Below are 144,179 nucleotides of genomic sequence, written 5' to 3'. Positions count from 1 at the left end.
AAGGGAGAATATCCATATTTTTTAAATCCAACCAAGCTTTATTAATAATTTCTTTCCAGACTTCCTTGAGTAAGAGGGTCTACAATTTTGCAAAAATATATACTCACTCTCTCTCCTAAAAATATAAATTATTTCATTTTTTGTCCTTCCTCTAAAAATAAAAACTTTCTATTTAAAGAAATTTCTTTCTCTCTAATAAGGTGATTAGAGGTGAGACTCATTTTCTACTAATATATTTTTTATTTTTCTAATTTTATATTAAAATCCGTGGCATTTCAAAAGTTACTATTTATAAGAGACGGAGGGAGTATTAGAATTTTCACAATTCACAAAACACCCAACACTTTTCATTGCCCACCATCAAAACATTGAAACCTTCAATCATTTCAAAATTTATGAATTAAAGGAGAAGAGGTGCAAACAAGTGGACAATGTGGCCTCATAACCAACAATCTCTTCCTCTCCACTTTTGGTATGAAACCTCTAATTATATTCTTTAAAATACATGCGTCATTTGAAAAAAAATTAGTTAAAGACTTTCTGTAACAGCCCGGATTTCTAGGGTATAATAAATACGGCGACTGCTACTAAGGCGGACTTAAAAGCAATAAGGACATAGTCAACGGTTTAATCAAGAAAATCAATGAAGAATAGATATCATAAATTATGATCAAAAGTTAAGAGTTTGACATAAATCCAACAAAACACAATATGTCTCAAAATCCTAAACCAAAAGAATAAGTTCAAATCAACCAAGAGATAATAAGTTCCATAATCCAACGGAAGCAAGCAAGAGAAAATGAAGCCATGTATGAAGACACAACTACACTCGAAGTTTCAACACATCCATTTTATCCAATTAAATTTTCTCAACACCACCAACCGCCCGTCGCCGCTCAACCTGCACATAGGGAAAACACATGCAGGGCTGAGTATTTTAAACATACTCAGTGAACTCATGCCAAAACGTTTTAATAGTTATGCCACCCTTACCATAGTGAACTCGAGTTTTTGCATTTATTTAAAGAATATCATCGAGTATCACAAACTAATTTCATGGACTGGCTAGTCAAACAATACCTCCCATTTTCTCATCAATCAACAATTTCATGGTGCGACGAAAGTGTGGCCATACTTCGCCCACGAGACCGGCCGACTAGCAAGGACGGCTCCCGATCTCCCGTGTACACTAGCCTAATAGGGTTTGCAGTCCTACTCAGACTCGAATTCATTTATATAGCCTATAGCCTAATGGAGCGCACTCGCAAACTAGGCATCAGGAACACACAATATCCAAAACAATCACAGGCATGACATAACAATTTAATCCACCCTTGTTTCTCCACTTTCAGAAATTTGTAACACAAAAGAGTTTAAGAATAAAGCCCACCTCGATTTCTTAGATCACAAGTATGTTCTTCCTCTTGCTATCACTCCGTGAGCGCGAGTTAACACCTTTAATTTATATGTATCACAAGTAAGTCTCAACCATTTGCTCAAATTCATGCATGTTCCTAACGTTTCCCTTTTTCCATCGATTGGTTTCATATTATCACTCAACAATCAAAGTATGATTACCATATCACTTTCTATTCGCGTCACAACAACTCCAGATCTATCATCGAATCGTGTCACGCATGAGTGTTTTTTCACACACATCACACGCACACACACAACACACACGCATGCACACCGAGGTACGCGCACACACACACGTTCCACACACACACACATGCATCCCATATTCATCAATTGTTTTTCCCTTCACTCAATCTAAATGCATGTGGACTCAAGAACACCGATTAATCGGTTAGATGAAGAAAGATTAATATAAAAGTACATTTTCTTGCTAAAACGAACGGTAGAAACAAGTAATAGCCTTGATTCTTCAAAGATTCTTGAGTTTCAACTTCAATTCTTCTCAAAAGATGAAGAAATATTGGAGAAAGTAGAAGAAAATTTTGAGATAGTGTGGAGAGAGAGAGATCGACGTGAGTGAGAGAGGGGGGCGGTTTTTCTGTGATCTAGGGTTAGGTTTTGCCTCTTATTTATAGAGTGCAAGATATAATCCCATAATTAAATAAATAAAAGATTTGGAAGAGATTTGGGAGAGGAATGACGTTAATATTGGTGAGAAATGTGGGGATTTCGAATTCCTATGCTATTTATTAGAATATGATTTAATTTGGATATTTCACGGAGTAGAATAAAATATCACGGAGCATAATAAAAATAATAAATCTCCCACTAAGAATAGGAAATAGGCGTGCTTTATTGATTCCTCCACAAAGAATCAATTTCAAATATTATTTAAAATAAGATATCGCAAGATCTCCTTAGATATGGTAAGATATGCTAGGATATTTGAATTTATTTATGGAAGAGAATAAACAAGGGATCAAATAACATAATAAAATAATCACTTCTCCCATAATATAGGAGATTTTTGAAAATCTCCTTGAAACCATCATAGGGGCTGAAAATTTCATGAAATAAATAAGGAATATTCGGACTTTGGATTTAATTTGGATAATTATTCCAAGCAATAATTAAATCCAAGAAAAATAGAATTTCTTTTCTACAAAATAGGAGGGTCGAAAATTCCATGTAAATAAATAATGCTCCTATTTAATTCTCACTCATCCCTTAGGAAAATAATTTACAACAATATTATTTCACCCCGTATCAAAGTATTCACATATTCGCATCACAAAATCCACCATTCAAATTTTACCGCCACGTCACATTTTCAACGACTTTAACCATTCCACGGCCACGTCATATTTTCCACAATATTGACTATTCAATAGTCACGTCATATATTCAACAAGTTTGACTATTCAACTCTATCTCAACTCAAAATCGCAATTAGGTCACAAGAGATCATGCAATAAATTACTCATAATTAAATCCACATATTTCATAGCATTAAAAGCATTTAATGCGAAATTTTTCACGTCTCAAAAATTAGGGTTCGAAAAAGTGGGATGCTACACTTTCTTTCTACTCAAAGCTTGAGTAGCCAATGTTGCAAAGATACCATCAAAAGAAACAAACACAAAATAATGCAGATGTGTATACAAAAGCACGTTAAATTCACGAAAATAATGAAATAATATGGCTATTTAAGTTACAAAAGTGGAGGGCTTATCTTGGAGTACTCCAGTCTATTTTGGTATGACCCAATCTAAGTGACATATTTTTTTATGACAATAATTAACTCACTAATCTCCTTAATTTCTACTTTATTATTTCTGGGTAGTGATAAAATGCAAACCCATATATTGTACAAACTTCAAACTTTTTCAACACAATATCAACATAATGTCAACACAGTATAAAATTTCAAGATTCTGATATCAATACAATATCAATACACTGTCAACACAATTTCAACACAACATCAACCGTTGACATTGTGTTGACATTTTTTGTTGCTATTATTTCATGATCTGTTGATATTTTCTAACGGTCCAGATCATAGTTTGGAGTTTGTACAATATTTAGAGTTTGCATTTGATCACGTCCCTATTATCTCTTTACTTTATTCTCTTTTTTTATTTATTACTTTAACCTCTTTCTTTTTTATTTTCTCTTTACTTTCTTACTTAATTCATTCTTTTAGTTTTGTAATTTAATAATACCACTACTTAAATATCAATGCAAAAATAGATGTCTCATTTAGGCCGGGATGGAGGGAGTATCATTTTCATAAAATTCTGCTTAAAAAAAGTGCATCACTTATTGTGGATTAAAGAGAAAGGGTGAAAAAATCCATAAAGAATGAGAGAGAGTTTTCACTATATAAACTTTTAAAGTACCTTTATATGCTCACAAGTAACAATATCGACTGCAATGGGACGAAAATAGGACGAATTTTGGAGCAGGATTAGCAAATGGGTCGAAAATGAATTACCACTTTTGTCTGATTTAAGTTCTTAATACGTATTCTAGTTACGTTAATTCCCTTTTCAGAATTAAAAAAAAAATTGTGTCTGATTTTCAGGTACTTTGATTTCTCTATGAGAAATTTTCTGTTTAATTATTTCACTGCTTACATTGTTTTAGTAGTTCACTGTTCTCATTCCACATCATTGAAAATCTAACGTCCTTTTAGTGATATATGTAAAGCCATTGCACCTAATATTGATGTTGTATGCATGTAAATTTAAAGCAGAGTTATGAAGATTGTTGTAAATATGGTAGAATTGTCATTATAAGAAACTATGCAGGGATGGAAGTATGACTATTGATTTATTGATTACTTCGAAGATTAGACCACTTCTTACATATGCATACCAACTGGCATTTGACGGCTTGATAGTTAGGATATCTTTTAATTAGAACATCTGTAGATGCTTATTTTAATAAGATTTAGGATTCTAGAATTTGAACATTTAGGTGACTTTCTATCTTTAGTTGATGAGAACAAGACAAACACATAAATTCTGGTTGTTTAATATCCTAGTTGTTGTGCTAACAGAAAGATGGTGGAGTTGTTTGGGGGTTACTGATTTAGTGGTCGATAAGTTTACCCTAAATTTGTTCAAAGACTGATAATAGAATTAAACAATTTAAAATTCCAACTGGAAGGTTTCTTCTTGGCATTTTCTTGACAGCTGAAGTCTATTTAAGTTTACTATATGAAAGAATCCTTATTACTAATAATCATTGTTCAAGCAATGAAGTACCTTCAGGAAAGTTTCTATGTTTGGTGCATTTTGCTTTTGTCAAAAAGTAGATATTATGTCTAGACTCTGACGGCTGAAGTTATGATTCGTTTATTGGGTCCATTCATGTAAGAGAACATTCATGCTTTAGGCTAAAGTTAAAAAAATTCTAAAGGCAAGCATGTCCTTTATATTCCATTTTCTTCAAAGTCCCAGTTTGTATATTACTGGAAATTCCATACTCCATAGAAATAAGTTTGAGAAACCAAATATCATGATAAAAGAATCTGTGGAATCTTGTATTTCGAAGTTAAAGTTAAAAATATTTCAAGCACAAACTTTCAGCTCATCATAGAGTTCTTTTTCACGTGATTTCAAAAGCACAACCATTTCTTCTTGAGTTATTTAAGAAACTACTCCCTCCGTCCCCACATAATTTTACACAGTTTGACTTGGCACGAGTTTTAAGAAATGTAATAGAAAGTGAGTTGAAAAAATTGGTTGGATGTGTGTCCTACTTTTAAAGTATTGGTTTTATAATAGAATGTGAGTAGGAATGAGTTAGTGGAATATAGAGTCCACTATCAAAAATGGTAAAAGTGAAATGGGTAAAATTATGTGGGATGGACTAAAATGGAATATTGGGTAAAATTATGTGGGACGGAGGGAGTATCATATTTGTTCTTTAGGGTCAGTGTAAGGTGACCACTTTCCACGAGCACGAAAACTGGTCAACTCATTCGATGACTCACAGCTCTTATCATGTACACTAGTCCTAGTAGGGACGCACCCTAGCTAGTAGGGACGCACCCTTACTAGGACCCGAATTCGATTAAACTCATAGTAAAGACTCACTCCCCACTAAGAAATCATCAATATCATCATCTCAACAACCTCAACATCATCATCTCAACAACCTTAACATCAACAACCTCAACGGCATGTGAACCGAGAATGTTGCCACAAATCGATCACCAGACCGGCCAAACCTAAAGACGGCTCACGATCCCCAATGGTGTACACTAACCTGAGTAGGGACTTACTCCCCTGTTAGACACAACCATCTCCATTATTTCCCTTACGCTACTAGTTGCTGGCCCAAGTTCAACAGAACCATCTCCATTATTTCCTTGGCCCAACTTGGCCCAAAAAAAACTAAGTAAAGGACTTCTCTTCTCCATCTTCTCTCCGTCGTCTACTCTCTCTAAAAAAAAAGATCCTCAATTGAAATCAACTGTCACTTGATTCCTTCTATTTTTTTGTTTTCTCTTTCAAATTCAGTCGACATCTCTGATCCGAAATCAAAAGAGAACTCTCCTCCATTTCTCCATGTCGATCTCGCGGCTCAGTTCCCTCTTCTCCGTCGCTGCCGAGTTCGGTCCGAGCAGCTGCGGTCAGCCACCGTCAGTCCATCTTTCACGTTTCCCCTTCCAAATCAAAGGCTCGTCGTTCATGCTCTGTTCCCATCTCTCTCTCGGACTTGTTGACGCCACAAAGGTCGCCAGGCTCCTTGTTTTTCTCGGTTTGGCGGCCCCGAAAAACAGCACCGCTGCCCAACTTCTCCACCTCTCTTCCTTCCGTCATCGCGCGGCCACTGCCGGAGTTCATCAGCCGATTTGGGTGAGATTTACTATTGGAGTTGATGAATTTGTTTGAAGGCTACCGCTCTCTAACCCTCGGTTTCTCTTTGGACTTTGAACGAAAAAAAATCTGACTTTGGTAAACTCTAATCTAATTCAGTTCTTCCATACTTTCTCTTCGCAGGATTTAGTTTTGAAAAGTGGGAGAACGTGTGATGATGAAAACTGATCTCAGAGGTAGAATACATATATCATATATGTATTGTAGGTGGTTGTGTGACTCATGGCAGATCATGGTCAGATTTCTTGGTAACAGATTTTTGGGGAGGAATATCTCATGGGTTTAGAGCATTTTGGGAGCCCTAGTGGCACTGAAGATTCCCTACGGATTTTCCTACACCATCCCCTACTCCACCCCTCACATACATAAGTAATGGCTCCACCATCATATTTTATGTTTGTAAGGGGTGGAGAAGGAAATGGTGTAGGAAAAGCCGTAGGTGATCCTCACTGCCCTAGTGGTTTCCATATCAGTATGCCCCTTCTTTCTGCAATGGTTTGGCCCTAATGGATGCCCTATCAATTAAAATCATTTTCCTTTTATTTTTTAATACTCCCTCCGTCCCATGTTATTTGCACTTTTACTTTTTGGCACGTCACAAACTCCTTACACTATTTATAGTTTAAGTTAGAATTAATGCATTTAGTTAATATGTTAGATTAAGTTAAGAGGTCCTTTATCAAGTGCGAGTAACATGGGACGAAGGGAGTATTATTGTTTTTTATTTTTGTATTTAATTACTAAAATATCAAAATATATTACTCCATTCGTCCCCCAAAATTCGTCACCATTTGATCCGGCACGGGTTTTAAGAACTGTAATAGAAAGTGAGTTGAAAAAGTTAGTGGCTTGTGGGTCCTACTTTTATATATTAGTTTTAAAATAAAATGTGAGTGAGAATGAGTTAGTGGAATGTGGGGTCCATTACCAAAAATGGTAAAAGTGAAAGGTGACACATTTTTAGGGACGGACGAAAAAGGAAATAAGTGACAAATTTTCAGCGACGGAGGGAGTATATTAAACACTACAAATTTTAAAAAAAACAAATACATTACTTAATTAAAAAAAACTACACTACTAAACTAAATTACTAAATTAAAAAAAAACCTAACTAGTCATCTAAATTTAACCTCTGGCTCAAATTCTTGATCATCCTCTCAGTCCTACGTCGGTTATTCGGATCGTTTTCCTGATGAAGGTTGTTTTGTGCGTCAAGTATAAACCTATACTCAACCACATCACGAAAACCACCGAACTCCTCGATCCCTAAGGCCATGAGCTGAGCAGACAGAGGTGGCGTAGTCTGCGGGGGAGCCGATCTAGACGCGGCCGCCTTCACCTTCCCTTTAGCCTGGGCTTTAGCAACCTTTCGGCTAAGTGTTCAGATCCACAGGAGATGGGCCACTACTCGTGTAACTGCCAGCGCGGTGTTCTTCGTCCGCTTCGCAGCTGAGGATCCAAACGGTATCCCTCCGTTGAACTTCCTCTTGTCCTTAAAGATCAGCCAAACATTTTACAACTTGAACTGCCCGTACTCCGAATGGTACTCGGCCATCGACTTCCGGAGGACATCCTCCATGCTCTCACCGCTGCCCCTTCCGTCCCTGTTCCTGTTGTAGATATAGCTGAAGTTGTTGATGTGGACCTTGATCCGATCTCAACACTTGCGCAGCTGGTTTCACCTCGTTGTATCAGGCCTCAATGCGATCACATATCCTGGCCAAAGTCTGGTTATTGGAGCTTATCGAATCCTCCGATATACCGACCTAACACTGAGCCACCTTTACGTACTCCTCCAACTCGTAGTCAGTACGCCCCGTTGCGTAATCTTCGTTGGGCTCGTTGGATGAGAGTGGGACCTGGACGGATGGCGCCTTTTCCTTCCTCGCCATCTTTTTCTTCTTCCTCGGAGGCTCGAGGCAGGAGGTTGCCCACAACTGGGTTCCATGTCCTCAACCCGATACACGTCGGTGTTGAAGAACGGTTCGAACTCAGAGTCAAGAACGGTTCCATGTCCACAGCTCGGGCGCTTGCAATGGATGCCCGAGGACGCCCGAGCCCGATCTCTGGCAATCGGGCACTCCATCAGGCATCCATTGTGGATGCTCTTAAAATTAGAGTCAGGCTTCTCCAAAATTTGGACTACGAAATACATTTTCAATAAGGGAATTGGCTCAGAAAGATAGAGAAAGAATAATTGCTATAGGCCCAAAAATAAAATCCTTCTCTCGACAAAAGAAGAGAAGGCGATAATTTTTTTTTTCTGGGTGAACAAACGATGTCCTTCCTAGAACAAATAAAAAGGTAGAAAAAAGTCGGGGTATTACACATATCTCACATTCTTCAAAGTTAGCAAGATAATCATTCTCAAACTTCAAACACAGTACCAATTCCAAGAATTTTACACTTCTTGTCATTATCCATTGAAACAAAAGCATTTTCAACAAGTTTGACGCAAGAAAAATCATTTTTTAAAGAAGAAATGTGAAAGGTGCATCCATAATTAATTAGCCAAAAATTTTGAGTAAAGAAGTACTCAGAAGCAGAACTAACAGAAAACAGATCATGATTCATTAAACACATTCCATCAGAACCATCATCTTTGGCAAGATTAGCAACATGCTCTATTTGGTTGTTATTATTGTGGCTTTTAACATTTTTTGGGCCTTGTACATTTATCTATACATATATAAAAAGCGAGTTTTGGCCTTTTCTTGAAATATTTATATGTTTTGTCCTTATTCTGAAATATTTATAAATTATGGACCAATTTGAATATTTTAAGTAACTCATGAATATTTATTTAGATATTTTAATGAGCATTTGACTAATTCTTAAAGCACTACAATGACTCATTGGTGGTTACAAATATTTAAATAGAATAAAGAGCATTTAACAAATTTTGTAACCTATATTGTCTTGATTTAAAATTATGATGTTTTAATTCCATGATCTCTCATTTACTAATTTTGTACCTATAAAAGGCATAGAATTGTGGATGAAATACAATATACACACTAACAAAACATTCTTCATTCTCTCTCAAGCTCTCAACATTTTATTGCACATTTTAGGAACATTGTTTTGCTCGATTTTGGGGCCCCGTCAAGTTTATAGGTGCCTAGCAGGTTTGAGATGTTATATACGTTAGGAGGAAGTCGTTTTCATCTCTGGGAAAAATATGTCAATCCGAGAGCACTAACCGTGATGTAATTTGTCTTGCGGAAAGATGGTTTTTCTTGACTAATTTTCATTGTAATTTCCATTTCATTTATTGTTGTTTTTTTCTTTTGATTACAAAAGTTAGAGTACCGCGTGTATATGGTTCCAGAATTTTATCCCAATATTTCTTACAGTGCTTAGAGAGAGAAGAATTGTAACATCCTTAACTCAAACATACATAGTATTTATCTTCATCTTTACATAATTTATTATTTTTAGTAGAGAAATATGAAGGATTGTTTTAAACATATTTTTCAAAAATGTCAACACTTAATGTAGTCTCTTTATCATTGTCTAAATAATTGTGTTTGTCTCAATTCAATTTTAAATATGTTTAAGTTAATGTCTTTAGGTGTAAAATGAATTGAGGAGTACATATTTATTGAATTTTTATTACATAGTAGTATATTTTTCTATTTTAAATCGTATATAATTATATTGTTTCTTATTTTAATTAATCGATTAACAATTTAAAATTGTATGACAAAAAAATATTCCGTCGTGCATCGCACGTGGGTTAAGACTAGTTTTTATAATATCCCACTTCCCACAATCAAAACACTTCCTTTTAACTTTGGAGTCTTTGCTTTTTGATCTAGATCTGCCCCTGCCTTACTTTTGACCATTCCCATACAAGTTCCTGCCATCCGCTCTAGATTTAGACCTTTCTCTAACGTCTAAAGGCTTAGTTTGAGAAGATTTAGTGTCAGAGTTTTGCTTAATTTCCATTTCCTTTTATTTAAAGAACTGATTATAAGGTTTAGAGGGGCACTATCCATGTCATACTTAATGGTAGCCTTTTTTTTTTAATTAACTCCTATATGAAGGAGAAAACTGCAAATAAACTCTTATAAATAGGAGGAAAATTACAACTGATGTCAAAAGGGCTCGAAACCGACACCTCATACATCATACAATAATTCTAACCTCTTTGCCGCTTGGACAAAGGCTCTGGACATACTTAATGGCGGCCTTAACATCACTGAAAGTGTCAGGGATAACATTCATGAGGGCAATGCTAGTGTACTCTGCTGGGGTTTGGTGCCCCTTGCACAGCGGAAAACTTGTACAAAACAAATAAATCAGACGCGGATCTATTTGACCGATTATGCGATTAATCAATTCACATGTTAAACAGATAATTGCATGCTAGAGCGCAAATAATTCATACTTGGAAAATATAAATCCTAAACATGATTTCTACGATTTAGAGTTACCGATTTTGATTCTCCAAAGAATCGACAGGGTGGGCTGATCTTATCAAAATACTAGGACTCGAATAAAGAAGACAGAAGATTCCTCACGGGGGAGGAGCTAAAAATCTCACAGATGAGAAAAATCAAGAAAAATAGTCCCCCTCTCTTATTTGAAGGAGGCGCTATTTTCTATGAAAAAAAGTGATTTATGTCTCATTTATTCTCCTGTTTATATTAAGTTCCTTTTGGGCCCAAACATGGATCTATGGAAGGTTTTGGATATGGGCTCCTCCAATTAGCTTTTTACTAATTAAATTGAATCCATAATTTAATACAAGCTTATATTAAAATATTACGAGCAGCCACTACAGAAGTAATATTGACCTCCCCATCCAAATCCGAAATTACAAGTAATCCGGATTTCCGTTATTTATATTATTTATTTCTCGAGCATAAGATATAAATGTCCATTAATTAATAAATGTCTACTATGGACTTAATTAATTAATATCTTATTAATTCCAAGAGTGGACTTAGCAAGAAACACTTATTTATTATTCATAGAGTAATAAAACTCCAACTGGCCAGCTTTCCGAATAATAAAACCTTGTTCGAGCTCCTCTTTTATGACATTCTCAAACGAGACTCACCTTGCGCACGATTCAACATAATAGCAATCATAGCACCGCTAGATATTAATCATCACTGCTCAATATATCAGGATTATTGGGTTGCAAAAAACCCGCACCATTTGATAAGTCAAAGTAGTGCATAATTAATATTGTATGCTCAATGCTAACATATGTAGATTAAGAAAGAGTAAAGGCCAAAATTGGTCCTGAACATATGCTCATTTTATCTTTTTGGTCCTAAACTTTATCTTTTGAATTTTTTGGTCCTGAACATATGGAAATTTGATTATTTTGATCCTCCGTTAACAATTCTGTTAATATTTAACGGTCAACGATTTTAATCACAATTTTGACCAACTTAAGCAATTTTTAATTATTTGATTATCAAAATTATTTTTTAAAATAAAATCATAAATTATTTATTCCAAATCCCTTTCATCTTCTTCCTCCACTTTCTTTCAATGGCAGGGAGGGAGCTGAAGATTTTCACCGTGAACCCATCACTGCCTCTCCGGCACGTCGTCGCTCCGCCGCTGGGCCTGATCTTTTTTATCTTAACCCCCACCGGCGCAAAAATCTGCGATGGCAACCTTGTATGGGCGACTTGTGCCTGCTTAATTTCCTTATATGGGTCAGAATTCAATTTCAATTTGAAAGCAGAGTCTCATCCACATAAAAAACCCAGGCGAAATTCGATCGGAGATGGCTCAGTGTCTTGAGGGAAAGCGAACGGCAAAACGAAGGACAAGAGAAGGAGCTGTTTCAATAGAATCATAGCGCACCAATGGAATAATTCCTTTTGGTCCAAGGTTTAAAATTGGGGATTTTTAACTATTGAAGAAATGCTTTTCGTGACGTGAACAGAAAATCTCTGTTTGTTTTTTTTTTTTTTGTTTTTTTTTGGATTTCAACTTTTTTTATGACTTCAATTCGTTGCTATGAAAATGGCGTGCGGGGGATAAGATAAAAAGAGGAGGCCCAGCGGCGGAGCGATGGCGTGCCGAAGAGGCAGTGACGGGTTCACGGTGAAAATCTTCCGCTCCCTCCCTACCATTGATAGAAAGTGGAGGAAAGAGATAAAAGTGATTTGAAATAAATAATTTATGATTTTATTTAAAAAAATAGTTTTGATAATTAAATAATTAAAAATTGCTTAAGTTGGTCAAAATTGTGATTAAAATCTTTGACCGTTAAATATTAACGGAATTGTTAACGGAGGACCAAAATGATCAAATTTCCATATGTTCAGGACCAAAAAATTCAAAAGATAAAGTTTAGGACCAAAATGATAAAATGAGCATATGTTCAGGACCAATTTTGGCCTTTACTCGATTAAGAAATAGTATTTATCAAGACCTAGTCTTTCAGTAGATAGCATAAAGAAACATCTTGCTGTTAGATCTGTTCAGTGCTATACCACACCAATGTCATCTTATTTCAGTAACGTTTAGAAATATGCGGACTGACATTGCAACCTTTCACGATAGGTAGCCAAAGCCTATCTAGGTTGTGAAATTCTTCTTTTTCTTTTGCAAAGCATTGCATAGAACTGACCGTGTTACCTTAAAGTGGACGTCGCCCACAACCGGTCTACTAAGCAAAAGACTTAGGCTTTGTTTACTTCTTATACATTTAAATGTCTATAAAATATCTTATAAATGCAAAAGCAAACACAATGTAATAATATATTGATTCTATTCGTGCGAAACTGCTCAAATAATAATGAATCGGGTTAAAAGTGGATTGTAGAGTTTTTCGTATACAAGCAAGATTCTATTCGCGTGAAACTGCTCGAAACATGCTTTTCAGTATACCAAACCTAACAATCTCCCACTTATACTCAAAACATGCTTTCGAGTATACCCACTGTCAAAAACTCTCCCATTTATACTCAAAGTAGGTCTTTGTACTAGATATATTGAACTACCATTCATTTGACTAAGTGAAAGAAAAATCTGCTTGGTTGTTCTCTGATTATATCTTTTTCACCATAATGTCTATGCTACTTACTTGATCTTTAATTAATTTCATCTCCATATGTGATTGCTTAGCTTAATAAACTTGTGAGTCACTTGAGTTAGCCTTCACTAGAGTAATCAACAATAATACTCATAGGCATACTCAAACTTACGATTAAAGCTATTGGGAAGATATTCCTAAGGTAAACACATATTCAGAGGATGACTTACTCGATCACTGATTAGTCATAAAACTAAGACATTGTAACCCCAAGGACATTACATGAATGACTGGTAAACTAGAATATAGCAATTAGTCTTTCTCAAGCACTATGGTATACTCTTTACCTCAATCAAAGTCATTTGCCATGGTTAATATGATATACACTTGTCATGCATAAGCACAACAAATATCAAACTTAGTACACATTATAGCATACATGAAACAACTATCTCCGAAACTAGTCTCATAATTCTTGATTTCACTAAGTGTCACTGACACTTGACTAGAGATAAGACAATTCCAACTTGAAAGGTAAAAACCTTTTCATGGAATTTCTAATGCTAAAATATTCCAAGCAATGTACAGATATAGGATTCTTAAGAGAATCTCAACATTCTTTCTTGCAATCTTAAACACTTAGATGCTTAGAATATAATTAGTTTCTCTTAAATTCTTTATCTTAAACTGGGTAGACAATCAGTTTCCTACGCCAGACGCCAATCTTAGTTGTTTGCAACTTTTGTAGATTTCATCGTAGAGTACCAATAATACCATATTTAATGCACTTTCAACTTCCTTGTGCTTACAGCACTGATATGGGCAAAAGTCATATTCCAGACATTTGACAATTTTGATAAAACACATATACTCTGATTTAGATGATTGCCTAAGACCACGAAGGTCTTTATAAGCTTTCAATCATGCGTTTCTTGCCCTTAATTACATATCTATTAGGACGTTCTAGTAGATGATTTCCTCAAGACTTCTATTTATAGAAGGCTGTCTTGACAATCATAATACATACATTCTAATTTATTTAAGTTCTAATAGACAATAGGATCGAATAAATCCTGGCACAACGATAGCGAGAAGATAATTCTCGTTGGGCATAACCCATTGTCATTGTCTAGCCATTTGAAATCCACATTTATACTTGCAAATATACTTTCTCCTACTGACTGACACGGCCTGTAGGTATTATTGCAAGTCTTGTAAAACATGTTGTCTATCTTAGATTGTATTATGGAATCTATCACTTTTTTCAAAGATGATTACTTCTTGGTAATGTTGAAAGTCTGATATCTCTCTCTTTATCTTGAGAGTTATCACGTTGTTAGGCTTGTAGTTCATCTCTTGATCTTCATACAAGAATTCTATCTTTGAAGATTACAGAACTTATAACCTTGCATCATTTGGGACAACCTTAAATCATACCTCAGTACTCAACTCCAATTACTTGGATACCTTTCCAACATGTGTTGGAACAACATTACACAGATGTGCTAGACTAGAGTCGCTCTAGTCCACATCTCGTGTTTTGTAGAAGGTATTGATGCTGATAGTTTCTTTAAGGTGCTTCTCGTTGTATCTAACGCATATCCCATCAATGATAAGATTTTAATGCGTACAACACATCACTTAATCAAACTTGTCTTAGAAAGACTTTGATTTCTTATTACCAAATTATCCCATTCTTTAGAAGAATGCTTGGATTCGTCAATGGAGATTAGACTCCCACTACTGATCATAACACCTTGCTCATCTTCTTATGGTGTAAACCATTAAGACTTGCTAATCTTTCTATGTCGCACTTCTATAAGTATTCCGAGTCAAATGATTCTAACTCATAGTGCATCAAACAGACATTCTTGACTTTCAAGCTATTTAACAAACAAATCGTAAAAATCTTGATAGTCGAGATTAGTTTGAATAATAGCTAAGTATTTTCTTGGTCATAAGATTAAGAGCCATAAATACTTTATCATTCATTGTTTAAGAAGTTGATGAAGTTGATGTGTTGTTTAATACTCAGTCTTGTTGCATTTATATTGTTTCAATACTATGATGTCATAAACATAATCATAAAACAATAATTGAGTATAAATAGCTCCCACTGCAACACATGCCTAACTAGATCAAGATCTCTTATTTAGAGGTTGCATTTTCATGTAAATTACCGTCCTTTAAAAGGTCACTCCAACTCACAAAGCATCTCTTCTCGCTTTAAACAAACTTTGACGACAATTCAGGCTTTCCCAACTTCCATATCTAGTCTTTTGTTCAAATGAACTTGAACTTAGGAAAAAATGCAGCCTTTATGAATTCGTTGTTAGAGTTTGTATACTAGAAATCACGTTTCTAGTGATTGAATACTGTAGAACTCTTATTTTATTTTCCAAGGAATAAAACATATTATTTTTGTCATAATGTTGTTATGTGTTACATTTAATGGATATTAATTGCATGTTTAAATGTATAAGTTAACTTAACAAAGTCTAAGTCTTTGTTTAAGTAGACCGGTTGTGGGCGGCATCCACTTTAAGGTAACACGGTCAGTCCTAAACAAAGGAAAAGAACAATTTCACGACCTAGATGGAATTAGACTATCCATCGTGAAAGGCTGCAATGTCAGTCCGCATATTTCTAAGCCTTAATATGAAATAAGATGACATTGGTGTGGTAAAGCACTAAACAGATCTAATAGCAAGACTTGTCTTTGTGCTATCTACTAAAAGGTGAGGTCTTGATAAATATTTGTTTCTTAATCAATGTAGGTTAGCATTGAGCACACGGTATTGATTATGCATTACTTTGACTTATCAAATGGTGCGGGTTTTTCGTAACCCAATAATCCTGATATATTGGCTAGTGGTGATTAATATCTAGCGGTGCTAGGATTGCTATTATATTGAATCGTGCACGAGGTGAGTCTCGTTTGATAATGTCCTCAAGAGGAGCGCGAAACAAGGTTTTATTATTCGAAACCTAGCTAGTTGGAGTTTGATCATTCTATGAATAATTAATAAGTGTTTCATGCTAAGTCCACTCTTGGAATTAATAAGAAATTAATTAATTAAGTCCTTAGCAGAAATTAATTAATTAATGGACATTTTTATTTTAAGCACGGGAAATGAAAGTTAAAATGGAAACCCTGATTACTTATAATTTCGGATTTGGATGGGGAGAGTTCAATATTACTTCTGTAGTGTCTGTTCGTAATATTCCAATATAAGCTTGTATTAAATTGTGAGTTCAATTTAATTAGTAAAAAGTAAATTGGATGAGCCCATATCCAAAACCTCCCATAGATATCTGTCTGGGCCCAAAAGGAACTTAATATAAATAGGAGAATAAAGGAGACAGAAAAATAACAATTTATTTTTTTTTTTAAATTTGCGTCCCTCTCTCCTAGAAGGGTTTGAATTTTTCCTCTCCTCTTAAGAGTAGAATTTTTGTCTTCTTTATTTAAGTGCTAGTATTCCGGTGATATCAGTCCACACTGATATTGGTGCACAGTTTAGGAACCAGAGAGAAAATCCGTGGTCTAGTATTCAAAGCGTCACGTGGAGAAGTAGCTAGCCATCATCAATTCTTTGGAGAATTAATAAGGTATTATTTCTGCTTCGTAGAAAAGCATGTTTTAGGTTTCAATATACTTAAAGCATGATTAATTCAAGTTATGAGCATGATACATATGAGAATTACGCAAATAGATTTTGTCTAAATAATATGCTAAACAGATCTGATTTTTATGTGATTTATTTGTTCGATTAATTATTAAATTATGGAATCGAAACGCTTCTGCTGCCAGTTCCTTCAATTGGTATCAGAGCCAGTCTTTGGCTCTGATTATTTGAATTTAAATTTCGCGAAATTCATGTATGCATATGTTATTTGATTACGAAGCATGTTCTTGTATTTTATTGTTTAATTGTTATGCATGATGAACACAAGAACTATCGAATCAAAGAACTTGAATAAATCGATCATACGATATGAGCGATCTGTCGGCGCTCGCGCCGAGACGGATCGCGCCACGCATGATCGAGAAAGGGTTGTCAAGCGAGTGGGAGCATAGGGTGCGATCCACCGGCGATGCACGAACGAGGGTGGTCTCGTGTGCACCGCCGGTGAGACCGTCGGACCTTGTAAATCCCGGCAAATTGCGTTGGGCCAGTGGGAGCATGAACACAAACGTGCGGCGACGTGAACGCGAGCAGTGGGGCTCTTCCACGCCACCGTCATGATCGAGGAAATCTTCGGTGCTCTGGAACCAGGCTGTTGACGGAGCGATTGGGTGGCGAAGCCACCGGATATCGCGGAAAAACCCTAACCCTAGTCACCCCAGCCCTAGCGATGCGGCACCGAAAGCAGCAACACCGTTCGTTGCGGCTGCTGGTTCGTGTAACACCATCGGGGCGGACGGAACTCAACGGAGGCGTGCCGCATGAGCTACGTAGCTGGACGATGTCGACAGAGGGAGGAATCGTCACTTTAAGCGACAAAAAGGGAATGAGGAAGCAGCCGCGATAATTCGCGGGCTGCCGGCGGTGACCTAGTCAAGAACCAGAACCGGGAGGTGGTTCGGCGGTTCTAGAAGGCCGGTTCAGGTTCAAGAAATATACAAACCGGAACCGGCAGTTCAAAACCGCCGGTTCACCGGTTCAGCAGTTTCAACGGTAAGATTCCAGCTAGGTCATAGGTTTTCCGGGTTTTTTAGGCCTAGGGTTGCAGACGGTTCACCGGTTTACGTCAGAAACCGGTTGTTCTGATAAAAAACCGGCAGTTTTCATCAGAAACCGCCTGTTTCCGACGGTTTAGGAACTTTTTCAGGTGGCAGAGCTAGGGTGCAGCGTGTAGGCCTGCAAAATGGGCAGAAACCAGCAGAAAACCGGAAGTTTTCTGCAGAAACCGTGGACTAAACCGCCGGTTTGGTCTGAAACTGCCGGTTCAGGCGGTAAACCGGCCGAATTCAAATTTTGAATTTATTTCTTTTTTTTTTCTTCCAATTTTTATTCTATAAATACCACACTCCCCCCATCATTTGTACTTACCCCATTCTTGTGTTGACGAGAATTTCTTCTTAATCTCAATTTCTCTATTATCTATCCTCGATTCTCTAATTTGCTTAAGTTTCTTACATTATTGTTATTGTGATTGTGCTCTCTTTTTATTATTTGCTTACCAAGTTACCATCCATAATCTCCATAATCCATATTGATATTCTATAATATTACTTTCACTTTGCAATATGTCTTCTTCTCGTGGTGGTGATCGGGGAAAAGGAATTGCCCAAGATCAAAGTACTCGTTCTCAAAGATCCCGGCGACCTAGTCATCGAGAAGTTTTGGATGAGGTTTCCCGACGGGAGGCTGAACGTTTGCAAGTAAGTTCTTTCTTATTTTATTTTAAGCATTCATAATTTCATAATATTGAGTTTTTCATTTTTTTGGTTTATGTTCCTAATTCATATCTTCTACTTGTAAAATATCTATAGATTGAAGAAGATAATAGGTGGCGGGGGCAGTGGCAGTGGTAGTGGTAGTTACCGCCGACAAGATGATCATGACGACGAGTACGACATGGCTATATCGTCGGACTCAGACAACAATGATGATGATGGATCTCGTTCTCGGGTTCCGTCTAGCACCGGCAGAAATGAGGACATGTCTCCTTCTTCCCCTCCAAAAAGAACATTGAAATTCGACATTTTTGTTGAACATTACAAGAAGGTACCGGTGGTAATTTCAGACCTAAATGATCCTCTCTCTGCAAAAGTGACATCGGGGTATCAAGCATATTATAACTATTGCCCGAAAGTCTACAAATTTGGGAGTGGTGGAGGATATGGCACCCTCTGTCATCATTTAACCACAAAGCATCCGGTAGAGTGTGGCACTACCTCTACCCAAACCCAATTAAACTTCTAGCCCGGTGGCTCAGGAACGTCTCAATCAGGTGTGCCAGCTCTTTTTAAATAAGATCTTATAGTTACTTCTGAAGCTTTGACTAGATGGGCTGCAATGAAGCATTTTCCTTTTAACATTTATGATAACAAAAAATATGAGTATAGTTTTCAGCAAGCTTTTAATGTAGCAGTCAAGAAAATAAGTCGAATGACCGTTCAACGATCAACCGGTCGACAATGTGCCGGGAAAAAGGTAGAGTTAGCACGTTATCTACTCAACTTGGGACATAAAGTGAACATTTGCTCAGATGTATGGACTGATTGTTTTAACAGACATTCATACATGGGCATTACGGTTCATTTTGTGGACAATAGTTGGACTTTGAACAAGCGTTTGATTGGTATTAAAGATTTTTCCCCACCACACACTGCACCCGAAATTGCTTCTTTAATTATTCAATTTTTTAATGAGTTTCAATTATGCAACAAGATATTTTCTGTGGCTTTTGATAATACTACTACTAACACTGCAAGTATTAGTGATTTGATTGCGGCTTGTAGTCCGATTATCAATGGTAAGTATTTTCATCAAAGATGCATATGTCATATTTTGAAATTATGTGTACAAGATGCGCTTGAATTGTGGTAAAAGCATATTTCTCCTATTAAAAATGCGGTTAGAGTGATCCATCACAAGCCGCCTATTGGCAAAGCTTGGAAAAAGTATTGCCATCAGTAGAAGGTAAGGTATACGAACTTTGTCATGGATGTGTCTCATAGATGGAATTCAACATATGATTGTTTGAATTCTACTTTGGGGCATACTGATGAATTGTGTGATTTTTTTAGAACTTATCTCGTTCGTGATTTATATCTGTCGCATAGTTGTTGGGAGCAAAGCCTGAGTTTGTTTAAAATTTTCAAATGTTTCAAAAATGCGATTGTTGAATTATCGGGTGTTTATTATTGTACTGTTGTTCGTGTTTTAGAGCATTGCATGTATATATCACTTGGTTTTAAAATAGCGATGAAAAATGTTGCTTCATCTCCTGAATTGATGTGTGTTTTATATTATATGATTGACAAATGGCTCAAGTATTTCAGTGAGATTCCAACGGTGTTTTTGATTGCAAAGGTCTTGGATCCCAAATGGAAATTAGCCGGTACATCCAAGTTTTTAGACTTTTATCATAACAATTTGGAGTCTATTGATCTTGGTCCACTTCGAGCATTGCAAGAGGATACTAGTGATGAATTCTGATTAGATCTCACCGAAACATTTCAAATAAACCTCCCGAACCGGTCAGTTATCCAACAAACCTTCGAGTACAACTTGCGTATTCTCTTCACCGAATATGAAGCCAAGTACAACAGTACCCATCAAGTCAGAAGACATCCCCCTCGTCAACAACATAGTTTCTCACTACAAAATGTTTATGATGATCCCGGCGCGCAATCCCAATTAGCCGACTTATACAACTACAACACCAGCGGGAGGTCGGCCTCAGGTATAGTAAGTAAATTGGATTTATATTGTGATTCACTCTTTTCCTTTAGGGATCAAGGTCCTACACCTATCCAAATCGACGTCCTCAATTGGTGGGGAACACACGAGAAAGATTTTCCCATACTTGCATCAATGGCCAAAGAAATTTTTTCGGTTCCGGCATCCACTGTCACCGTCGAGTCCGCTTTCAGTGTTGGATCACGTGTCTTGGATGAAAAAAGAAGTAGACTCTCCGCGAGAAATATGGAAGCCGTGATGTTATGGAAGAATTCACCGGGGATGAAGCGTCGTAAGCCAACCGTTAACCGCCGGCCAAGCAAAATAGGTAAGTAAGGTAAGAGAACTACGTGGGCTTTGATTCCCCAATGCAAATGAGCATTGAGGATACGTAAGCATCTCAACTTAAATTTTAAATTTAAGTTAAGCTCAAGTCCTTTTTCCTTTATTTCTTTTTTTTCCATTTGTTTCAACTTTAAAAATATGCAAATATAATTAAATAATTGTATTTGTATATAGGAGTACCCCAGTTCTACCCAATGGGAGAAGCCCGTGGGGGAAGGGCACAACAAGGCCAGGAGGGGCAACCTGGGCAGATCGACCAAGCGCAAAGGCTGAGGCAAGAAAATCTGGAGAGGGCAGTAACTGAGCTGGTAGAGGAGAATAGACAATCACGGGCAGAGATGGCGAAGCTGACAACCCTAATGGAGAGCATCCTAAAGGAATTGGCAAGAGGAAAGGCAAGAACTGGAGCTGGAACAAGTGGACATGGAGGACAGGAAGAAGAAACCACCGGACCTGAGGAAAAAGAAGGTGATGAACAAGAGGAGGAAGATGACAACCAACCGGAACCCACTGAAGAAGAACCAAAGGACCCACCTGCACATAACCCTGCACCAAGGAGGAGCAGGAGGAACGTCTGATCGACCCCCCCCAAACTGACCAGTTAGTTTTCTTTTTAATTTTAATTTTTCTTTTAGTTCTGTTTTCTTACTTTTGTTAAATAGATAGAATTATGTGTATTAATTATAAGCAAACCCCATACATAACACTTAGCCTATTTAATAGTCTAAGTGTGAGAAGTAAAGGGTTTGCTACTTCGGTGCATGTGTTTTTATTATGTTTTTGTGTTCTGTCATAAGCATGTTAACTCACACTTAGCCTACTGTGTAGTCTAAGTGTGAGGAGTTTATATGTTTATATAACATGTTTTCTTTGTTTTATAAATCTAGGTATATATCTGAAACTCTCCCACTTAGCCTATTGCATAGTCTAAGTGTGAGAAGTTTTTAGATATAATATGTGTTTGTTGTAAATGTGTGTCTGTCATACTGGCCATTCCCAATTTTCACTTCATAGCCCGTATCTGGGGCAGACACTTGTGAAGTGAGAGGGGGGAGCAAATGGCCAGTATGACATGTATATATGTGTTATTTGAGTCAGTGCATATTAGTTTTTTTTTTTTTTAGGGTTTGTTTAGGTCTAGGAATTACTACCTCCGTCCCCCAAAATTTGCTACACTTTAACCCGACACGGGTTTTAAGAAATGTAATAGAAAGTGAGTTGAAAAAGTTGGTGGAATGTAGGTCCTACTTTTAAAGTATTAGTTTTATAATAAAATGTGAGTAGGAATGAGTTAGTGGAATATGAGGTCCACTACCAAAAATGGTAAAAGTGAAGTGTATCAAATTTTTAGGGACGGACCGAAATGGTAATATGTATCAAATTTTCAGGGACAGAGGTAGTATGTGTTATGTTTTTTTTTTTATGAATGGGCTTAAAACTCAACTGCCTCGAACTGACGGTGAGGGGAATTGAGGGAGATAAGGCATGCCGGAAAATAGAAACCACCCCCTCCAGTAACCCCCAGTCAGTATAGATGATGCAAGTATGAAGGAAAAACTCATCCCTTAGGTCAGACACGAAAGCCCTCTTAAAAGGTGAGTTAGAAACCCCAAAGTGGAACTGCTTTCCACTATACACTAAAAAAAAAAAAACAGGCTACCACATGATGTCTAGGGCAAGGTGACCGCGTGTAGCAAACCCTGAAGGCAGTAGGAAACCCCCCCTAAAATAAAAAAAAAAAAAAGAAAAACCCTACCCTTAGAACCCCATTTTCTAGCCTGATCTATACCCCGAAATAACCCATCAGCCACTGGAACTGTGTGCGTGTAAGGCATAAGGCAAGGAGGCAACTGCCCAGGAGGACATACAAAAGGAACCAGCTGAAGAAAAGAAAAGCAAAGAAAGAAGGAGAAAATCGATCTGAAAATTTCCAGATCCAAAAAAATAGAAGAAGAAATAAGGGTGGCAAAGCCACAGAAAAGAAAATTGAAGAGAATGGTCGCAGATACTTGACCACAAAAAGATGAAGGAGGAAGAAGGAATAAGGGTGGTGAAGCCACAAAGAAGCTACTGACCAGTTGGAAGCCAATGTCAGAAATTGTCCAGCCGAAGAGGAAGCCTTAGCCAGAAGCCCGAATGCACACAGTTCTCCCTCATCAAATAAGTAGTTAGTTTTTGAACCCTAGAGCCTTAAGGAAAACTACCCCAAACATTACAAACCAATAGCCCCATAACAAGCCTTAAAGACCTTCAGGAGCTGCATGTGAGATCTGAGTCTGAAACATCTGTGGTTTAGCATTGAGAGAAAACAGTCCTAACATCCCCTGTGAGGAATGAGCGACTGAGTGAACCCAGTGTTTGGCATAGGATTGGGTGATCCTGACAAGCAGATATACTGACTGGGGAAGAAAAGGGGGGCGGCGGAAGTTCAAGGCTGCCTAAGGCCGGATTGCACCTGATCTCGAGGGAAAGGGTGGTTGAAAATATAGCCTATTCTATGTGTTTAAGTTAACTATATCTTTAATATGTTTGTGTCGTTGTTTGTTTTCTTTTCCTTTGCGTCAGAGTCTTGAGTCTAGTTAGGTAGAGTCGGTCAGGGGGAGTAACCAGGCTCGAATTCGACTTATTTCTTTTTGTTTGACTTCACGCTTGAGGACAAGCATGTGGTAAGTGTGAGCAGTTTGATGAGTCGTATTCTAAGCCTTGGTTACTGGTCAGTATGTCGTGAAATGCATGTATTATCTGCAAAACATTTGCTCAAGTGTGCAGGATTAAAGGATCCAAGTCAGTTAGAGACGATTCAGGTGACGCAAATGAAAAGGTCGCTTGAAGGGTGCAATACTGACCAGGATGCATGCCAGAGAAAAGGCTCGAGATGGAGAAGAAGGATAGCTGGGATGATCATTAACAAGGGCAGAAAAGTCAAAACTTGAAGGAAGTCTACCCTAAAAGCAAGGGCAAGCCTCCCTATAAAAGAAGCTACTTGGAGAGAGAAAAGAGGAGTTCGCCTTTAGAGTTGGTTCCTTAGAGTTCGAAAAAAATCCAACCACCACACTTAGTTAGAATTCTCTCTAGAAGATCAGTCCCTTCAGCATTGTCCAACCTCTCGTTCCTCGCCACAGCTATGGTCACTTGACGTCCAAGAGTCTGCCGGAGAAGTCATCGATCCACCGTTCCAGCCAGTTGCCGTAGTAGTATAGCAGTATCATCGCCCGGAGTGGCCAAACAATCGTTATTTTGCTTTCTAGTTTAATCTTTACTTGTTTTCGTCGTTGGTTTTATTGCAAACACTCATCGTTGTTGCCTTTTGAAGTTCCAACGTTTAAATTATGAAGTTTCTATTTCGTATGTCGCTTTGGTTCGAGTTTGCTTCATTCTGCATAGGAAAGTTAGATCTAGTAGTTGCTTTCAATTTCTAAGTGTTTCCTTATCTGGAGTTGTGGATCCGAGGTTGTAGTTATGTTTCAGTCAAGTTTTCGTGCATGAGTTTCTGTTCTGCACCGTGATCAACCACCTTGCATGTCAGTCAGTAAAAGTAAAATTGCAGTTTCACCGTTTATTTTAAGTTTGAGCATTTTAATCAATGGATCTTGAGTTTGAGGTTATGAATCTGAGTTTAGTTATGGTGTTTGTGTTCATCTGATTTTTTTGTTAATGCTTGGTGAAGAAGAAAACGTCAAAATCAACTTTAGTTTGGACCACTTTACTTTTAAGTTACTTTTGCTTTTGTTCCCTACTTTTCAGGTGTACTGTCCAGACCTGTCAGAGAGCCATCCAGTCACCAGATATGCCTTGTAGTCTAAATTTCATCTTTTAGTAACTGTCTACTTTTCATATGCCTCTGAGACACCTTGTCCCCTATTTCCACGAACACCACCACATGCCTGTTATTTTCACACCCACTAGTCAGTAGAGTACCTCCTCTATTTCTTGCCTAGGTAAATCTCAACCCAAGCGTGGTAGCTAACCAAAAACACCCAGGAAAGTCACCGCAGTTATCTAAACGTGTCCATCCTTGTGGGATACGACCCTTACCTCCACTATACTAATCAGTAGAAGTGGGTTGAGGAAAATTATTTGAAGCCAGGTCCCGGTTGTCGTACCAACGACTCAGCTGGGTCGGGAATCTCTTCCTGATCAGTTGGATACACTCCAAATTACATACGAAAACCAAACATAGAGACCAGAACCAGACCTTCAATATACTTATAAATTTATTGTTCAAAACATCAAGTCTTTTTTTGTAAATTTTTTTGTAATTTGTAAATAATTTCGTTGTAGTGTCATTGTATTTAAATTTATTGTTAAAGACTTCAATTCTTTAGTGATTTGTAAATTTGTAATTGTTGTAGTTGTAATGTATATCAATAAAATTGCAATTTTCATCGTGATTTCGTGATTGTTTGAATTTTTTTACGCAAATTTGGTAGATAAATAAAGAAGAAGAAAACAAAAATAAGGAAAAAGAAAAATCGAACCACCGAACCGGCCCGGAACCGGCCGTTTTTGCCGGAAACCGGCGGTTTTGAACTGGCGCCGGAACCGCCGGTTTTTTTAATAGGAACCGGAACCGCATAGAACCCTGCCGGGCCGGTTCAGGTTCATGCAAATGTTGAACCGTGAACCGCCGGTTCTAAACTGGAACCGACGGTTTTTGAACCGTGTGCACATCTAGACTGAGGTGCATCTTTGCATGTATGGTCATAAATGCACTTTTGTGCAATTACATGCATAATGCATTTATTGTAATTAAAGTTATACACAGATACATAATGCATTTATTTTACTAGTTAAAATTATTAATATAACTAACGATTGATAGATATTAATTATATAAATGGAATTACTAAACACTAAATAAAACTACGAAGTAATTATAAGTTTTGTGATATTTTCTATAGAAACAAACCATGTTTAAACTTCACTAAAGCGAGAGTAAAGATTACTCATTCATTTATACGAAGTTTTGTGATATTTTCAATAGAGTCGTGAAGATTATTCATATTTAAACTTTTATTTTAAAAAATATAATAGAAAGAGAGTGAAAAAGTTGGTAAAAGGCATGGTATACTTATATATATTTCATCCATCTCTTTTTTAAGTTAAACATTTTTAATTCAGTATGGAATTTTATTTATTAGTAATATTTATGAGTAAAATAAAAAGAATAAATTAAAGTACTAGAAAGGAAAAAGTAGGGAAAGTCGTTTTTCTATATTTAGAAATATATCATTTAGAATGAAACATCTCAAAAAATAAAACACTTAGAGAGTGAGGTAGAGGAATTATTTATTATATACATGTGAGTGATATAAAATTAATAATGGAATATAATTTATGTTAAAGAAATAATAAATGACACATGTATTTGCGTAGAAGCGAAAATAACTGAGGCATTTAGTGAAAATAATAAATTGAGAAAATCAGTAATAAGTATTACTTGTGAATGATATAAAAGTTATATAATCTTTTTAAAAAAATATCAACTAATGAGATATGATTGTATCATTTAACACAATCTCATAATCAATAGAGTGACATGGGCAATCAAGTGATTGGAGGTTGGCCTCCATTGAATCAAAGTTAAAAAGAGAGGAAGAACATCAATTCTATTTTTCTAATTGTGTAATGACATGGAAGTCATTACACAATTAGAAAAATCAACTAATGAGATTGTGTCATTTAACACAATCTCATTAGCTGAATCAATAGAGTGACATGGGCAACCAAGTGACATGGAGGTCAGCCTCCCCCAATCGATAAACTTGTTCTAAGAATATTTTCACTGGCAAATCTAGCATAAAACTAGAGAGTATAACTGTACCCCCAAATAAATTGGCTTTAAGCTAGTATTGAACAGTACGTAATAAATAAAATGCCTCAGCGGTCTACTAGTTCCGAGTTCATCCTTTTGTAGCTATCTAGTTTACACTTTTTTATTCTTTAGTTGTGGTTTGGTTCCACTTTGCAAGAACTACGAACCATTCTCTTGAAGCTCATCCTCTTCATCATAAATGATCCGCTTGCCCCGAAATTACCTGGACCAGTAGGGAAATCCCAATTCATTTTTCGTCATACAAATTTTAATATACTTTAAAATTGATATTGTTTTAACTATTGCAAGTCATACCAATTTTTACTTTAATTTTTTGCGTGTTAATTTTTATTTTATATACCTTGAAACTAATATTATTTTACATAAATTTATTTTTATGTGTTATGTTTATTTATTATAAAATTCACGTCCCAATTTAAAAAGTCTGAATCCGATCAATATCATAAATTAATAGACCAATATTATTATTAGTCTAGATTTGCGGGTGTGAATCCAATATTAATACATCAATGCTATTTTTAGTCTGGATTCACATTTCCAATATCATAAAATTAATATTATTTTTATTTTAATATCATTTTATCCTAAAATTTGCATCCCTGATTTAAAAAGTGTAGATTTTGCACACCTAATTACTAGACCAAATTTATTTAAGGAAACCTTTTTCTCTTTAATGAGGTGGGTCTCATTCTCTGCTAACAATACTGTAATAACTTTTTTCTTTCTGTCTTCTTCTTACTTTACCAATTGTGCATTAAAACTCGTGCCATTTTTAAATGTTTTCTATTTTTAGAGACGAAGGGAGTACATAAAAAAGATATGATCATTTACTAGTCAGTGTCAAATAAGAAATAGGGTTCTTAACAAACCTGTGTTCGTGTGGACTAAAATGATTATCGAATTTCTACATGGGGAACAAAGAAACTCATCATTAAATTGTACTATTGTGATACATTACGAAAATGAGAGTCACTCACGTTCTTAAAAGGACGTTGTAAAAAAAAGGGGATTATTCAATTATATGATAGTGATAAAATGCATACTCTAACTATTTAAAAAAATCTAAATTATAATCTGAATCGTTAGAAATGTCAATAGATGACTAAATAATAGCAACTAAAAAATGTCAACACAGTATAAACCGTTGACACTATGTTGATATTTTTATTGTTGTAATTTTATCATATGTTAAATTTTCTAACTATCCATATCATAATTTGAAATTTATATAATATTTAGAGTTTGCATTTGAAAACTCTCTCTTCAATCGTACGAGGACAAGATATGACTATTATCACATTGATGTGATATAAAAAGTTCGGTCCCAACTCATGCCATAATTGATAAGGAAGGGGAACCAAATCACATGTTCTAACTTTAATCATAGTAATCTAATTTAAGTCTTGAAGAAATTGCACTATGCAAAGAAATGATACATCAGTCATTCTCTTCTATATAATGATATAATCCATGCAAAACCTTTCTAAATCCCAAACCCAAACAAAGATGGCACCAAAAAACCTCAAAATCTTGTCAAATCAATGCGACCATCACATCACCACCAACGCCCTATTCCTCATCATCCCATCCCTCCTCTTCGCCGCAATCCACCATCTCTCAATCATCAACCTCAACCACCTCTACAACGACAGTTATTACCTAACCGCCGCCGCCGCCATCTTGTCCTTGTGCATATCATTGTCCTACTTCCTCCGTTCGAGAAAGGTTTACTTGGTGGATTTCGCATGCTACCGACACGACCCGGCCTTCTCGACCCACCAGGATACCATCACGGAGAAGATGTCAAAACCCTGCTCAGCCCGGAGAGCCTCTCCTTCATGACCAAGGTCATGGAGAGGTCAGCGACCGGAGAGGAGACCTTCATCTACGGCGCCAGAGATTTCCCGCCACAATCGCCGTTCGTATGCGCGAGGGAGGAGGCGGAGATTGTACTGTGCGGAGCCGTGGATGATCTGATGGCCAAGACTGGGGTGGAGGCTGCTCAGATTGGGGTGGTTGTGGTGAACATATCGACGTTCAATCCGGTGCCGTCGCTGTCCGCCATGATCGTCAATAGATACAAGCTCAGAGAGGATGTGCTCACCTACAACTTGGGGGGTATGGGCTGCAGCGCCGGCCTCATCGCTGTCGACCTCGCCCAAACGCCTCCTCCAGGTTTTATACTAGTAGTATTTTAAAGAAGAGATTTTGACAAATAAATCACGAAAGATGGTCAAATTCTGATTTGTCATATACTTTTTAAAATGTGAAAAACAAATCACAAGATTTGAAATTTTTGCAATAATCTCATCCTTCCCATTGCGACGAATTACGCGCTAATGTGACAGCTGATTTAAAACATGTTGAAAAAACTACGTTGTGAAAAGCGAAAGCGTCGAATTTAGTTTGAAATGACGTTTTGTCCACGTGTTTTAAATCAGTAACGCGTAATTCGCTAGAAAAAGGGTAAGATGAGATAATTGCATAAAATTCAAATCGTAATATATTTTAAGATTTTGAACTAAATGGAACAAACCGGAATTTAAGAATCTTTCACGATTTATTTGACAATTTAAATCACATAGTTTGCCAATCCCATAAAGTTCTAAAAGAAATATTAAATCTAAAATTTTATTTTTTCTTAATTTCTCATTTGCGTACTAATTTATTGAAGTGGTACGTATCGAATGAACATTGCCAAAAAACATCATATGTACACCAACGAGTCAATTTAGACTAGGACCGTTTTGACAATTACTCCCTCCGTCCCAAGGAAGATGATCCTTTCCTTGGGCGGCACGAGATTTTATGCAGTTAATTTTTGTGTGTTAAAAGAAGAGAGTAAAGTAAGAAAGAGGGAATAAAGTAGAGATAAAGGTGTATCCATTTTAAGTAATGGGTCATCTTGGTTGGGACAAACCAAAAAGGAAAGTGAGTCATCTTCAATGGGACGGAAGGAGTACTATATATCCTATTTGCTTACCAAAATTTAACATAACCTCGTGACTCAAATAGCTAATAATCTTATATTCAAATTGTTATTTTGGCTGTAATGAATATCAATATGTTTCTAATTTAGATTTGTTGTTGTTTGTTTAAGTATTTGCGTCAACCATATGTCAAATTCACCAATGATAGTGCATGCACGCAGGTTCAACGCAATAGTTACGCATTAATCGTGAGCCTAGAATGCCCAACCAGCGGCCATTACCTCGGCGATGACAAATCAAAGCTCCTCTCCAACTGCCTCTTCCGCATGGGTGGCTCCGCCGTCCTCTTATCCAACCGCCCCTCCGACCGCTGCATCTCCAAATACGAGCTAAGCCACACCCTCCGCACCCACCGTGCCGCTGACGACCGCTCCTACAGATGCGTATTCCAAGAAGCCGACAGAGAAGGAGCCCTCCGCATCACCATATCCAAAGACCTCCCCACCGTCGCTGGCGAAGCCCTCAAGGCCAACATCACCTCCCTGGGCCCACTCGTGCTCCCCATCTCCGAGAAACTCACGTTCCTCGCAACGCTCATTGGCCGGAGATTTCTCAACATGAGAGGGCTTTGCCCCTACGTGCCAGATTTCAAGGCGGCGTTCGAGCATTTCTGCAACCACGCGGGCGGGAAGGCGGTGCTGGACGCGGTGGAGACGAGTTTGAAGCTGAGGGCGTGGGATATGGAGCCTTCTAGAATGACGCTTTATAGGTATTGTAATACGTCAAGTAGTTCGGTGTGGTATCAGCTGGCTTATGCGGAGGCGAAGGGCCGGGTTCGGAGGGGGGACCGGGTTTGGCAGCTCGGGTTTGGGTCGGGTTTCAAGTGTGCGAGTGGTGTATGGAGGGCGATGAGGACTATTCCTCCTCATGAGGTGGATAACCCGTGGCTACAAGTCATCGATCAATATCCTATTTCTCTGCCTAACTGAACCCGAACCGGAACCCGAACCCGTATTTCATATTATATCTCCTATTTTGTGAATGTATATTGCGCTCATAGATAGAGCGGATGCATGTTATATTTAAATAATGTTTCTCATATTGCTTGATTATCTCTGATTTTGTATATTCATTCACCGCAATGAAATCTATTTTATGCTTTTAATTATACATTAATAGACAACTTTTTTGTTTTTTAAATAAATTATTGACACTTCAAAAAAAAGATGAAATGATGAAATAAGTTGGGGTTGAGTTTGGTGTCGGCGCTATTGCAGATGTTGCGGCTGCAATTTAATATGTTGACGTGGCTGGAATAAAAAAGGTGAAAGATGGATTTGAAGGACGGGTTTTAAAGCCACTACTACTAGTTCCCTAATGGACAATTGCTGTGAATAATCTTATTTCAATGTAATTTAGAAACCACATGAAACCCTCACCTTCTAAAACTTTTAGAGTTATAAAAATGTATGTCATGACTCATGAGTTGAATGCATGAATTTTATTTATAATCTTCGAGATGCCACAAGATTTAATGAAAGTCCATGTTGGAATTGTAAGAAAATTCCAGAGGAGCTATATAAGAATCGTGGTTTTGTTTAGCTAGCTACAAATTGTTTTGAATATCCAATTATGATGGCGATAAATAAATTCCAAAACAAGGGTTGTATTGTCCGAGACATGGAAATTATAGTTCGATAAAAACAAAACAATCAAATGCTAATCTAGTAGTAGTACAATTTGGAGCTAGAGACATGACCGTCTTCTAGCATCACCAATGTCTTCGAAATGATATCCTGATAGGATTTGGCTTGATTTGTTTTCCCACATATCACACATACGTGGAGTTTCTCATATTATTCAATGAATGAATATATAAATTTACGTCTCTTTCTATTTTATTTTAGTACTTTGTTTAAAACTTGAGTTATCGACGGGATTCCACCTCCAAGGACTTCTTGTTTATCGTCTCCGGCATTGTGATAAGGGAAATACCTTTATCATATTCCTACCTGAGAAAGGGTAAATGTAATTTAGGTCTTCCAACAAATGTAAGGATCTAGAAAATATTATATCCATATTTGTAAAATTCAACCAAACCTTACAAAGAATTACTCTCTCCGTCCCACAAAAGATGTCACACTTGTGGGACGGCACGAGAATTTAGGAGGTTTTGTTTTGTATGTTAAATGGAGAGAGAAAATATAATTTTTATATTCATGTGAGAGAACTTTTTCCAAAAAAAAAAATGTAACATCTTTTATGGGATAAACTAAAAAAAGAAGTGTGACATCTTTTGTGGGACGGAGGAGTACTACTTAAACTTCGAGAGAGTAACATATGCATGAATTCAAAAATATCAATAGAATCCCCACAACTCTTAAGGCATTAAATGTTGTCCAAGATTGCGAGGTGTGCATTTAATGCTCGTAATACATATATATTTGGCAAAAAGATAGACATGTGTATTTAATGCAATTATTTAGAATTTGGAAATCCAAAACGATTTGATTAGCTTCAAGCTAAGAGATTTGACAAGACTCAAGTAAGAGGGTCTACAATTTTGCCATAATATATACGAGCATTTTAAGAAAATAAATTCATTTTCTTTTTCTATTCTCTAAAAATAGAAACATTCTGTTTAAGAAAATTTCTTTCATTTTTAATAAAGTAAGACTCATTCTATTCACACATTTTTTTTTTTTACTTGCCTAATTTTTGTAGTATTAAAATTTATGCCATTTCAAAAATCTATATTTTTAAAAGACGGAGGAGTATGTATTTTCATCACAATGCACAAAATAGTGAAACACCTAACTCAGTAACACTTTTCATTGCCCTACCATCAAAACATTGAAACCTTCAACCATTTCAAATTGTTAATCAAAGATGTGCAAACAATTGGACAATCTGTCCTCAAACCCAACAGTAGAGATGTCAGTGCAATCCGTAATCCGTGGGTTGGTCCGAATAGCCTTCCAAATTTATAGTGTTAGGGTTGAAAATTTATAGCCCAATAAAATTACAACCCGATTAGCCCACACCCGATTAACCCGCAACACCGTTAGGGCCAATCCGAAAAACCGATGAGCTGACCCGAAAACCCGATAAAATTTCTATTGTTATATTTATTTGACTCATAATTCGTCACTTTATTGATTATTTTTATAATATATATAACTACAAAACTAACTTTCAATTTTATATTAAATATACAAATTATATATCTAAATTTTATTAATAAAATAATAGATAAATAAATTAGAAACTTCAAATTCACTAAAAAAATATATAAATTTTTAAAACATGATTTAAATTTTCTTGAAATGTGTTTATACTTCGTTTTGCACAAAAATCTCAAATATTAATATTTGTTAATATTTATATTTGAGTTTCAGCATATATCTCAAATTATCAAATTTATCATAATTAAATGTTTTACATTTTATAAATATAACTAATTTTCATCATTATTTATTGGATTGATCGCATGTTAATTTTATCTGCAACAATCCGATTAACCCGTTGGGCTAGCCCAAAACCTGAGCTTTTAGGGTTAGAGTTGAACTTTTATAACCCAAAAAAAAATCACAACTCGACTGACCCGAAACCCAATAAGGTTAGCCCAAAACTCGCTGGACTGACCCGATTGACATCCCTACCCAACAGTCTCTTCCTTTCCACTTTTGATATGAAACCTTCAATTATATTCTTTAAAATACAAGCGTCCTTTAAAAAAATATTACTCCCTTCGTCCCGCTTAAGATGACACGTTTTCCTTTTTAGTTTGTCACAATCAAGATGACACATTTCCTTATTTGGAAACTTTCTCTCTCCAATTAATACACTCAACCAATTTTCCCATTCCTATTAAAATATTCACCTTTCTTTCTCTCTCTATTTTAATACTTCCACCCACCTTTTCTCTCTCCAATTAAACACATTAACCAATTACTTCTAAAATCCCGTGCCGGCTAAGGAATTTGTCATCTTAGCCGGGACGGAGGGAGTAGTTAAAGACTTTGTTTATGCTCAAAGCAGCCAATGATGCAAAGATACCATCAAAAGAAATAAACACAAAATAATGCGGATGTATTAACAATAACAATAATAATAATAATAATAATAATAATAATAATAATAATAATAATAATAATAATAATAATAATATAAAAGCACTTTAAATTCACCAAAATATGGCTATTTAAGTTACAAAAGTGGAGGGCTTATCTTGGAGTCATGTTTTGTTCCAGCGGTAGCGCTTTGGCAGGAAGAGGGTGACGACGGCCCTGAGTTCCCCGACTATGACAAATTTCACAATCCATCCAAAACTAAGTTTTGAGAATAAAATAGAAATATATACTATATTCTCTTTTTTAGCTTATTCATTTCTTTCTTAAATTTTTCTCTCACGCTTACTTTTAACAGTAATTAAATTTACTTAACACCGTTACAGAGTGAATTATAGAAATGGTCCATGGACTATGAGTTTATCTCGCTCATAGTCTCTGGACTTTAAAAATATCATAAGTAGTCCATGGATTAAGGGTTTATTTCGAAATTGGTCCTTTTGGCTATTTTTTTTATCCAAAAATGCCCTTTGAGCATTTGGACAATTTCTTCTTTTCACATTTTAAGTGTTTCAATATGATATTATTTCAATGATGTACTAAATTTGATATTATTTCAAAATTATCTTCTTCTTCCCTTTGCTATCCTTCACTTTTTTTTTTATAATTTCAATATTAAATTTAATTTTATAAAATTAAATTTAAAATTTAGATTTTGAAATGCCAATAAATTATTTTTAATTAAAATTATTAAATTATGTATTTATTATAAAGTCGTTTTCTATGAGTTGGCTGCATAGTTTTCTTTTTATATATATAGCTATGAGACAAGAAAGAATACATAAATTAATAATTTTAATTAAAATAATTTATTGATTTTAAAAAATCTAAATTTTAAATTTAATTTTATAAAATCAAATTTAATATTGAAATAAAAAAATAAAGTGAAGAAAAAAATAATTTTGGAATAATATTATATTAAAATAATTAAAATGTGAAAAGATAAAATTGCCCAAATGCTCAAAAACGACATTTTCGAATTTAAAATAGCCAAAAAGGCCAATTTCGAAATAAACCCTTAGTCCACGAATTACTGGCGATATTTTTAAAGTCCAGAGACTATGGGCGCGATAAACCTATATTTCAGGGACCAGTTCACTCTTACCTAAATCTTAGTGCCAAAATAGACACATCTTATTCTCTTATTTATGCCGTGATGAAGAAAGTATCATTTTCATAAAACTTTCAGCTAAACTTAGAGCATCTCCAACGAGAAGAGATAAATGAAAGAGGTATATTATCTATTTACCTTCTCATAAAGTTAAATATACCATTTCAAAAATTAACACACTCCAAAGGAAAAAGGTATATAGGAAGGTGAATCATTCTTAAAAAAATAAAATAATAATCCAAAATGTATTAAAAAACATGAAGTGTAATACTTTCTCAAATACATTCCCCTTGGAAGATGATTATTCATAAAAAAAAGACATATATGGTAGTTATGAGATTTTACCTCTCCATTGATGGAGAGATAAAAATACCTCTTTAAAAAGAAAAAAAAATATAATATCTTCTCAAATACTCACCGGAGGATCCACGTGGAAAGAAGGGGTACGGCTGTACACTCAAAGTAGTTACTGTATTAATACTAGTTTTAGTTAATGTTTTTGTAAATCTTTGGTCGTATCGTGGCAACTCCCTTACTGCCTTACACTTGCTATCACCTACCCTGTGATTCTGTGTAGCAGCGCATTCTTATAAATTTTATCTATTTTATATAATATTATGTTTAGTACAACTTGTACCTCAAATAAAAACTTTTCTATTTTAAATTATTTATTTTAATATTTAATATTATTTATTTATATCGTAATTATTTGTTCAACAATTCCGTACCCCCAAACTAAAAATCTTAGATCCGCCACCGCAAATACCTTTCCCTTTAGAGAACAATTTTTCATTAAAAAAAAAGATAAATATAGTAATTATATGACTTTTTACCTCTTCATTTACCTCTTCCATTGAGATGCTCTAGTAGTACCTTGATTTGGAGACGCTCACAATATCTACTGCAATTGGACGAAAATAGGACAAATTTTGGAGCAGGATTAGCTAATGGGTATTTAATGGCTTAAAGCTTAAGGGCATCCGCATCGCTGCGCGATGTTGTCTCAGTCTCGTCTCGACGAGATGAGACAGCATCGAGACAGCATTGCGACGCTCGTCTCGTCTCGATGAGACGCGACATCTCGTCGCGCGACGAGTGCCGGCTTCGAGCTGGCGAAACACGCGCACGGGCCACGTGGCGCGCGCTGGCGTATGGCGTGACGCCCACCCGCCGGCCCGCGAGTGGGCATCAGAATCATGACGTAATAAATATTTTTTTTTTAAATTCGAAAAATTCGAAAAAAATAATTTTTTTTTAAACGGTCGATTTTTCAAAAAAAAAAATCCTTTTATTATTCTATAAATACTTCATTCCTCTCCCATTCTCCATTTTACACACAAACACTACACTCATCTATTCTTTTCTCTCCAATTGTTGAAAAAATGTCCGGCGATTGAAACTCCAGCGGCGGCGGCGGCTCCGGCAGGCTCGACTTGAACTCGTTCGACGATTGGGCGAGCATGTACAACTTTTTGGGTACTCCCGGTTCGTCACCGGGCACCCAAGCCTCGACGACTCCGCCGGTACAAAACACCATATTTTGATGTGGATGCATACTATCGTCCCTCCCCCCCCCCCCCGAGATACGGGCAATCGTCGGGATTATCCCAAATTTCGGAGAATTTTTTGCCGCCTAAACGCACTTTGCCCGACTGGTCAATAGTAATAGGTGGAAGCTTCGGCAGGATCGGCGTCAATGCCGAGGAGGAAGAGGGCGACCACGAGGTTGTGGGAGACGACATCCGTCATCCATACAGCCAAAAGGAGACGCTGGCTCTGTACGACGCTTGGATCAGCGTCTCGTACGATCCTGTCGTCGGGAATCAACAAACCCACAAGTGTTTTTGGAAAAAAGTCACCAAAGTTTACAACGCACGAAGGCCGAAGAACACCTTTGCCCGCAACGTGAAGATGCTCTGCAGTCATTGGGACCGATGCGACAAAGATGTCAAAAATTTTTGCGCGATATACAGGGCAGAAGAGGCGAATTATCAAAGCGGAGCCAGTAGAGCCGACATTCTGAGAGCAGCGTTGCGGGTCTTCAAAGACGACGTCTGTAAAGATTTCAAGCATGTTGATGTTTGGTCGCAAGTCCACCACCTTGAAAGGTGGGCTGGCGTTGTCGAGTCGGGCTCGAAACGCTTGAAGCACACGACGCGTGGCCACTACTCGTCTAGTGATGGCGGTGAAGGCAACACATCACGAGAGGGCACGCCAACCGATGATGCAGATGGGTCTTCCGGTTCACGACGTCAGCCCCAAGGGACCAAGGCGGCGAAGGCGGCTAGAGCGAGGGGGAAAGGGAAGGGGAGGGGCCGCGGCGAATCAAGCCAGGCGGGCTCGGGCTCGGGCTCGGGCTCGGGTTCGGGCTCCGGCACAGGCTCGAACACCCTAATGTCCATGTACATGCTCACCACGATGGCTGACACTTCAAAAATGAATCCTCGCCAATTTGAAGCCCATATGGACGAAATTGAGCCTCTGAAAGCTCAACTTGGTATTCGGGATCGATCTAACTTGGGTGCACCGCCGACTTCGTGGGATGATTCGCCGGCAGAGTAGTTTTTATAGTTTAATTTAGAGTATCTTAATTATGTATTTTTTATTTTTTAGGATTTTAAATTATGTATTTTTTTTATTTTTTAGGCTTTTAAATTGTAATTTTTATTTTATTTAATTAAGTGTGTTTTTATTAATTGAATTTGTTGGAATTAAAAATAAAAAATGAAATTGAATGAATAGTTAAGAGCATCTCCAATGGTCGGCTAGCGACCGGCTAGCCGATTCGTCGCGCTGGCCGATCGGCTAGCCGAACCATTGGAGTCGGCCAGCGCTAAATCGGCGCGTCCGCTGGCCGATCGACCGGCGCTAGCCGATGCGCTGGCCGCCATTGTGGCGTGCCGATCGGCCAGCGATCGGCCAACGCTGATTTTCAATTTTTTTTTTTTTTTAAAAAAACCTATATAAACGCGATTTTCTCTCTCTCTCTCTAAATTTCTGTACAACAGCAGCATCTAACGATGGACAACAACAACTAGGCCAATACAAAATTAAGAACTAAAACAGAAACATGTCATACAGCGAGACCCCCGTTTGGCTAGCGGCAAACTATAACAGATTCAAGGCATACTAACATTTTTTAATGTATTTTTTTAATAAATTAGGAGTAGAGTGGGGCGGTGGCTCGTGTGTGGAAGCCCGAATTTTTTTTTATTATGTAATTTTTTTGATTTTTAGTTAATGTTCTTTTTTTTATTTAAATAAAATTAACGAATTTTTCCCGTATATATGTCGTAAATTTAATTCCGTATTGTAATTTTAATTCCGTAAATGTAGTATTTTTTGAATTATTTTTATTGCGGCTGGCCTAAATCTGACGTGGCAGGTGGATTTTGAGTGCTGCTGACGTGGCAGGGGGAGAAACTGCTGGCCGATTTCTGGCCGAAGTACCACTGGAGATGCTCTAAGGGATGAGATGGTTAAGAGATGGTTAAGAGATGGAGGGATGCAGGTACTGTCTCTTAGTTAAGAGATGAGCTGAAACGTACAGTGAGGCTCATGAATAGTGAAGAGACGAGACAGTTAAGAGATGCGGATGACCTAATGCGTATTCTAGTTACGTTTATTCCATTTAAGAATAAAAAAAAAAATACTAGTGTCTTATTTAAGGACACATTTTACAATCACTCCTAGATCAAGAATTTTGGCATGATTTTCTGGTTTATTAAGAACGAAATGAGTCGATGCCCAATACAGTTTCATGGACTGAGTTGCGAAGAACGGTAGGCTGGAAGGAGGCGAGAAGAAGTTGCGTGCTCTATACTTTCATGATATGTCAATTTTTGGGAGGATGCAATGGCGATGAATTATGTTGATTCAAGGAATTTTGGTTTTAAATAAAAGGGTAACTTTGCAGCTTCTCTATGAGAAATTTTCTGTTTAATTATTTCACTGCTTTTATTGTTTCTTTATTGAAACTATATAAGAATGCTGCAAATAATAGGTATTAGTAGTTCACTGTTCTCATTCCACATCATTGAAAATCTAATGTCCTTTTAGTGATATATGTAAAGCCATTCCACCTAATATTGATGTTGTATGCATGTAAATTGAAAGCAGAGATTACTTCAAAGATTAGGCCACTTCTTACATATGCATACCAACTGGCATTTGACAGCTTGATAGTTAGGACATCTTTTAATTAGAACCTCTGTAGATGCTTATTTCAATATGTTTTAGGATTCTAGAATTTGAACATTTAGGTGACTTTCTATCTTTAGTGGATGAGAACAAGACAAACACATAAGTTCTGGTTGTGTGATATCAACAGGAAGATGGTGGAGTTGTTTGGGGGTTATTGATTTAGTGGTTGAAAAGTTAACTACAAAAGTTGTTCAAAGACTGATAAATAGAATTAAACAATAACATGCTTTAAAATTCCAACTGGAAGGTTTCTTCTTGGCATTTTCTTGATAGCTGAAGTCTATTTAAGTTTACTATATATGAAAGAATTCTTATTACTAATAATCATTGTCCTTTTATAGGGTAAGTTGAAGCAATGAAGTGCCTTGAGGAAATTTTCTATGTTTGGTGCATTTTGCTTTTTTCAAAAAGTAGATATTATGTCTAGACTCTGACGGCTGAACAGGGGACCTTTTTTCCAACAGCATATGTTAAAGGTTATGATTCGTTTATTGGGTCCATTCATGTGAGAGAACATTCATGCTTTAGGCTAAAGTTAAAAAAATTCTAAAGGCAAGCATGTCCTTTATATTCCATTTTCTTCAAAGTCCCAGTTTGTATATTAGTAGATATTCCATTTCCATAGAAATAAGTTTGAGAAACCAAATATCCCATAAAAGAATCTGATGAATCTTGTTTTGAAGTTAAATCACTTACTTTATGCATGTCCCTGCAATTTTGCGAGATTCGAAAGCTTCACTGTAATTATCTGGGAGATGTTGAATCTTTGAAAGCTTCTCCATCTTAACCCTTGATTAGTGCAAGGATTAGTAGATGACTTTTATCTCTGTATATGCTTTTAAATGGTTTGTTTTGGACTTCAGACTTTGGACTCATGTTTAATAACATACATAGGCATGAAATTATTTCTGTAACTTACAATTGTTTTGCTTAAAAGACTCTACTGATACATAGGAAGATCTCTAGCACTCTGTAGACATAAAAATAAGTTCCATAAGTTGCAGAAACGAGTATTGGAATCTCTATGGGAAGAATATTCAAATTGGGAATAGTAAAGAAAAGGTTTGAAACTAATGTAAACAAAGAGGAGGATATCATTTGTTTGTTCTACAAGTGAAGTTGAAAAATGACATTTTCCTCCTTTTGTGTTTATCTAAAACAGCGTCAGATTCACTACTGAGTTGGTAGCATTCAACAAGAAGACTGATGCATGCTCATCCTTGGTAATATGTGGACTGCAATGACTTCCATACCGTCGGGTGGCTCCAATGTCCAAAACTTAGGAGGCCTTGCAATTGCAGATGCCGAAACATCCACCACAAAAATCTTGGAGCCATCAGCTGAAACAGCGCAAACTTTTCCACGGCCTGCAGATATATGCTGAGCCCCTTTCAGGTGATTCGAAGGCCCAACAAACTCTTCCCAGCAATCATTTTCATAGTCATACTTGCTCAGGCTTCCAGTTTCCTGATCTACCACATACATAAATTGGTCGTCTGTTGTTGCTGGTCCAGTCCATCCCTCAAGCATCCCCCTCGGCATTTGCTCCCATTTATTCATTGAAATATTGTACACAGCGCCTTCTTTCAGCGCCCTCCCCTTTATGTTTACCATGCAGAGTTTCCCTCTGTACCCGATCGCTTCAATGGCTTCTCTACTAAGCTTTGCGTCTTTACACGCTGTCCTCGTCTCCCACATCCACTCTGCTTCCTTCTTTGACATGTCCCATCTCTCAAGAGATCTTGCCACGTCTCTTTGGTACTGTGCGCCCGTCCCACTTGCCACGTACACTGAGCTGCCCATTGATCCAGCGACGCACCAACGCCTAGGAGAGGTAAACGGAGGCCCAAAGCTCCACTTGCTGGAAAGAGGGTTGAATACTAGTGGATGGCTAAGTGCTGGGAGAAAATTGTGAGTGTTGGCAGCTATGAGAAGTAGAAGGCTTGATGCCGTGATAGATTGGACTGGAAGGATCCTTGATATGTAAGAAGGATGCCGGCTTAGCATGCAGAGAGGTGAGCAAGAAGTGGGAGGGCTTGGAAGGGATCTCCACTTCCATGCAACGGGGTCGAAGCAGAAGAAACTAGCCGAGTGGTATTGGCATGCAGAGCCGGGTGCAGGGGAGGTTGGTGCTAGAAGTGCGTAAAGAGAGTAGAAAGGAGGGAAGTTGGGAGAATAGATGAAGCGGCGCCATGAAATGCAGACTCGGTAAAGGAGGGAAGGTGGGAGATTTGCAAGACAAAGGGAGGCTAGATGGTTAGGCAAGCCGGGGAGTAGGACATGCTCGGTTTGCAAGTCGTTCCCGTCGAGGGTGATGTCTTTGTTTTTGCAGTGTTTCTTTGCAGCTTCCATAGAGGTTGTTGCTGCTCTTGTGGGAAGGGGAAAGCTTGTATAAGAATGATTGATGAGGATAAAACGTAATCAACTTTACTTGCCTTTTAAGCATTGTCTTTGGACCAGTTTAATTATGTGCCAAAGTGGAGTAGGTTTTGGATGAACTAATGCAACCATCATTTTTGGCTAATAAATATTGCAAAAGTGTGTAGGACAAATGTTAACCTTCAACTGATACAAACAAATGTCCGTCGATTTGCTTGTTATAATGAGGAAAGTAGGTTTTATTTTTAATTTTACTTGGTTTCCTCTGTTTTAGTTTAAGTTTTTGTACATGTAGTGAGATATATAGTATGATATGAAATGTGAATTAGAGAATTTTATCTAACAATATGTCGTTCTCTTATTTCTCTAACGTGTCACGTGTGTTGGAAAAGGAATATTTTGTCTCATTTTTGAGGATATTTCGGTGGATATTTGAGTAAATTTCAATAGATAAAAGATTAGAAAAAACTGTCAGTGTTACTAAACATTTCATGGAAATTATTGGATTAAATCCTGAACTGTTTAGTGTGTGCTATAAAATATGTAAAGAATTTTAAAAAGTATTTATAAAATATCTAAAATACCTAAAATATTACCATTGTATTATAAATATATTCTCAACAATATATGTGCAATTTCATTATTATTACTATTATTATTATTATTATTATTATTATTATTATTATTTTTCCGATTGCCAAAAAATTTTATGAAGCATTTTATTCCTATAAATGATGTATACTATATAAAAATGACATAATAATAGATGTTTGGTTGGTTTATATAAATATTTTAATGATATTCTAAAGTTGGAGTTGTTTTATCCTTTTCTGTCGTTTTCTTTATTCAACATATATACAATTAACGAAATTCTACTCTTGATTCGTTCTTTTTTGATATTTTATAAATCTTAAATCTGTGGATTAGTTGTTTCCCTATATCAATTGATAGATTGGATTACGAATCTCAACCTCCAACTAGAAAGGCATAAAAAAAAAACCTACACACTAGTTCTGTTATATTACTTCATTTGTCTTCTAAAAACAGAGACATTGATCTCATTTCGTATTCAGGGGCATTCCGGGACTCTGAAATAGAAGGGGTGGCAGACAAGGTATTTTTTTAGTTTTGGGGTGACGTCAAAAGCAAACGGAGGAAGTGGATAAGAAAATTTTAGGTCCGGATAAGGAAAATTAGTCGCATGGAGGGTGTAGTCAACCCCTCCCGACCCCCTGGATCTGCCTGAGCTGCCATTAATAAAGTGGTAGATTGTGAAAAGAATGTGGTCATGTGTCGCAAATAAAATACACAAAAATATTTAATAAGAATGTTCACAAATTTTTTTCTTCAAATTTACATACATTAGTTAAAACATTCATGCAAAGAAGATTACTGAAATCCACGATGACAAAGTGCAACCATGGTGGTAAGAGACGCTTCATCTTCAATAGGTTGGAAGTTCAAGACATATGGAGTGAAGTTTGTGTGAGTTGTAACAAAAAAAAATAAGTACTAAGTATATTATTTAGAATTCTCAATATATTGGTCAAACAAAAACGTATTATCAAGTCAATGGTACTTTGTTACCGTGGCTATAATTAATGAAAATAGGGAGTGAAAATACCCACTTGGATAAAAATTTATATAAGCATTAACATTGTAGTAGATAACACCCACTTGGATAAGCATGTATATAAGTGTAACATTCTGCTTCACTTTTACATATTTAGTTAATAAAATTGTCACACTCAGAATGTTTGTAAGATCAACAATAACAATGACAGACGTGAGTTTTTACAATAAGTTTGCAGAACAATAAATCCACGTGACCAAATTTTGTACGACCAAAAATTAATTTATTTGAAAAAAAATAAGTTTATTTATGCATTTAATTAAAGCATATGTATGCATATATACTACATGGAGAGTGTATAATATTGTGGTCATATATTTATGATTTTGTATAATTTTTTTTATTTTTTTTTAAGCCATAAATGTAATTAGTGGATACTTTTATTTAATTTTAAAAACTAGAAAGAAAATTCAAATATAAAAATAAAAAATGAGGTTAAAGGCTAATAAGTCTTTTTAGCTTGTGCACTTACTATATTTATTATTTTAATATATAATTAATACATCAAATTATTAATATAGTTTATCTTTGGTTTCGTATCGCAAATTGCTTGAAACCATATGCCGAGTTGCTTGCCTATTATGTATTATAGATTATTGCTTGTCTATGTAAAACAGATTGCTTGCCTAGTTTGTCATTTTAACTATGGTGTCAATATAGTGCTCTAATTTCGTATCGCAAATTGCTTGAAACCATATGCCGGGTTGTTTGTCTAGATTTTCATTTTAACTATGGTGTCATCGTAGTGCTCCCCTTAACCTATATATCCATTCACTACAACAAAATTTTTTTTACTACAATGATATTACGCTTTTAATCGGTTATATTGTACTAGAAAAAGTAAATGAAAGGTGTGTCCGACTTTTATATATTCCATATTATTCTAAGTGAAACATTTCTAATTCAGTACGGAATTTTATGTAGTGTTGTTTTGTGAGTAAAGTACAGAGAATAAAGTACTAGAGAGGGAAAAAGTGAGTGATGTTTCTATATTTAGAAATGTATTATTTAAATGAGGCATCTCAAAAAGCAAATGTATCACTTAGAGAGGAATTGTGTGTTAGGTTTGGTATACTGAAAAGCATGTTTCGAGCAAGTTTCGCTCGAATAGAATCTTGCTTGTATACGTAAACTCTACAATCCACTTTTAACCCGATTCAGTATTATTCGAGCAGTCTCGCACGAATAGAATCACTATTATTATTACATTGTGTTTGCTTGTGCATTTATAAGAGGTTTTACAAACATTTAAATGCATAAGAAGTAAACAAAGTCTAAGTCTTTTGCTTAGTAGACCGGTTGTGGGCGTCGTCCACTTTAAGGTAACACAGTCAGATCTATGCAATGCTTTGCAAAAGAAAAAGAAGAATTTCACAACCTAGATAGGCTTTGGCTACCTATCGTGAATGATTGCAATGTCAGTCCGCATATTTCTAAGCCTTACTGATATAAGATGACATTGGTGTGGTATAACACTGAACGGATCTAACAGCAAGACGTGTCTTTATGCTATCTACTGAAAGACTAGGTCTTGATAAAATACTATTTCTTAATCTACATATGTTAGCATTGAGCATACGGTATTGATTATGCACTACTTTGACTTATCAAATGGTGCGGGTTTTCGCAACCCAATAATCCTGATATATTGGGTAGTGGTGATTAATATCTAGCGGTGCTAGGATTGCTATTATGTTGAAACGTGCGCGAGGTGAGTCTCGTTTGATAATGTCCTCAAGAGGAGCTCGAACAAGGTTTTATTATTCAGAAAACTGGTCAGTTGGAGTTTTATCGCTCTATGAATAATAAATAAATGTTTCTTGCTATGTCCACTCTTGGAATTAATAAGATGTTAATTAATTAAGTCCATAGCAGACATTAATTAATTAATGGACATTTATATCTTAAGCGTGGGAAATAAATAATAAACAAAGTGAAAACCCGGATTACTTGTAATTTTGGATTTGGATGGGGAGAGTTCAATATTACTTCTGTAGTGGCTGCTCGTAATATTCCAATATAAGTTTGTATTAAATTGTGGGTTCAATTTAATTAGTAAAAATCTAATTGGGGGAGCCCATATCCAAAACCTTCCATAGATCCCTATCTGGGCCCAAAAGGAACTTAATATAAATAGGAGAATAAATGAGACAGAAATCATTCATTATTATTATTCATAATTTTCGTCCCCCTCTACCTAGAGGAGTTCGAATTTCTCTCCTAATTGGAGAAGGATTTCTTCTGTCTTCTTTATTCGAGTCCTAGCATTTTGATAAGATCAGCTCACCCTGATATCGAGATACAGTTCGGGAACCAGAGAGAAGATCCGTGGTCTAGTATTGAAGATCATCACGTGGAGAAGACGCGAGCAATCGATGATTCTTTGGAGAATCAAATCGGTAACTCTAAACCGTAGAATTCATGTTTTAGGATTTATTTTCTTTGAGCATGAATTATTTGCGTTCTAGCATGCAATTATCTGTTTAACATGTGAATTGATTAATCGCATAATCGGTCAAATAGATCCTTATCTGATTTATTTGTTTTGTACAAGTCTCCCGCTGTGCAAGAGACACCAAACCCCAGCATTGTGTACATTATATATATATGTGAGTGAAATAAAAATTTTATTACAACGAGTAATAAAAATTAGTAAATGACACATGTATTTGCATAGGACTATAGGAGTGAAAATAACTGACGCAACCAAGTGGTTGGGGGTAGGCCTCCATGCAACCGAGGTTAAAGAGAGAGGGAGACCATCAATTCTAATTTTTTTTTTATTTTGTAATAACATGGAGGTCGGCCTCCCCCAACTTATAAAGTTGGTTTAAGGATACTTTCACTAGCGAATCTAACATAGAACTAGAGTTGTACCCCAAACGAATTGACTTTAAGCTAGTATTGAGTAGTACTACCTCCGTCCCCAAATATTGGAACACGTTACCCAGCACGAATTTTAAGAAATGTAATGGAAAGTAAGTTGAAAAAGTTGGTGGGATGTAGGTTCTACTTTTAAAGTATTAGTTTTATAATAAAATGTGAGTAGGAATGAGTTAGTGGAATATGAGGTCCACTAACAAAAATAGTAAAAAGTGAAGTGTGTTAAACTTTTAGGGACAGACCGAAATGGTAAACTGTATCATACTTTCATGGACGGAGGTAGTAGTACGTAATAAAATGCCTCGGTGGTCTTCTGATTGCCTAGTTCATTTTCACGGTTTTATATTCTATTACGTTTGATACCCTTGAAAAGGTCAGAGAAGGCTCTTTTTCTAGATTTATCACATGTTTGATACAATTGTGAATTTTCTTACAAGCCCGGGGAAATCTCTAAGGCCCGAGTATCTATTCGTGCAAACTGCTGTTAGCTTTTCCGAAATATACTATTGAAGCAAGAATTCCCTCACTGCCCTTTCATTTATTGTCTTCACATTTTCTATCTCTGAAATTAACTTCTCTGTAACCCTACACTCCAATTGCCCTCTTTCTCTCTCTAATTAAACGATCGGAACCCTCCGGTGGTAGTGGTTGCGCGCGGTGATGAAAGTGGAATTACTAGAGCTTCTTCAGGGAATTTTCCAGATTTTGTCCTCTTGTTTTTCGAATTTGACTGAGGTGGACTTCTTTTCCTTATTTGGTGAGATGAGGCAGTGATCACAAACAATTTTCTAATTCTAGGCATTAATCTGCACGTTTTTTTTCTTTTCAAAAATCTTTCAAAATTTTATTTGATTTTATCGAGACTCTCATGCTCTGGAAAATATTTATTTTTTGTTCATCTTCTAACTCTAATTTATATTGTTTCTTCAGTTTCTCATCTAATTTGTGGAATTAATAAAGACAGTTAATCAGTTGTTAACTAATTGGAGTATTAATTTTGATAACTTAACCCAAGTGGCAAACTATATAAACTACCCTAACACCCGTGCTATGCACGAATCATTAATTTATATATTTGTTTAAATTTTAAAAAATTAAGCAATACCGAAATGCTATAATTAATATAAATAAATATGTATGCAATAATAATTTAATCTTATAGTACAAAATAATAGTAATAAATTTAAGAAATTAATCGGTAATATAACTCACAAATATTTGTGTATGAGTAATAAACCTAAAGTTAAATTAAATTAAATTTTGTATATTAATTACAGAAATTTTAGAATTTAAATTTCATAAACTCATATATTCAATTTATCACTATAATTAATAATGTATACATTTGTCTGTGCACAAAGTTTATCAGTTTGATAATTCTAATCACAGATTAGGCAATGTCCTAATCCATTTGAATAATACAAATTTGAGATTTTATTCTCTTTGTTATATATTGATAATACTATTTTTCATTATATAATTTATTCTTAATTGGTTTCTCATTAGTCACCTATATAAATAGGTCATTCTAGATTTATTCGACATTAATTATTTTTTAAATTTTTCTAAATTGCTCCAACATTGTTTTGAATAAGATATAATATGTACCTTGTTTTTAGTATACGACACAGAGAAATACATTGAATAAGATATCCATATAATAAGATATCCATATAATATGTACCTTGTTTTTAGTATACGACACAGAGAAATACATTGAATAAGATATTTAGTAAATAATTTAATTCTATCTATTTATGTATTTTATGTGATTTAATATATAGTAATATTTGAAAGTAATATTACCTTTTATTACATCTAGTTCCCTATTTTTTCAATATATATTAAACCCCAATCCATATGCTAAAACTCAAAACCTAAAACTATATAGAAAATTTTGGAAACCCAAAACCCCAAGACCTAAAACCATCTACAATAATTTCTTAGCATTAAATAATTTATCCAAATACAGTTATACAAATATAAATTTAATTAAATGAATTGAGCTAATTTATATTGGAACCCACTAATTGAATTAAGTTAAGAATTCAATTGACCTATTTCTATTTAAAAGAATCAATCAGGTTAACAAATTGATAGCTTCCTCCTCTTCACTCTTGTGGCGTCTCCATCTTCTACTTCATGCTTAATCTTCTGTAATTTTCAAACCAAACATGAAATAGCCTAAATAAGATTATGCCAGAATTCACAAGTAATAAATGATTACATAAGATTTTCAAACATATAAAGGATTGATAAGAAACGAAAACACAAATCCTATTTGTGTTGTTATCCTAACTACTGATCTTGCAAGACCTTGTCGTTAAATGCTCATTTTTGGTTATCGTCGGACACAGAGTGTGCATTCTTATTTGCATTAAGCCTTGCACATTCAAAGGATAATAGAACAAAATTTAGATAATAGAGAAAAAACACCTTCAAAGAATATAGAGACTGCTGCCATGCAAAATTTCCTCCTTTTGTTGCTCTCTTTTTTCTTCTAGTGTCATATCAATTGTATTCGAAGCAGAATCACTAGAAGTAGACATAAACAAAGATAAACATAATTAGAAAGCATAAACAAATAAAAAAAGAACAAAAGAGAAAACTTAAAGAAAATGACCATAAAATTGGAGGTTGAAAATAAGGATTCAATATTTGAATATACATATGAGCAAATGGGTGCAATAATTGGGCATTATTAGCATTTACTAATGTTAATTTCAATTGCAACGGCACATTGATTTAATAATTAATACCAAATTATATTTGCAAAAAAGACGTGCATAAGTGATTCAATTAAGTTTGAAAATCTTTAACGTTCAAGAACGCTAAAGTTGGTCTATATTGTTATAGTATAGACTATAACAATATTTTTTTGTGTGCCGCCATTTTTTTATTCAATAATGTAAGTATATTTAATAAATCTTGCTAGACGCGTGTTTAATCTATATGATTTTTCAGTTATTCAATTACAGAAATTAATAATACTCTTTATAAATCTTTTAGGACCATATTTCAAAATATTTCATTTACTCCACCTACAGTAAGATTAAAAAAATCTTTAAATTTTTTTATGTTTAAAACATTTTTTTCCATATTATACATTAACAATTGGAATAAAATTTAATATAATTTCAACGGCTGATGGTCATGTGTGCATTTAAGTAGTATATTTTTTTTATTTTGAATGTTCTGAATGCATGAGTGGGAAAATTAATACTACAACTACATAATACTAATACAAATTCCTAAAAGTGGGTTACATTTATAGTAGTAGTACATAGAAACCACCGTATGTGATTTAAATTTCTAAATTCATTAAATTTAGATTAATGATTAATTGCAATGGCATCCAAAACTAATAAATAATCAAAATTATGTCCAAAACTCGTCTTATATATTAATATTAATATAGATAAATTGAACATCTAATAATGGGTATAAATGGAATTTACTTGTCAAATATGGTGTAATATTGAACTTATCAAACACACATAAAAATAGCTTCTCTTGGAAAGCATGAATATATTCTCAAATGTTTTCTCATATTTCTTGAGAAAAGTATCAAACACGTTTACTGTTTTATAGTTATTCCTCCTTAACACATAGTAGTACTACTATATTTCTAGAATACTTATTCCATTTGTAGCTATCTAGTTTACATTTTTTCATTCTTTAGTTGTGGTTATATATAGTAGCTATTTTTTTACGTTATAAATTTTTTTACTTCAATTGCGTGCTAATTTGTATTTTAATATAATTTAAAAATAATATTATTTTAAATATTACGTAAAACCAATATTTAGTTTAATTTTGCGTGTTAATTTTTATTTTAATAATACATTAATACTAATACTAAATATTTTTATTTTTATGTTTTTTTTATTTCTTATAAAATTCACATCTACAATTTAAAAATCCTGGATCCGACCAATATCATAAATTAATAGAACAATATTATTTTTAGTCTAGATTTGGGAAATATTAAGAGCATCCACATTCGTGCTCTTTGGTAAGAGCACGGATGTGGGCCCAGACACACTTTTATTCATTTTCTACTCCGTGCTCTTAGGCAAGAGCACAACACCCACATCCATACTCTTCCGCAAGGACAAGCTCAAGGGTCCCACCATCCCATTATTTAATTTAAATACTCCAATTACTAAAAATATTTCTGCAATATAAAACTTACATAATTCTAAAAAATAAAAACTAGTACATGATTAAAATCCTAAAAATTAAAAATACATAATTAAAATCCTAAAAAATAAAAATATATAATTAAACCCCTAAAAATTACATAATTAAAGGCTAAAAAATACCCCCGTGGAGACTTGTCCTCTATCCCCAATGTTCTTCGGAGACCCGTATCATTGCAACATGTAATTCAAGTTGATTGGGAGTCATCCGAGACCTATCAGCCATATTGAATTGAGCCAAGAGAGGCCACAACGAGTTGGTGGGGGTTGAGGTGGAACAAAGGGAGCGGGAGCGGCGGCGGATGGAGTCGCGGCGCGACGACGGTTGGCCGTCGCCTTCTTTCTTCCTTGCGGCCGGCGTTGGGAACTGCTCGGGCCAGCGTCGGGGCTATTCAAGTTAGTTGCGGCAAGCTGGGTTGCCACCTCATCCTCGCCCGCGTCGGATAGGGATACCGACCTCGACCATTTGCTGGAGAAGCTGGAGGAGGATGCTAAGCCTTCCTTATACTTCGGATGATGGCGCACCTCCTGCCAAGAGCTGAGGTACTTGAACAGTTTGTGATTTTGGGATTGGTAGGTCGTCATGGTGGCAATGATGATGTCGAGCTCGCTCCTGCCGCTCCCCGCCGACCGCTTTTCCTGGAGGTAATACCCCTGGAACTTTTGGATTTCTTCGTTGACGCTGAAAATGGTATTGCACACCATACTATCATTGCGATAGATGGTTCTATCCGGCCGATTTTCATTGGAGTGACGCGCCACCAAAATCTATCCCCGCTTTGGTTCGTGCAAACGTCCGGATCTTCGGAGATAATCAAATAGGTTTTGAATAACTGCTCCATCTCCGCCAGAGTTTACGGGGTGTGGACACCACGAGTAGGAGGAGTAGGAGTAGGAGTAGGAGTAGGAGTAGGAGTAGAGCCACCGCTCCTTCCCTAGCCACCCGGAACATGAGAACCTTGGGTTTGAGGAGGGGCCGATAATTGCATTTCCTAACTAGGGAATGGTTGTGAGCCGAACCATTCGTGGTTCCAACCGCGGGAGTCAGAGGGGTGATCGCCGGAGCCGAACATTTTTTTTGTAAGAGTGAAAGATTGAGAATTGATGAGAGAATTTAGATGAGAATTGTGTAGTGTAGTGAGAAATTTTTTGTGTGGAAGTGGGAGTATTTATAGATGAAAATGTGAATTTTTGGGAAAAAAAATTGAAAAATAAATTAAAAGTGGGTAGAAAACGGATATAATTTATTGGAAAGTGGAAAAATATTTTTTTTATTTCAAAACAATTTTTTTAATTTACATTCGATTTAAAAAAAAATTGCCAACGGTTATGCCGTTGGCTAATCGCGTGCTGCCACGCCAGCCTGCTCAGCGGCACGGACGTGCTCTTATTATCGAGTAGCGTCGTGCCAACGGCGGACAGCCGAGTGCTGCACCGTCGGCACGGATGGCGTCCATCGTAAGGACACCGCTGCGGGTGCTCTAATAGAACAAGTGTTTAAGTTTGGGGGAGTTGACAAACTCATAGTTTAGGATGGTCTTAGAGGTGTTTAACCCATGTTTTTGTTGAATTAAGGTGTTTATAATAGGTTTTCACTCATATAGTCATCAATTAGATGAAGTAATGAGTTTGTCGGAGTTTTGAAGTAAAAACAGGTCAAAACGGAGCAAAATGGAGCAAATGGCTGATTCCAGAGAAGAAACCCGACCGGGTGTTTTCCATTCTCGGAAAACCCGGTCGGGTGTTTCGTGCAACTAGCGGGTTCCAGAGAGAAAACCCGATCGGGTGTTTTGCCACCTGCAAATCACAGCTTCAAATATAAAAGGGGTTCTCACTCATTTTCGAACCCCAACTTTCCCCACTGCAAATTGAGAGAAAAATCGAGAGATCCAAGAGGATTGAAGGCAAGGAGGCTTCCATCTTCAAGAGATTGAAGAAGAAGGATTCTCCCCAACATCAAGTCCACCTTAGGGAGTTCTATTATCTTTTCTTACTATGTTTTCCTTTAATGTTTTTGTATTTTCCTTTGTCTTAGCTTCCACTATGAGTGGCTAAGTCTTTATTAGGGATATTGGTGAAGTTTGTATGGAATCCATGGGTTAAACCTTGATTTATGCTTATCTATCTCTTTTGTGGTGGTTTTGTTGGTTATTGTGTTTTTTCATTGTCTAATTGATTAGCTACCAATTGGATATATTTGTTCTAATTATTGCCATTGAGAGATGCTTGATTAGATTGTTAAATAACCAACAACTCCATGCGTTGTATGTGCTCGAGAGAGGCATAGCTAGAGAGAGGGCTCGGGTCCGTAGGTTTTAGGAGTCGGTTTCGAAGTGTAGGGAAGAGACTCCGACATTATAGGCCGATCAACGCATTAGGTGCACCCGAGAGGGGGTCTAACCAATTAACCCGACCTTCCTAGCCACACATAAGACCATTTAGATGAGCATGATCCCTAGGTGAACACCCGTGATCCATACCAACGGATCCATATCCCCACCTTCTCAATTTGAGTGAAAACTAACCTTTGTTTGCTTTATTTTCCTAATTTGCTATTTGTTTACTTGTTCCTTGATTTTAGTTAAGAAAAACCAAAAACCCCTTCTATTAGTCTAAATAGTGTTCAACGTTGCATCGTAGTACTCAAGCCGGCATTTAGTCTTCGAGGATCGATAATTTCAACTTGCCACGTGCTACATACCCCATACACTTGTGGGTGACATATTTATTGCAAATTTAGCACGAGTCAATATCATAAATTAGTATTGTTTTAATTTTAATGTTGTTTTATCATAAAATTTGCATCCCCAATTCAAAATGTTTCTGGATTCGCACACCTAATTAATACACCAAATCTATTTAAGGAAATTTTTCTCTCTCTAATGAAGTGAGTCTCATTCTCCACTAACAATATTGTAATATTTTTTTCTTACTATCTCCTTCTTATTTACCAATAGTGCATTAAATCCGTGCCATTTTTAAAATATTTTATTTTTCACAGACAAAGAGAGTATATAGAAAAGATATAATCATTTACTATGTCAGTGTCAAATAAGAAATAGGGTTCTCAACAAACCTGTGTTCGCGTGGACTAAAATGGTTATCAAATTTCTACATGGGAAATAAATAAACTTATCATTAATTTGTACTAATACATTATGTAAATGAGTCACTGACATTCTTAAAATTCTTAAAAGTACATTATAAAAGAAAGGGATTATTCAATCATAAAACAAGATATGAATCTTATCACGTTGATGTGATCCAAAAAAATTCGGTCCCAACTCATGGCATATTTGAAAATGAAGGGGGAACCAAATCACACGTTCTAATTTTAATCTCAATAATCTAATTTAAGTCTTAAAGAAATAGCACTAAGCAAAGAAATGACACACCACTCATTCTTTTCTATATAATGATATAATCCATGTAACACCTTTCTCAATCCCAAACCCAAATCAAGATGGCACCAAAAAACCTCAAAACCTTGTCAAATCAATGCTACCATCACCTCACCACCAAAGCCCTATTCCTCATCATCCCATCTCTCATCTTCGCCGCAATCATCAATGTCAACCACCTCTACAACGACAGCTTAACCACCACCGCCGCCATCTTGTCCTTGTGCATATTATTGTCTTACTTCCTCCGTCCGAGAAAAGTTTACTTGGTGGATTTCGCATGCTACCGACACGACCCGGCCTTCTCGACCCACCGGGATGCCATCACGGAGAAGATGTCAACCCTGCTCAACCCGGAGAGCCTCTCCTTCACTACCAAGGTCATCGAGAGGTCTGGGGCCGGAGAGGAGACCTTTGTCTACGGCCTCAGAGACTTCCCGCCAAAATCATCGTTCGCGTGCGCGAGGGAGGAGGCGGAGATCGTACTGTGTGGAGCCGTGGATGATCTGATGGCCAAGACTGGGGTAGAGGCTGCTCAGATAGGGGTGGTGGTGGTGAATATAACGACGTTCAATCCGGTGCCGTCGCTGTCTGCCATGATCGTCAATAGATACAAGCTCAGAGAGGATGTGCTCACCTACAACTTGGGGGGAATGGGCTGCAGCGCCAGTCTCATCGCCGTTGACCTCGCCAAACGCCTTCTCCAGGTTTTATACTATCATAGTTTTTAAAGAATGACAAATTGCCAAATAAATCACGAAAAACTATAATGTTCTGATTTGTCCTAAGCTTTTTAAAATGTGGAAAATAAATCACGAGGTTTAAAAGTTTCGCATTAGTCTCATCCTTCCCATTCCGACGAATTACACGCTGATTTAAAACATGTTAAAAAACGAAAGGTCTAACTAAGTATGAAATGACGTTTTGTCTGGTGTTTTAAACCGATTATGAAATTAAGGCATAATTCTCTAGAAAAAGGGTAAGATGGGATAATTGCAAAAAATTGATTTATTTTTCATATTTTGAACTACATCGGATAGACCAGAATTAGAGAATCTTTTGTGATTTATTTGACAATGTCATTTAAGGAATAATTTATATTGAAATCACATAGTTTGTCAATATCAATGGATTTCTAATTTATATTTTTTGTTGTATGTCAAAGTGCTTGCGTCAATCATATGTCAAATACACCAATTGTTGATATATAAAGCCTAATGATAGTGCACGCACGCAGGTTCAAAGCAATAGTTACGCCCTAATCGTGAGCCTAGAAAGCTCAACCAGCAGCTATTACCTTGGCCACGACAAATCAAAGCTCCTCGCCAACTGCCTCTTCCGCATGGGCGGCGCCGCCCTCCTCTTATCCAACCGCCGCTCGGACCGCCACATCTCCAAATACGAGCTGAGCCACACCATCCGCACCCACCGCGGCGCCGACGACCGCTCCTACAAATGCGTCTTCCAAGAAGCCGACAAAGAAGGAGCCCTCGGCATCACCATATCCAAAGACCTCCCCTCCGTCGCCGGCGAAGCCCTCAAGGCCAACATCACCTCCCTGGGCCCACTCGTGCTCCCCATCTCCGAGAAACTCACCTTCCTCGCAACGCTCATCGGCCGGAGATTTCTCAACATGAGAGGGCTTGCCCCCTACGTGCCGGATTTCAAGGCGGCGTTCGAGCATTTCTGCATCCACGCTGGCGGGAAGGCGGTGCTCGATGCGGTGGAGACTAGTTTGAAGCTGAGGGCGTGGGATATGGAGCCTTCTAGAATGACGCTTTATAGGTATTGTAATACGTCAAGCAGTTCGGTGTGGTATCAGCTGGCTTATGCGGAGGCGAAGGGCCGGGTTCGGAGGGGAGACCGGGTTTGGCAGCTCGGGTTCGGGTCGGGTTTCAAGTGTGCGAGTGGTGTGTGGAGGGCGTTGAGGACTATTCCTCCGAATGAGGTGGATAACCCGTGGCTACAAGTCATCGATCAATTTCCTATTTCTCTGCCTAACTAAACCCGAACCTGAACCCGAACCCGAAGACGTGTTTCATGTTGTATCTCTTATTTTGTGAATGTATATTGCGCTCATAGATAGAGCAAATGAATGTTATATTTAAGGAATGCATGGCAGATTGCTTGGAATCATATGTCGAGTTGCTTGCCTATGTATTGTATATGTATTGTAGATTGCTTACCTATGTATTATAGATTGATTGCCTATGTATCGCAGATTGCTTGACTAGGTTATCATCTTAACCATAGTGCTCCCCCTTAACTTATATATCCATTCACTACAACAAAAATAAATTTGCTACAATGAAGTCTATTTTACGTTTTTTATTCATTTAAAGACAATTTTTTTTTGTTTTTAAATAAATTACCAACACTTTAAAAAAAAGATGAAAATGGTAAATAAGTTGAGATGAAAATGGTAAATAAGTTGGGGCTGAATTTGGTGTTGGTGCTATTGCAGGTGCTGCGGTTGAATTTTAAAATGTTGACGTGCCTAGGAAAAAAGGTGAAAGACATATTATAAGGGCGGGTTTTAAAGGCACTACTGCCTAGTGCCCTAATGGACAACTAGTGTGAATAATCTATTTTAATGTAATTCAAAAACCACGTGAAACCCCACCTTCTAAAACTTTTAATAAAAACGTATATCATGAGTTGAAAGCATGAATTTTATATTATAATCTTCGAGATGTCAAAAGATTTAATGAAAGTCTATGTTGGAATCTATCTATACTAATATAAAAGCCGAGTTTTGGGCATAGTTTTGAATATTCATGAATTCAGGGTATGAATTTTAATATTACTAAAATTTAAGCACGATTCAAATATAATAAGCCGTTACCATCACAACTCTATTTAATAGTAAAATTTATGAATAATTAGCAAACTATATTTTAACATACGCTTTCACAACTCAATGCTAACATATTTTACATAATGAGTTTACCGTTACATTTCTATGTAGAAAAAATGGGTCACTGCAGTTAAAAACTTAAATTGACGTGAATATTTATTATAATAATTATTATATCTGGCAGGTAATATTATATGCTATGATTCCAAAGACATCAAATTTTGAATTATAAATTTAAAGCTTTTTTCATTGTGTCATATATAATATAACGGTGCTCAATTGAATAATATTAATAAATGAGATTACTACTAAATCAGATTGGAATATGCATTTCAAAGTCATTATCGTTACAATTGTATTGAGAAAAATAAGTTACTACCGTTACAAACTTAAATTGATATTTTAAAATTTTTTATTTACAAACACTTCCACTTCTCACAATAATTTGAAAGGTCGCAAAGTGCGACATTTATTACAGTATTAATATAATTAAATGTATTAATATTAATTGAGTTACCATCAAAATTTTCTATAAATACTAATTCCATTAATCAACAATATCATTTCAGTAAAGAAGGTTAGTGTATTATATTCTCTCTCAGCATTTTAATCCTATTTGTGTTCTTAACTGTCTTATTTTATCTTTTATGTTTGTCTTATTATAGTTTGCTAGCTTTCTTTGTTATTACTGTATTTTATCCTACTCATTATGTTATTGCAAATAATAAAAAATAGATGAATAATTATTTTATAGAATCATCAGTTATTTTTGCAGGTATATTTTTGTCTTGAGAAAGCTTCAAAAGTAGTACTCATAGGCAATACCAAGGTAGGCATCAATAAATTGTTCATTTGAAAAAGTGAGAGGTATGGTGGCATGGTAGTGGTTGGCGGCCGAGGGAGAACTGAGAAGCTAGGTTTCAGAAAGTGAGCTAAATGTCATATAAACTGAGAGTATCTCTTAGTCAATTTTGGATTGATTTTAGTTGATGGGCTAACATATTTTAAATTTTATTCATATTCGGCTTGATCATCCAATTTCACAAGTAATACAATCTCCTTTGATACTTTTACGGCTTGGTTACTTATTGTTTTAATATTAGGATATTTAGCTATATAAAGTCAAATATGATGTAATTCCATGTGTGCGTGTGTTGCTCAACATATGGATGAATTAGTAATATTTAAGATGATGACGAGTTCTCTAAATTTCTAGCTATATAGTGAATCCAAAAGGAATTAAATAGAAAATTAACAATGTTAAATTATATAGTTTTGTTTAATTCGGTCATTTATATTTTTCATTCACTTTTTTAGCTTCTTTTCATACTATTGGATTATACTATAATTAATAATAATAAAAAATACAATCTAATAAATGATACGAAATGGTTGTGTTGTAAGATAAATGAATATATTTTTGGAAGAAGGATGAATTATTGAAGCATTGGATTAATTGGTTTCAAGTGAATATAGATATTTGTACAAATACATTCTGGTATATTCAATATGAGGAAAATGAAATGGATCGTGCATAGCACGTGGGTTAATACTAGTTATAAAAAAAATCAAGATGAGCTATAATACAATTTGTTCTCCGTTCTTGTCCGTGGACGTAGCCAACACAACGTTGGTGAACTACGTCAATTTGTGTCTCTTTACGATCTGTTCTTTATTCTTGCATGTGGACGTAAATTTCAATTATTCAATTACCCTATTCCGTCACAACAATGACAGTCTTCGAGCATCATGCACAAATGTCTTCGAAATGGTATTCCTACATGAGAGAGGGTAAATGTAAGGATTTAGAAAATATTATTTCCATATTTGTAAAATTCAACCAAACTTAATAAAGAATTTCCTTAGCGAGAGTAATAGATCCCTGAATTCAAAAATATCCATAGAATCCCCACAACTTTTTTAAAAATAAAAAATAAAAAGAATAAACTCCTAAGAAAGGAAAAAATTACAACTGATGTCAAGAGGACTCGAACTCGACACCTTATACATTAATATCTAAGCATCTTGCCTCTTGGACAAAGGCTCTGGACAACCATAAAATCCCCACAACTTAAGACATTTAATGTTGTCCAAAGTTGAGAGGTGTGCAAATGCTCTCGTAATACAGATTTATTTGGCAAACATATAGACATGTATTTAAAGCAAAACGATTTGACAAGACTCGAGGAAGAGGGTCTATAATTTTGCAATAATGCATGCTCACTCCTCTTAAAAATAAAAATTCTTTCATTTTATGTCCATCCTCCAGAAGTAGAAACTTTCTATTTAAGGAAATATTTTTCTCTCTAATAAGGTTAGACTAATTTTCCACTAACATATTTTTCTTTCTATCTCTCTTATTTTCCTAAGTTTGTATTCAAACCCGTGACAATTCAAAAGTTACTCCCTCTGTCCCACAAAAGATGTCACACTTGTGGGACGGCACGGAATTTTATGAAATTTTGTTTTGTGTGTTAAATGGAGAGAGAAGATATAATTTTTATATTCATATGAGAGAAACAAAAAGAGAAATATAACATCTTTTGTGAAAAAAACTAAAAAGGAAAATATGACATCTTTTATGGAACGGAGGGAGTACAATTTATAAGCGACGAGATGGAGAATAAAAATCTTCACAATTCACAAAACACGTGACACTTTTCATTGCCCCACCATCAGAACATTGAAACCTTCGATCATTTCAAATTATTAATTAATGGAAAAGAGGTGCAAACAATTGTACAATCTATCCTCATACCCAACAATATCTTCCTCTCCACTTTTGGTATGAAACCTCTAATTATATTCTTTAAAATACATGCGTCATTTAAAAAAATTAGTTAAAGACTTACTTTCTGAAAGCAGCCAATGTTGCAAATATACCATCAAAAGAAATAAACACAAAATAATGCAGATGTGTATAATAATAATAATAATAATAATAATAAAGATAATAATAATAATAATAAAGATAATAATAATAATAATAATAATAATAATAATAATACCTCTTTATTTTATCTCAAGTCTAATATCTATGTATAATATATACTCCCTCTATTTTTTAAAAATATCAACTCTTTCTATTTTAGTCCATTCTTTAAAAATAACAACTTTTAAATTTTCTTTCTTAGAAAATCTTACACCCCTATACATCAATTTATTTACCACTTATACCACTACAATTAACAACTTAAAGTGGACCACATGATCCACTAACATTAATTCCATTACTCTTCTTTCTCTCTCTCTCTTACTTACCAATTTTTCTCTCCTTATCTCTTACTTTACCAAATTATGCATTAAAACTCGTATCGTTTCAAATCTCTCTATTTTTAAAAAATGGAGGAAACAGTTTGTAACGCCCCACTTTTTCAAACCCTAATTTTCGGGTTATAAAATTTTTGCATTAAATGCCTTAAATGCTATGATATGTGGATTATTTGATGAGTAATTAATTGCATAGTGTCTTTGTGACCTAATTGCGTATGAGAATTGAGTTTGAGTTGAATAGTCAACTTGTTGAAATTATGACGTGGCTATTGAATAGTCAAAGATGTGGAAAATATGACGTGGCCGTTGAAAGGTCAATGCGTTGAGGAAATGATGTGAAAGTGAAGAAATGATTGATCGGTGAATATTTGATGCGGAGAAATATAATTGTGGTGAATTATTTTCCTAAGGGATGAGTGAGAATTAAATAGGAGCATTATTTAAGCATGTGGAATTTTCGGTCTCTCCTATTTTTTTATTTGGAGAAGAAATCCTATTTTTTTTTCTTGGATTTAATTATTTGTTTGGGACGATTATCCAAATTAAATCCAAAGTCCAATTATACGTTAATTCCATCATGGAATTTTCGAAAACACCACCTTTGATATCCATGAGATTTTCGAAAATCTCATCTAGAAGGGAGGGAGAAATTATTTATTATACTATTTGATCTCTTATTTATTCTATTCCATGAATAAATATAAATATGCTAGAATATCCTACCATATCTTGCCATATCTAAGAAGATATTGCCATATCCTAATTTAATTAGGATTTATATTAAATCCCTTTTGAGAATAAAACTACACACCACTTTTGATATATGTTGGGGAGATTTAATTATTTATTCTTGCTCCATGATATATTATTCTACTCCGTGAAATATTCAAATTAAATCATAGGCTAATTAAATAGCCTAGGAATTTCGAATTCCCCATTCTTCTCAACCTAATTAACGCCACTTCCCCTATTATCTCTCCCAAACCTTTTTATTTATTTAATTGTGGGATATTATTCTTAACTCTATAAATAAGAGAGAAGACCAAAACCCTAGATCATAAATCACGCCTCCTCCCACTATCAAAAACCGTCTCTCACTCTCTCCCCACTCTCTCCAAATTTTCTTCATCTTTTCTCCAAGATTTCTTCATCAATTGAGAAGAATTCAAGTTGAAATTCAAGAGTTTATTGAAGAATCAAGGCTATAACTTGTTCTACCGATTGTTCTTTTGGAAAAAAGGTACTTTAATTTTGATCTTCTCTTCTTCTACCGATCAATCGGTGTTCTTGAGTCCACATGCATTTAGATTGAGTGAAGGGGAACTAATGTATGGATGTGTGTGTGTGTATGTGGTCGTGTGTGTGTGTGTGCGCCGCCTCGGCGTGCGTGCACATGTGGGGTGTTCGTGTGCGTGTGTTGTGTGCGTGGAGCACTCATGCGTGACACGATTTAATGGTGAATTTGGAGTTGTTATTTGAATAAAAACGATATGATAATCATACTTTGATTTGATTGATGATTTTGAAAATAACCGATGGGAAAAAGGGAAATATGGGAGACATGCATGATTTGAGATCAATGATTGAAACTGATTTGTGGTACGCCTAATTTAAAGGTGATACTTCGCGCTCTCAGCGTGATAAACGAGGAGAAGAGAATACTCTCGAGCTAAGCCGACGAGGTGGGGTTTCTTTTAAAATAAGGACATTGTCCTAAACTGATATTGATGAGAATGAGATATGTGTTATCATGCCTTGATTTGTTTTGTCGTGCCTATCTCTCGTGGCTATGCCACTATTGATTTAATCGAATTCGGATCCTTGTAGAGCCGCAAACTCTACTTGGGTTAGTGTACACCAATGTTAGACCGAGTGTCGGCGTACGGGTTGGCCGGTCTAGTGACCTGGATTGCGGCCGCATTCCTTGTCATGTAGAATGAGGATATGGTAAACGTCGATGTGAAAAATGGTTGCGCGACCGTGATATTTGATAAAGAATATATTTTGGTGCCTCGGGTCTTTCTAAAGTTAAAACCCCGATGGACACTTGAAAATGGCATGATAACTATATTTGTGATAAAACTGTTTTCGACAATGAGTCCACTGAGTATGATTATAAGTACTCAGCCCTGCATGTGTTTTCCCTATGTGCAGGTTGAGCGGTGGCGAGCGGGCGGCGGTGTTGAGTAGGAAATAATATCATGATCTGTTGGAACTTTAAGTGTTGTTGTGTCTCCGTACATAGCTTCACTTCTCTCTTGATCGCTTCCGCTATATTATGAAACTTGTGATCTTTTGGTTGGGTTAAACTCTTTTATTTCGTGGGAATATGTTAGATACAAAACAGATGAGATTACTTTGGAACTTTTGCTATTTTTGAGCATATTTGGTGATAGCCTTTTGTTGGATTCCATTGCTAAGGTATTATTTCTCTCCTACTTAATTGTTCATTAAATGCTTTGGTTAAATCCCTATTTAAATGGAACCCTAGCCTATGATCTTTGATGCATTTAAGTCCGCCTAGTTAACGATCGCCGCATTTACTATACCCTAAAATTGGAGGGGGGAACATGGTACGACTAAATCTAAGTGACACGTTTCTTTTACATTATTCTCATTTTTTATTTATTACTTTAATCTCTCTCTTCTTTTATTTACTCTTTGCTTTCTTACTTAATTTTTTTTCTTTCTTTACTTTGTAATTTAACTTAACACCACTACTTAAATTCCAGCGCCGAAATAGATGTCTCATTTAGGCCGGGATGGAAGGAGTATCATTTTCATAAAACTCTGCTAAGAGCATCCACAATGGATGCCCGATCGCGCGCCCGATCGGCCGAGATCGGGCTCGGGCGTGGTCGGACATCCATTGCAGGCGTTGGTCACGCCCGAGCGGGACCGAGAGTTCGGTCGCGACCGATCGCCCGCCCGATCGATCTGGCGTGTAATCGGGCGCCCATTGCAGAGGCGCGCCCGATCACGCGTTGGCCCGATCAACGCGTTTTTTATTATTATTTTTTTCTTTTTCTTTTTTAATTCTATAAATATACTTTAATTTCACTCATTTTTCACACAACTCTCACACATCTCTCTCAACTCTCTCTCCATTGCAATATCTCTTTCACTCACTTTCCCAAAATGTTTCCCGGGGAAGATATTGGTCGGTCTATGGAACGCGCAATGTTTGCTTTCGGGAACCAGATTCTCGCCGGTATTCGTGCAATACATGAACAAGAGCAAGCCGAACAGCAGGCCCAAGAGCAAGTCCCGAGGCCCATCCGCCGACGGCCATTCGTCCGTCGAGAGCATGTCCTAGCTCATCAACGTTTGGTCGAGGACTACTTCGCCGAACCATCCCCGGTGGGGCGCGTCGGTTTTTGGCCGACGGTTTAGGATGCGGCGAGAGTTGTTTCTCCAGATTGTTCACGCGTTGGAGGCGCGCGATGAGTACTTCCAGTGGCGGGAAGATGCGGCCCACAGAAAGGGTCCATCCCCACGACGAAGTGCACGGTTGCGCTACGTCAGTTGGCATACGGCACTATGGCGGACATGTTCGACGAGTATCTTCACGTCGGGGATACAACTGGCCGGGAGTGTCTGGTAAATTTTTGTGCGGGCGTTATTGACGCCTTCGGCGCCACATATTTGCGCAAGCCGAATGCCCAAGACTGCCAGGACCTGCTGCGGATGCACGATACGGTGCACGGCTTTCCTGGAATGTTAGGGAGTATTGATTGTATGCACTGGGAGTGGAAGAATTGTCCTACAGCGTGGAGAGACCAATTCACGGATTCACCAGTGGGTATAAGGGTACCCACCCGACGATGATCCTTGAAGCAATCGTTGACCACAGTCTTTGGATTTGGCATGCTCACTTTGGCGTGGCGGGGTCCAACAACGACATCAATGTGCTGAACTCGTCCAGTCTCTTCACCGAGCAATGCAATGGCAACGGTCTGGTTATCAGCTTCACTGCCAACGGACGACAGCATCATATGGGGTACTACTTAGCCGACGGCATTTACCCGAGATGGCCAGTTTTCTTGAAGACGATCTCCTGCCTAACGGGTGCGAGGAGAGAGTTTTTGCGGCAAAGCAGGAGGCTGCACGGAAGGACGTGGAGCAAGGATTCGGTGTGCTTCAAGTGCGTTGGGGAATAGTGAAAGGCCCGGCTCGTTCCTGGTACATGCATCATATCGCCAATGTCATGTACGCGTGCATCATCTTGCACAACATGATTATTCACAATGAAGGTCGTGCAGCTAGCCAGTGGTCCGACGATGAAACCGCTCCGAGCGCAGGTCATGCAGCCCCGCCGGTCGTTCGAGGTTTACCCTATGGACTCAGCAAGAGATTACAAGCTCAGGAGAGCATGCGCAACCAACAAGCTCATCTTGATCTCATGAACGACATGATTGAAGAAGTTTGGACACGTAGTGGTCGTTGAAATTGTACCTCTTTATTATAACTTTTTCAGAAAAAAATTAAGTAATGTATGTTTTTTTCTAGTTCTTTAATTTAGAAGTCTAATTTTGCTATTTATAATCGGTAAACATAAAAAAAAAAATTAAAATTGAAATAAGAAATGGATAATAGATAGGGCAGGCACTAGGACTCCACCATTGCAGAAAGATAGGGCATGCTGACGTGGCAACCACTAGGGCTCTCACTTGGGCATGCACTAGGGCATCCATTGTGGATGCTCTAAAAGAAGTGCATCACTTATTGTGGATTAAAGGAAAAAGGAGAAAAAGTCAATAAAGTATGAGAAGAGAGTTTCCATTATTTAAATGAGAGGCAGTATAAACTTATAAAGGACGAAAATAGGACGAATTTTGGAGCAGAATTAGCAAATGGGTCGAAAATGAAGCTATTACCAATTTTGCCTTATTTAAGTTCTTAAAGCTTAATAGGTAATACGTATTCTAGTTACGTTACTCTAATTTCTACTACTTTATTTTCTGAATAAAAAAAAAATTGTCTTGCTTTATTCTTTTTTTTTCTAATTTATTACTTTAATCTTTCTCTTCTTTTGTTCTCATTCCACATCATTTAAAATCCAATGTCCTTTTAGTGATATATGTAAAGCCTTTCTACCGGATATTTATGTTGTATGCATTTACAAGTGAAAGCAGAGTGATGAAGTTTGTTGCAAATATGGTAGAATTATCATTATAAGAAAATTATGCAGGGATGGAAGTATGACTATTGATGTATTGATTACTTCAAAGATTAGGCCACTTCTTACCTATGCACACCAACTGGCATTTGACAGCTTGATAGTTATGATATCTTTTAATTAGAACCTCCGTAGATGTTTATTTTAATAAGTTTTAGGATTCTAGAATTTGAACATTTAGGTGCCTTACTATCTTTAGTGGATGAGAACAAGACAAACACATAGGTTCTGGTTGTATAATATCCTAGTTGTTATCCTATTAGGAAGATGATGGAGTTGTTGGGGGTTATTGATTTAGTGGTTGGAAAGTTTACTCTAAAGTTGTTCAAAGATTGATTACAGAATTAAACAATTTAAAATACCAACTGGAAGGTTTCTTCTTGGCATTTTCTTGATAGCTGAAGTCTATTTAAGTTTACTGTATGAAAGAATCCTTATTACTAATAATCATTCTCCTTTTATAGGGTAAGTTCAAGCAATGAAGTGACTTGAGGAAATTTTCTATGTTTGGTGCATTTTGCTTTTGTCAAAAAGTAGATGTTATGTCTAGACTCTGACTGGCTGAATGGGGACCTTCTTTCCAACAGCATATGTTAAAGGTTATGATTCGTTTATTGGGTCCATTCAAGAAAGAGAACATTCATGCTTTAGGCTAAAGTTAAAAATTTCTAAAGGCAACCATGTCCTTTATATTCCATTTTCTTCAAAGTTCCAATTTGTATACTAGTTGATATTGCATAGAAATAAGTTTGCGAAACCAAATATCCCAATAAAAGAATCTGATGAATCTTGTATTTTGAAGCTAAATTCCTAATTACTTTATGCATGTCCCTGCAATTTTGCGAGATTCGAAAGCTTCACTGTAATATCTGGGAGATGTTGAATCTTTGAAAGCTTCACTTGATTGGCAAGCATTAGTTAGCATAAATTATAAACTCTATGGGCTATAATCTGTACTTTTTATCTCTATATAGTGAACTAATTACTGGATTACTGTTGCATCTCACTTGTGCTTTTAGATGGCTTGTTTCCGACTCATGTTTATTAACATACAATTGTTTTGCTTAATCTTAATCTATGCCGAAACTCTTCATTTCCAGTGTTAATATTTTGAAAATCTCTCATGTAGCAGTTATTTAAAAGTGAGTTAACATTACTCATTAACATGGTTAAGTTATGCAAAATTAAAAGACACTATGATTTATGTAGTTTTTCCTTGGTTGCTGCTGATACATAGGAAGATCTAGCACTTAGTAGACATGAAAATAAGTTCCATAAGTTGCAGAAACAAGTATTGGAATCTTTATGGGGAGAATATTCAAATTTGGAATAGAGAAGAAAAAGTTTGAACTAATGAAGCAAAGAGGAGGATATCATTTGTTTGTTCTACAAGTGATGTTGAAAAATTGATATATTCCTCCTTTTGTGTTTATCTAAAACAGTTTCAGATTCTGTACCGAGTTGGGAGAATTCAACAAGACTGATGAGTGCTCATCCTTGGTAATATGTGGACTGCGATGACTTCCATACCTTCAGGTGGCTCCAATGTCCAAACGTTATGAGGCCTTGCAATTGCAGTTGCTGAGATGTCCACCACAAAAATCTTGGAGCCATCATCTGAAACAGCGCAAACTTTTCCACGGCCTGCAGATATATGCTGAGATCCTTTCAGGTGATTCGAAGGCCCAACAAACTCTTCCCAGCAATCATTTTCCGGATCATACTTGCTCAGGCTTCCAGTTTCCTGATCTACCACATACATAAATTGGTCGTCTGTCGTTGCTGGTCCTGACCATCCCCCAAGCATCCCCCTCGGCATTTGCTCCCATTTATTCATCGAAATGTTGTACACAGCGCCTTCTTTCAGCGCCCTCCCCTTTATGTTTACCATGCAGAGTTTCCCTCTGTACCCGATCGCTTCAATGGCTTCTCTACTAAGCTTTGCGTCTTTACACGCTGTCCTCGTCTCCCACATCCACTCTGCTTCCTTCTTTGACATGTCCCATCTCTCAAGAGATCTTGCCACATCTCTTTGGTAGTGTGCGCCCGTCCCACTTGCCACGTACACTGAGGTGTCCATTGAGCCAGCGACGCACCAACGCCTTGGAGAGGTAAACGGAGGCCCAAGGCTCCACTTGCTGGAAAGAGGGTTGAATAGTAGTGGATGGCTCAGTGCTGGGAGAAATTTGTGAGTGTTGGCAGCTATGACAAGTAGATGGCCTGATGCCGCGATAGATTGGACTGGAAGGATCCTTGATATGTAAGAAGGATGCCGGCTTAGCATGCAGAGAGGTGAGCCAGAAGTGGGGGGGCTTGGAAGGGATCTCCACTTCCATGCAACGGGGTCGAAGCAGAAGAAACTAGCCGAGTGGATTTGGCATGCAGAGTCCGGTGCAGGGGAGGTTGGTGCTAGAAGTGCGTAAAGAGAGTAGAAAGGAGGGAAGTTGGGAGAATAGATGAAGCGGCGCCATAAAATGCAGACTCGGTAAAGGAGGGAAGGTGGCAGAGTTGCAAGACAAAGGGAGGCTAGATGGTTAGGCAAGCCGGGGAGTAGGACATGCTCGGTTTGCAAGTCGTTCCCATCGATGTTTTTGCAGTGCTTCTTTGCAGCTTCCATGGAGGCTGTTTGTTGCTGGTCTTGCGGGAAAGCTTGTATAATAATGATTGATGAGGAAAAAAGGTAATCAACTTTACTTGCCTTTTAAGCATTGTCTTTGGACCAGTTTATGTGCCAAAGTGGAGTAGGTTTTGGATGAACTAATGAAACTATCATTTTTGGCTAATAAATATTGCAAAAGTATATAGGACAAATGTTAACCTTCAACTGATACAAACAAATGTCTGTGGATTTGCTTGCTATGATGAGGAAAGTGGGTTTTATTTCAATTTTTCTTGCTTTCCTCTGTTTTAGACTTTTAGTTTAAGATTTCGTACATACAGTGGGAGGATATGATATGAATTGTGAATTATTCACTGAGTCACATTTCACTTTTACCATAAATGGTAAATAGGTCCTACATTCCGCTAACTCACTTCACTCACATTATATTATAAAATCAATTTTAAAAAGTGGACCCCATATTTCGAAAACTTTACAATTCACTATTCTTTATATTTCTTCGTGTCCACACCAAATGTGATTGTTATCGTGGAACGGAGGAAGTAGAGAATATTATCTAACAATATGTCATTCTCTTATTTCTCTAACGTGTCATGTGTGTTGGAAAAAGGAATATTTTGTCTCATTTTTGAGGATATTTTTGAGGATATTTCGGTGGATATTTGAGTAAATTCAATAGATAAAAGATTGGAAACATTGTCAGAGTTAGAAATATTTCATGGAAATTATTGAATTAAATCCTTAACTATTTGGCGTGTACTAATAAAACATTAAATATATAAAACATTAAATATGTAAAGAATTTAAAAAGTATATATTCTCAATAATATATGTGCAATTTCATTATTATTATTATTATTATTATTATTATTATTATTCCGATTGCCAAAAAAATTTTATGAAGCATTTTATTCCCATAAATGATGTATATAAAAATTACATAATACAAGATGTTTAGTTGATTTATATAAAGAAATATTTTAATAATATTCTAAAGTTGGATTTGTTTTATCCTTTCTGTCGTTTTCTTTATTGATTATTCAAAATACAATTAACAAAACTCTACTCTTGATTCGTTCAATTTTGATATTTTATAAATCTTAAATCAGTGGATTAGTTGTTTCACTATATCAATTGATAGATGGCATTACGAATCTCAACCTCCAACTAAAAAGTGATTAAAAAAAACCTACAAACCCACTAAATCTGTAATCTGTTATATTACTTCATTTGTCTTCTAAAAACAGAGACATTATCTCATTTCGTATTCAGGGTGATTGCAGATTGGGAAATGGAAGGGGGTGGTAGACAAGGTATTTTTTTTAGTGTTCGAGGTGGAGGCGGACATGGAAATTTTAAGTCCAAATAAGAAAAATTAATCGCATGGGGGTGCAATCGACCCCTCCGACTACCTGGATCTGCCGCTGCAAGAGATTGATGTTACATATTATGAATTGGTAGATTGTGAAAATAATTTTTTGTGTCGAGCTACAAGAGATTGATGTTACATATTATGACAAGTAAAATACGCAAAAATATATAATAAAAGAATGTTCACAACTTTTTTTTCTTCAAATTTACACAAATTAGTTAAAACATTCACGCACAGAAGATTACTCAAATCCACAACGACAAAGTGCTACCATGATGGTAAGACGCTTCATCTTCAATAGATTGGAAGTTCAAGATATATGGAGTGAAGTCTGTGCGAGTTGTAACAGCAAAAATATGTACTAAAAGTATGTATTTAGAATTCTCAATCTATTGGTCGAAGAAAAACGTATTATTAAGTGAACCGTACTTTGTTATAGTAGTTATAGTTATTTAAAATAGGGTTATAGTGAAAATACCCACTTCGATGAAAATTTATATAAGCATTAACATTAGTAGATAACACCCACTTGGATAAGAATTTGTATAAGTGTATCATTTTGCTTCACTTTTACATATTTAGTTGAATAAAATTGTCACACTTAAAGTATTTGTAAGATCAACAATAACAATGACAGACATGAGTTTTTCCAACAAGTTTGCAGAAACCTCCACGTTCACAGTCATTGATGCAATAAAGCCAACATTTTCCATCATTTTCTGGATTATCATCCACCTTTGGTATGCATTTCCCAACACTTGGGAAATTCTTACAACATTTCCCAGCTCCATCTACACACCCACTGCCTGAATTTACTCAAAATATAACATATTCATAAATCATTATAAATCATTATATTCACATAATAACATACTAATAATTTTGATAAAAATACAAAACTAATATTGAGAAATCAATTAAAACAGAGAACATTAATTTAAACCTTAATTTAATGTGGCTTATGTGTGAATTTTGATTGATTGCTTATCCATTATTATAACATTGAATTCATGTCACTATATACATAAATTGAAGGCATTATAATATTACAAAATGAACATTGTTATAATTCAAGTTATATTGTGCAGATTCCTTCATATGTAAATATGCAATTAGAACTTTTTTCATAATCCTTATATAATTACTTTTAATTTGATATGGACTTATGAAAAATAATTTAAATTGAGTTAGCTATACAAAATACTCTCTCCGTCCCAGTTTCAGAGTCCAATTTTGCCATATTAGTCCGTCCTAGTTCAATAGTTCCATTTAGAATTTACCATATTTGAACATAAAATTTTACCTCATTGTTCATCAAATGTACACTCAAATGCCATTACTTTCATAAAAATAAAACAAAACAAAATCCTAAACATACAAAAAGTCAAAAGGGTCTCACTTTCCATTACCTCACTTCAATTATTATACACTCCAACAATTTCTTAAAACTAGTGTCATAACTAAATCTTACTCTTAAACTGGGACGAAGGGAGTAAATTATAAGGTTTTATAATAAACTTATGATCGAGAACTAACCGAAAAGAATGACAAAAAGCGTGAGAGCTATGAAAACAGAAACATTCCTCATTGCAACCAATCGAGTGTAGAAATATGATCCTTCAATTTATGTTTTCTTCAGCCAAGTGTATAATTATGATCCTTCAGTTTATGATATCTTCAGGCTTAACATTTTCAGAATTTATAAGAAAATGAAATCCATAAATTTTGTTAATATTTAATGATAGATGGAAAGTAAAAAAGCACGTGCATATGGATGATTGCTTACCATAGTAATTGTTGCTACTACTTAATTGACTTGATCTTCAGACAATCAACCTGCCTATGATTGGAATTTGACTATTATTAAGTAAGCTTTAATCCTACTAATAAGGTGACAATTGATATACATTAATTAGTTTAGATGGGAAATAATAGATTTGGAAATGGAATAAATAAGATAAGAATGGAATGAGGTGAATCACACATTTTTATGACTCGTCTATCGGATGATTAAATAGAGTAACAATGAAATTATGAGTATTATCAAATTATTAAATAAATACTCATACTTCAAAATATTATTATGTCAAATCATAAAACCATGAAACCATACTCCCATCGTCCACAATCAAAAGTCTAATTTTTCAGCAAGAGTTAATTATAAGAAATGTGAAAAAAAATATAAGTTAAAAAGTAAGAAAATGTTTGTCGTAATTTTATATACTATTACTACCTATGTTCCATCCAAACCACTCAATCTCTCTACATTCTTAATATCTACTAAAATATTTTTTAAAATATTTACTACTATCTTTACTATCTTTTTTATAGTACTCACTCCATCCCACTTAAGATGTCCACTTTCTATATTTGGAATATGCGGAGCTTGAATTTGGTTTGGATATCAAGTTGGGAAACTTGGGCTCTTAAGTGCTAGGCTTAACTTTAATATGGTTTGGACTTGCAACAAGTCAACCCATTATAGCACAGTGTGATTTCCTTTTTCTTTGGGGCGACGTCGAAAGTAAATGGACGGAGCAGCTATGAAAAATTTACGTCCGGATCCATGGTAACTGGTCACTGGGGAGGGGCGACCGCACCCTCCTGCCACTCCCTGGATCCGCCAGTCATGTTACAAAGTTCAGTTCATATACATATATATAAAAAAATAAATTCGAGTACGTTTTTTATTTACATAAATAGCATTGCTTGAAGTTAAACTGGATACATACATATGATCACGGGTAAATAAGTTTTGTTTAATAGAAACACAAATAAACAACATTATATAAGCTTAATTTGTGTTCAAATTAAAGCAAAATCCAACAAAATTAAACAGAAGAAATGCCTTGCCTTGGATTAATTGGATTCAATTTCCCTCTTCGATCATCAACAAATGTGTATTACGATCAGTGATAAATCATCTTTTTCTCTAATCGAAATACATACATTTATATGAATATTAATAAAAATGTGACAAAACACATTTTAATGTATGAATAAATGATCATGCGGAGCAGCGGCCTTGATGGGCGGAGGAGACCGACATGGAGGCGTTTCTGGCGGCGACAGGGGGCTTGTGGTCTATGTCGTTGGGACGGAAGAGGCAGTGCTTGATGCAGGCGTAAATGTAGGCCATGAGCCAAAAGAGCCAGGTGGAGCAGATAAGGGCAAGGGCGGCAACAGGCTGCCACGGCCGAGAGAGGTCCGGAACAAAGACGTAGAACACAAGGAGAAGGCCGCCGATGGTCACACACAAGCAGAAGAAGGTGCAGATCAATGGGATGATAAAACTTTTTTCTTCATCTGCTTCCATTAATTTATTTTCCTTCCTCCTCCTTCAATAATGTCCTTTGGCCTCCTCTCCCTATCTCCCCCTGCCTCTTTTAAATGTATATTTTTGGATGTATATATACGGTTCGATTCGGGAGGATTTCTTCTCTCATGCATGCATGCATAGGAGGACGAAGGATGTATTCATATTCATATTCATATTCATATTCATATTCGTATTCGTATTCAACGGGATAAGGCGCTGTTACAACGGCAATTCTAACTTTGGGAAAATTAACGTGGACCCATAGTTTTTCTTCTGATGTCAAAATTCTGGCTCTGTCACGTCCTATTAGAGCCATTATCAATTTTGTTTGGTCTACAACATAATTGCTACAAATTTTGACTATTCTTTGAGTTTGGACACATTTTATATAGTAAATTGTAGCAATAACATTATACGTTTGTAAGGAAATAGACGCATGTCCAAATATTTATTAGAACGAAATTATGACACTGTACTAAGATGATGAATGTCCTTTTGTGACAGAGACATGATTAATTGCTAAAAAGTTCAGGCGAAACTTTCGATTTAAACAATTATTTTGTTGTTAGTATACAAAATCTAATTTTTCAAATCGCAACAAAATATTTTTGCTTCTAAAAAATCTTGCAACTCCCCTACTAGAATGGAGTAGCTAGAATTCTGAAAAACCAATCACCATGAGGAGCAAGAGTAAAAATTTAGTGGTCCAGACTCATGTCAATCACAATTGCATAAAGAAGAAAAAAAAAAGTACTACTTTAATTATGATTGACGACTCGACAAACTAAGTATATTTCTGCACGTAGCCCGTCCCATTGTTTTCATCTCGATAGTTGTAGTACTACTTATTAGATGAAATTATATGGAAATTGTAACGTTACCATAAAAAATAAAAAAAAATTACGTTATACAACCGAGAGTTGCTTCTCAATCCCAATCAAATGATTAAGATTTAAGAGTCATGAGCTTCTCATGATTTCCACAACATATCTTTATTTTATTAGTGAGGTTATGGTTTGTATTTCTTGATTACTTGATGTGTCCTACAAGTCCTTATCTAGTAACTCAAAACTACCCATATTTTTTAGCAATTTTGATTAGTTAGCTGCACGCAATATATATAAAGACTTAGAGAGAGAGAGAGAGAGAGAGATTAATTGTTGTTGAAGAAAGATAGATGAATCCCACAATTATATTGTTCCCTAAAAAGAGTCCAGTTTGATGCAAGACTGTAAAACTTTTGTCTATCAGACTTCCCAAAACCTGCGTGGAAGCTATTCCAATGCCCCTTCTTAAGCAATCGTTTTAACAATTTAATTTAGTATGAGAGAGAAGAAAGATACTCCATGTTTTGATTATAATTTAATTAGTGTTTTAGTTGTAAACGAAATGTTGTTTCTTTTTCATGGAAGGAAATTGTTTTACAAAAGACAAAGCATATTTCCTATAATGCTTTCACATATCTTTAACTAGTATTTCTTCTTAGGTATTTGGAATTTTATAACTAAACCATTGATTTAGACGAGAAATTAAGTATATACGGAGTAGTATAGAGTCAACAACCTTGAATTAAGTTAGGAGGCATGTTCAGCATTGCTCAACCTCTTGCAAGAAACGGTCTCACTGCAAATATTATATAATTTCATATATATGTTCTTGTTTATAGGGTCCTATTCTAATGCTTATAGCACCCTAATCCAAAATCAAGACTAAATCTCCACCCTTGGATTTTAAAATGAGTGGATGAGATTAAAGCTCACAAGTCTCAATAAATAGTAGACAAAATATCAACAAAAGGGTAATATCATCATTATGTTATCATATGATAATTTTCGTGGGTGTTTTTTTATATGAACATTGTGTATTACAAATATCAACAATATGACATTAGAATATCAACACAAGCACAAGAAAATATCAACACATTTTTATTGAGATTGGACATGCATAATATTGAGGTTTCGCCTACAATATATTGAGATTTTTTGTTGCATTTGTTGATAAAAGCTGCTTATCAACATGTACGAAAATTGAAATATAATTTATCAAATTTTATCACCCGAACATCGTCGGAACATATGCAATTAAGATCTCGTTGGAATCCTTATTAAATTATCTTTAATTTGATATATTTTTTGCTAAAAAATAATTTAAATTGAGAGAGTTACGTAAATTTAAAGATTTGAGATGATTTTGAGGAGAGAGAAAGTAGTTAGTTATAATTACTAAATATAGGATTTGACATTAATACCCTTTTAATTTAATTAATAATTATTTAAATTTAAAATATATTACACTTGACATTATATCAACCACAAGATCTTCTAATCTAATGGTTAAAAATTGGTCTCAATTTTGGATTGCTAATTAGTTAGCAATTGATCACCTCCCCTTGTTTATATATATATATATATATATATATATATAGGGATGTACTAATATGCTAACTAATTTTAAAGTGCTAACGTACATCCAATCACGTGCTGCCACGTGGCACGAAAAATGCAATATTATATATAGAAAAATGCAATATGAATTTCGACAGATTGCATTTTTGTTATATGAAGATTGCATTTTTTATTGTTGAGTTTTGCATTTTTGATATTGACTGTTTAATTTGCATTTTATATCTATACGGATTGCATTTATATATGTGAAAATGCAAAACTTAACAATAAAAAATGCAATTTATGTGAAATGCAAAACTTAACAATAAAAAATGCAATTTTCCTATAACTAAAATGCAATCTGCGAAAATGCATGAACAACTTCACAAATGTGTTTTCGTGCCACATGGCAGCACGTGGTTGGATGTACGTTAGCACTCTAATTAAGGATGCGCCCTAGTGCTCCCCTATATATATATATATATATATAGAGTTGTGATCAATGTCGAACCATTCTTAAAGACCGAACTAGAGACCAAATCTCATCCATCCATTAATCACATCTAATGGTTATTAATAATTACACATTAGCTGATTTTTTTATTTTGTTAAATTGACACAAGGGTAGTTTTGGAAGAACCAAAATGATGCAGCTACGTGTATACACCTCTTCCCTTCCCAAATCCAATCCACTTCTCTCTCTCTATGTTTCTCTCTCACCTATCCCCGGCGCAACTACCTCCATGGCCTCCCCCGCCCCATCGCATCCGAGTTGAGGAAGAAACACCACTCTGCGGAGTGGATCTTCGATCTGGTGGAGATGGAAAAGCTCACCGACTACACATGGAATGAGGCATATAGCGTCGTGGAACAAGCTAATGGCGGAGCAGAACCGATTCATGGAACAGATTCGCGCCAGTTTCTCGCTGCATCGCGCATCTATGGGGCGTGAACACGGATGTGGTGCAAGCAGCGTACGATCTGAATATGATGATGTCAGCGTAATGGGTGGTAGTGATGGGGAGGATGGTAGATAACATGGTGTTGCACTTGTTGTTCAGCATAGTGTAGGTGGTGCATAAGAAGATAATTGATGAGGTTAGGAGAATGAGCTGGAGGGGATGCTGGACGAGTTGCCGTCAGTGGCTGAGAAGAGGAAGAAGCTGCAGAGCAGCGTCACCTACTTCAGTCGTTGCGATTGATTGGATGCATTTCTGAGTGGAGAAGAAAGTCTGGAAATTGTCATTATTTAGATTTATATATTACTTCAAACACCTAGGCTATAACTTCTTTCAGTTAGATTATTACTCCATTCACCTAGGTTATTACTTCATTCGACTAGGTTATTACTTCATTTCCTGTTCTATTACTTAATTCAAATAGCGCTAAGGATTGAAGTAGTCAGAAAGTTTCACGACTTGAGAAAGAAATAAAGAATATGTCCATGCCTGACTGTAAATGTGTCAAATGTGGCGGGGTTGGTCGGCTTGATTCAAGGAATTGCGACAAGATAGTGAGGAGGAGGAGGAGGAGGAGGAAGAAGAAGAAGAAGAAGAAGAAGAAGAAGAAGAAGAAGAAGAAGAAGAAGAAGAAGAAGAAGAAGAAGAAGAAGAACTGATGAGTTTATTTCTTTATAGTAAATTATTCATTCCAGTAGGTTTCGTACTTCATTCATGTAGTTATTTACTTCATTCCAGTTGTTTATTACTTTATTCCAATTGTTTATTACTTCACTATACTTTGAATTTGCATTTATTTAAATTTTGGCACACATTAAATCAAATAGACTATATGAAGTGTTTTATTAATGAAGTATTTATTCTTTATAATGATGTATTCGTATGCTAAGACTGCACTTGCCTATTAATCATGCTTGTGTGTTCAATACTTCATTGTCGTAGTTTATTACTTCATTCCAGTAATTTAATAGTGTGCGTGAACTAAAATTGTTTGAATTTTCTCCAAAATAGCCAACTATTTCCACAGTAGGAGAAAGTTGGTAAACCACGCCATGCTCACTATATAAATCTCATAACCAAATACAAAATCTCAATTACAAAAAAGAAAAACACAAACTTTTCCAATACAATAAATCATCCAAAAATGAAACACCAACGCATCTCAATAGGATGAGCCATGATTCTGGCCATCGCCCCTTTGTTAGGCTTGGGGATAGCCCATTCAGCGACTGCACAAATGTCCTCATCAATAATGCCTCAACTACATCTCCAGAAACTCTTCATCCCCTCCTCCGATTTGATTTCTCATTCAGCTGTGAGCTAGAGGATTTTTCCCCAACATTTTTTTCACCTATATACAAGAAACACATAACAACAATTCAGCATTTGAAACATAGTTTATATTACCTCAGTAAAATAGTTTGTAACTTCATCATTTAGGTTCTTTAGTTCATTACAGACATACTTTACATAAAAATATGCATACAAAACAGGTCAATTTATATTACTTCATTCCATGAGGTTATTACTTCACTAATTAAGTTATTTAGTTCATTCAATGTAATTTCTTAGCAAAATATGCATACAAAACAGTGAATTTATATTATTTCATTTCATGAGATTGTTACTTCATCAAGTGGTTAGTTTGTTCATTCAATGTAATTTCTAGCAAAATATGCATACAAAGCATGTCAGTTTATATTCTTCATTTCATGAGGTTATTACTTCATCACGTAGGTTATTTAGTTCATTCAATTGTAATTTTCTTCACCAAAATGCATACAACACAGTTAACTTCATCGTATGAATTTACAATTTCATTATGACTAGGTCATAACTTCATTTTTAAGAAATGAAGAAAGTCATAAACTCGTACATATATACCAACAATAGTGGGTCTATGATAATAAATAAACTTCACAAAAAGAAATGCATATATTGCTTGATTCGGGCTAGAGAAGCTTCGAGAATAATTTGTAGTCATCAAGTTTGATTTTGAAGGATTTCTGGGGGAAATCGTCGTGGTAGATTGAAGGAATTTTTCAGAGTGGAAAAGAACAGATAGAGACTGTGTTATATGTATAGTTTGCGAAGAATTAATTTTGTAATGAACTAAATAACACACATGATGAAGTTATAACCTCAAAGAATGAACTAATATAAACTGAACTGTATCGTATGCATAGATTACGAAGAATTATAATTGTAATGAACTAAATAACGCACTTGATGAAGTTATAACCTTAAGTAATGAAATAATATGAACTGAATTGTGTTGTATGCATAGTTTGCAAAGAATTATAGTTGTAATAAACTAAATAACATACCCAATAAAGTTATAACCACATGTAATAAAGTAATATGGACTTAATTGTGTTTAATAAGGTAGTGAACTGAAGTAATAACTCACTTGAAGTTTGATGAAGTAAAAAGCTATTGTGATGAAGTGATATACTTGTTGAATGAAGTAAATGCACGTACGAATGAAGTAGTGATCACTCTTCCGTAAACTTCATCACGTAAATGATTTACTAGTTCATTTCGTTCGTTCATTACTTTGAATCAACATAAAACAAGACAATAACTATTGATAAGTGATTGTCCAACAGAACATTTATCACGATAATCTTAATCATATGTTATATATTTTGTTTGGTAAGAGATTGAAAGGTTAATAAATAATAAAACGAAACGCAAAAAAAAGTATTTCATTAGTAGAATTATGTGCTTTTGAAATGAGATTTTATTTTACCTCCAAAAATTTAAACGACAGCAAACTAAATGAATATATCATAATAAATAACGAGGATGTGGAAATACCTTAATAATGCATGCACATATAGTTATCTTTAAATGAATAGGTTCAGCATTAACATATGAATACATCATAATAAAGATAAAGTACTTCATTATTAAAACAATTCATACAGTCTATTCACTTTAAAGTTTGCAAAAAGTTTAAACAGGTTCAAGTTCAAAGTGGAATGAAGTAATAAAGTACCGAAATGAAGTAGTTAACTACAGGAATGAAGTATCAAACCTATTGGAATGAAGTAATAAATACAATCAAATAAATGTATCACAACATTTTCAGAAAATCAAAATGCTAACAAAAGAATATCACTAAAACAACTCTTCACTTATATTTGCTTCTTCTCATATGTTTTGTCGCAATTCCTTGAATCATGCCAACCAACTATGTGGCATTTGGCACATCTACGACCAAGCTTGGACAAATTCTTTATTTCTTCATATGGCATATCTACGACCAGGCTTGGACATATACTCTATTTAGAAAATAAAACAAGACACTGGTATAAAACATAAAAACTAAATATTGTTAGTCAAAAATCATAATAAACACAAATATGTAATATTGAGAATGGATAGATATTTACTTCATTCCAATAGGATTTTACTTCATTCAAAACCATTAATACTTCATTGGACTACGGGTTTACTTCATTCCAGCATTTGATCAAACAAATGCTATATACATTCGAAAAGCAAAGTTTCCGTACGTTTTCACTATCTATGAATTAATTAATAATGATCAGTTTAAAATTAGACCATCTGTAGTTTTGGTTGAGCAAGCATATTCAAATCCCCTAGTCGAGTCGACATTATCATCAAGCATAATAGATTCATCTTTACAAGTGCAAGCTTTCCAAAACAGTAGTCAAGTCAGAAACAAAAGCTAAGCTCACAAAGTGATGAAGCAAGAAACATGATTGATAGGCTATATCATCTTCTTCACTCTCTGTGTCCACTTTATCTTCACCAAAACCATAAACCTTAGGCTTAATATTCAGCTATTTTTTCATTATATTGGAGAGTCAGAACGACCGACATAAATAACAAAAAAACACACAACTTAATCATCAAACCTCTACATTCTTTGAAACATTTCTACAAACACATCAAAGGCACAACTCCAAGCAACCATCTCTTACCTGAAACTGTTTTCCTCCTCTACTATGTCTCTTCATGCTCGAATCACAATTGAAACCCCACAGATCCTGCAACGAATTTAATCACTTATCTATACATACATACGCCCACATTTGTTAGAGCAAATTGAAGGAAGATTCGCACTTTGTGGCTGGTACCAAACAAGTAATGACGGATGAGAATGGAAAAACAATAAAAGTAAAAACAATAAAGCAATAGGTGTCGTTCACCTTCGGTGGACTATTTGTGAGTGTCAACCATTACGAATTAACATCCGATTTCGGATTAGGCTGAAGAGTTGTCGAACTAGGCAGATGGAGATGCCGAATCGGCTGATGGAGATTCTGAATCGGGGATGGTTGTCATCGATTTCAATTGAATCGGCTGGAGATGATCGATGGAGATGCTGAGCGACCGATGGTGATGCTGAATTGACCAATGGAGATGCTGAATGATGGATGACTGTCGTCGATTTCAGTTGAATTAGCTAGAGATGATCGATGAAGATGAAGATTCCTTGATTTTTCAGCTAGGTTTTCAGAGAGGTTTTGAGAGAAGTTTTGAGAGAAGAAGAGACAGAGAGACGAGAATGTGAATGAGTGAATTTTTTGAGATATTGAATTCTAATTTTTTACCCTAATTATAAAATGACGTAAATACCCCTATGTTGAAGTAATTTGTCTACCTAATGAAGGAGGGAAATTAATAAAGCATTGTCTAATCTCATCCATTAAAAACTAGATCTAAGGGCCCAAATTTGATCTCTAGTTCGGTCTTTAAGACTGGATTTGTGAATAATGGGACTCTATATATATATATATATATATATATATATATATATATATAGGTTTGTGTTAAAATGATAACCCCTCTTAAAATGACACCGTGACACCGCTTATACAGCAATATTATAAACTCTACACAGCAATATTACAAACACTACACAGCAATCTATAAATTGCTGTATAGTGTGTCGGATATTGCTGTTCAAGAAAAATTGTTGTATAAAGACCAGCACATTGCTGCCCGTCTTTTTTCAGATTTTTTTGCCACGTGGCAGCTTATTATTCGTCCACATGTACAAATGATTGGCTAGAAATTGTGGTATGGTGTTATTTTAAGGGGTGGTGGCACCCTAACATGCCCCTATATATATATATATATATATATATATATATATATAGGGGTGCGTTAAAATGACAACACTCTTAAAATGACACTGTGGCACCACGCTAGACTGCAATATCATATATGCTACACTGCAATAGTATAAACGCTAGACTGCAATCTATAGATTGCAGTCTAGCGTATTAGATATTGCAGTCGGGAAAAATTGCAGTCTAGTGTATTGGATATTGCAGTCCGCGAAAATTTACCCTTGAGCAATTTTTATGATTGTCACATGGCAGCTTATTATTCGTCCACATGTACAAATGATTGGCTAGGAATGGTGGTATGGTGTTACTTTAAGAGGTGTTGTCATTTTAACACAATCCTATATATGTATATCTATATAGAGTCCCATTATCTACAAATCCACTCTTAAAGACCAAACCACCGAACCATACCAAATTAGGGCTTTTAGATCTAGTTTTTTATGGATAAGATACAGAAATATATAAATTATTTTCGCCCTCATCACGAGCCTATTTTAATTCATCTGAAGGTAAATAAGTCATACTAACATGTTACGAAAATTTAACTTCGTTCCATAATATATTACTTCATTCTAGTAGGTTTTTACTTCATTCCAGTAGGTTTTTACTTCATTCCAGTACGTAAATGTGGTTTCACCGTCGGGTGCCGTTCTTTCTCTCTACAATATCTATCACCAACGCCATGGCGCTAATATGGTTTAATAAACACATGGAATAATGTAATAAATTATTGGAATGAAGTATGTGTAGAAGCATTTGAAGTACAGAATGAAGTAATAAACCTATATAATGAAGTAAAATGGGCTTGTAATGAAGCCGAAAAAATTTTCACAGCAGCACATCTCATCAAAAAAACTAGATCTAATGGCCCAGATTTGGTCTCTAGAGTTGTGATCAATGTCGAACCAATTTTAAAGACCGAACTAGAGACCAAATCTGGGCCATTAGATCTAGTTTTTTTTATGAGATGTGCTGCTGTGAAAATTTTTTCGGCTTCATTACAAGCCCATTTTACTTCATTATATAGGTTTATTACTTCATTCTGTACTTCAAATGCTTCTACACATACTTCATTCCAATAATTTATATTATTCCATGTGTTTATTAAACCATATTAGCGCCATGGCGTTGGTGATAGATATTGTAGAGAGAAAGAACGGCACCCGACGGTGAAACCACATTTACGTACTGGAATGAAGTAAAAACCTACTGGAATGATGTAAAAACCTACTAGAATGAAGTAAAAACCTACTAGAATGAAGTAATATATTCTGGAACGAAGTTAAATCTTCGTAACATGTTAGTATGACTTATTTACCTTCAGATGAATTAAAATAGGCTCGTGATGAAGGAGAAAATAATTTATAAATTTTTGTATCTTATCCATTAAAAACTTGATCTAAAAGCCCTAATTTGGTAGGGTTCGTTGGTTCGGTCTTTAAGAGTGGATTTGTGGATAATAGGACTCTCTCTCTCTCTCTCTCTCTCTATATATATATATATATATATATATATATATATATAGGTTTGTGTTAAAATGACACCGTGACACCGCTTATACAGCAATATTATAAACGCTACACAGCAATATTACAAACACTACACAACAATCTATAGATTGCTGTATAGTGTGTCGGATATTGCTGGACAAGAAATATTGCTGGTTAAAGACCAGCATATTGCTGACCGTTTTTTCCAGATTTTTTTTTGCCATGTGGCAGCTTATTATTCGTCCACGTGTACAAATGATTGGCTAGAAATGGTGGTATGGTGTTATTTTAAGAGGTGGTGGCACCCTAACATGCCCATATATATATATATATATATATATAGGGGAGCACTAGGGCGCATCCTTAATTAGAGTGCTAACGTACATCCAACCACGTGCTGCCATGTGGCACGAAAAATGCAATATTGTATATATAAAAATGCAATACACATTTGTGAAGTTGTTCATGCATTTTCGCAGATTGCATTTTAGTTATAGGAAAATTGCATTTTTTATTGTTAAGTTTTGCATTTCACATAAATTGCATTTTATATTGTTAAGTTTTGCATTTTCACATATATAAATGCAATCCGTATAGATATAAAATGCAAATTAAACAGTCAATATCGAAAATGCAAAACTCAACAATAAAAAATGCAATCTTCATATAACAAAAATGCAATCTGTCGAAATTCATATATATATAGGGATGTACTAATATGCTAACTAATTTTAAAGTGCTAACGTACATCCAATCACGTGCTGCCACGTGGCACGAAAAATGCAATATTATATATAGAAAAATGCAATATGAATTTCGACAGATTGCATTTTTGTTATATGAAGATTGCATTTTTTATTGTTGAGTTTTGCATTTTCGATATTGACTGTTTAATTTGCATTTTATATCTATACGGATTGCATTTATATATGTGAAAATGCAAAACTTAACAATATAAAATGCAATTTATGTGAAATGCAAAACTTAACAATAAAAAATGCAATTTTCCTATAACTAAAATGCAATCTGCGAAAATGCATGAACAACTTCACAAATGTGTATTGCATTTTTATATATACAATATTGCATTTTTCGTGCCACATGGCAGCACGTGGTTGGATGTACGTTAGCACTCTAATTAAGGATGCGCCCTAGTGCTCCCCTATATATATATATATATATATATATGGTTTTGATCTATGAAGACCAGATTTAAATACAGAAACTCAGAACAAAGTCATACGTAGGGCATTTTTAGGTCATAGTTAGTTTATATTTAGGTCATGCTAACAAAACATGACCTAAAATGATTTTAACATCACATAAACCCAAATCTTATAATATAACCTAAAACTATTTAATCATGACCTTCCATGTTTCAGGTTAATTATTGACCATTAGATCATCTAATCTTAAGACCAAGATTTGGGCTGCATTTCTGAATTTAAATACATTCTTATTTTGATCATCTTATTGAAAATTAGTCAGTGTTTTTTGTTTAAAGCTAGTCTCCCAATCAAGCGCATCCGAACAGACCGAACTCAGTATAAAATAGTGATATCGGTGGCTTTTATAGTTAATAATAATTAATATGTATAAATCACATAAAAATTAATATTAGTACTACTTGAAACTCATGACAATATAACATAGTGAGGAGTGATCAATTGCTAACATATCATTTAATTGCTAACTACAACTAATTTAAGGTCATAGGATTTTAGAAAACGTGTGGTCTACAATTTGCCACGTGTAATTTTCGTTTTTATTAATTAAATAGAAAAAGATAAAAAAAAACTCCAAATTAGGGTTTTGGATGAAAATATCAATATAGTGTTCCAAAAATATTAACACACTTCTTTGAGAATGTCAACACAATGCTTTAAGAATGTTAACCCATTGCTTATATTGACATTTTACCTGTATTATATTGACATATTTTATATAGTATGTTGACATTTCTGCTGTACGAAAAAATTTAAAAGTTTCAAAAATTTTCTCAAATTTTGACGTCGGAACATGCATGTAGGATATCGTTGGAATCCTTATAAAATTATCTTTAATTTGATATATGTTATATGAATTTAAAGTTTTTGGATTTCTTTTAAAATTTAGTTATAACTAATTTTGTAGTTAATTGACATTAATACCCCTATTAATTTTTTTGGAATTAAATTATAGCCTTATTGACGTTTTTTGTTGATCGCATTGACATTTCAGGGTTGATGATCTAGACCTTTAATTTAAATATCTAATAACTATTATTTAGCTATAGTTAGCAATTAAGTATTGAGTTAGCAATATAACATTCCCGTGACATAGTAGTATCAGTTATTCATCAAATTTTGTTTCTACGTATAAGAGTGTGAGACTATTAGGCCCAAGTCGGTCCATTACTACAACACTCTAAGCCCAGATCAAATATACCTTATTGCGTAAGACTGACGCTCTGATCCGGTGATGCACTCATAAATTAGTGTTTTAAGGTAAAAATTTAGCTGAAAAAAGTGTTTGTAACCAGTGTGCCAGAGTTTTATAGCAACAAATAGAAAAAATAGATGAAATAAAAGAAGTGTTCACATTTGACAAGTTGTAGAGAACTGAGAGTGTGACTTTGGGCCAAGTTAATGAGGGCTACTAAGCCACTAGGCCGAGACAACGGGGGCAATTGAATGACTTCAAAGAGCATATGACTCGACCAAGTCACTTTTGGCACAAAGTGACTCAGTCATGTAGGTCATCCAAAATGCGCAAAATAATCTTGCATTTTGATGTCAAATCTTTTCTCAATCTTGGATAGATATCATAAACCTCAGATCTTACACTATATCATTATTAACCATCTCCACCACTATAAATATGCTTGCAAAGGAAGTCCGTATTCATATTTCACCATCCATTTATCTTTTACTGTTTTGTTTATTCTACGATAAAAAAAATTTACTATTCATGTGAATACTAATTCATCAAAAAATCCCTCAATATAAAATTTGATGTGAATACAATTCATCAAAAAAAATCATAAATTAAATAGCTATAGATAATACGTATAAACAAAGTAACTGTCGTAAATACTCATTTCTACTTGTAATAATAATGATGCAGTATAAAATTATGGGATTCAAATTGAATGAAATAACGTAAAGAAAAAGTATTACTACCTTATATGTTTGATTAGAGATAAACAGAATCCTCCAAATCTGCACCACAGCATTTGTGTGAACAACCTTATCCAATCATTGATCGTTTCTTATCCAAATACATCGCGGAAGCTTCAGTTCTAACTAATAACAAAACTATGATAACACCGATTCCAACAGTAATAATTAATGTCAATTCTATAATGAATTTCATCACCGCAACTAATATTTCCTAGATTTAAAGAACATATATACTGTTGCTAGAGATCTCGTTCTACTACGAATTTGTTTTGTAGTAACATACTTGGTGGTATCTTTGGTACTCAATAATCAAGATGCTAATGTTGATATGGTTTGAACTTTATGTGTAATTAGGCTATGATGTTAATTATACTATTTAAATCTAAAAAAAAATCTTATTTTTTCATTTTAGTCCGTTTATCATAAGTTGTCACTATTTAATTAGAACCAATGACTAAATAAATCACAATGATTAGTCAAATTTTGATTTGTCTCTTACTTTTCAAAATTGGAATGATAAATCTCCAAGTGTTCAGAAATTCACAACTATCTCATGCGTCATTTTCCGATGAAACATGCATTGATATGACAAACAGATTACGCAACTATTCCACCACCGTTTCTAGGAAAACCTTAAACCGCACAACATCGCTATGCGTCATCGTCGTTTTGTCCACGTAGATAAATCTAGTTGTCACATCATCGCGATTTCATCGCAAAAAAAAAACAATATGAATAATTGCAAAATCTTGAAACATGATGAGTTGTCATTGCAATATTGAAAAGTATGGACTGACCAGAATTTGACCATATTTAGTGATTTATTTTATAATTTGCATTCTATTTGTGATATGTTATTTTCTCGAATTGGACGTGATCTATTTTCCAGTAACAATGTTTCAACCATTTTTTCTCTTTTATCTCTCTCTCCTAGTTTACAAATTTGCATTAAAACACGTGTCGTCTACTACCAAGACTATTTTTTTTTTTGAATGGTTTGGTAAAATTCACGATAATCTTGCACACTAGCTTTGCGTGAGGGAACTTTAATATATTTCTTAATTGCGTATTTGCATTAAGACATTTACGATATACGTCTGCAGATTAAATCGGAAATGTTTTTGAGTAGCGGAAATAATATATTGATATACAGAGTATGTTTTCTTCATCTTCTACTTCTTCAAAACCGTAATGTATGAGAATATTTTATCAAACTAATTATCTAATGGCTGTTATAATTGAGTTAGTTAGAGTGCCCAAATTGCGTGGAGAGAATACTTACCTGTTACCGGGCCCACCAAACTGTAATTTTAACTTATTTTTTATTATATATATAGAAAACTTATTTTGCAGAAAAGTTTGAAAAATTGGTAAGAGAACAAAAAATATATTTTGTTTAAAAAATCAATGAATGTAAAGATAACAAAATATCACTACTAATTTTATTTACTATTCGTAAAACAGAATCTCCTTTCAGCTATTTTAACTATATCTGTATATGCACAGGGGTACGGTCAATTCAAATTTTGAGATTCTTATAATTCTGAATCATTCTAATTAAGGAAATTTATTTTATATGAGAAAAACACTACTTTAAAGCGCAGGCATATTATAGACTAATATTTTAGTAATCATTAATGCTGTAAAATTACAAACAGAAAAAAGTGATAAATTACAAAATTTCTCTTTTTAGTTGTAACATCACCATAATGAGCTGGAACATTAGAAGTTTGACATAGACGTAAATCACTCTTCCATCAACTCAAAATTAATCATTCTTTGGTTAGACATCCGCAGTGGTGCTTAGACCAGCCATAGGCCAGCCATTCTCTCCTCTGCCACGTCAGCAACACTAAAAAAACCACCTGCCACGTCAGATTTAGGCCAGCCATAGGCCAGCCGCAATAAAAATAATTCAAAATATACTACATTTACGGAATTAAAATTGCGATATACGGAATTAAATTTACGACACATATACGGGAAAAATAATCCATTCCATTAAAAAAAAAGTACAAAGATTAAAAAAAAAAGTACATGATTTAAAAAAAAAAAAAAAGGGCTTCAACACCCAAGCCCCGCCACTCTCTACTCCTCATCGCCGTCGCCCTCCTCGTCGCCGCCGCCGTCTCCGCCGCCGCTGCCGCCACCCGTGGTATCTGAGCCCACGTCGGAACCCCCCAGCCGTGACCTCGCGATCTCTAAATCAGCACGCATGCTCTCGAGCATCTGTTATAGAAACCTCTTCTCCGTGGGTCAGTGGCGTTCTTCCACTCTCGGAAGACCTGTAACATCTGTGCCCGCGTTTGGTTACGCGAATGGAGAGTGTACTCGAGTGGGGCTGCTGGGAGGGCGGAGGACTGGACCTCGCGGGGCGATAGGGGGGATCCGCCCCTCGCAGCCCGCTGCGCCCGCTTCTGTCCAACCGGGCGGGGGCGACCAGTAAATGAAGGAGGGGATGGAAACTCCTCAGCATCCGGGGGGAGGTCGTGGGATCCGCCGCTGTAGTCGCCGCTATAGTTAAGTCGCTACTTCTTCGGCCACCCAGCGTCGCACCCCGCCCGGAACTTCTCGGAGTCCTTCAGCAACAAGAAGCACTCCCAGAAGGTGAACTCCTTATACTTCCCCTCCAAGGGGAACTGACTCGCGGCTATCCTTCGGGCGTCGTCCTCAGTCTGCCCACTTCTAAGCTGACGGAGGGCGTTGGCGTACAAATTTGCAAAACGGCCCACCGCGGCCCTGGTGCGCTCCCACCCCTTCCGGACCTCCTCGTTGCTGAAGTCCTTCCCGTGCGGGCAGTGGTTCTTATAGGCAGCCTTGATCTTCGCCCACATGTTGACGACCCGCTGGTTGTTCGCAACCAGTGGATCGTCGCACACCTCCAACCACCCCTTGGCCACCGCGGCGTACTCATCCTCCGTCCACTTCCTCCGGCCGGTGGCAGTGGGCTGCGATGACTCGCCGACCGCCTTGCCCTTCCCCTTCCCCCTCGTCTTCTTCCTCGGCGCGGCCGGCGTCGCTCGAACGGGAGTATCATCGTCCCCGAGATCGATCCCCATATCATGCAATGACAGAAGGTCATCGCCAGAGAACTGCGTCTCCACCGGGGTCGACGTGTGAGACGAAGCCGTCAAAAAATCAAGCGAGGGCCGATATACCGCGTCCCCTCCCGGTGACCCCTGCACCCCCCCCCCCCCCCGGCATCCCGGGATGCATACCGTGCGGCATCCCCCCCTGCCACATCATCCCCATCATCTGCTGCTGCATCTGGGGCATACCCCCCCACCCGGGCGCTGACTGCCCGCTGCTCCCCTGCCCGCCGCCCGGCATCCCCCACGGCATACCCCCCGGCATACCCCCCTGGTTCCCCCCCATCGCCCCCCCGGCGCATCAGCCATCATCCCCATCATCTGATTCCAAGGGATGTTAAATCCCGGGCCCATCTGCCCCCATCCAGATCCCACGGGTGCTGTGGGAGTCTGAGAGCCGCTCGTCGCCGGACTGGACTCGTTGTTGTGATCCATCACTCGATGATGCTCTTGAACAGAAAGTTAGAGAGAGAGAAAACTCGTTAAAACAAGTGGTGCAAATGAAAATGAAACGAAAATCGCGTTTATATATGATTTAAAAAAAAAAAAAAATCGAAAATCGGCGCTGGCCGATCGGGCCTCCACAATGGCGGCTGGCCGATCGGCTAGCGTTTCGGCCAACGACGAGCGATCGGCGAGCCCACGCCGATCCGCTCGCCGATTTTGCGCTGGCCGATTGCAATGGTTCGGCTAGCCGATCGGCCAGCGCGACGAATCGGCTAGCCGGTCGCTAGCCGACCATTGTGGATGCTCTTATGTCCCAAAATGCAATCTGTTTTTTTTTGTTTTAATTGTTATTTTACTAAAAAGCCCGTATTTATTAATAAGAGCATAATTAAACAATTGCGCGTCAATTTTATTTTGCAATGTTCGAATTCCCTTAAATGGTTACCAAGTTTATGATAAAAAGGATTAAAAAAATATGATTAAATTTGTGTGATGCCATGCTCCCACGAAACATGTTAAAGGAGATTAAAAATGGTAAAATCATCTGTTTGAACTATTCTTTTCCCACAAAGAAAAGAACCATTAATTTATTTTCAAAATATCTTACATGAAAACTGAAAGCAAACCATTATAATGGGACTGAGAAGATATTTTTAGAAAACAATTACTTTCTCTAAATATCTGAAAGAGTTCGAGAACATAGAGAATAAGTACTAAAAGAGATTCTTAAATGACCAATAACAAAAAGTAATTAAGTCATAACAAGAGTTGGTCATGTGCATGTGCTCATATGTTGATTCAATGGTGGAGTGACTAATGTCGAAGGCTAAAGGTCTAATATATTGTGACTCGACCTTTATAGTGATTGAAATAGATTTAAAAATAGGAGAGAGAGAGAGAGTTAAAAGTGGTGGATTAATACCGAAAAGGTAAGAGACCTAATTCTAGGTTAGCAAACTCTTTTCCCGACAATTTAAACCATTTGTAGCAAAAAATATACGTCCATAAATGTAATTATATTTCGGCAAATTGTTGAAAAATCATTAAATTTAGTTAATTTCTGATTAATTCCATAATCTAAAAAATAGTAGATTAAATCATAAATTTGATACTTTTCTCGATTGACCCATGAGAAAAAAAATGTTGGCCTGCTTTATGTTTAAATTTATTGTTGTGACATGATATGTTATATGTGTAAATATTAAGGACTAATTAGTTATACGGAGTACGTGGGAATTGAGAATATATTCACATAAGTATTTTTGTTTGCCTTCTCATACATAATTTCCTCCAAATTCGAGATTATGAGGAAGTTGAGAAAAATCAAATTTATAATAGCACAATCAATCATTATATTCAAATTGAGGAATTAATCGTATTTAATACTCCATCTGTTCCACTGAAGATGAAGATGACCCATTTTCGTTTTTAGTTTGTCCCAATCAAGGAGACACATTACTTAAAATAGAAACTCATTTATCTCTACTTTATTCTCTCTCTTACTTACTCTCTCCAATCAACATACAAAATAAAGTTGCATAAAATCTCGTACCTTCCAAGGATTGGGTCATCTTTCTTGCGACGGAGGGAATAAATTTTATTGATAATTTTACCCAAACACTTAATCCGTTTAATATTAATAAAACCTCGATGCATATTTCTCAAATAATGGAATAAAATTCCCCACCATTGTGAGGTAAAGAATCAATGAATTCACAAAACCGAACAACCTTTTTTTGTATATATTTTTGTTTATATCTTTTGAGACATATTATGTGGAATAAACGGTCTATGCATATAATTCAGAAATGCACAGAGGATCATGTGTGGGCCCCATTTCAACAGTTCAGTGTAACAAATTTCTCCTTACAGGAAACAGAGATATACAAAAAGACTATTGAAAATAGAAAGCATACAAATAAAAGAATTCCAAAAACTAAAATATTTTTTCCATAATGAGAAAATAAATATACATATAAGTATTAGTCCCCTCCTAACCCACACCATACTCAACCAAACCCACAAAAATTTCACCTCCCTTTTCACTCAGACTTCTGATTTTCGCTTTTTTGGTACAGATTTCTTCAACTGCGCAAAAAGCTCAAATATGTTATGCTTTCTTCAATTCCATCTGTTTTAACAGTTTTTTTTAGTTTCTCTTTCACAGAAATCAACAGAAAGATGTATAATCAGGAAAATGGCGATTTCGATCAAAGCAGCATTTCACACGGAAGTGGAATGTCTCAAGTTGAGAACGCTTTCTCCCAAAACCATTTCTCAATGGAGGAGCAATCCTACCCCCAAAACGACGTCGCCGCAGCCGTCGCCGCCGCGTCAGCCCTGGAGATGGAGCTGCAGCAGCAGCTCGAGATCGAGCAGTGCTACAACAACAAATCCGGCGCCGAGATCCCCCAAGATTCCTCAAGCTGGCAAGAGATCGCCGGATTCAACGCCGAGAACGGCCACTACCACCACCAATCGCAGAATCCGGCGGCCGATTTCAACCAAATGTACGCCGCCGCATCTTCCATGGTTGCCGACGCCCCCGATTTGCTCAACATATTCCCCCTCCCGCGCTCGTCTCTCCTCCCCAACTTCTCGCAGAAATCCCCGGCTTTCCTCGCCTCGCTCGGGCTGCTCGGCGACGTCAACGTCAACGTCAGCCCCTCCGCCGACGGATCCTCCGCCTCGAGCGGCGTCCTCTACGATCCTCTCCTGCCGCTGAATCTCCCTCCTCAGCCGCCTCTCCTCAGAGAGCTCTTCCACTCTCTCCCCCACGGCGGAGGGGTTTACTCGCTCGGCGGAGGTCTCTTCACTAACGGCGTTGACGAGAGAGAGCCAAACGTCGGTCTGTACCAAAACGGCGTTGATCGTGTCTATGAGTTCAACGCGGCCGAGATCGGCGGTAAAAATCGAGACGGAATCAAAGACGCGAAGCATTTCGCGACGGAGAAGCATCGGAGAGTGCTGTTGAATGATAAGTACCAAGCGCTCAGATCCTTGGTTCCTACTCCAACTAAGGTATGAAATCAATCGATTAATCTCATGAATCTCGTCAATTTGGGTAAAATTCAACTGATTGTGACTGAAACTGAAAATTGGAAATTGAAGAATGATAGAGCGTCGATCGTTGGCGACGCGATCCGGTACATCGACGAGCTGAAGATGACGGTGGCGGAGCTGAAAGGTTTGGTGGAGAAGAAGAGATGCGCGAGGGAGAGGCTGAAGCGGCCGAAGATGGAGGAGCATGAAGGCGAATCGAAATGCGTTGGTGACATGAATGGATCCTCGCTGCGGAGCTCGTGGCTGCACAGGAAGTCGAAGAACACGGAGGTGGATGTGCGGATCATCGACGACGAGATCACGGTGAAGCTGGTGCAGCAGAAGAGGATCAACTGCTTGCTGTTTGTATCCAAGGTGCTTGATGAATTGCAGCTCGATCTCCACCATGTTGCTGGTGGCCTTATTGGGGACTACTACAGTTATCTTTTCAACTCCAAGGTTTAATACATTGCTATTTCATTTGATTCAACCACTTTTTTCTCTCTCCATTGTATTCAATCGTTTGATGATGTGCAGATTTGCGAGGGTTCGATTGTGTACGCGAGCGCGGTGGCGAACAAGCTTATCGAGGTTGTGGACAAGCAGTATGCCGCGGTTCCACCGCCGGCAGGTAGCTATTGAGCTGATGTTTAAAATTAGTTTTAACTGTTACAGTTGATCTGTAGCTAGAAAATCTTACTTCAACATTATAACATAAATTCATGCTTGTAATAGTTTAATGCATTTGTGGAAGGTGCACAAATGGCTAAACATCTTTACTATGGTTATGTCTCTCTAGCTAAATGTGTTTCTTTTCAATTACTACAAGCTACTGATTAGACAGTTTTCTTACTAATATGCTAATAAAATGAGGCTGAAGAATAGCTCAATTGATTAGAGTGTTCGCTTTCAATCAATGTGTAAAATGCTTAATTAAGATGATGGCCAAAAAGTTTGGATGATTAATGTTGATAATGTAAAATAAACATAATCGACTATTATAAATACTACTACTAATCTACTATTGATATTCTTATAACATATCATACTAATATTTTACTCCCGATCGAGCATACATCAACTAGATTTAATTAAATTACAAACAAGACTAAAATTTATATAAGATAATATAATAAGTATATAATATAATAATTACGATGACAATTATTGATCACGGACAATGGATCAGAAAAGCAAATTGTACTTTTATTTGACCATTATTCATTTCATGATCGAGAAATGATTTGTAAATTGTAATGGTCATAACTATATGTAGACATAGCATACAACTTATTGCTCAATATTTTTAGTAGCTTTATTAACTAAAACCATTATTATGCGAATATATTATTTTTATTGGCAACATGTATCATCGTAACTATTGTACTACTTATAACTTATAAGAGTACCATTTCTTATCTACGATACATGGTTTTAAGAGTTACAACTACTTTTCTTACATTTTCATTCTCATTCTTCATTTAGAATGCCAACTTGCGACTCTTGCACCTAGTTAAAAGAGACCTATTTCTCATCTCATCTAAATAATACACATATTCTTTGTCTAAGACCATACATAATTTATTCTAACATTCTTATGCATAAAAATGCTCAAAGCTAAGCTAGTAACAACATAGACAAAAGAGAAGATCGGAGTACTCATAAGTAACCTCAACCAATCCAAATAATAATAATATTAATAATAAAACATATTGCAGAGAAGACAACAAAATTCGAAATCCTCTTCTTATTCAAGCTTTAAAAATATTATGTACAATTATTTAACTTATTGGGTGTAAATCTCATGAGAATGAAATGTTGTTCGATGTTTCTTTTATTGTATACGATTGAGTTAATGAGGAATCAACTTAGCATCAAACAAGTTGGTCTAATTAGATGTTGCGAATTTTATCGGAGGTGAAAAATCTCAATTTAATTCCCAACGAAGCATAAGCCCAAACTATTTTGGCAAAGAGATACACACATCTATATGTTGGAGAGAGAGATGCTATGTTTGTTTAGCGTTAACAGAATTCTTTAAATATGCCATCACAACATTTGTGTGAGTAACCTTTTATTATGCAATGATTGATCAGTTGCAAAATCAAGAAATATAACAAATTTTCTCTTCTGATTTGCCGCTGACCGTAACTAACAAAATTAGGGCGAAATCAGTTACAACATTCCAAAGATTAATACATGCACCATCAGTTATACATATATCTACAATTCAAATTCAACGCAAAAATTATTATTATATCATAGGATCGAAACTAAACATATTTATTGCTTGGACGACTTCGATCAAATATTTTTTTTACGTACGTATTCAATATATATTCCTATTCGTAAATAGCAATTAAGACATACTGTATATAATAATAATACAGTTTTCAGTATTGAGCATGCTATGATGTTGATTTTATTTTTTTACATACTAATCGACTGTATTATTCGCGATATTTTTGCTTACCAACTTGACTTGAGTTAATTATAATTAGTACTGTAGTAGTAGTATTTTCTTTATTGCTTTATTAAATTTAAAGATTATTTATCTACACTTCTGATATGATGCCTATAGCATTGGCGAGACACGCCCCCATCAGTTGTGAAATTTCTATGAATTTTTTAATATATTTGTATTTTTGATAATAAGGGAGTATTATTGACTTGCCAAATTTGATACATTAAACATCTATCCGTCCTAAAAATTAGTTTAATTATCTATAAGTACATAAACAATTTTCAAATTTTGATTTTCTTTTGTTTTTCTAAAATAAAATTTGGACTTTTAACATTTTTTAAATTTTAGCATAATCCAAATATCGTTGACAAACAACTTAATTGATTATCTAGAGTTTTAATATTAATTACACTCACAATGCTAGGCTTTGGTCGGCAAGAAAATAGATTGAAAATTATTGCAACAAAACTCTAGTAGGAGTAATAGTTTTTTTAACAAGTAGTAGTATATCATAATCCATTAAAATTTATTACTTTGACTGTGATATTTAAGGTACTAGCGAAGAAATTTGAATTAATGCCAAATTCTAAAATATTAAAATGCCATATAGTTTTTGACCAAAAATACTTTTTTGAAATCCGAATCTCTGGTACTATTATAAGCTTGCTGTTTTTTACTGCTTTTTGATCACTTATCGAAGGTACAAATAACAGAAATCAAAGAAAAAAAAATGTATTTAGAAAAGGGTGGATTGGACGAAGGCAGCAGTATGAGTATGCATGGAAGCGGATACACTGAAGCTCATCATGCTTTCTCCCAATCCTACCCTCAAAACATGGAGCTCCAGATCGACCACTGCTTCACCACCATCAACGCCGCCGACATCCAATCCTCGAATTGGAATCCTTTCAACCAAAATTTCGCACCTGATTTCAACCAATTTTACGCTCCTAAAGCTGCATTTGCCGAATTCCCCGATCTGCTCCCCAATTTTCCCCCAAATTCTGCCGCTTCTCTGTTTCCTTTGAATCCGCCCCCTCAGCTCTTCTACTCTTTGCCAAACGGCAATAGTGATTTTGATTTCACTGAAGGTGGGGAAAATGGAGATGGAATTGGCGATTCCATACGAAATCCGAGGGAGAAGCAAAGGAGAGTGGTGGTGAAAGGAAAGTATGAAGCTCTACGAGCATTGATTCCAACTCCAACTAAGGTAATTAGTTACTCTAATCTCTTCTACATTCTATTGAATTATTTAATTAAAGTCTGATATTGGTGATTGAAGATTGACAGAGCGTCGATCGTGGGCGACGCCATTGGGTACATCAAGGAGCTGAAGACGACTGTGGCTGAGCTGAAGGTTCTGGTGGAGAGAAAGAGACGTGCGAGAGAGGATGAGAAGGGTGGATCAATATCATCGTGGCTGCACAGGAAAACGAAGAACACGGAGGTGGATGTTCGGATCGTGGACGATGAGATCACGGTGAAGCTGGTGCAGGATAAGAGGATCAACTGCTTGCTGTTTGCATCCAAGGTGCTTGATGAAATGCCGCTCGACCTGAATCATGTGGCTGGAGGCCTCATTGGTGATTACTACACTTACCTTTTTAACTCCAAGGTTAATTAGTACTACTAATTTCATTTTTCATTCTATTATTAAATTTTTGTTTTTATTTTATTTATATTAATCTACATGATTGTGGTTGCAGATTTGTGATGGCTCAATTGTGTATGCAAGTGCAGTTGCAAACAAGCTCATCCAAGTTGTGGATAAACAGTATGCAGCAATCCCTACAACAACTATCTATTAGGTAACCTCATTTCTTTAGTGAAATGGGAAAATTAGTTTATGTCACAATTGAAACATAAACACATACACAGTAGGAAAGTAAGTGTGGTGAGAGAATGATAAAGGTAAAAAAAAATGGTTAGTCAAAGTGGTGAAAAAGAGAGTTTCTGAATAAGAGCATGAATTGGTACACTCATTCTTGCTCTGTAACAGATGCTTACTAAGTCAGCAATGGTACTGTTGTCCGATTTCTATCTTGCAACTGAAGTTAGTACCATACTAATGGCTTTAACTCCATGAGTATGACATGGCAAAATTAATTCCACATGTTTTTGCATTTATGGAATCCATTGACATATTTTGTTTTGATAATTAATGCATTCTAATCTCTTTATATGTATAGTGTTTCTTGTCATGAGTATTTTGTATATCTTGCCATTTTCCCCGCTTAATAAGTTGATCAATTAAATTTCAGGTTATAGAGAGGGGATTTGTTCTAAACAAGACTTGATGCTGAAGTGAAGACCCAAGAATCATTCTTAATCTTATCTATAATTATGTACAATTATTACCTTTAATTCACTTTAAACTAGACGAATAAAAGCTGAAATATTATGCATGGTTGTTTGAAAGTGTATTGCTATATATTCCCGGAGACCATTTTATATCATCTCTGATAGTAATTATTTTCTCGAACTAATTATCTGTAACCATTTCAATTAGACGCATGAAATCAGTTTAATTATGAGTTAAAACCAATACTAACAAATAAAGGAAAATAGTAGGGCGAGCACAAAGGAGATCCAATCGATTGGCCACCTCCCCAAATCCAACATAAACTTGTTGCCGCTGGGATCGGTGTGGACAATTGGTACAAAACTAAAACTAATATTCCAAATCAAAGAAGTACTATATTTACTTGTTTTATTGGTCAAGGCATTGAAGCTCTTTTAACACCAAAAATGCTATATTTTTATTTTTAGATTGTTTTTTTTTTCTGAGGTGTTGCCACTGTAATTATTGCATGCAAACTATTTTTTTTATTGTATGACTTGCTTACGTGTCTACTTAGACTGATAAGATACATAGATGGATAAATACTTACGAAATACTAATTTACTAATGGATTAATTAATTTTAAAGTTGTTTAATAGTAGGAGTATTTCTTATCTTTCAACTACATATTTGATTTTTTACTTAAACTAAGTATCCATGAAGAACTTACATTAGCTCCACAAGAAATTGATTCTTGAATTGCAGTCGCAAAAAATTATAAAGAAATATTTTGATATACTATACTAACCAATGTAGGCACACAAATAAACCTTGGAAAACAAATTACTTCGGTTTCAAGCTTAAAATCAATTAACTATTCGTTTCTGGAGTTCATTTCTGGAGTATTAATCATGCAGGAAACCAGTAGTGTAAATGTGGAAATGTTATATAAACAAAAAAAAAAAAAAAAAAAGAAAAAAAAGAAGAAGAATTAAACAACATTACACGATAAGAGGAAGAAAATCCTGAGTATAAAAGATTCAAAACATAACACGAAGAAAATGTTGGCACCCGGCAGACGGGGCACGAGACACGGTGCACTGAGCACGGGTCACAAGACATGGTGCACAGAGCTCGCGGTGAGCATCCTGCGCGTGTGGGCTCTACCGCTCATCTTAGTCCACGATAATTATTACAAGTAATAATTCATCATATTAAATACATGTTTAATAAGGATTTGTCCACCAATGTGGGATAATTAACACTTTTAATTAATCCCTTGGTTTTATTATCTCATTGCTCCTTTATAGGTCACAACCGTGACAAACTTTAATTCATAATTTCTCACTCACCGGGAATCGGTTTAGAGAAAATGAATATACCACAGTTATCTACTCTAAAAGTAGATCGTCACTATTGCATTTAATTTTACAAAATTAAAAATGTCTCGTCACATTAATTATTGGTCAAAGTCCATTGACCAAACACGATTCCTAAGTTTGACCTGCTTTGAAAAGTAATTCGATTATTTTGATATATATATCTTGCCATTTTCCCCGATTAATAAGTTGATCGTCATGTACTCATGTTCTGGGTTCACGGATCATCTATTTGTAGCCATTTCAATAAGGCACATGAAATCAGTAATTATAAGTTATCAATATTACTAGCCTATCAACAATCAAATGTACTACTATTAATTACTTCGACCAAACATATTTTCTATCTTAGTAAAACTTTGAACTGAATGACTTGAAATATGTCAATTAAATATGATTAACATTGTTCATGCATTAGAACGACATTATATGAATAGTATGTCTTGACATTAATCTAATTATCAAAATTATTGAAAACTAAATAAAATTATCAAAATTTGTGATTAGGACCTCGTTACAAATCTTATAAAGTTATCTTTAATTTGAAATTTTTTTATTAAAAAATAGTTTAAATCAAGACAGTTATATTGGTTTAAAGTTTTGAGATAATTTTTAAAGTTACTTATACTCCCTCCGTCTCTTAAATTTTTTCACATTTTTCCATTTCCGTCCGTCCCACAAAATTTGTCATATTTCATTTTTATCATTTTTTGTAGTGGACCTCATATTCTACTAACTCATTCTCACTCACATTTTATTATAAAACTAATATTTAAAAGTAGATATCACTCTCCACTAAATTTTTCAACACACTTTTCATTACATTTCTTAAAACTCATTTCCACTCAAGGTGTGACAAAGTTTGTGAGACGAACGGAGTAATTAACAAAATTTAGTTTCCATTGATACACCTGATTGAAATTATGTACACACCATGTTGACGTTGTTACAATAGCTAGTTGACATCACATGGAAATTGATCTTGATCGTTTGTTATCAGATTGAATGAATTAGACTTGATAATAGTCCAAGGAAAGAAGGTAAATTAAAAAGGCAAACAAAAATAACTAACTTTTTACTTTTATAATCAAGAAGAGGGAGATATGCCTTCTCAAAATGAAAGAAGGTATAATACCTTCTCAAATACCTTTTCCATTGGAGTATGAAATTTTATGAAGAAGATGAAAATATGGTAGTTTTTTCTCTTTTACCTCTCCATTTACCTTTTTCCTTGGCGGTGCTCTTATTAATTTATTCTGTAGGTGCCTAATAAGACTCACCCCATATACATAATTTATAAGTTATGGTTTAAGAATATATTTAAATTTTACTATCCAATATCGGTGCATCTCATTTGTTTTGAATAAACTCTGGAAAACAGAATATCTCATAATATCAATTATATTGGTTACAGTCTTAAAATTAATCAACCAATTCTTAACATTATTAAATCTTAATTCCGTGCTTGATTAATGGTTTAATAATCATAAAGGAAAACAATATAGTAGTGCAATACTTAATGATTAATTATTTTGTGAACTTGGATACGATCGATAAAGAAAATGAGAGAGAAAAGAAACAATGACAATGAATCACTCTCGAAAACGACTGAACATACTAGGAAAACAAAACCAACCGATAAAAAACACAAGTTTCTAAATCTCGTCTATTAAATCCTCCAAAAAATACCATTAAAACAAACAACATAGAATTTGACTCAAGTCAGAACAAAAAACAACTAAAAGATCAACTTTTATTGCAATTCTTCATCATGATCGTATGAGGCCTTAAATCTTGATTACACAAGAAAACCCCAATTAAAAAAAACTAGTGCTACTTATGGTGGTATTTGATGGCGATGCAAAAGTGTCCATCTTTGCGATATCCCCAGCCACAAACGTAGTCCCCTTTCTTCAATTTGTTGTCACTAACAAGCTTGAACCATTCTCCACTTATCTCAGCCACGCCGGCGAAGATTTTACTATGCTTCAACCGCATCTTGTAACCATTGCCGTTTTGATCTATCGTTTCCACCTCAAGAAACCCTTCTTTTTCTACCTTCCTTCTCTCTTCTTCTCTAAGAAACCACATAACTCTCTCGCTCCCCCTCACGAAAAGCGTGTTCGACACGTCCATGGCATCGAGTGTCTTTTCGAACACTTCAAACATATCTGCTGGAGTTGCTTCTGTTTCGATTGGGACAAGGTGAGTACGAATGGGGCCGGTGCGGTTTTCGTCGAAGAAATCGTATTCATGGACGACTATTTGTTCCGACGATGAATTCTCTTCGTTCTTCATCTCCACTCTTTTGTTATAATTCTAAGTTTAACTATTATGCAACACTATGTATGTTATATATAAGAGGATTTCGGCACTATTGTGAATCCAATTCATGAACGGAATAAAATTGATTATAGTTACAATTTATTAATAATTCTTTATTGAAAGTTGATTCCTTATAATTATCGGATATATAAGCGAAATCAGAGGAGTGTTTATGTAGCCTTCTATGATCAAAGCCAATAAGACATCCAAGATTGTGTATATCTTAATGTTATTTTATTTATTATTTTTCTCTTTCTTTCTTACTTTAACTCATTTTCTTTTTCTCTCCCTTACTTTATTAATATTTCTTCCTTATTTATCAATCGTGCACACTTCAAAATATCTAATTTTCAAGGACAGAGGTTTTTAACAATTTATGGATGGATATATTTAATTTTGTATATCCAAGATCGGTACGTCATAATAAACTCGGAGAAACAAATTAAATGAAATCATAATGACTCGGAAATCAAAGAGTGAAATGAAACAATATACTCATGAAGATGAAGAAGAAACAAAATAGCAGAATATCCACATAAAAAAAATGAGGTCAACCTCTCCTCGTGTTTTGAGGGGTGTCCATCATTTTGGCGATATCCCCAGCGCTGAACAAGGTCGCGGCTGATCGTTGAGGAAATCTTATTCAAACATGGGTTTTATATTTTAGTAATGGACCCTAAAATTCATTAAGATTAGAATTTTTTTTTTCATCTCTCTTATTTTACCTATTTTTCTCTATCTCCTCTCTTATTTTATTAATTTTATATTAAAATTCGTACTGTTTCTAAAGTTTTTATTTTTAGAAAATGAGAAAGTAATAAACATAACTATTACTGTTATAGAGTATGTTTGGTATTTTCCATGGACTAGAAAATTTAATCGAAAATGTCAAAAATTGATCCTTAGTGTGAATTTCCAAAATTTGGGGAAAGTTTGATTTAGCAAGAAATTGACAATAGAGGAGAAAAGTTGAGTATTGCTATGATTCTTCAAAATATGATTCCAAGAAATAGAATTTCTTCGAGATTATTCATCATATTTCTCGAAATATGCAAAGAAATTGTTAGAATTTTAAATTTGTATTAATTAATTTAATAATTAAATTAAATTAACTATTGCCCATAAAAACTCAATTATTTGATGTATAACTAAAATAATATTTTTAAATTAATTTTTTTTATCGATGATAATAATAAATTATATTAAGAATTTTATAATTTCGTTACTCCTTATATTGAGTCAAATTCCTAATGCTTAATTTATATTAAGACTTTCTTAATTAGTTATTAATTTGTAACATAATAATTAATAGTAATTGTTATTATTATAATATTATAAAATATTAAAAATGAAATTAAATACTCCCACTATTGGTTGGGCACGGGGTGTTCCGTTTGCATGATTGTATCACAGATTAAATATGTAGTGTGCTTGGTTTATGAGATTCAATCTCATATGGATAATCATAGGATAATTAGTCATAGCTAACCCCTATGACTAAGATATCCTCACAACTCAATCCTAGATTGTATCTTGGTATTATTTTATCTAGAAAATTGAATGCCATTAAAAGATAATTAGTGTATTGTTAAAGGAGAATGAATATCATCTAATTAAAGAAAAAAAAGAATATTAACTTAGAAAGTGCATATCAATTACATGATCCTAGCCTGTCAATTAATCTCCGTAATTTCCTTTAATTTGATATGCTTTGACATTAAGAGCAGTGTACTAGAAAATAAAACTGCAACTAACTAACAAATAAACTAACTCTATAACTTCTACTAACAAACTTGCTTCACCGATGAGCTAGAGGTAATAGATGGTTTGACCTGCTTTGTAAAGTAATTCGATTATTTGGTATCTTGCCATTTTTTCCCCCAATTAATAAGTTGATCGTCATGTTTCTGGGTTCACGGATCATATCTATTTGTAGCCATTTAAACAATTATAAGTTATCAATCTTACTAGCCAATCAACAATCAAATGTACTACTCCCTCCGTCCGCCATTAGGAGTTCCATTCATGGTCGGCATGAGTTTTAAGAAATGTTATGAAAAGTGGGTGAAAATAAATTAGTGGAATATGGGTCCCACTTGTATATATTAGTTTTAAATGAAATGTGATTGGAATGAGTTAGTGGAATGTGAGACCCTATTACAATTTCTTGTAAAAGTGAATCGGGACTCTTATTCGCGGACGGACTAAAATGGAAAAACAGGACTCTTATTTGCGGACGGAAGGAGTATAAGTACTTGGACCAAACATATTTTGTATCTTAGCATTCACACCAAAGCAGATTAATTTTTGGTTTACTAATAATATAACACCAAACAATGTTAAAGGAAATAGTGAAGGAGATCCAATTAATTGGCCACATCTCCAAATACATCTGTGTTCTATAAATCTATTAACATATCAATCACACAAAACGATACATTAAGCACTTACTAAAGTGCCTCTAACTTAACAATAAACTGATTCTTCAATTGTAGATTTGTAGTCATTTCTTAATTACCCAGTCTGAATTTACACGTATTCAACCAATTGATATCATTGTTCAAAGAGAAAATCAGAGAGAGAAGATGTAATCAATTAACATAACATGAAGACGAAGGAGAAAGAGAAACAAAATCTTGATTACAAAAGAAAACCCCAATCAAGGGCGGTAGTATTTGATGGCGATGCAGAGACGTCCATCTTTGCGATATCCCCAGCCGTAAACCCAATCCCCTTCCTTCAATTTGTTGACACTAACAAGCTTGAACCATTCTCCACTAATCTCAGCCACGCCGGTGAAGATACGGCTCTTCTTCAACCGCATCATGTAACCGTTGCCACTTGGATCTGTCGTTTCCACCTCAAGAAACCCTGCTCTCTCTATATTCCTTCTCTCTTCTTCTGTAAGACCCCACATCACATCCTCGCTCCATCTCACGAAAAGCGTGTTCGACACGTCCATGCCCTCCAGCGTCTTTTCGAACAAACTGTCCGCTTCATTTTCGTCGGTTGGAATAAACCGCGGCTCAACTGGTTGAACGACATCAAGATCCGCTGGAGTTGCTTCTCTTCCAATTGGAACAAGGTGAGTGCGAACGGGGCCGCTGCGGTTATTGTCGAAGAAATCGTATTCGTAGATGACTCTTTGATGCTTCATTGATTCTCTTCCCATTGGGACAAGGTGAGTACGAACGGGGCTGGTGCGGTTTTCGTCGAAGAAATCGTATTCGTAGACGACTCTTTGTTTCGACGTTGAACCCTCACCGTTCTCCATTTCCGATCCACTGCTTTGATATAATTTTAAATGTGTTTTGGTTCTACGCAATGCAACTCTATGTATGCTCTATATATAGGATTTGGCACTAGTGGGAATCCAATTCAACAACGGATATAATTTACTGCTACTATTTATTTATGAAAGAATTGTGTGTATCATAATGCTATTTTACTCAGTACAAAAATTCTCTCATACTCCCTCCGTCCCCGAATACTTGACACGGTTTGATCCGGCACGAGTTTTAAGAAATATAATGGAAAGTGTGTTGAAAAAGTTGGTGGGATGTGGGTCCTACTTTAAAAGTATTAGTTTTATAATAAATGTGAGTAGGAATGAGTTAGTGGAATATGGGGTCCACTACCAAAAATGGAAAAAGTGAACTGTGTCAAGTATTCGGGGACGGACCGAAATGACAAACTGTGTCAAGTATTCGGGGACGGAGGGAGTAATTCTTAACTTGAAATTTTAGTATCTATGTTGATGAGATCATATACAAATAATGGTATTCAAAATATTGTTGAATACATTCTTCTATATGTGCATGCCGTTCTGATTGTGACGAATCACATTTGTCTTCCTGTATAGGAAATCCAAAATAAATCTTTGTCTTGTCCACATCAAATCTTGCATGACAGTTTTCGTGATTCTCGTTATGTCAAAAGGTATAGGAAAACTATGATGGTATAGTAAAACTGTCAACTGAATGACTTGAAATATGTCAACTAAATATGATTAATATTGTGCATGCATTAGAATGACATTATGTGCACAGTATATGTTGCTATTAATCTGATTATCGAAAATATTAAAAATTCAAATAAAATTAACAAAATTTGTGATTAGGACCTCATTATAAATCTTATAAAGTTATCTTTAATTTGTTTTTTATGAAAAAATAGTTTAAATCAAGATAGTCATATTGGTTCAAAGTTTTGAGATTTTTTTAATGTTAGTTATACTCCCTCTCTTCCTTAAATTTTGTCACATTTTTTCATTTTCGTCCGTCCCACAAAATTCGTCACATTTCACCTTTTATCATTTTTTTTAGTGGACCTCATATTCCACTAACTTATTCTCACTGACATTTGTTATAAAACTAATACTCCCTCCGTCCCACTTTAGGAGTCTTATTTGAGTTCGGCACGGGTATTAAGAAATGTAAAGGAAAGTTAGTGAAAAAAAGATAGTGAAATGTGGGTCATAGGATTATTACATTATGTGTAACTAAATTCATAGGATTCTAGGGATATGTTAGTAACGACTTTGGTTATACAATTCCTTTTCTGTTTAATATCTGTTTTGTTTTTACTTTATTTCTTCCCTAAGTGTATAATGATGCTTCATAATTGAGTGACACAATTATGGATGATTTAATATAACTTGCTACATAATCGTGAGAGGAGGTTGGCGAGTTAGATCCACTTAGTAAACACTACAGTTAGCTTCCCTTAAAACGACACTGTTAATTGAAGGGTCTTAGGAGCTTTTAGGAGTTACATATTTAGGATTGACAACCCTTAATGTTAGTAAGCAACGTTTGCATCGCATGAGCATAAGCTAGGTGACTCGTCCTATCAAAGTAATAACTGTGCTAGGGTATTGTAATTGGAATTTGTATAACTATAACTGTGAACGCACATCCCTGGAATTCCCTTATCTCTATACTTTTATCTCCGTGATTTATTTGCATTTAGTTGTTTATTGCTTTTAATTGTTTTCTGTTTTCGAAAATTCTCAAATCTTTCAGTTTTTCAAATAGTAATTGAGTTTTAGTAGAGAGTAGCTAGGCTATGATTTTTTTCCCATGATCGATATATGGCACTGACCTTTAACTATACTATTCCTACTGTGTATACTTGCAGGTATTTATAGTGCTAATAAAAAGTGCATCAAAATCTCACTTTCAGTTGACGCCGCCGAAGCTTGCCCACGTTGTCGGACAGAACTCATGATGCCGTCGCAGATGATATGCTTCAACGACGACGAGAATCTCAACGTCAATTGATTTCAGAGAGAAGAGAAGACGAGACGTGTTGCTGATGAAAAGATGGAATGGGGGAAAGAAGAGAGAGTAGAAGTGAATAGATGAGTGAGAAGTGAGAAGTGAAACGACGGAATTAACAGTATCTCATGTTTTGTTGACAGATTTATAGGAGATATATTGACATTTAAAAAGCCCATTCATATTTAACCGTAGATTACTTATGATTAGTGGGTAAGATTAAAGTTTGCATGACAGAGAGTTTGTAGATTATCATGACCCTTACTGTGATTCTTCAAAATATGATTCCAAGAAATAGAATTTCTTAGAGATTATTCATCATATTTCTCGAAATATCAAAGAAATTGTTAGAATTCTAAATTTATATTAATTAATTTAATAATTGAATTACGTTAACTATTGGCCATAAAATTCAATTACTTGATGTAATAATTAAAATAAGATTTTTAAATTAATTTTTTTCATAGATGATAATTATAAATTATATTAAGAATTTTATAATTTGTTACTCTTTATATTAAGTCTAATTCCTAATGCTTAATTTACATTAAAACTTTCTTAATTAGTTATTAGTTTGTAACATAATAATTAATAGTAGTGGTTATTATTATAATTTTATAAAATAATAAAAATGAAATTAAATACTCCATACGTCCCATAAGAATATGCACTATATTTTAATACACAATTGGTAAAATTAGATAGAAGTAGATAGAAAATGTAATACCCCACTTTTTTTAACCCTAATTTTCGAGTCATAAATTTTTTGCATTAAATGCTTTTAATACTATGAAGTATGTGGATTAAATGATGAGTGATTTATTTCATGATTCTTTGTGACCTAATTGCTTTGGAGTTGGGATTGAGTTGAATAGTCAAACTTGTTGATTATATAACGTGGTTATTGAATGGTCAATATTGTGGAAAATATGACTTGGTCATGGAATGGTCAAGGTCGTTGAAAATGTGACGTGGAGGTGAAATTAGAATGGTGGATTTTGTGATGTGATTATGTGTATATTTTGATGCGAGGTGAAATAATATTGTGGTGAATTATTTTTCCTATGGGATGAGTGAGATTAAATAGGAACATCATTATTTAATTGGAATTTTCGACCACTCCTATTTATTAGAAAGGAATTCTATTTTTCGTGGATTTAATTATTCGCCTGGGATATTTATCCAAATTAAATCCAAAGTTCGGTTATTCCTTATTCCCTCTATGAAATTTTCGACCCCTATGTTATTCCAAGGAGATTTTCGAAAATCTCCTATTTATGGGAGAAGAGATTATTTTATTATATTATTTGATCCCTTATTTATTCTCTTCCATGAATAAATAAAAATATTCTAGCAAATTTTACCATATCTCAAGGAGATCTTGCCATATCCTATTTTAATTCATATTTGGAATTTATTCCTTTGGAGAGAATCAATATTCACGCTACTTTCAATATTTATTTGGAGGATTTATTATTTTTACCTTACTCCGTGATATTTTATTCTACTCCGTAAAATACCAAATAAAATCATAGAGTAATTAAATAGTCTAAGATTTCGAAATCTCTCCTTATTTCTCCACCAAAAATCACACCAACTCCCTCCTCCATATCTTCTCAAATCATTAATTTATTTAATTAAAGATATTATTTTTGCACTCTATAAATACATGAGAAACCCTAAACCTAGAAATCAAATCACACGCCTCCCTCACTCTCCAAATTCACGCCTCCCCTCTCTCCCACTCTCTCTCAATTTTTCTTCTACTTTTCTCTAAGATTTCTTATCTTTTGAGAAGAATTCCAGTTGAAGCCTCAAGAATTATTGAAGAACCAAGATCCTACTTTGTTTCTACCAATTATTTTTATCAAGAAGAGGTATTTTGATCTATCTTTTCTCATCTAGCCTATTAATCGGTGTGCTTGAACCCTCATGCATATAGATTGAGTGAAAAGGGGAAACAATTGATGAATGTGAAGTGTGTGCATCGGTATGCGTGTGCGTGTGTATTCGTGTGTGTGCGTGTGGTGTGTTGGTAAAACACTCGTGCCTGACATGTTTTGATGATAGATCTGGAGTTATAGTGCGAATAAAGAGTGATATGATAATCATACCTTGATTTTTGAATGGTGATATTAAAACAAATTGATGGGAAAAGGGAAACGTTGAGAACATGCATGATTTTTGAATCAATGGTTGAGACTTATTTGTGATACGCATAAATTAAAGGTGATAACTCGCACTCTCGGCATGATAGCAAGAGGAAGAGCGTACTTGTGATCTAAGGAGTCGAGGTGGACTTTACTGTTAAACTCTGTTATGTTGCAAATTTATGAAAGTGGAGAGATAAGGGTGGTTTTAAACTGTTATGTCATGCCTATGATTGTTTTGATGATATTGTGCGTCTGATGCCTAGTTTGAGAGTTCACTCCATTGGGCTATAGGGCTATGGACATGTATAAACGAATTCGCGTCTGAGTAGGGCCGCAAACCCTACCAGGCTAGTGTACATGGTGGGATCGGGAGCCGTCCTTGCTAGTTGGCCGGTCTCGTGGCAAAAAGTGTGGCTATACTTTCGTCGCACCATGGAAAGGTTGTGATTGTGGAAATTGTTGAGAAAACGGGGGAGTTGCTTGACTGGCCAATCTGTGAAATTATTTTAGTGATACTCGATGATATTTCTTTGATAACTGCGAAAACTCGAGTTCACTATGGTAAGGGTGGCATAATTGATAAAATGTTTTGGCATGAGTCCACTGGGTATTTCAAAATACTCAGCCCTGCATGTGTTTTCCCTATGTGCAGGTTGAGCGGCGACGAGCGGTTGGCGGTGTTGAGCATATTTTAATTGAATAATATGGCCATCTTGAAACTTCGAGTGTAGTTGTGTCTTCATACATGACTTCACTTTTCTCTTGGTTGCTTCCGCTGAAACCAGAAACTTATAATCGTTTGTTGAGTTTGAACTTATCCCTTTTGGTTTAGAATATTGAGACATGATGCGTTTTGGATTTATATTAAACCCTTAACTTTTGAGCATGATTTATGATAGCTATCCACGATTGATTTTTTTTCTTGCTTAAGTCGTTGTCTTATTTCTTAAACAGTTCATTAATTATTTTGGTCAAATCTCTTTAAATGAAACCCTAACCTACATTCTTGTTGCAATTAAGTCCGCCTAGGTGGCGATCGCCGTATTCATAACACCCTAGAAACCCGAGCTGTTACAGAAAAAGTAATTAGTATATTGTTAAAGGAGAATGAATCTCATCTAATTAGAGAAAAAAAATTTAAAACTAAAAAGAGCATATCAATTACATGATCCTAGCTTGTCAATTAATCTCCGTGATTTCCTTTAATTTAATATGCTTTGACTCTAAGAGCAGCGCACTAGAAAATAAAACTGCAATTAACTAACAAATAAACTAACTCTATAAGAGCATCTCCAACGGCGGACTGATACGCTCGGATTTTGCACTGTTTTAAGGCCATTATTTGGTCCGTTTTTTATGGCAAAGTCACTCTACACGTCCATTATTTGCATATTTTGTCTATTTTGGTATTTTGACATGTTTTGTGAGAAATGTGCATAATTGAGCCGAAAAAGGGAGCCAAAATGCCAAGTTTGGGAATCTGGAGTCAAACGGCGACCGGCGACGGCCGCGGATGTGTGCGGCGACCGCCGGCGCCTGGCGGGCAGATCAATGCAGCGGTCCGTCTCGGAAAAATGTGCTTGGAAGAGAAGTCTCGCCCGTAGACCACCGGAATATGTGCGGCGGTCCGCCGCCGAGGGAACAGACTCTCTGGTATCCAACGCGGCGACCGCCGGCCAAGGTGCGGCGGCCCGCTAGAAAAAGGCGGCGAATCCGAGAAGCCCTGGATTTGCACCCAGTTTTACCATATTTTGGAGATTTTTTCCTTCTACAACAAGGCATGGCTTTTTCCTATAAATAAGGCCTCAAGCTTTATCAAAAAGAGAGAACTTCTACTTGCAAAATAATTCATAGAGATCAAGACCTAGAGTACTTCATTGGTGCAAGGAGTTGGAGAAGGATTTCAAGAACATCAAGAACGACAAGGATTCAATCCACGGGTTTTATTTGCTTTAGTTTTATGTTCAAATTGACTTCCCTTCAATCTATGTTTTTAGCTTATTCAATCATGTGTAACTAAACTCATAGGATTCTAGGGATGTGTTAGTAACGACTTTGGTTATACAAGTTCCGTTTTCTATTTAATATCCGTTTTTTTTTTACTTTGTTTCTTCCCTAAGTAGTTTTGATGCTGCATGATTGAGTGACACAATCGTTTATGATTTAATATAACTTAGGTGACTCGTTCTATCAAAGTAATAACTGTGCTAGGGTATTGTAGTTGGAATTTTGTATAACCATAACTGTGAACACACATCCCTGAGATTCCCTTATCTCTATAGTCTTTCTCTTGATTTATCTGCTCTTAGTTGATCTATGCTTTCTATTGTTTTCCATTTTTCAAAAGTTTTCAAAACCAAAATATTTTTCCAAATAGTAATTGAGTCTCAGTAGAGGATAGACACTTTGTGTTCGTCTTCCCCGTGTTCGATATCCGGTACTAACCTTTAACTATAATATATATACTCTGTATACTTGCAGGTTTATTTAGTGCTAATAATAAGTGCATCAAGTTTTTGGCGCCGTTGCCGGGGAAGACAATTCACTTTGGAGTGATATCTTCAAACGGATAATTTTGCTACTTTGGACTTTAATTTCTTTCAGTTTTTATTTCGTTTTTGTTTTTGGTTCTTGCAGGTTTTGTATGCGAACGCGCTCTGGGAAGTACAGCCTAGAACCGCTCGATTTAGAACTTGAGATAACTTGTAGGAAAATAAGAAGTGAAAAAGGATCAGGAACAATGGATGACCGAACGGACATCGAAAAACTGCAGGAAATGGTGAAGCTACTGATGGATGAGAGAGATGCGGAAAGGGCGGCCCGAGAGGCTCTAGAAAAGAAGAATCAGGAGATACAGCCCGTGATGAACATGTTCAATCATGGGAATATGATTACCTTTCCCGAAGGACCTCGTATTGACGCTAATAATTTCGAGTTACGCATGCCCCTTATTCAAAGGGTCGAGCAAACTCCTTTTGCAGATAGGGCTACAAAGGATGCTAACCGCCATCTCTCCAAATTTGTGGAGATCGCAAACACTCTCAAACTGAACGGTGTCGACGACGATGCCATAAGGGTAAGACTCTTACCCTTTTCATTAACTGATTCTGCTAAAGAGTGGTTTGAATGTATGCCTAGAGAAAAGGTCTCCACATGGAAGGACATTGTAGCTGCCTTCCTCGACAAGTATTATCCGCCGGGCAAAATTTTGTAGCCCAAAAGCGAGATCTTCCAATTCATCCAAGACGAACCCCTCTATAAGGCGTTTGCTCGTTTCAAAGCCCTTCTTCGAAAGTGCCCAAACCATGGTTTCACCGTGGACCACCAGGTAGGGATTCTCTATAATGTGTTTAACAAGAAAATTTGTGCTATGCTTGATTCAGGTGCAAATGGAGGGTTCTTAAGGAAGTCAGGTGAGGAACCCATGGCAGTGATAGAGGAATTCGCCACCAACAGCAGGGGGGTGGTCGAAAGAAAGGCATAGCCTAAAAAGGATAGCTGCAGTTGAAGAAGCCGAGGAAAGCTCCTTTGCAAAGGAATTGGCCGAGCTTCGAGTTAAGGTGGACCAAATGGATTCATCAAGGAAGGAGGACCCGATTCCACCAATAGAAATTACAACAACAACTATCGCCCCAACCAAGGGGGCGGTAATTTCAATAACTATAGTGGAAACCGACCTCACCCTAATCTCTCTTATTCTAACAATAATTACTTTCAACCCCCCGCAGGATTTAATGTTAGCAAGGGAGGAGTAGTTGAGACACTCAAAAAGGAGGAAAAGTATGAACAAGGGATCACAAAGATCTTGGAGGTAATCGCGCAAGACAAAAATGTTAATGACACCAAGATCGAAGTGGTTGAAGCCAGAATAAACAACCTCGAGCAGGGAATGAACACGATCTCGACTGCCTTAACCAACATCACCACGCAGATGGAGCAAATCCAAAAGAAGTTAGATGAGGACAGGGCAAAGGCAGCCGCACTAGTGGATGACGTCAACAAAAAGTGGGTGGCAAAGCAGAAAACTGGGGACTGCCTAGACGCCGGCGAACCGCCGCACACCACGCGGCGGACCGCCACAGAAGCCCAGAATGGAGTATGCCCAGCCGTCGGTGGACCGCCGCAACCTACGCGGTGGGCCGCCACAGAGAAGGCAGAAGCACCCGCTCAGCAAGGACTTGTGCGGCATAATTGGATTGTGCTACCTTTCCAGCCAAAGAGGAAGTTTAAGCTCGAAGAGCAGTTCAAACATTTTTTGAACATGTTTTGTAAAGTTCATACTAACATTCCTTTAGTTGAATCGTTGCAGAAAATACCTAAATATGCGAAGCTACTAAGGGAGGCAGTGATGAGAAAGAGAAAGCCGACAAAAGCCGACCTTAAGCTACCACATCATTGTAGCGAGATCATCCAAAAGGAGAAGGCAGTGAAGCAGAGAGATACATGCCAATTCATTATCTGATGCCGAATTGGAGAGGGAAAGGTTGACAAGGCCCTATGCGATCTAGGATCTTCCATCAATCTCATGCCATTGAAGTACTACGAAAAGCTCAACATCTACTAAACCTCAAGACCCCTTTGAAGTGGAGGATCCTACTACCTCCACCATCTACATTGTCAACGAGGTAACACGTTCTCCTAGAAAGGACGATACTAACCCCTCCACCTCTATCCCGTAGAAAAAGAAGCAAAAGAGGAAGAAGTTAACCAAGGAGGACCCCGAGATTTATGTTATCAAAACAAATAAGGGGAAATACAAGTGGTGGAAGAAGCTAGGGACCAAGTTGCTCCCTATGCCCATTTTCAACACTAGGGTCGCTGATCCGCCCAATTAGTGGGCCACTTCAAGTCGAGCTAACGACTAAAAACAAAAGCGCTTGTTGGGAGACAACCTAATTTTTCGTTGTTTTAGCTATTTTCTTTTATCTTTGTTCGTTTTCTCTTTCGTTTTTTTTTTAAAAAAATAAATAAATAAAAAATTATTTCAACGCGTGGCGGTCGCCGCATTTGACACGGCGGTCGCCACACGTATTTTCACATGTGCAGGATAGGACGGGCTCAGGGCAGGCTTAGGGCGGGCCGGATGAACCGCTGATGGGCCGCGGCGGCCCGCCGCGCAGTCCAGATAGCCCTTTTAAAAGGTAAGTTTTCCATTCTTTTTCTCATTCTTTCTCAAATTCCTTCCTTGCACACAACCCCCACCTTTATAAATCACCAATTTCACACACCCACACCACAATTCTCTCAATTCTCTTCAAGTTTAGAGTTCTTCATTCAATTCTCAATCAACACAAGGTATGCATCCTAACTAAATTTCTGAGTTTTGTTCTACTTCTTCCATGGATTTAAGCATGTTTTGGATGAATTGTTCGGTGGAAACTATTATTTTATGATGGCGGATGATTGTGTATGCTTATTTGTGGATTTTCATGGTGATATTGTGTTTTGGTGATAGTTGTGAAGCTTTGTGAATAGTGATTCCTTCTTGTTTCTACTTATTTTTATGTTGCAATCATGTTCATAGCATTGAGAGGCTATTATTACTTCCATGAATTGCAATACTTTAGTATCCCATTGAGATTGTTGGTATATATTGAATTATTGTTGATACGTCTCTGCATGGGGGATGAATTCACGTTGGGGGATGGATCTATGTTTCCTAGTTGGAAAGTTTATGTTTTACATGTTTCCTTGTTACCATCTAGGAAATTTTCTACACCTAAGCTTGCTTCTACATGTTGATCCGTCGATATTGTTTCTAAGAATGCAAGTTTGGGGGGGCCTTTGATTTTCCCATTAGCGGTATATGTTCTAATTATTGTACTTTTCGTTTGTAGGAATATGGGATCAAAGGGGAAGCCCGAGAATGAGAAGAACTATGTGTTAGCCTTGCTTCGGATGAGCAAAAGGCTATGTGGAAAAAGTTGTCGGCGCTAGAGACGGCGCCTTCGCGGTACCCCCACGATTTCCCTCTTCAAACTTTGGGGATCGCGGAGGACTTTTGGGCATTATGTGATATAGGTGACGGGAACGGCCTCCGGTACATGTTTGAGAGGAAGTGGCCATCGTTTAGGAAGTATACTCTCGAGTTTCTAAGCTCATTGAAGGTCACAAAGGATCGCCGGCAAAACATCCCGCTTAGCATCGATTTCCGCCTAGGCAACCGATGGCACTCGCTCACCATGGAGGAACTTTGCGGGATCTTCCATTGCTTCAACCCCGACCCCGAGACCGATAATGATTACGACTTTGATGAGGTTTGGGGTGCGATGACGAATGAGCATGAGCATGCCGCGGGCTACGCCAAGTCTTCCTCAATCCGCAACCCGGTTTTGCGGTACCTCCACCGAGCCATGACCCAACTTATGTTTGCTAGGGTCGACGAGGGAAGTGTCTCCCAAACGGAGTTGAATGTAATTTGGTGCCTCCTCAACAAGAAGGGATTCGACTATGGAACCCTTTTTACTATCTATGTGGATCGGATCACGAAGAAGGATGGCGGCGTCATATGTTGTGGTGGTTTGATCACGGCAATCGCCGAGCATTTGGAGGTGTCTTTCGTGGATTTGACGGAAGACGGCGTGGAGAGCTTCATCACTTATGATGTGCTATTTTCAGTGGGGCTCTTGAAGACCGATTATTGGGGGCAAGGATTTTTTCTACAAGTGGCGGGGGATCACTTCCCCGTTCCCATCCCGCAGTTGACTAAGGTCGACGTTTGGGCGAACCAAGCCAATTGGAAGCTCAACACCCCGGCGCACCGGAGAGCGTTTGAGGCTAACCCCGTCAATGGGGAATTTAGGAAGAGGAACATCCCAACTCGCATCCCCATCTTTGAGGCCGATGAGGACTCCGCCTTCGATGCCATCGATCACTACACCGAAGAAGGGGAGCACTCGCACGCCCAAGAGAGTCAAGTGCTGCCGCCACCGCCGCCCCAACGCCGCCAAGAAGAGGAAGAAGAGGGGAAGTCTGGGAACATCGCCGGCGGACTAGAGCAAACCGCCGCAGCGGGAGGCCGAACCCCGATGAAGAGTTTCAAGCAAACACCTCCGCCAAACTAGGAGATATCTACTCCTACATTCAAAACGTGTCCAACACTTGGGACACCTGTTGGGCGGAGCAACAAAGGGTGAACGCTTACAACCGCCAAGGATGGACGACTCAAGGCGATTGGCGCACGACGGAGCAACAATTTTGGGAGCAACAAAGGCTTGAAGACGTGCATCGCCGTCGTGAGATTGAAGAGCTCCATCGGATGGCCGCCGAGGCTCGACAAGAGCGCCAAAGCATGAGTGGCGACATCACCTATCTTATTGGTGCATTCGACGACCTCAATGCCCGTTTCCCTTCTCCTCCTCAAGATTGAAGAAGTCAAGCTCAATGACTTTAAATGAGCATTTGTACCATATTTTTGGATATTTTAAGACAATTTCTTTTTATGTTTTTTTGAAATTTTTTGCTTTAATTTTAAGTATTTGTGGTTTTAGTTTAATTTTTGTGCGTTGAAAATTTTCGCAGGTTCTGACCTCTACGCGGCGACCGCCGCATGTGCTGCGGCGGTCCGCCACCTGCTCACTGGACCAATCTGTTGCTGCGCAGCGACCGCCGGACATGCCGCGGTGGGCCGCCACCTGGGCGCAATTTCCAGCGCGATTTTTCGAATTTTTTTCGAAATTTCGCCTCGTCAAGCCTCGACGCAAAATTTTTCAAGGTATGTTTTTTTTAAGTAGTTTACTCACGTCTCTACCAACTCTACAAACTTATTTTACACGTCTCTACCAAAATTTTGTGTTCTAAAAAAAATGTTTTCATGAATCCATGTCGTGGACTTAACATGAAGAACATAGAAACACGCATGCTTAGGGACACACTTTAGACCGAGTTGCCAATGATATTACATTCCATCTATGTTTAAGTGTGGCTTAACGTTTTGATTTGATGGTTTGGTAAAAAGGTGCATAATTAGTGAATTGCTTGTTCGCCTTGATTCATGCTTATACCTTGTGAGGATTTGAGCCAAAAATTTATTCTTGTGTGATTTATCTGCATGCATGTATATGTTTCTAGAACTTGCTCCTAGTCTTGCCTAAGTTTACATAGTGTTTAAGTCGATTTAGGAGGATGATTGGTCATCTTTTCTTAGCCTACTTTTATCTAAAAACCATGACCCTCTAAAAATTTTTATATTCAAAATTTTTTCCCTTTGGAGACAAGTTTGAGCCTTTAAGCCTATTCTTTGGAAGCCAAAATAATGGGGACAATTCCTTGGGTTAGTTAGTCATTACTATCTTATTTTGTAAAGGAAATGGAGAGATAAGGGGGAAATATAAAAGTAGTGTGCTTAATACAAAGAAAGTACAAGTTGTGAAATTGAGAAAAATTCCAAATATGTGCTTGATCTTAGAAAAAAAAGAGAAAGGATGTATAAGAAGGAAAAAGAAAAAAAGAAAAGAAAAAAGTGTGAAGAGTTGTGAAAAGAAGAAGAAAATCAAAGGATTGGAAAGTGAGTTGAAGGAGATAAATAAAGTGTTAAAAGTGTCTTGGGATTAGAAAAGTGGAGTTATCTTTACTCTACTTGGGATATTTTTATTCTTAGTCATTTTTTAGCCAAATATTCCTCACCTACCAAAGAGCCTACATTACAACCAAAGATAAAGACCTTTCGGACTTTTGAAGCTTAATCACATTTAGTAGAGGAGGGAGTAGACTTTGAGCAAGCCTATGGTAAACTTTGCATGATGTATGATTTGAGTGCTTATGTACACATTATCCTTATACACTTTGAGAGTGAGAGAACACTTCCCATCTTTGGAAGTTTGCCACGTGCGAGGGCTTGAATTCAAGGTGTTCTACGAGTTAGTAATGAAAGTGCACTAATAAGCCTTGCTTGATTTGATTGCGTTAATACATGTTTAATCTATTCTTTCATCTTTTGAGACAATAATGACGTCTAGTCCTTGTGCATTCCGTGCGTCTATTCTTGTGTCTTTATTGTTTTGTTTGAGGACAAACAAAAATGTAAGTTTGGGGGAGTTGATACGCTCGGATTTTGCACTGTTTTAAGGCCATTATTTGGTCCGTTTTTTATGTCAAAGTCACTCTACACGTCCATTATTTGCATATTTTGTCTATTTTAGTATTTTGACGTGTTTTGTGAGAAATGTGCATAATTGAGCCGAAAAAGGGAGCCAAAACGCCAAGTATGGGAATCTGGAGTCAGACGGCGACCGGCGACGGCCGCGGATGTGTGCGGCGACCGCCGGCGCCTGGCGGGCAGATCAATGCAGCGGTCCGCCTCGGAAAAATGTGCTTGGAAGAGAAGTCTCGCCCGTAGACCGCCGGAAGATGTGCGGCGGTCCGCCGCCGAGGGAACAGACTCTCTGGTATCCAACGCGGCGACCACCGGCCAAGGTGCGGCGGCCCGCCAGATAAAGGCGGCGAATCCGAGAAGCCCTGGATTTGCACCCAGTTTTACCATATTTTGGAGATTTTTTCCTTCTGCAACAAGGCATGGCTTTTTCCTATAAATAAGGCCTCAAGCTTCATCAAAAAGAGAGAACTTCTACTTGCAAAATAATTCATAGAGATCAAGACCTAGAGTACTTCATTGGTGCAAGGAGTTGGAGAAGGATTTCAAGAACATCAAGAACGACAAGGATTCAACCCACGGGTTTTATTTGCTTTAGTTTTATGTTCAAATTGACTTCCCTTCAATCTATGTTTTTAGCTTATTCAATCATGTGTAACTAAACTCATAGGATTCTAGGGATGTGTTAGTAACGACTTTGGTTATACAAGTTCCGTTTTCTATTTAATATCCGTTTTGTTTTTACTTTGTTTCTTCCCTAAGTAGTTTTGATGCTGCATGATTGAGTGACACAATCGTGTATGATTTAATATAACTTGCTTCATAACTGTGACAGAGTTCTAGCGAGTTAGATCCACTTAGTAGACACTACAGTTAGCTTCCTTTAAAATGGCACTGTTAATTGAGTGTGAGGACTTTTCAAGGGTCTTAGGAGCTTTTTGGAGTTACGTGTTAGGATTGACAACCCTAATCTTGTAATCAACGTTTGTTTCGCATGAGCATAACCTAGGTGACTCGTTCTATCAAAGTAATAACTGTGCTAGGGTATTGTAGTTGGAATTTTGTATAACCATAACTGTGAACACACATCCCTGGGATTCCCTTATCTCTATAGTCTTTCTCTTGATTTATCTGCTCTTAGTTGATCTATGCTTTCTATTGTTTTCCGTTTTTCAAAAGTTTTCAAAACCAAAATGTTTTTCCAAATAGTAATTGAGTCTCAGTGGAGGATAGACACTTTGTGTTCGTCTTCTCCGTGTTCGATATCCGGTACTAACCTTTAGCTATACTATATATACTCTGTATACTTGCAGGTTTATTTAGTGCTAATAAAAAGTGCATCACGGACGTCGCGGAAGTCCGACCGGACGTCCGCCGCTGTAAACAAAATGGTAGGACACATCCGTCCCATTTGCCCGTCGGATGGGCTCGGACATCCGCCCGACGTCTGACCGGACGTCCGCCACTGTGGCGTGGGTCGGACGTCCGATTAAATTTGATTTTTTTTTAAAACTCTATAAATACGGCTCGTTGAACTTCATTTCATTCTGACCACTTGTGGTGACAGGTTTCTCTCTCTAAACTCTATTTTCAAGTATATCTAGAACGGCTAGTAGTCGTGCGGGTGGTAGTGGCGGGGGCGCTAGTGATAGTGATAGTGATAGTGATAATGAATTGGATCTCGTTGTGGAAGGGGCGATTGATCGATTGCTACGGTAGAGGCAGCAGCGGCGGCAGCAGGCGGCGGTACCTCGGCCGATCCATCGCCGACGTCATGTACCCCGGGAGCACATTGTTGCACATCTTCGGTTGTATCCGGACTACTTCGCTCCGCAACCGTGTTTTGGGCATGCCTTATTCCGGCGACGTTTTAGGATGCATCGTCCGTTGTTTATGCATATCGTGGGGTGCTTTAGAGAGAAGATATGAGTATTTCAGGATCAGGGAGGATGTGACTGGCAAGCCCAGACACACGCCCTTACAGAAGTGCACTGCCGCAATCAGGCAACTGGCGTACGGAGGCCCGACCGACATGTTCGACGAGTACCTCCACATTGGCGAGTCGTCAGCCGTCGAGTGTCTGCAGAATTTTCGCGCGGGCGTTAGAGCGATATTCGGGGATCGCTATCTTCGGAGTCCGAGCCCCGCAGACTGCCAGCTGCTGATAAATATGCACGGGTCGGTGCACGGGTTCCCTGGGATGTTGGGCAGCATAGATTGTATGCATTGGGAGTGGAAGAACTGCCCCGCCGCCTGGAAAGGGATCCACACTTCCAGCTTCAAAGCCAAGCATCCCACGATGAGCCTTGAAGCTGTAGCTGACTACCGGCTGTGGATATGGCATGCTTATTTTGGAGTCGCCGGGTTGAACAATGACCTCAACGTCCTCCAGTCGTCGCCCCTGTTCAACGATCAGTGCAATGGCGTTGGTCCCGCCATCAGTTTCGTCGCCAACGACAACCAGCACAATATGGGATACTATTTGGCGGATGGGATATACCCAAGACGATCAAGCATGCGATCGGACCAAAGAAGTCCTACTTTGCGAGCCGCCAGGAGGCAGCGCGCAAGGATGTTGAGCGGGCATTTGGTGTGCTCCAGAGTCGATGGGCAATGGTAAAGGGTCCTTCACGGATGTGGTATATTCTCAACATCGGCAATATCATGTACGCATGTATCATTTTGCGCAACATGATTGTTGAAAGTGAAGGTGACGAATTGACTCAGTGTACCAACGAAGATTGCTGGTCCAAGCCACGGCGTGGCCAGCGCGAATGTGAACATGGGGGTACCTCATGGAGAGGTTGAGCGGTTGCGCACATTTGCCGACATGCGGCAAAGAGATGCCCATATTCGACTTCAGGAGGATATCATCGAAGAGGTTTGGATGCGGAGGGGTGGACGTTGATGTGATTGCTTTTTTTTTATTGACTATGTAATTTTTTTTTCGAATAATGTATGTTTTTTTTTAATGAAATCTTCGCATTTCCCCGTTCGTATTCGTGTCGAAATTTTAATTCCGTAAATTGAATAATTGTGAATTTAATTTTATTGCGGGAAGTTCTAGTGGAAGTCCTAGTGGGAAGTCCTAGTGCAGGGGAAGTCCTAGTGATGTGGCAGTAGAATAGGAAGTCCTAGTGATAACGTGGCAGAAAGTTTTTGTGGGAAGTCATAGTGGAAGTCCTAGTGAGAATGGCGCCACCGGAGATGCTCTAACTTCTGCTAACAAACTTGCTTCACCGATAATAGATGGTTTGACCTGCTTTGAAAATTAATTCTATTATTTTGTATATCATGCTATTTTCCCCAATTAATAAGTGGATCGTCATGTTCTGGGTTCACGATCATCTATTTGTAGCCATTTCAATAGGACAAATGAAATTAGTAATTATAAGTTATTAATATTAAGTACTAGCCAATCTACAATCAAATGTCTTCGACCAAACATATTTTGTATCTTAGCATTCACACCAAATCAAAATAAACGATACATGAAGAACTTAATTACTTCGCCACAAACTTTTGTGTGAATAAAGTGCCTCTAACTTAACAATAAACTGATTCTTGAATTGTAGATTTGCAGTAATCAGTTTGAATTAACACCACTCAAAGACATAATGCATGTTATGAATTCAACCAATTCATATGATTGTTCAAAGAGAAAATCAGAGAGAGAAGAATCAATTAACATAAGGAGAAACAAAATCTTGATTACAAAAGAAAACCCTAGGTGTACCTACGGGCGTATTTAAAGGCGATGCAGAGACGTCCATCTTTGCGATATCCCCAGCCGTAAACCCAATCCCCTTTCTTCAATTTGTTGACTCTAACAAGCTTGGACCATTCTCCACTAATCTCAGCCACGCCGATGAAGATACGGCTCAGCTTCAACTGCATCATGTAACCGTTGCCACTTCGATCTTTAGTTTCCACCTCAAGAAACTCTCCTCTCTCTACATTCCTTCTCTCTTCTTGTGTAAGCGCCCACATCACTACCTCGCTCCTTCCCACGGAAAGCGTGTTCGACGACACGTCCGTGGCCTCCAACGTCTTTCCGAACAAAATGTCCGCTTCATTTAAGTCGGGTGGAAGCTCAACTGGTTCAAGATCCGCTGGAGTTGGTTCTCTTCCCATTGGGACGAGGTGAGTGCGAACGGGGCCGCTGCGGTTTTCGTCGAAGAAATCGTATTCGTAGACGACTCTTTGTTTCGACGTTGAACCCTCACCGTTCTTCATTTCCGATCCACTCTTTTCATATAATTTTAAATGTGTTTTTGCGTTTACGCTATACAACTCTATGTATGCTCTGTATATAGGATTCGGCACTACTGGGAATCCAATTCAACAACGGATGCTATTTATTTATGAAAGAATTGTGTGTATCATAATGCTGTTTTACTCAGTATAAAAATTCCCTCATCATTCTTTCCTTGAAATTTTCTACTAGTAATTGCATGTTAGTAGTATCTATGTTGATGAGATCATATATAAATAATGGTATTCAAAATATTGTTGAATACATTCTTTCCTATTTGCATGACGCTGAGATTGTGATGAATCACATTTGTCTTCCAATATAGGAAATCCAAAAAACAAAAGCTTTATTTTGTCCATATCTCGTGATTCTCGTTATGTCAAAAAGGTATAGTAAAACTGTGAGCTGAATGACTTGAAATATGTCAATATAATTAAATATAATTAATATTGTTCATGCATTAGATGGACAATATATGCACAGTATGTGTTCACATTAATCTTATATTGAAAATTCAAATAAAATTATTAAAATTTATGATTAGGACCTCATTATAACTATTACCCCCTCCGTCCGCCAATAGGAGCCCTATTCATGGGTGACACGAGTTTTAAGAAATGTTAAGAAAACTGGGTGGAAAAAGTTAGTAGAATAGGGGTCTCACTTGTATGTATTAGTTTTAAATGAAATGTGAGTGGAATGAGTTAGTGGAAGGTGGACCCTATTACCATTTATGGTAAAAGTGAACCGGGACTCCTATTTGCGGACGGACTGAAATGGAAAAATGGAACTCCTATTCGCGGACGAAGGGAGTATAAAGTTATCTTTAATTTTTTTTTTTCGGTGATAAAATAGTTTAAATCAAGATAGGTATATTGGTTCAAAGTTTTGAGATATTTTTTAAAGTTAGTTATACTCCCTCCGTCCTTTATATTTTGTCAGATTTTTCCATTTTCGTCCATCGCACAAAATTTTTCACATTTCACTTTTTTATCATTTTTTGTAGTAGACCCCATATTTCACTAACTCATTCTCACTCACATTTTATTATAAAACTAATATTTAAAAGTAGATATCACTCTCCACTAACTTTTTCAACTCACTTTTCATTACATTTTTTAAAACTCATGTCTAGTCAAAATGTGACAAAATTTGTGAGACGGAGGGAGTAATTAACAAAATTTAGTTTCTATTAATACACCTGATTGAAATTATGTACACACCATGTTGACATCAGTACACACAGATTGACATTGTTACCACAACTAGTTGGGGGAAATTGCACCATACATATAAAAAGTTTGCTCAATGTTTCAATTTAGTACAAAAAATTTAAAGTTAACATAAATCATACAAAATGTTTGACAAAATTTCAATATAATACATTCTGTTACATTCTCATTAACACCGTTAACTTTTTTCTAATTTTATTCTCAAATCTATCATCTTACTTTATAGTAGTACTTCATTTTATATCACACATGCTTGTTCATTCATATGACAACAAATGTTATTAAAAAAATTCAAAAAGGCAAGGCATTTTCTTTTCACATGTGGAAGAGAAATTTTGGTAGAAACGAGGATGCCGACCATTTCTTCAAGAGGATGCAGGAAATGATGGAGGCGGATGTGAGAAGCTACGACGTCGTGGTGAAAGCTTCTGCGAGCTCGAGCCCGACTAGGCTGATCATTACAGGAGGGAGGAGGGCTTGGAACATAGGCTCTCTTTTGCTCTTCATTACAGTGTTGATGGGGAGAGAGGGGAAGAAAGAATGACGAAGTTCTGTGGTGTATGTGTGTTTTGGGAGCACGGCCAAGTTCAGTACGGCTCAGCTGGAGAAGATTGCATTTGGTCTCGACGCTGCGGGACTTGATTTCGTCTGGGTCGTGAGGGATTGCGGGGAGGAGGAATACAGGAAGTGGTGATTCTTGATGGTGGGGGCTCTTGATGCATTTTGGATGAAATTTGATTCTTGAAGGGGTGTGCAGCTGGGGAATCGGCGGTGGAGATGAGGTGGATAGAGAGGCTGAGTATAGAGAAATTGCCACAAAATATTGTTCTGCGCTAACTTTTCCTTGAATAATACCCCGTGTTTTTATGGAAATTGCAGTGGAGGAGGAGAGCGGTGAGCTTATAGAATGCATTAGGATTATAGTTTTGAGAAAATTTAACGGTGTTAATGAGAATGTAACAGAATGTATTATATTGAAACTTTGTCAAACATTTTATATGATTTATGTTAACTTTAAACTTTTTGTACTAAATTGAAATATTGAGTAAACTTTTTGTATGCACGGTGCAATTTTCCCCGGCTAGTTGACATCACATGGAATTTGATCTTGATCGTTTGTTATCAGATTGAATGAATTAGACTTGATAATATTCCAAGGATAGAAGGTGTTAGTATGCCTTGAATTTGTATAGAATTAGGTTTCCTAATAGGGATAGGATTATGTTTCCTAGGCCTTGTCTGTCTAATGTGTGCCTATATATATGGGAGTAGAGCACATAATCTGTATCTGAAAACTGCAGTCATAATACAATTTGTTCTCTGTTTTTGCCCGTGGACGTAGCCATCACAATGTTGGTGAACCACGTAAATTCTGTGTCTATTTACGTTCTTTTGTTTCTCGATTCACAACTGCCCTATTTGTCACAACAAACTGGTATCTAGAGCCTTGGTTTTCGAACTAGGGTTTTGAATTCCGCTGCGAGGGTTTTGTCTGGTAAATCGAGATGTCTGCTCTGAACGTGAAGGTTGACAAATTCACCGGGAGAAATAGTTTTAGTTTATGGCGGATCAAGATGCGATCTCTGCTGAAGCAGCAGGGTTTGTGGGAGCCGCTCAAAACATAGAAGGCTACGGAGGATGATAAGGAGTGGACAACCCTAGATAGGGCTGACAATTTTTGACACGACACGATAATCCGACACGAATCCGCACGAAATTATTGTGTTTGGATCAAGTCTTATTGGATGCGGGTCATTATTGGGTCGACCCACTAAGAACACGAAAAAATCGGGTCGGATGCGGGTTGGATGCGGGTCGGGTCGGGTAACCAGTTAAAAATTAATATTATTAATTTTATTTTGAGTAAAGATAAATTTGCAAAAATTGTATACACAAAATGCCCTTCAAATTTTAAAAAGGATAATACTAATTTATTTTTGATTAGATAGCATCATTAATTTTAAAAAAGATAAATAAATTGCTTTTTTTTACAAAGTATAAATTAGGAAAACACTCTTTTGTTAGGAAATTCTCTCATATTATTTTTGAAACCATTGATATTTTATCATTAATTTCTAACTTTTAATTTTGAAAATAATATTATACATATTGGTTGATTGTTCTATCTAAAATTATTAACATTATAATATGGGTCATTCAATGATGAGACATTGTTGGACTCAACACATATAATAGTAATACAACATTCAAATGTATAGCACTTGCTCCAAAAATTGATAAGATCATGAAAAATTATTAGTATTACTATATGATAAATCACAATATTTTCAATATTTCATTTACTGTATTATTTTAATATTACTTTTATAATTATTTTCATAGTGCGTAATAATATCATAATAGAGATGGTATGATGATAACATGTGGAACCCAGCATGTAAGTTGTAACATATCCTTTAATTATATGACTGCTATATAAATTGATATATTTAAATATTATGATAAACCACAACAAATTTTAGACCCATATTATAAAATTAATTTATGATTAATAATCTATTATATATTATAGTGCATCAAATGATACATAAGAGCTAGTTCGACGATAGAAGGTTGTTGCTATCAACGTCTAGGCGTGTGACACTTCAAGTATATTAGTTAATATATTCAAAATATATAATTATGTCTTCATTCATGTAATTTTGGATAATAATATTAAATGACCATGTAATGACCTTACTTTGCATATTTCTTCATTTGTTATAATATATAGAAAATATTTGAAATTACAAGCTTCAAATTATATTTCAAATTACAAAAATTAAAGTAGTCGAAAGAAATGAAATAATACAATGTACGTGAGAGATCCAAGTGAAAAATAAAACTAAATCAATTAGTGTTTAGAATAAAAGGATAATTTGAATAAATTTATGAAAAATAAGTTTATACTTATAGATACAAAACGTTAATTCAGATATTATGTACTAGCAAAACTAATCAACAAATAATTTTATAATATAATTTATTTTACTATTATATTCTTTTTATTTTGATTCAATAAATTTAATTTAATTTTTAGTATTTTCACTCTTTTTTGTTTTGTTCTTTTTAGTTCTTTAGTTCTTTTATCTTGTTTCAAATTTTTTTGTTGGGTTTTGGAACAAAAGTTATGTATTTTGTTGGTTTTTTTTGGATTTTGTTGGAGTTTTGTTGTTTAAAATGGAACATCTTCATGCTATATGGCTTTTTAAAGTCTTGATCATTTTTTGAAGCAATATGTAATCGTGTTGTTATCGTGCTTAGGTTGTTGTCGTGTTGTTATCGTGTCGGGTCAACCCAAAGTGGTTCGTGTTGGTATCGTGTTCAGGTCGATATCGTGTTCTTATCGTGTCCAGGTTGATATCGTGTTCTTATCGTGTCGGGTCAACCCAAAGTGGTTTGTGTCGTTATCGTGTTTGGGTCGTGTCCAGGTCGTGTCCGGGTTTGAAGGTGACGGGTTGGGTTCGTGTTCGGGTTTGGGGTTTCCTTAACAGGTTGGGTTCGGGTTTGGCCTTATTGGGTTGGGTCGTTATCGGGTTGACCCGATAACGACCCAATCCGCACGATTTGCCAGCCCTAACCCTAGACGAAAAGGCCCACTCGACCATCATATTGAGCCTGTTGACGATGTTATCATCGAAGTTGCGGATCAGGAGACGGCTGCTGCTCTTTGGGCGAAGTTGGAGAGTCTATACATGACGAAGTCCCTAACCAACAAGTTGCTCTTGAAGCAACGTTTGTTTCGGTTACGCATGCAGTAAGGTACGCCTCTTCGGAATCATTTGGAAAATTTGAATAAAATTTTGCTAGATTTGCGTAATGTTGAAGTTAAAGTAGAAGACGAGGATGCTGCTTTAATTTTGCTTGTGTCTCTGCCTGAATCTTACGAAAATTTTGTTGAGTCTTTTATGACTGGCAAGGAAACTCTTTCGTTGGAGGATGTTCGATCTGCTCTCCACATCAGAGAGGATTGTCAACAGGCAACGAGTTCAGCCACAGAAGATCTGCCATCGGGATTATCTGTTACGGGTAAAGGACAGAAAAAATTCGGACAAAAGAAGCAGAACTGAAAAGGTTCAAAAGGTCCTAAAGGCCCTAAGCCAGATGACATCTGCAGATATTGTATAGAACCAGGGCATTGGAAGGCTGATTGTCCAAGGATAAAGAAGAAATTGGGCAAGAAGGAAGATGCTAACGGTTCCGCGACTGTGGCGGAAGCCGATGACACAAATTCGGAAGAAGAATTGGCCTTGGTTGCGGATGAACAGCCACACTGTAATGATGTGTGGATTTTGGATTCTGGAGCGTCATATCTTCTCTGTCCTCACAGGGAGTATTTCAACACTTATGAGCAGATAGATGGAGGCAATGTTACCATGGCCAACAGTGCTGTCTGCAAGGTGGTTGGCATCGGCTCAATCAGGATTAGGACTCATGATGGGGTCTTCTGCACCTTGAACGGTGTTAGGCATGTTCCACAGATGACGAAGAATATGATATCCCTGAGTACATTTGATAGTAAGGGGTTCAGTTTCAAAGGTGAAGGTGGAGTAATGCGTATTTTGAAAGGTTCGAAGGTGGTTCTGACATCTTTGAAATGGGGTACCTTGTATGTTCTGAGAGGTTCCATCGTAGCAAATTCTGCTGATATTGCATCATCCGAGGTTGCAACCAAGGATATGACCATGCTGTGGCATATGAGGCTCGGTCATTTGGGAGAACGTGGCATGAGAATCATGTCGAATCGTGATTTTCTTTTGGGCCATAAGGTGCAGAAACTTGATTTCTGCGAACACTGTGTGTTGGGGAAGCTTCATCGCAGCAAGTTTCCAAAGAAAGGTGTTCATCGAACGAAGGGGACACTTGACTACATTCATATGGATTGTTGGGGTCCCTCACGTGTTGAGTCTATTGGAGGACACAAGTATTTTATGTCGACGATTGATGACTACTCGAGAATGACTTGGGTGTTTATGATGAAGCATAAAGGTGAGGCATTCAAGAAGTTCAAAGAGTGGAAGACTCTAATTGAAAACCAGACTGGGAAGAAGATCAAGCGATTGAGAACAGATAACGGTCTGGAATTTTGTTCGTCTGAGTTCGATGAGTTTTGTAGGAGTGAAGGGATCGTTCGCCATCACACCTTTAGACATACACCACAACAGAATGTTGTGGCAGAATGCATGAATCAGACGTTGTTGGAGAAAGCAAGATGCATGCTCTTCCAAGCCGGTTTGACTAGGATGTTTTGGGCAGAGGTAGTAACACGACTTGTTATCTGATCAACCGTGGACCTCACACTGGCATTGACTGCAAGACACCATATGAGGTATGGTCTGATTCACCTGCAGATTACTCTATGTTGAGAGTTTTTGGGAGTACTGTTTACTATCATGTGAGTGAAGGTAAATTGGAGCCAAGGGCTAAGAAGGGAGTATTTGTTGGTTATGGAGATGGAGTTAAGGGGTACAGAATTTGGTCATCTTCAGAGGGTAGAATTATTCTTAGTCGGAATGTGGTATTTGGTGAAAATTCTATGCTTAACTCTACTGTGAAGTCTATTGCTACAGAGGATTTGGATGGTGTTGATGAACAGGTGGAGCTGCAAGTCACTCACGATGTGAGTGAATCACAACTCCAAGGTGGAGAAGATCAACACACTACTGCTGAAGTCGCCGATACTTCTAGTTCGGATGTTCATCTACAAGCTCGTCAGAGAAGCATTGCTATTGACAGAGCTAGGAGGACAAATGTGAAGCCTCCGTTGAGGTATGGTTTTGAGGATATGATGGCATATGCATTGCAGGTTGCCAATGAGGTCGAAGATGAGCCTTCGGCAGATGAACCACCTACCTACAAGGAATCTATTTCAGGCAGTGAGCGTGCCAAGTGGCTCGCTGCAATGCAAGAAGAGATAGAATCACTTTTGAAGAACCTGACTTGGGAATTGGTTCCACGGCCTAAGGGGAGAAAGATTGTTACTTGCAAATGTATTTTCAAGAAGAAGGAAGGCACTACACCAGATGAAGGCATTAGATACAAGGCTCGTCTAGTTGCAAGAGGGTTCACGCAAAAGGAGGGGGTTGACTATAATGAGATATTCTCACCAGTGGTCAGACATACTTCCATCAGAGTGTTACTTGCGATAGTTGCACATTATGATTTGGAGCTTGAGCAACTAGATGTGAAGACGGCTTTCCTACACGGATTGCTTGAGGAGGATATCTACATGACTCAGCCAGAGGGATTTGTGGTTCCGGGCAAGGAGGACTATGTGTGCAAGTTGAAGAAGTCCTTGTATGGACTAAAGTAGTCTCCGAGGCAGTGGTATAAGAGGTTTGACAGTTACATGATCAAGCTGGGATTCAACAGGAGTCCGTATAATTGTTGTGTTGGGGTTTGGAGCCCCTTGCACAGCGGAAGACTTGTACAAAACAAATAAATCAGATACGAATCTATTTGACCGATTATGCGATTAATCAATTCACATGTTAAACAGATAATTGCATGCTAGAACGCAAATAATTCATGCTTAGAAAATATAAATCCTAAACATGAATTCTACGGTTTAGAGTTACCGATTTGATTCTCCAAAGAATCGTCGATTGCTCGCGCCTTCTCCACGATGATCTTCAATACTAGACCACGGATCTTCTCTCTGGTTCCCGAACTGTATCTCGATATCAGGGTGGGCTGATCTTATCAAAATACTAGGACTTAAAATAAAGAAGACAAAAGATATCTTTTTGGGAAAAGGTGAAGAATTCGAAATCCTCCACAGCTGAAGAGTTCAAAATTTTCGAAAATTTTGAGAATAAAAATTGTGATTATTCTGTCTCCTTTATTCTCCTATTTATATTAAGTTCCTTTTGGGCCCAGACAGAGATCTATGGAAGGTTTTGGATATGGGCTCGCCCAATTAGCTTTTTACTAATTAAATTGAACCCACAATTTAATACAAGCTTATATTGGAATATTACGAGCAGCCACTACAGAAGTAATATTGAACTCTCCCCATCCAAATCCGAAATTACAAGTAATCCGGGTTTCCACTTTTATTATTTATTTCCCGCGCTTAAGATATAAATTTCCATTAATTAATTAATGTCTGCTATGGACTTAATTAATTAATATCTTATTAATTCCAAGAGTGGACTTAGCAAGAAACATTTATTTATTATTCATAGAGTAATAAAACTCCAACTGACCAGTTTTCCGAATAATAAAACCTTGTTCGAGCTCCTCTTGAGGACATTATCAAACGAGACTCACCTCGCGCACGTTTCAACATAATAGCAATCCTAGCACCGCTAGATATTAATCACCACTACCCAATATACCAGGATTATTGGGTTGCGAAAAACCCGCACCATTTGATAAGTCAAAGTAGTACATAATCAATACCGTATGCTCAATGCTAACATGTGTAGATTAAGAAATAGTATTTTATCAAGACCTAGTCTTTCAGTAGATAGCATAAAGACACGTCTTGCTGTTAGATTCGTTCAGTGCTATACCACACTAATGTCATCTTATTTCAGTAAGGCTTAGAAATATGCGGACTGACATTGCAACCTTTCACGATAGGTAGCCAAAGCCTATCTAGGTTGTGAAATTCTTCTTTTTCTTTTGCAAAATATTGCATAGATCTGACCGTGTTACCTTAAAGTGGACGACGCCCACAACCGGTCTACTAAGCAAAAGACTTAGACTTTGTTTACTTCTTATGCATTTAAATGTTTGTAAAACATCTTATAAATGCACAAGCAAACACAATGTAATAATAATAGTGATTCTATTCGTGCGGAACTGCTCGAATAATACTGAATCGGGTTAAAAGTGGATTATAGAGTTTTACGTATACAAGCAAGATTCTATTCGCGCGAAACTGCTCGAAACATGCTTTTCAGTATACCAAACCTAACATGTTGTGTCTATCACAACAAAGCTGACGATATGTGGATGATATGCTCATAGCTGCGAAGTCGAAGTCTGAAGTACAGAAGTTGAAAGCTCAGCTTAGTGTTGAGTTTGATATGAAGGATTTGGGTGTTGCGAAGAAAATTCTGGGCATGGAGATTTCTAGAGTTTGATCACCACTACCCAATTATCCTGATATATTGGGTAGTGGTGATCAATATCTAGCGGTGCTAGGATTGCTATTATATTGAATCGTGCACGAGGAGAGTCTCGTTTGATAATGTCCTCAAGAGGAGCGCGAAACAAGGTTTTATTATTCGGAACCTAGCTAGTTGGAGTTTGATTACTCTATGAATAATAAATAAGCGTTTCATGCTAAGTCCACTCTTGGAATTAATAAGAAGTTAATTAATTAAGTCAATAGCAGACATTAATTAATTAATGGACATTTTAATCTTAAGCACGAGAAATGAAAGTTAAACGGAAACCCGAATTACTTGTAATTTCGGATTTGGATGGGGAGAGTTCAATATTACTTCTGTAGTGGCTGCTCGTAATATTTCAATTATAACTTATATTAAATTGTGGGTTCAATGAGCCCATATCCAAAACCTTCCATAGATCCCTGTCTGGGCCCAAAAGGAACTTAATATAAATAGGAGAATAAATGAGACAGAAATAACACAATTTCATTATTTGTAATTTTCGAAAATTTCAGTCTCCCCAGCTGTAGGAATTTTCGAATTCCACTCCTATTCCCAAAAGGATTTCCTCTGTCTTCTTTATTTAAGTCCTAGTATTCTAGTAAGATCAGCCCACACTGATATTGGGATACAGTTCGGGAACCAGAGAGAAGATTTGTGGTCTAGTACTCAAAGCATCACGTGGAGAAGAATCTAGCCATCTTCAATTCTTTGGTGAATTAATTAGGTATTTTTCTGCTCCGTAGAAAAGCATGTTTTAGGTTTCAATATTCTTAAAGCATGATTAATTCAAGTTATGAGCATGATACATGTGATAATTACGCGAATAGGTTTTGTCTAAATAATCTGCTAAATAGATCTGATTATTATGTGAATGATTTATGTGAGCGCTTCCGCTGACAGCACCTTCAATTGGTATCAGAGCCAGTCTTTGGCTCTAATTATTTGGATTTAAATTCGCGAAATTCATGTATGCATGTCTTATTTGATTACGAAGCATGTTCTTGTGTTTTTATTTTTTTATGTTTATGCATGATGAACTCAAGAACATTGGAATCATAGAAATTGAATTATTTGAACGCACGAGATATGCGATTCGTCAGCGCTTGCGCCAGGACGAATCGCGCTACATGCGATTCAGAGATAGGGTGTCGAATTGAGTGGGAGCCGCGGGTCATCGGGCATGGGGCGACGCGCCGACGAGCATGGGCTCGTGCGCGTCGCCGGCCAAGGCCGCAAACCCTAGGCGACTACCGATGGAAATCGAAAACCGCGACATCAAGTGCGAGACGACGGGCAGCGATCGCGCGGCGACGCGCTGACGAGCGAGGGCTCGTGCGCACCGCCGGTCAGACCGCATTCCCAGGTCGGAGCCTGCTGCGTCGCGCGGAGGAGACAGGCGCGGTGGCTCGTCCGAGAGCTGCCGAGGCGTCGGTTCTTCGCCGGAAACCCTAACCCTAACCCTAAACCTAACCCTAGTCGCTCCAGCCCTTGCGGCGCACGACCGAGAGCAGCCGTGCTCGATTTGCACCGGCTGCTGGTTCGCGCGGGGCCGCCGGGCAGAGGAAGATCGCCGGAAAAGTCGCGGCTCCGGCCGCGTTTCTGGGTAACGACGCCGGTTTAGGAAATCTCGGCGGTTATACGCCGGGAAGAAGGGAGGAGGAAGCGCGCGCCTTCGGGCGCGGCCTGCCGGCGGCGGTCGGGCGGCGAATTCGCCGCCCCGGCGAGCGTCTCCGGGGGGATATTTTTGAATCTTCGTCGTGTTGATTCGTGCAAACCTCTAATCGCAAGATATTGACGAAAGATTATTTTAATGATTATTTAATTCATAAATTAATAGATATCATTAAAAATAATATTATTTAATGAAATAAAATATTTTTGGATGATTTCCCTAGATTTTAGGAATATTTAGATTATTTTCTATATCTATGAATATTTTATATCCTAGATGATATAGATAAGAATAATTTACTAGTTTCCTAAATATAATATATATCTAGAATCTATAATAAGATAGATATATATAAGATTACATTAAATAATATAATTAATATTCTTCCTAATCTTGAAATTGGAAATTATATGAATTTAATTTTTCATATCTAATTAAGATTATAAATAATGTACTTTATTTTAGATATATCTTATAGTGTGACATGAATAAGAATTAAATTCTAGATTAATAATTCCTAAACTAAGATATTAAAGATAATAAAAGATTTAATTATCCAGTCAATTAAATACCAACAGAATTTAATTAGTTTATATATGGTCTCCATCGATTGGACTGCCAAATTTTGTGAAACTGATTTTCTAATATTATCGCCACCTACAAAGTAGGTACAATAATCCTACGAAAACAGTAAGTTCATAAGGGCGGACTTCTCACATAATAAATAGAATGAACTAGAAAGTGGTTCCCAATATTATTGCCACCTGCAAAGTGGGGACAATAAACCTAAGGAACTGCAAGTTTCAGGGTTCAATCAGAATTTATGATATAACTTGGTTTTGTTATCAGCACATGAACATTGTTATGGGAGTGTGTTGCAGAAATAAAATTCGGTAATGCTAAATCTGATGGTCGTGCTTAGGCAGCATTAGGCGTGTTAACCTCCAAAGGAGGAAGATATTGATACGTCGGTGTTGTGACCAGTAAAATTGTCAAAATTTTAATGCGTATTAACCTCCGAAGGAGGATACAATTTATTAATTTTGCTATTGTAAGATTTTGAAAAGTTTTATGGTTAATCTACTCAATTTCCTTACATAAGTTTATGACAAACTCGAAGGCCAAAATTACATCGAATGGAAACAAAACTTGGATATCATTCTCACAGCTGAAGAGTACAAGTTTGAGCTCACTACTCCACAGCCTCCAGTCCCCGCGGCTAACGCCTCGGTGGGAGTTCAGAATGCGCATAAATGGTGGCATAAGGCGAATGAGATGGCTAAGTGCTACATGTTGGCATCTATGTCTTCAGTACTCAAGCATCAGCATTCTGCCATGGCGACTGCCGCCGAGATTATACAAAATCTTACAAATATGTTTGGTACTCAGAATCGAACGGCTAAGTCTCAAGTCTTTCGGAGTATCATGACGAAGTCTATGAAGGAAGGCACGTCTGTGAGGCAACATGTCCTTGAGATGATGAGCCACCTCAATAAGATTGAGGTTTTGGGAGGGACGATCGATCCCGAGTCCCAGGTTACTATAATCCTTCAGAGTCTTCCCCCTAGCTTCCAGCAGTTCAAGCTCAACTTCGAGATGAACAAGCGGGATTATACTTTGGCTGAGCTGCTGACTGAACTTCAGTCGGCAGAGGACCTTATGGTTCAAACTAAGGTAGCCATGCTAGGTTTGGCGCCTAATTCCTCTGGTTCTAAGCCTAGAAGAGGAAAGAAAAAGGCATCGAACCCAGTGGCAGCTAAGAATGCTATGGGAAAGAAGAAACAGAGAGGTGACAAGAAGCCAACTGGAAAGTGCTTCGAATGTGGAGAGAAAGGTCATTGGAAGCCAGATTGTCTTAAGAAGGGCAAGGCTACAGGTATGCACCATGCTCTATGACTCAACTTATTTTTAACACAAGTATACCCGCAAGTGTACGGGGCTAATGTAGCAAATAGTAAGCAAAGAGTATCGTATCCACAGAGACAATCAGTGTCAACCTAATTACCACGAACCAACCTCAACTACTATCTAGATGAATCGGTAAGTTTGGGTTTTCTAAATCTACTTAAAAGAAAAGTAAAAACAATTAAAAACAACTAGAGAACTAAAAGCAAATAACAGAAAGCGGATGTAGATCAAGGATGAGGAGGGTAGAATCCTACGGGATCGATAACAACTATCCTATGCTCAACTAACTTCCTAACTATGCCAACAAAGGGTCTCAAGGGTTATTAAGCTATCACTACGGTAAAACTATATCTTTTCTCAAAGCATATAATTTGTAGATTGCTACCTAGAACCCAAAGTTTCCTTCCTAGAACTAAGGCAACAACTCCTAATAGCTCCTAAGATACTTAGCTTCATTCAAAGGCTCAAATCTCTCAATTATATTGGCAAAGACGTCAATTTCTTCTCTTTCAAATTAAACTACTCACTTCTCAGTTCTTGTAGTAAAATCCACATGCATTTATAAGGTGATCAGTCAAATAAACGTATAAGCACAGAAGAAATCAAAATAACCACATGAGCCAAGGCATAGAAAAAGGAAATCAATTAAACATAAGAATCATTGTATCTCCCCCGTAGAACTCTACGAAGGATTTAGCTACTCATGTTCAACACAAAAGTCAAAGAAATATTCAAAAACATTGTTTGAACAAGAATAAAACTAAAAGTAGAAACTCCTAGAATTGGATTGGGCGGATTGGAGGTCTCGTCTTCAATCTTGCGATGAATACTCGTCCTCTGCTCGTTCTTCTCTTCTTTCTAGGTGAAAAAGTGGTATTTTTGGGGTAGGAGGCGTGTAGAATGTTCATTAGGTTAAATAGGGCTCGAATTTCCTTGTTTGGATCTGTCGGCCGAACCTGGCGGGTCGCCAGGTTCGTTGTACTGTGAAGCTGGCGAGTCGCCAGCTGCTCTCGGCAATTCTGGGCGAAGGAACTGTCGAGTCGCCAGGTTGGTACTGATGCGAAGCTGGCGGTTCGCCAGCCTCGTGCTGCGATTTCGTCCTTTTTCCACCTTTCGCCATTTAAGCTCATTTTCGACCCTTTTTCTACACATTCTTCACATAATGGTCAAAATACCAATAACATAGAGAAGTAGCTATAAACCATGTCTCAAAATACACAATATATGATCAAATTCAAGTAAAACTACCCTCTTAAATCATGTAAAATCCAAGTGAATCAACTCTCCCAAACTTAAACAATTGCAAGTTCTCGAGCAATGAAGAAAAAGAACTAGAAGAAACTTGGATTCAAAAGAGTTTTAGACATCATCATCGTCTCAAATAATACGGGATAAAGGAGCATATCACAATACAAATTCCATCAAGTTAAGCCGTCGAATGCACTTTTACTACTAACTCTTATATCACCTTGGATTCATGCTTCACTCGAGGTGTGTATGTGTGTATATGCAACTCACTCAAAGTGTATAAGATATCAAGTAACACTCAAATCAATAAAAAAATGCATGGTTTACCATAGGCTTGCTCAATGTCTAACCTCTCCTCTACTTCGTGTGACAATAAATCTAGAGTCCGAAAGGTCTTTTGTTTAGGTTATAATGTAGGCTCTTTGGTAAGGTGAGGTAATATTTGGCTAGAGTGACTAAATTTCCAAAAGATAAATATCCCAAGGAATCACAACAAAAAACTTTTAACTTCAACCATTCGCCAAAACACTTTTCCACAATAACTAGACTTTGTCTAATTTCTTCCCAACTACCAAAGACCTTGAATTATTCTCTATATACTATAAATTTTTTTTTCTTTTTCTTTTCCATTTTTTTCTTCTTTCTTTTCTTTTCTCTTTTTTTTTTTCTTTCTAAGTACAACCAATTTCCAACTTGATAAGCTAAACACGACCAATTTCTTTCAACAACTAAACTCTCCAAATTCTTCTTTTCACAACTCAACAATTCTAGAGTCTAGGATTCCCAACCCACTTGATTAACTTGACAAAAGAAAAGGCAATAGGCTCAAACTTGGCTATCAAGGGTATTATTATATAATAAGGTTAGTGTTTAGGTAAAAATGAGGCTAACAACAATAGCCTAACATCTTCCCCTATCTTTAAGGTCACTATGTAGACTCAAGAAGACAAGAAGCAAGTTGTAGAAACACATACACAATTGATGATAAATCACACATGAAAGAATTAAAAGCTCAAGTCTCACTGGGCAAATAGCATGAATCAATGCAAACAAGCAATTCGTTACTTATGCATCCTATTACTTAAACTCTCAAGTCAATGGTCAAATGATAGCTCAAAGTGGAAGGTTCTTTTATCAGACGACTAGTCTTCACCCAAATTACTACCAAATTTTCCAATTCAATTTCAAATTTTTTTTTTCAATAAATCCCAACCAATCAAAGCAAAATTCATGGAGTTCTAACAAAATAAAACAAAATAAAGCAAAAAGTCAATTAAACAACTAAAGCAAAAATAAATCTAAAAAGGATACGTACCTCGTAAGTGTCACTATCCACCATATCACCCCCCACCCAAACTTATTCAAAGCTGCGCAAAGAATGAGTTTGAAATGTTGGTGGAGAAGTTATACTTACCTTGCACTACTATGGTGGTGGATGCGGCGGGTAGTTAGAGAAAAAGTTGGTGTTCCATTGGTTCATCATGGCAGTCAGCTGGTCTAACTGCTCTCTACTCTCTCGTTGTTCCCTTTGCCTTCCTCCAAAACTCGTGCAGCGTGCATATCCCGATCATACATCGCATTCCATTGATTAGTTTGGAACTGCTGCCACTGGTCATGGTTTTGCTGATGCTGATCCCAAGTTTGGTTCCACTCTCCATGCCACTGTTGATGTTGCACCCACTGAGATTGTTATTGATCCCACCGCTCATCCACTCGATTAGACAAGTTGGTGTAGGAGTTTTGCAACTGCTCTAGCTGGTGAGTGACAGACTCTTGAAACTCTGCATCTCGGGCATTTTGGTTCCTTCTTCTGCTTCGATTCCTTTGTTGATACCTATGAGAGGTTCCCAAAGGTTCGACCATCTCATCTTCTTCCTCCTCCGCATCCTCATGAATAGCCATATGCTGGCTCGAACCAGCTTTAGTTCCCGGGTCAAGAAAGGGACCTGCAAGTGGATACTGTCTCATCTTCCAAGGTAAGCATGCAGGGAAGGCCGCCACCACTCGGCGGTGTGCAGAGGTATCCATCTTCCAATTAGCTTGGAAGCTCCATCCATCAATATGTGTCAAATCTGGGCTAGGCAAGGGAAAATGATCACCTCGTGAGCCTTGATAGAGATAGGCGTAACAGTTCTGATCCCTCTTGAGTACGTCCATTTGGTGGAGGACATCATAAGTCAAGTACATCTCCCCTAGTATTATATGGTTTGGGTTGAGCTCGATGTCGAAGAAACTGCAGATAGCAGTGATGTGTCCCCCACAACAGATCGTCCTTGTGTTATTCCTAGCAACTCTTTCCAAATACAAAGGGACATACTGATTGAGATGGATGAGTTTTCCACGAAGAAGTCTGTATAGTAGGAAAATCTCGGTACTGTTAATGCTTCCACTGTCGGAGCGGGCAAAGATCGAATTCGAGATCCCTCTGTGGCATAGTCGCAGCACTATATTTCGAATGGCACTCGCCTTGGAGGTGCCGGCTGTGTAGTGCTCTTCTAATGTGATCAACTTCCGAAAAGAATCATGGTTAAAGTTCTCTTGATCTCCATCCATTGCAGTTTTAAACACAACATTGAAATCGGCTAAGGTGAGAACTCGGTTTTGATTGTCTAACCGAAATTCTACTCTATCTATCAGCTCGTGCCTGCCAACATTCCTCTTGATGACCCTTAGGGAGCTCAAAAACTCCAATGTATATCTGCGGAAGGACGGGTAAGCTCGAAATAGGAATCCATGGACTCCTTGCTCTGGTTCGCCCACTAAGCTCAACTTTACTACGTCTGCTTCTACTCCTAAGTAGTTTAGCATATGCTCCTTCAAATATCGAGTAGGCACAGTTGGCCTGTGGGATAGTCTGTCCCATGCTTGCTTCTGTTCATGATTGAGCCCTCGAACACCATATTTGCTCGGTGCCTCGGCTTTTCCTGTGGAAGACATGGTACCTATAAAAAGAATGTGTGAGTTCACCAAAGAATAAAGTATGAGGGGTGGGTTCTCGAACTCCCCCAAACTTTCATCTACTTCATGACTCTATGTAACAAAAACAATAACTCAGTTAAAAGACACATCATGAAGTAAGCATAAACTAAATTCACATAGGAAGATAGACTCAATTCCTATAGAACTAGGGAGATAGACTCGATCCCTAAAACATCATTAACTAACAAACGAGGGAGATAGACTCAATCCCTATAACCATTAACCACAATTTAGGGAGATAGACTCGATCCCTATAGCAATTCTCAACAATTCATCACACAATATCCCCCATTATGAAACATGTCATCCGTGAACCAATTATACCTCCCAACACAATTATACCTCACAATTATTCTACTGAAACCAAGTCTAGAAGCATCCAAATCTTAGTAATCAACAAGAAAACCTCAATAAAAATCAATTCAACAATAATCCACCAATGCTTCAAAGAATTTCACCATAAAACAAGTTCTAGCATATCAAAAGCTCAACTTTAACAAAAACCCATCAACAATAATGGAGATTAGAGTGAAGGAACGTACCTTTTGAGTTTAATATTCACAAATTCGAGCAAAAGTAAGAGTTCACTTATCTTCTTGAATAAACACTCAAAATCAACAAATTACTTGGTGAATCTCTTCTAATAAGCAAGAATAGCGAATGGGTGGAAGGAATTTGAGATTAATTGGTAGAATGTAGTAAAAGAAAGGAAGAAATTTGGTGTTGGGGGTGTTAGGGTTCGAAATTGGGGAAGAGAAGGTAAAAAAAAAGTAAAAAAAAATGAAACTTACCTTTTAAAATTACCGTTGCACGTGTCTGGCGAGTCGCCAGGTTGGGCGAGGAACGAAGCTGGCGAGGCGCCAGCTAGCTATGGCATTTTTTAAGGCATACCTGGCGAGTCGCCAGGTTGGGTTTTGACGAATCAGGCGAGTCGCCAGCACCTACAGAGAGATACGACACGCCTGGCGAGTCGCTAGGTTCGTGTTACTGCGAACTTGGCGACCCGCCAGTTACCTACGGGGATTTTTTGATTTTTTGCCCCTTTTTTTTTAATTTTTTTTAAGCTTAAATTCGAAAACTAGCTACCGAATAACTAAAAAAAACAAACTAAAAGACTAAGGAAAAATGAAATAAGAACAAGGATTACCTACTAGAGGTTACCTCCCCTTAAGTGCCTTTGTTTTACGTCGTTGGCTCGACGTCTTGAAGCTTGCACTTAGGCCAATTTGATCACGAACACTTCCCTCGCCTGATCCGGACTGTAGAATCTCTTGACATATTGTCCATTCACCTTGAACACTTTTCCATCTGCCCCTAGTAACTCCAATGTGCCATTTTGCATCACTTCTTTAACAATGTAAGGCCCCGACCATTTAGACTTCAACTTTCCGGCGAAAAGCTTAAGTTTAGCATTGAAAAGCAACACTGCTTCCCCCGGAATGAACTCTCTCTTTTCAATCATTCTATCATGATACGCCTTCATTCGTTCCTTGAGAATAGAAGAATTTTCAAAGGCTTTGTGTCTAAACTCGTCAAACATATTCAACTGTAGCATTCTTTCTTTGCCTGCCTTAGCGAAATCTAAGTTCAACTTCTTCACTGCCCAATGTGAGCGATGTTCCATCTCCACTGGAAGGTGACATGATTTCCCAAACACCAATTGATACGGTGACATCCCTATCGGGGTCTTATATGCCGTCCTATAAGCCCAAAGTGCATCATCGAGCTTCAGTGACCAATCCTTTCGATTTGAGCTCACTGTCTTTTGTAAGATTTGCTTGATCTCTCTGTTGGCCAACTCGGTTTGGCCATTGGCTTGAGGATGGTATGGTGTCGTCACCCTATGCTTCACTCCATATTTCGCAAGCACGCTTTCCAGCCATCGATTGTTGAAGTGTGAACCTCCATCACTAATAAGGGCTCGTGGAGTACCAAATCTAGTAAATATATTCTTTTGCACAAATTTAATGACTACCTTGGAATCATTGGTGTGGGAGGGAATGGCTTCTACCCATCTTGAGACGTAATCCACCGCCAAAAGAATGTATTGATGACCGCATGATGATGGAAAGGGGCCCATGAAGTCGATCCCCCAAACATCAAATAATTCAACCTCTATGATCGGGGTCATTGGCATCTCCTTCTTCTTTGACACACCCCCGGTTCTTTGGCATTCATTGCATTGAACTACGAACTTTTGGCAATCACCATAGATACTTGGCCAATAAAGGCCGCTTTGAAGCACCTTCATTGCTGTTCGATTTGCTCCAAAATGTCCCCCAGATGGGGACGAGTGGCATTGTCTAATCACTGCTTCCCATTCTTCATTCGACACACATCTTCTTATCACCATATCTGCACATCTTCTATAAAGGAACGTCTCATCCCAGAAGTAGAACTTGATATCATGGAAGAACTTCGTCTTTTGATAGGTTGATAATTTGGTTGGGATTATTTTGGCCACCAAGAAATTGACAAAGTGAGCATACCATGGGTGGTTATCTTGAGCAGGGAACAAATGCTCATCGGGGAATACTTCGTTGATTGGCACATCCAAGTTTTCTCCTTCAACTGCTTTCTCTAACCTTGATAGGTGGTCAGCCACAACATTCTCACATCCAAATTAGTAATCTTAATTTTTATCACGATATTAGGCTATAGTAACACAAAATTGTCCCCGGCAACGGCGCCAAAAACTTGACTCAACTTATTTTTAACACAAGTATACCCGCAAGTGTACGGGGCTAATGTAGCAAATAGTAAGCAAAGAGTATCGTATCCACAGATACAATCAATGTCAACCTTGGCTTGGCATCTACTTTAGCAAAAAGATGTCGAATTGCTGCATGGTCAGTGTATACTATCGTCTTGGCCCCAATTAAGTAGGCACGGAATTTGTCGAACGAGTACACAACCGCCAACATCTCCTTCTCTGTGGTAGTGTAATTTGCCTGCGCGGAGTCCAAAGTGCGGCTTGCGTAGTATATCACTCTGAAAAGGCTATCTTTCTTCTGCCCAAGAGCGGACCCAACTGCTATATCACTTGCATCACACATTATCTCAAATGGTTGAGTCCAATCCGGCGTGATAACACTGGAGCACTAACTAACGCCTTCTTCAATTTTTCAAATGCCTGCAAACAATCAGAAGAAAATTCAAATGCAGCATCTTTTTCTAATAAATGACATAAAGGCTTAGATATCTTAGAGAAATCTTTGATAAACCGCCTATAAAACTGATACGCCCGGATTTTGCACTGTTTTAAGGCCATTATTTGGTCCGTTTTTGTTATCAAAATCACTCTACATGTCCATTATTTGCATATTCTATACATTTTGGTATTTTGACGTGTTTTGTGAGAAATGTGCATATTTGAAGCCGAAAAGGGGAGTAAAAATGCATAGTCTGGAAATCTGGAGTCAGACGGCGACCAGCGACCGCCGCCAAGTTGTACGGCGACCGCCGGCGCCCGGCGGTCAGAGCTATGTGGCGGCCCGCCTCGGAAATTTACGCTAGGAGAAGAGTCTCGCCCGGCGACCGCCGGAGAACATGTGGCGGTCCGCCACCGAAGGGTCAGAGTCTCTAGACTCCAACGCGGCGACCGCCGGCCAAGGTGCGGCGGCCCGCCGGAGAAAGGCTGCGAATCCGACCAGCCCTAGATTTGCTCCAAGATTTACCAAATTTTGAAGATCTTTTCCTTCTATGATGAGGAATAATCTTCCCCTATAAATAGGACCTCAAGCTTCATCAAAAAGAGTTTTTTTCACACAACAAGAACACATTCATAGAGAAAGAGAGTGACTACTTGCAACATTCATAGAGATCAAAAGCTAGAGTACTTCAATTGTGCAAGGAGTTGGAGAAGAATTTCAAGAACATCAAGAACGACAAGGATTCAACCTACGGGTTTTATTTGCTTTAGTTTTATGCTCAAATTGTTTTCCCTTCAATCTATGTTTTTAGTTTATTCAGTCATGTGTAACTAAACTCATAGGATTCTAGGGATGTGTTAGTAGCAACTTTGGTTATACAATTCCGTTTTCTATTTAATATCCGTTTTGTTTTTACTTTGTTTCTTCCCTAAGTTAATCATGATGCTTCATAATTGAGTGACACAATTATGTATGATTCAATACAACTTGCTTCATAACTGTGACAGAGTTCTAGCGAGTTAGATCCACTTAGTAGACACTACAGTTAGCTTCCTTTAAAACGGTACTGTTAATTGAGAGTGAGGACTTTTCAAGGGTCTTAGGAGCTTTTTGGAGTTACGTGTTAGGATTGACAACCCTAATGTTAGTAATCAACGTTTGTATCCATGAGCATAAGCTAGGTGACTCGTCCTTTCAAAGTATTAACTGTGCTAGGGTATTGTAGTTTGGAATTTGTATAACCATAAAAGTGAAAGCACATCCCTGGAATTCCCCTTATCTCTATACTTTTCTCTCCGTGATTTGCTTGCATTTAGTTGTTTACTGTTTTTAATATTTACTGTTTTCAAAAGTTTCCAAAAATTCTTGTTTCTCCAGATAGTAATTGAGTTCTAGTAGAAGATAGATACTTTGTGTACATCTTCCCCGTGTTCGATACCCGGTACTAACCTTTTGCTATACTATACTTACTCTGTATACTTGCAGGTATTTATAGTGCAAATAAAAAGTGCATCAAGTTTTTGGCGCCGTTGCCGGGGAAGACAATTCACTTTGGAGTGATATCTTCAAACGATAATTTTACTACTTTGGATTTTTATTGCTTTTTGTTTTAATTTTTTTTTTTTTTTTTTTTTTTTTGTTTTCGAGTCTTGCAGGTTTTGTATGCAAACGCGTTCTGGGAAGTACATCTTAGAGCCGCTTGATTTAGAACTTGAAAGAACTCGTAGAATAATAAGAAGTGAAAAAGGATCAGGAACAATGGGTGACCGAACAGATATTGAGAAGCTGCAGGAGATGGTGAAGTTGCTGATGGATGAGAGAGATGCGGAGAGAGCAGCCCGAGAAGCCATGGAAAAGAAGAACAGAGAAACATTACCAGTGATGAACATGTTCAATCATGGGAATATGATCACTTTTCCTAACGGCCCTCGTATTGATGCTAACAATTTTGAGTTACGCATGCCCCTTATCCAAAGGGTCGAGCAAACTCCTTTTGCAGGTAGGGCGACTGAAGACGCTAACCGCCTTCTCTCCAAATTCGTGGAAATCGCAAACACTCTGAAATTAAATGGTGTCGACGACGATGCCATACGGGTAAGACTTTTTCCATTCTCATTGATTGATTCAGCTAAGGAGTGGTTTGAGTGTATGCCACCAGAAAAGGTCTCCACATGGAAGGACATCGTAGCTACCTTCCTCGACAAATACTACCCGCCAGGCACTATTTTGAAGCTCAAAAGTGAGATCTTTCAGTTCACACAAGGCCATGACGAGCCCCTCTATGAGGCATTTGCTCGTTTCAAAGCTCTTCTTTGAAAGTGCCCAAACCATGGTTTTTCCATAGACCATCAGGTAGGAATCCTCTATAATGGATTTAATGAGAAAATATGTGCTATGCTTGATTCAGGGGCAAATGGAGGATTTCTAAGAAAGACAGGAGAGGATGCCATGGCGGTGATCGAGGAGTTCGCCACAAACAGTCGGGGGTGGTCGAAGGAAAGGCATGCCAAGAGAAGAGTAGCAGCCATAGAAGAGGCCGAAGAA

General features: G+C 36.8%; 7 protein-coding genes, 1 non-coding gene and 3 pseudogenes across 10 annotated transcripts; 5 read left to right on the top strand and 6 right to left on the bottom strand.

The window, feature by feature from the left end:
* Nucleotides 1–28,422: 28,422 nt before the first annotated feature.
* LOC148932802 (3-ketoacyl-CoA synthase 20-like) lies at nucleotides 28,423–30,967 on the top strand (annotated as a pseudogene). Its single transcript, XR_016135929.1, has 2 exons — nucleotides 28,423–29,091; nucleotides 30,068–30,967. The product of XR_016135929.1 is annotated as a 3-ketoacyl-CoA synthase 20-like (transcript).
* Nucleotides 30,968–40,269: 9,302 nt separating this feature from the next.
* LOC125219876 (F-box/kelch-repeat protein SKIP25 pseudogene) lies at nucleotides 40,270–41,723 on the bottom strand (annotated as a pseudogene).
* A 12,127-nt stretch (nucleotides 41,724–53,850) lies between these two features.
* LOC125198740 (3-ketoacyl-CoA synthase 20-like) lies at nucleotides 53,851–55,803 on the top strand. Its single transcript, XM_048097034.2, has 2 exons — nucleotides 53,851–54,495; nucleotides 55,026–55,803. The coding sequence occupies exons 1-2, from the start codon at nucleotides 53,851–53,853 to the stop codon at nucleotides 55,791–55,793; spliced, it is 1,413 nt and encodes a 470-aa protein (XP_047952991.1). The 3' UTR covers nucleotides 55,794–55,803.
* Nucleotides 55,804–63,948: 8,145 nt separating this feature from the next.
* On the top strand, nucleotides 63,949–64,365 carry LOC148932801 (uncharacterized). Its single transcript, XM_089065231.1, has one exon. It carries the CDS (start codon nucleotides 63,949–63,951, stop codon nucleotides 64,363–64,365), a length of 417 nt encoding a protein of 138 aa, XP_088921357.1.
* A 1,982-nt stretch (nucleotides 64,366–66,347) lies between these two features.
* LOC125213862 (F-box/kelch-repeat protein SKIP25 pseudogene) lies at nucleotides 66,348–67,763 on the bottom strand (annotated as a pseudogene).
* Nucleotides 67,764–91,071: 23,308 nt separating this feature from the next.
* On the top strand, nucleotides 91,072–92,895 carry LOC125198309 (transcription factor bHLH10-like). 2 transcript variants are annotated; one of them, XM_048096684.1, is made up of 4 exons: nucleotides 91,072–91,121; nucleotides 91,217–92,070; nucleotides 92,161–92,550; nucleotides 92,629–92,895. In XM_048096684.1, the coding sequence occupies exons 2-4, from the start codon at nucleotides 91,231–91,233 to the stop codon at nucleotides 92,731–92,733; spliced, it is 1,335 nt and encodes a 444-aa protein (XP_047952641.1). In that variant the 5' UTR covers nucleotides 91,072–91,121; nucleotides 91,217–91,230; the 3' UTR covers nucleotides 92,734–92,895. The 2 variants fall into 2 exon arrangements, with proteins under 2 accessions (XP_047952641.1, XP_047952640.1); XM_048096683.2 differs by having other exon boundaries at nucleotides 91,090–92,070.
* A 2,372-nt stretch (nucleotides 92,896–95,267) lies between these two features.
* LOC125202560 (transcription factor bHLH10-like) lies at nucleotides 95,268–97,011 on the top strand. The gene is made up of 4 exons (XM_048100979.2): nucleotides 95,268–95,765; nucleotides 95,838–96,170; nucleotides 96,262–96,363; nucleotides 96,817–97,011. Exons 1-3 carry the CDS (start codon nucleotides 95,286–95,288, stop codon nucleotides 96,361–96,363), a joined length of 915 nt encoding a protein of 304 aa, XP_047956936.1. The 5' UTR covers nucleotides 95,268–95,285; the 3' UTR covers nucleotides 96,817–97,011.
* Nucleotides 97,012–99,968: 2,957 nt separating this feature from the next.
* On the bottom strand, nucleotides 99,969–100,513 carry LOC148932800 (B3 domain-containing protein At1g05930-like). The gene is made up of 2 exons (XM_089063985.1): nucleotides 100,053–100,513; nucleotides 99,969–100,008 (listed from the first exon to the last, which is right to left on the bottom strand). The coding sequence occupies exons 1-2, from the start codon at nucleotides 100,511–100,513 to the stop codon at nucleotides 99,969–99,971; spliced, it is 501 nt and encodes a 166-aa protein (XP_088920111.1).
* Nucleotides 100,514–103,199: 2,686 nt separating this feature from the next.
* LOC148932799 (uncharacterized) lies at nucleotides 103,200–103,814 on the bottom strand. The gene has a single exon (XM_089065230.1). The coding sequence runs from the start codon at nucleotides 103,812–103,814 to the stop codon at nucleotides 103,200–103,202; it is 615 nt and encodes a 204-aa protein (XP_088921356.1).
* A 16,975-nt stretch (nucleotides 103,815–120,789) lies between these two features.
* Nucleotides 120,790–121,299, bottom strand: LOC148932798 (uncharacterized). The gene has a single exon (XM_089065229.1). The coding sequence runs from the start codon at nucleotides 121,297–121,299 to the stop codon at nucleotides 120,790–120,792; it is 510 nt and encodes a 169-aa protein (XP_088921355.1).
* A 22,565-nt stretch (nucleotides 121,300–143,864) lies between these two features.
* Nucleotides 143,865–143,971, bottom strand: LOC148932797 (small nucleolar RNA R71). Its single transcript, XR_016136071.1, has one exon. It is a non-coding gene; the product is annotated as a small nucleolar RNA R71 (small nucleolar RNA).
* Between the last annotated feature and the right edge of the window lie 208 nt (nucleotides 143,972–144,179).

Source organism: Salvia hispanica, chromosome 2 (genome assembly GCF_029641045.1).
Source record: "Salvia hispanica isolate PSC_SH4W2 chromosome 2, Shi_PSC_v1, whole genome shotgun sequence".
Lineage (NCBI taxonomy): Eukaryota > Viridiplantae > Streptophyta > Magnoliopsida > Lamiales > Lamiaceae > Salvia > Salvia hispanica.
This window is presented reverse-complemented; position numbering and strand designations above follow the sequence as displayed.

What these genes read in the sequence shown, in the direction of transcription:
- LOC125198740 (XM_048097034.2), top strand. Translation starts at nt 53,851, where the DNA reads ATGGCACCAAAAAACCTCAAAACCTTGTCAAATCAATGCTACCATCAC. An exon ending in TCGCCAAACGCCTTCTCCAG is followed by an intron (nt 54,496 to 55,025) that starts GTTTTATACTAT and finishes GCACGCACGCAG; the next exon opens with GTTCAAAGCAATAGTTACGC.
- LOC148932801 (XM_089065231.1), top strand. Translation starts at nt 63,949, where the DNA reads ATGGCCAGTTTTCTTGAAGACGATCTCCTGCCTAACGGGTGCGAGGAG.
- LOC125198309 (XM_048096683.2), top strand. Translation starts at nt 91,162, where the DNA reads ATGCTTTCTTCAATTCCATCTGTTTTAACAGTTTTTTTTAGTTTCTCT. An exon ending in TGGTTCCTACTCCAACTAAG is followed by an intron (nt 92,071 to 92,160) that starts GTATGAAATCAA and finishes TGGAAATTGAAG; the next exon opens with AATGATAGAGCGTCGATCGT. An exon ending in GTTATCTTTTCAACTCCAAG is followed by an intron (nt 92,551 to 92,628) that starts GTTTAATACATT and finishes GATGATGTGCAG; the next exon opens with ATTTGCGAGGGTTCGATTGT.
- LOC125202560 (XM_048100979.2), top strand. Translation starts at nt 95,286, where the DNA reads ATGTATTTAGAAAAGGGTGGATTGGACGAAGGCAGCAGTATGAGTATG. An exon ending in TGATTCCAACTCCAACTAAG is followed by an intron (nt 95,766 to 95,837) that starts GTAATTAGTTAC and finishes TGGTGATTGAAG; the next exon opens with ATTGACAGAGCGTCGATCGT. An exon ending in CTTACCTTTTTAACTCCAAG is followed by an intron (nt 96,171 to 96,261) that starts GTTAATTAGTAC and finishes TTGTGGTTGCAG; the next exon opens with ATTTGTGATGGCTCAATTGT.
- LOC148932800 (XM_089063985.1), bottom strand. Translation starts at nt 100,513, where the DNA reads ATGAAGAACGAAGAGAATTCATCGTCGGAACAAATAGTCGTCCATGAA. An exon ending in GCCATCAAATACCACCATAA is followed by an intron (nt 100,009 to 100,052) that starts GTAGCACTAGTT and finishes TGTGTAATCAAG; the next exon opens with ATTTAAGGCCTCATACGATC.
- LOC148932799 (XM_089065230.1), bottom strand. Translation starts at nt 103,814, where the DNA reads ATGGAGAACGGTGAGGGTTCAACGTCGAAACAAAGAGTCGTCTACGAA.
- LOC148932798 (XM_089065229.1), bottom strand. Translation starts at nt 121,299, where the DNA reads ATGAAGAACGGTGAGGGTTCAACGTCGAAACAAAGAGTCGTCTACGAA.